This window comes from Eublepharis macularius, chromosome 15, assembly GCF_028583425.1.
Source record: "Eublepharis macularius isolate TG4126 chromosome 15, MPM_Emac_v1.0, whole genome shotgun sequence".
In the NCBI taxonomy this organism is placed as follows: domain Eukaryota; kingdom Metazoa; phylum Chordata; class Lepidosauria; order Squamata; family Eublepharidae; genus Eublepharis; species Eublepharis macularius.
This window is the reverse complement of record NC_072804.1, coordinates 44,836,219-44,977,185: the sequence shown is the minus strand read 5'-3', so window position 1 is coordinate 44,977,185 and position 140,967 is coordinate 44,836,219. Positions and strand designations below refer to the sequence as shown.

Genomic DNA, 140,967 nt, shown 5'->3' with positions numbered 1-140,967 from the left:
ACACAAGAAAGGGACAGAAATAGCTTTAAGCAATAGCTGCTAATTCAAGGTTGGGGCTTTTAAGGGCAGTGAGGTAACCATATTCTAGTTCAGAGAGCTGTCAATGTCACCTCTTTAAAGCAGGGCTGCTGTGCTTGTAAAAATTGGAAAGGAATGTGCCCCCTGCCCGGTTAGTTTAGGTTGCCAGCAGGCCTGAGGGGAAATGTCCTGTCTGTTGAACACAGGCTCAATGCATAGAAACAGGCATGAAACAGCCAACTGAAGTTTTTAATGACATGGAATTAAAAAAAATAACATCTTAAATGTATGCAAATTTGCATTTATATACCCCATTACATTGTTTATTGAAATGTTTTTGAAAATGACTGTACTGACTCACATGTGTAATCTGCCTTAAGTCTCAATGAGAAAGGCAGACCATAAATAATAAGTGCTCTTATATATCACTCTTCTAGACAGCTTAGTGCCCACTCAGAGAGGTGGGGCGTTATAACATAAATAAATACATAAATAAATATTAACAGAACAAAATATTTCTTCTCCAGGCAGCTGGCAACCATGCAAGCCAGTCACATCATAGCCCCTGGCAGGAGCACACTGAGAGCGAGATCTCCTGTTTCAGACAGTTTCCTATCATTACAGCTGTCATATTCTGCTGGGAAACATCAGACCAGAGGGTGAAACCACATACCTGCTACATATGTTGTCTGAGTGGTTCTGCAACTGTAAGGATGCAAAAACGCCACACTAGCAAAGGAAAGCAGGCACTTATATACTGATCTAGATTTGTGGATGATACTAAATCAGGGAAATTGCAAGAGTAAAACATTCAAAAAGTATACTGAGCAACAGAATTAATTAAAAGTAAGATAAAGATCAAAAAGTAAACTGAACAACAGAATCAGTTAAAAGCAGGGCTTTTTTTCAGCTGGAACGCGGTGGAACAGAGTTCTGGCATCTCTTGAAAATGGTCACATGGCCAATGGCCCTGCAGCCTGATCTCCAGACAGAGGGGAGTTTAGATTTCCCTCTGGAGGGCAATCTAAACTCCCCTCTGTCTGGAGATTGGGGGCGGGGCCACCGGCCATGTGACCATTTCACCAAAGGTGATTTAAACTTTTAAAAACTCCCCCGTTGTTCCAGCTAACTCAAAGCGATGTCATTGTGCGGTCCTGGGAGCATGCATGCACTTTGTGCGCACACATGTGGTACTAGGGGCACCACTTCCCACCAGGAGTTGCCCCCTGTGCTGGCAACCCACAGAAAAAAAGCCCTGGTTAAAAGTAAAATAAATATGAAAAATGTTATATGCCATCAAACAGCACAAGAAGGATCCTGGGCATCAGCCTAAGTTATGCCTTGCTGAATCAGATGAGCGGTCTTTCTACTCCTGTTTCAAAAACTGCCTGACCAAATGGTCCAGAACGCCTGCCTGTACGTTTTGATGTTCTAGAATGAGGAACACTCCTTAAAAATATAAAACATATCTGGCACCCTTACAGCAGTTGTGAGGGCCTGTAATTAATGCTGACAGGATCAGCAATGTTTCCCAGCAGAATATGACAGCTGTAATGATGGGAAACTGTCTGAAACAGGGGCTATTGCTCCCAGTGTGCTCCTGCCAGGGGCTATGATGTGACTGGCTTGCATCTTTACAAGGGCACATGACAGACGGTTGGGTGTGGGAAGATGCCATGCAAGGGCAGTTAAGAACACGTTTAGCCGCTCTGCTTCTTCATCCTCCTTGAAATGTGTTGGATAAAATTCCAGAGCACATTGTATATTAACATCCAGCTAATTTCGGCACACTTTCCTGGGAATAATTGCTACTGAACTGAGTGGTCTTGGACAACTGCATGGCTACAGTCTTACATACACAGATCTGGGAACTCAGCAGGACTTTCTTCTGAGTTAATATTAATATGTATAGGATCTGCTGATTAATGACCTCTAATCCATGCAAGCATGTGCCAGAATAACAGTGTGATCCTAAGCAATGTTACATTCTTTGAAGCCTATGGACTTCAGTGGCCTTTGAAGGGTGTGACTGCTTAGGACAGCACTGGTAGGATTGTCAACATGCAGGTGCGGCCTGGAGATCTCCCAGAATTACAACTGATCTCCAGAATACAAAGACCAGCTCCCCTGGGGGAAAAGGCTGCTTTGAAAGGTGGTCTTTATGGCCATATGCCCATCTACGGTCCCTCCTCTTCCCAAACCCCACCCTATCCAAGCTCCATCCCTAAATCTCCAGGAATTTCCCAACCCTGAGCTGCAGCCCTAGGCACTATAAACTCCCTTTTCTTTTGATATATGGAATCAGAAGCCACTAGGAAACACTGCCAGTTGTCTCCCTCACAAGGATGCTTTAAGAATACCCTATTATCCTCAGAGAACTGGAGTTGCCACTTCCCCATCTTTTGCAGACACAAGCAAAAACTTTAAAAAGTGAAAGACACACACACACACACAACCCCCTGCAAGTGCTTGAAAATCTCACCTTTTTAAAAACTGCTTGTCATGCATCTTTTAGAAGCCCTTGCCACTAAAGCGGGGGGGACAGCAACCGAAGGGGGTTCATGATGCTTAATGCAGAACTTAATGCCCCTTCCAGGGACTGAGTCCCCCCGCAAGAAACTACAACTCCCATGAAGCAAGGAAACCTCCGCTCTTCAAACTAGCTGCATGACTTCCATTCGCCGCCAGAATAGCTTTTGATCCTTGCCTACAATTCCCAGCATGCAATGCAGCAGAGGCGGTTTTTATGCATTCGTGTGAACGGGGATTACAGAAAGGGTGCAGGGGAAAGAGAGGATCGTCTGCTGGCTTTCGCTGGAGGAGGTATCCGGGACTGCACACAGGAGCCAGGAGGAGGAAAGGAAGGGCCACACACCAAAGGGCCACCTAGTACCCTCTTCTGGGATCTAGATTGGTTTGGTTCATTGGTGCCAGAGAGATTCGTATCCTCCTGGAGCCTCTAGTCCTCAAGCTAACTTTGTGCAGTATGACAGACTAACCAGGTACTGTCAGCAGCACCTGAAAACCACCAGCTTGTATCAATGGAGAATGTGCAACCTTTTTGAGTTACACAGAACTCTTCTGATGAAGTTGGTGAAGAGGGTTGCCAGCACCAGGTTGGGAAATTCCTGGAGATTTGGGGAGGGGGGATTGGAGAGAGTGGGGTTTGGGGAGGGGAGGGACCTCAAAAGAGTATAACGTCATAGAGACCACTCCAAAACAGCCATTTTCTCCAGGGGAACTGATCTCTGTGGCTTTGGGATCAGTTGTAATTCTGGGAGATCTCCAGTCACCACCGGGGGGTTGGCAACCGTATGTAGAGAAATTGGGTATTTATAACTAAGCACAGCAGAACCTGAGTTCAGTGGCACTTTAGAGAACAAGATTTTTAGTGTATAATTTTTCAAGAGTCAAAGCTCCCTTCTTCAGATATCGATGAATTAAGCAAGTGCCCTTTTCTTTTGGCCTTTTTAGGTAAAATACTGCCTTTTTTAAAAAAAAGTCTGTCTATACCTTTTTATGTTTTTATAGCCTAATTTAGGAAAGTTTAATCCACTTTTTAAAGCTGCTCCCCTCCACAAATTGTTTTTTCCTACAGTGGCATAACACTACACTCTTCTTCAAAGTATCCTGTATAAACCATAAGTTTGCATCCTTTTACAGGAACAGAAATCTTCACCAAATGTTGGTTTACTGGTTTTGCAACTATATAGTTTGAACTATGTATACTGAATGATATGTGTTTGTGTTGTTTTGTTTTTCTCCATGCAGAGGGCCCAGTCTTGGGGAAACATGTTGCACGCCAAAGTGAAAACAGAGAAGCCAGGTAGGAGATCTTGGAAACTTCAGACTGTAAATATCAAGGGCAGATTGTTATAATAGCTGTTGCTTGGACCTGCTTGGCTCTGAGAGGATTCAGTGGGGAGAAAAACCACAGATGTCTTATGATGCATAGCTCAATCCCATCTGCAGCAGCTACCCTATATCTCAATATATTGGGTACTCGTGTAGTATGCTAAGAGGCTTAGATTCAGTCCCTGCCATTTCCACTTTAAACAGTCTTTGGTAGCAAATGTTGATAGAAGAAAATTCTTCTCTGACTTTAGACTTTGGAGAGCTCCTGCCAGGTGGAGTAGAATTCTCAAGCAGGTCTCTGGAGAGGCAGCATATAAATCCCACAAATAAATCAATAATAAGCTAGAGGCCAGATTGCCTTAGGCCCACTAGAAAGCAAAAGGTTGTTTCTGATTTCATTTCATAGCATAAGCAAAGCCTCAAAACCCTCCATAAATGTGCCCTTCTCCACTTTCAGCATTATCGTGTTACTTAAAGGGTGTTTAGCAATTTATTTATATCCTGCTTTTCTCAACAATCGGGACCCAAAGCAGTTCACAATATTGCTGTCTCCTCCTCCACTTTATCCTCACAACAACCACCCGGTGAGGTAGGTTAGACTGTGTGACTGGTCCAAGGTCACCCAGCTAGCTTCCCTGGCAGAGTGGAGATTCGAACCAGATGATTTTTCTCTCCCCCGTGGCCCTGTCACAGATCTGGAGACAGCCAATGCGCGAAATCGTCTCGATGCCGTGCTGCAGTGTCTGCTAGAGAAGAGCGATGTCGATCGGTAAGCGCCTCTGGGCACTGCGGGCACGAAGTTGCTGTTTTAAAAACCTCTGGGAGCCTAAAGTGGCCTCCTTAGATGGGAGAAAGGCCTGGATGCCCTATAGATCTATCTCCTGGAAGGGGGCAGATCTCTGGAAGGGGTAGATCTGTTGGAGCTCAGATCAGGAGCTAGGTGTCTGGACCTGATCGGTGATATCTTGTTTTTGCTCTTTTTCTCAGGGAGCAGATGGAAGAGGACTCTGGAAAAACACCATCAGATGCACTCAGCAAGTAATTTTTATTCATTTATTAAAATATTTATACTCCTATCCAGGGCTTTTTTTCAGCTGGAACGTGGTGGAACAGAGTTCTGGAACCTCTTGAAAATGGTCACATGGCCGGTGGCCCCACCCCCTGATCTCCAGACAGAGGGGAGTTTAGATTGCCCTCCACACCGCTCCAGCGTCGCAGAGGGCAATCTAAACTCCCCTCTGTCCAGAGATCAAGGTGCGGGGCCACCGGCCATGTGACCATTTTCACCGAGGGCGATTTAAACTTTTAAAAATTCCCCCCCTAGTCCAGCTGACCCAAAGTGATGTCATTGGCCCTGGGAGCATGCGTGCACTTTGCGCACGCACATGTGGTACCAGGGGCACCACCTCCCGCCAAGAGTTGACCCCTGTGCTGGCAACCCACTGAGTTCCACCACCTCTTTTCCCCCCCAAAAAGCCCTGCTCCTATCTTTTCCGATGGCTGCAAATCCAAATTTAAAACATAGAATACCATGTGTGTGTTAAGTGCTGACTTATATTCTGCCTTTCTCACTGAGACTCAAGGCAGATTTTACAGTGTGAGTCAATGCGGTCAATATGGTAGACATTTGAATAAAACATGTAATGGGTATATACATGCATATTTGCAAAGATTTAAAAACTAGCAGGCATCCAATAGTGGAGTCTATGGTCTGCGGTCTCTCATGGCAACCACACAGGGTTTCCACGGCAAGAGACAAACAGAGGTGGTTTGCCATTGCCTGCCTCTGCAGCCCTGGTCTTCATTGGAGGCCTCCCATCCAAGGACTAACCAAGACTGACCCCACTTTGCTTCTGAGAGCCGATGAGATCAAACTAGCCTGAACCATTCAAGTTAGGGGACAAAATACAATATCATCCCATAACCCCCTCCCTACTAAATGTATATACTTCCCTTGCTTTTCCTTAGATTTTGTTTGCCATTCCATGGCATGTAACTGGCAGTGTGACTCCAAGAAAGAAAGTGTGTGCACACACAAATGTATTGAAGTGGATTTACAACCCCACAAGCGCTCCCCATTTTGCATGGACTGGGTTTTTGAACTGCCCAAGTGTTGGGGCAGGGGGACCGCACATTTCGCTTCCAGAATACTGAGAAGAGTTGGAGGAAGCTGTATAAAGTGTGGGTTCAAGAAGTCTCAGTCGACAATACCCACGGAATATTTGGAGGGGAGGAGTTCGCCTAACATTTAGGAATATAATTTGAGAAATCTCCACTATTTCAGTTTTTTTTTAATGTAAGGCTGGAAAAAATAGATTAGTAAAGTAGTTACAGGCCTCTTCCGCATGGTGAACTTTATATCAGACCTTCTGCATATTTATCCCATGAGGATTGGATCCGCTTTATTCAGTGGTTCTGGCCTCCTACTGCTTCTACACTTTGAGGGAGCTGAACCAAAGCCATGTCTGTTTTATTTCTGCTCTAGAAAAATGCTCCGATTCTGAGGGCTTTGAGGACTCGTCAGTGTCCTCAGTCAATCGGCGGAAGACATGTCAGTTTCCTGTGGGTGTCTTTTCTTTAAATGGCACCAAGGTTGCAATGTTGCCATTTTATTTTAAATCAAAATTCAGGGGGGGGGGGGACCCTTGATTGGTTGCTGTCCAACCAATCAGGATGCAGGGGGATAAAGGGGAGGGTGAAAGACGGGGCTAGGGCCAGGCCTCACACTGAAGAAAACATTCCGTGCTTCAAAAAAGCCCCAGTTGACTTTGCTGGGGAAAAAATATTGGAGTATGTGTGCAGGGAGAGAAGCTGCAGAAAAGCCGGGGAAAGATCGATTCTGCGGCAGTTGCAAACTTTCTCTGTGCGGAATGCAAAAAAAATTTGGGAAGCAGTTTGGAGACTGAACCGGGGTATTTTGACACTGTGTGCCGTATAGGGCCAGAACCAATAAAAAATGCCCAGCGCAGAAAAGTATAGTTCATATAGTTATTTCTTGTATTAAGGTTTTTGACGCAGGGAACTTCCACTAGAGGCTACGGGAGAAATTTGGTCCCCAGATCTTAAAAATAGCTGTTCTTTGTTTTCGACTGTTTCTACTGCAAAGTTGGTTTTCTCTGCAGTCGCGTATGAGGTAGCGCCTAACATCTCTGCTTTGTGGTTGCAGGGACTCGTCACCTACAGCCCCAGGGAAAAGGTACGTTTCTTTAAAGTGTTTAGTTTGTCTGGACCGGCAATTGACAGTTACAGCCGAGATTTGAAAACTCTTCCATTGCTCTCATTGGCTGTTCCTGGCTCAAGCCAGGATCCAAACAAGTGACACGCCATCGTGCAAGAGAATTCTGTTTGTGCAAGCTGGATTTTCGCTTGCTGATTTTTTCCCCAACCGTTCTCACTGCTGAAGAAGCAACCTGAAAAATGACTTGCCTCTTCAGCCCCATCCTAAAAAGCCTGGCCAGCTCATTTCCTACCGGATGAGCCATCATCAGGCCAAAGTTCCTGCGGGTCTTCCCTTGATCAAGACTGCAGTCTGCTACATTGCAGTCCTTCCTGGTATATAATGGTTTCTGTTCCTGATTGCCAGAGTATCTTTTGGCCTGGCCCTGCATCCTCAAAGTGTTGTGGGGGAGACTGTATTTTTTCAGAGCAGAGAACTGGATCATTGACATACCAAATTCCCTTGTGCTCTCAGGCCCTCCGCCCGATTCTCCCATCACCGCCGAAAGAAGAGGAAGGAAACAGATGACGGTCTCGCCGAGAGTGGACAGCAGAAGCAGAGTGAGTGAAGAACATGAACAGTTGGATCAGACTCAAAATCCATCCAGTCCAGTGCTCTGTCTTACCGGCATGATGCTGGTAGCCATCCCTTGTTTTGTGCCTCCAGTAATCAGAGGTACACTGCTGCTGAATGTGGAGGCTCTATTCATGGCTAACAGCCATTGATGTTCTCTGTGAATTTCCTTAAACCTTCTGAAGTCACCTAGGCTAGTGCCATTGTTGCATTGTTTCACCTGCCTCTACAAAGGTTCCATTTTGTTAGGTGGCCCCAAGAAAGAATATTTTCATTCTGGTATCTCTGCCTTCCAGGACTGCATAAACCAATGCCCTTCCTCTACATTGCCCTAATCTGGTAATCTTCACCAAACTGAAACGCTTCAACCTTTAATTTTTTTTTACTATTTTAATTACCCTGCTAATTTCTCCAGAGTAACACACTCTCAGAGGCTTTCCTTTCCAAGGGAGAACAGCTGTCTCTAATTTCATCAGTCCTCTAGTTCTAATCCTACTCTTCTCATGTTTTATCCTCACAACAACCCTGTGAGGAAGGCTGGACAGTAAGAGTCATCTGCTGTCTGCATTTCCCTGATCAAGGCTACAAAGTTATTTATTTACAGCCCACCTTTCTCAGTGAGACTCAGGGCAAATTACACAGTGCAAGACAGTGTAATCAAATGACATGAGACACCCACCAACAGTGCCATAGGAGCAGGATTACAAAAATTAGAAACAAAGCCCAAAAAACATTGTTTGAATGATATTTTAAACAATACCAAAAATGGTGGAATTGCAGCAGTAGAAAACAGTGCAGCAGGAGCAAGGTAATGCACACAAGGAACAGGGAATAGGTTGAAATCCTGTTCTCCTTATAAAAACAGCCTCCATCGAAAAGCCTAGGTGTATACAAACCATACATGCATAGGATCCACCCTTGTGCTCTAGGACAAATTCTAGATCGTACGGGGAAGGATATTGTGCTTATGCCACTTGTCTACATGTAAGCACACCCTTGTTTGTGTGATGATATTGGAGGAAGCGGGGGAAGCTTGTTTGTGAGGAGAGGACTGGGCTGTTGCATTTGGTCCCATTTGCTCTCTACATGTTTATAGAGAGCTGCTGTAGCATAGTGATTAAAGTGGATGGGCTGTGAATCAGCACTCTGCTGGGGCAAATCCCTCTACAGCCAGGAGCTCGGCAGGTGGCCTTGGGTAAGCCACTCCTCTCGGCCCCAGCTGTTTTGTAGGGATAATAAAAACACTGACTTTGTTCACCACTCTTGAGTGGGCATTAATCTATCCAGGAGAGTGGTATATAAGCACACTGTTGTTATTTTTATTTACAATACTTATATGCCACCTTTCTGCTCAAACAGGGCCACCAAGGCAATAAACAGTTCAAACAAGGCATAATTAAAAGGACGTTTTGAAAATCAATTAAAACCAAAACAACACACACAAAATAATACTTAAAACATAGGGCGGGAAGGGGGGGGCGGGTCCTAGAGGGAATGCCAGAAGAAACAGAAAGTTTTCATTTGCTGGCAGAAGACGACGACAGACAAATCTCCCTGGGGAGAAAGCTCCATAGTTTTGGAGCCGTGACTGAAAAGACCCTCTCTCAGGTTGCCAGCCACCTAATCTCAAAAAGCAGGGGTATCCAAAGCGGGGCATCAGAAGAGGACTTTGGCTGTCGAGTAGGTTCACGTGAGAGTAGGCAGGCCAGCATACGCCCATCGCAAGGTCTATGTTCCAACATGTCAGAGCTACTAACACTGCAACGGAATCTGCAAGAGAGCCAATGTGGTGTAGTGGTGTCAGTGTTGTCGCATTCCATACCTGGCAAGCTGGGTAGCAATGCTGAACGGTCACAGATAAGCAAGGCAGAAACTGATGGCCACAGCAAGACTCGGAGCTTAGGGGTCTCCATGGGAGGCTGCCAGGTGGGGCCTTGGGAGATTACACCAACCGATAAACTGCTACCTAAGCAAAAGCAGGAGCTGGCTGATAGGAGATGTTAAGCTAATAGAGGCTGGGGCTCAATTGGAGGTTTGTAGAAGCAAATGAGAGCCTCACCCTTTCCTGGAGCCAGGGTTAGGCCCCTGAAGCTGCAAAGATCTAGAATCAGGTCCTTGAGTCTGCAAGGATACCAAGAGTGGCATCTTAGTCCTGAACATAGGCGGTCGTGAACTGCCAAGCATGTGTCCCTCCGCCTAGTCCAGAGCGGCTCTGGCCCTTCACCTTTGTTCTTCCTGGGATCTCTGGGGGAGTCTGGAGGTGCAGGAGGAGTTCCTCCTCCTTGGGGTTCCTGGTCTGTCAGTTCTGAGGGGATGTTCAACAGGAGCCTGATGTTGGAGAAGAAACAGAGCAGTCTTCTCCTGTAGCGTCCAGATTGTACAAGGCCTTGGACATAATGAGGTCCGTGGGGGGGGGGGGGGGCTCCTGTAATGAATCTTCCTCTTCTATGGAGACTTGTTCCCGTGTACAGGCAGGGCTAGGGCAGGCCTGGACAGTCTATTATTATTATTATTATTATCATTATCATTATCTAACAACAACAACATTTGATTTATATACTGCCCTTCAGGACCACTTAATGCCCACTCAGAGCAGTTTACAAAGTATGTTACTATTATCCCCACAACAAAACACCCTGTGAGGTGGGTGGGGCTGAGAGAGCTCCAGAGAGCTGTGACTAGCCCAAGGTCACCCAGCTGGCTTCAAGTGGAGGAGTGGAGTGGAGGAGGAGATCCATGTTCAATTCCCTGCTTGGCTCTGAAGCTTGCTGGGGGACCTTGGGCCAGTCATTCTCTCTCAGCCTAACTGGCTTCACAGGGTTGTTACGAAGGCAGAATGGAGATGGGGAGGAGCATAGATCCTTGGCATGTAGAGGGGATTCCCCTCTAGAGACTGGTTTCCATGGGATTGGCAAGGAAGTTGCTGCCATCTTGGCTTGCTCCCCTAACCCGTTCTCCCCCACCCCTCCAGATACTTACGTCATCAAGCTGTTTGACCGGAGTGTCGACCTCGCGCAGTTCTCCGAGAGCACGCCGCTGTACCCCATCTGCCGGGCCTGGATGCGCAACAGTCCCCTGGTGCGGGAGCAAGAGCGATCTCCGAGCCCTACGCTGCCCACCCTACCAGAGGATGAGGAGGTACCCAAACTGAAGAGGGACACGTGGGACCCTTTTATGATGGGAATTAAGCTCTCCTAATTCTGTACTGTTCACATAGTGATTATTTTTATGTGTAAATATTATTCCCCCCCCCCCTCAAACGATCCACCATTTTGAAGAGCCGGTGTGGCGTAATGGTTAGAGAGTTGCCCTTAAACTGGGAGTTGGAATTCTGTCCGGGGGCTTGATACTGGTAAAATCACAATTCTGATTCCCCTTCCTCCTGTCATTTGACTCTGATTTTTTTGTGACTTCCTCTCACATGCTTTTCTCTCTAGGCTGCCACCTGTAGGTTTAAAGGCAGGTCTCTGGTCCAGAAAGGTTGACTGCGCCGGAGGACACCAGCCGCCAGATTTTCTTTGCAACTTATTTGAGTTTCTGGCAGAACAGATCCTGAATCTTGTGTTTCTTCTCTCCTAGGGGGTCGAGGGACTGAACGGGAAGGGTCAGGACGTGTACAAGCTGCCACCTCCGACGCCCTGCCAGACAAACACCTCTGGGGATCCTGTGAACCTGCGTATCCCTTCCCCGCTGGAACCAGAGGAAGAATCAAAAGGAGCTGTTGACATGGTGAGAAGGCCTTTTGAGGTGGGGAGAAGCCCTGCTTCAGTGGGAAAGCATGCGCTATGGATGCAGAAGGTCCTAGGTTCAATCCCCAGCAGTATAAACGCAAAGCCACAAAACACCCAGGAGAGACACCACTGATGTCCTTTGTGAAAGAAAGGAGTGGAGGATGGAGGTGGGGTACAAATACATCTTGGGGACCAACCCTTGACCTGAATAGATTTGCATACAGTGAAGAAGGCAATAGTGTTTTGGTTGTTTGGGGAAGAATGGGGGCATTTCTTAGGTGGAAATCTGCAAGCAGTTTTATCGGGGTGCTTTGTTTCCCATTCTCCGCCATCCTTGAATTTGCATGGGGGCTTGGGTGCTGATCAAGCCAATGCCGTGGCTAAGGTATTGGACTAGGATCTGGGAGACTTGAGTTCGAATCCCAACTCTGCCGTGTAAGCTCTTTAGGTGACCTGGGACCAGTCACACACACACTGGTTCTGTTCGTTGTGCATTCTTGGGCTGTGGACTAAGGGAAGTTCCGATGCTTTCTGTACACCCTAGGCACCCGATCCCGTGCCGTCCATGTCCTCCCTCATCTACAAGAACATGGAGCGGTGGAAGAAGATTAGACAGAGGTAAGGGCTGCTGGGTAACAGGAAGCAGAGAGAAGCAGTGATGTTTGTAGGGTGGGAGAGGCAGAGTGAAAGTGTGTGTGGGGGGGTGCCAACCAAGAGGGGACAGCCAGGTGCAAAAGTTGGGGGGGGAGAATGTAGCTGACTTGCGGCTTCTCCCATTCACAGGTGGAAAGAGGCCTCGCACAAGAACCAGCTTCGCTATGCAGAGAGCATGAAGATCTTGAAGGAGATGTACGAGCGGCAGTGAAAAAGGATGCATCTCGTTGTACTCCTGGATGCCTTCCCCTCTTCCTTTGTGCCCCACATTCTGCTGGAGTCCCTTAACTTGTGAGTCACTGGGGATTGCCTTCGCATGTTGTGTAGCAATAAATGCAGTATTTGGAGCAGGGACTATGGTGTCCATCTGTCCTGGCATCCATCCAGATTGAAAAGATTTCTCAGGCACAGGGTTGTCTTCCTGAAGTGCGCCACAGAGACACAAGTGTGATTTCAAGTTGTGAGCGCACAGATCCTGCCCGCTGCGTACATTATCCATCTGTCACTTTTTAAAATCTTGCCCTTTCTTCAAGGAGCTCTGTTTTTTTACCTCCTCACAACAGCCCTATGAAGTAGGTTGGACTGAGCAAGAGTTATCCAGTGAGGTGAACATCTGGGGGAGACTTGAACCTGGATTTCCTGAGTGCAACCCTGTAACCACTCCACACCGGCTCCTTGCGCAACACCCCCCACCCTTCTCCCCAGAGCCACTTTGAACTATAGCTTCTCCATCTTTTATGATGTTCAAATCTGGCAAAACAAAAGTGATCAACTTGTTCCTTATCAGTATCTCCTTTAAGGCAGCTAACTGGAGGCTCCCATTTCTCCCTGCGACACAAGTTCAGCTGACCGTGCAGGCCTTTTCCGTACCTTGTGAGCAACTTTCATTCTAAACCGGTTTCTGGTAGGTAGCCATGTTGGTCTGCGGTAGAAGACCCACATTCAAGTCCAGTAGCACCTTAAAGACCAACAAGATTTCCAGGCTATGCGCTTTTGGGAGTCAAAGCTCTCTCTGTCACATGCAAGTAGGTTCAAAGATCTCCATTTCTGCTGGTATCTAACAAAGGAAGATTTGACTCTTAAAAGCTGGAAATCTTTTTGGTCTTTAAGGTACTACTGGAGTCAAATCATGTATGTCTAAAGTGGCATTACAACTTCGGTTTCTGTGTATCTCAAACCAAACGCTGTGCCCATCCTATTGGGTTGGCCTCAGAACTGAGCCGAGTGCACATCCTCTGAACTTCTAGCAGTATTCTCTCCCTTGTGAAAAGGCGTAGCGAAACAATTGTGGTTAAAGCAGCCGGGATTTCAGATTTGGGAAGCCACTCCGCTCAAGACAAGCCTCTACAAACAGTCCACAGTTCATTCTGACAGCTGCCTGTACTGCAGTTACTTACAGGCATAAATGATGACGCCAACAAGCCCTATAAAAATCTTGCGATTGGCTGCCCAAGGGCCAGGTGTAGGAGCTGAGATTCTGCTACGCAGGCCTCCAACACAAAGCATGGTGAAGGAGCATCTGGGAGAACCAGGTTCAAATCCCCGCTCTGCCACAGAAGTTCACTGGGTGGCCTTAGCCCAGTTACCCACTCTTCAGCCTAACCTACCTCACAGGGTTGTTATGAAGATAAAATACAGGGGGAGAACCATGTTGTAAGCTGCCTTGGGGGTCCACTGGGGAGAAAAGCAGGCAAATCTCCCTTGTCACTTTCTACTTTACTTCTGAGAAGAGCTGCCAGGAACCTAGAGAGGAAAACAAAGTGCCCTGCCCCTTCAACAGAGGGTAGTACTTACCAGACGTTGTTTAGTTCAGCGTCATGGAAAAATTTCAGTTTCCTATTTCCACTCATTAAGCCCTCTATTAAAAGGGCATTTTTTCCTCCAGACTATTGGCAACCCTACCTGTCTCCCCAAGGACTGAAAAACCTTTTGTCCCAGCTTGTCTTTGGCAAACAGATTAGTGTATAAATTCTGGGATTGATTAGTGGTAGCTCTTTACAAGGGGCCTTTCCCCCCAAAAGGCAGGCTATGGTATTTTACAAGAAGTAATAAGCCTTGGGATTTGTACCTTGTGGTTGCTTCTTTTAAGTCATGGTGGGTGGGGGGATGTCTCAAAGAAAGGACAAATCCAGGCAGCCTCCAGTTTCTGCTTGGGCAGGCGGCCAGGCAGCTTGACTTCCCTTCTGCACTCAAGCTTATTACGTTTAGCACAGGCAAGCACCGACAATTTGGAGGATGTTTCTCTTTTAATGCCTTCTTAGGAGTTGCTTGCTGCTGAAGGTTATTTTTTTGTTCAGCTCCATGGAACATTCAGTCTTGGCCACTCTCAAATGGTGTTCTTTGTACCACATTTTTGTGTTCAGTATTGTTTCAAATAGACTGTAGGTGGAAGGCATCCAATGTCAGAATCTGTCATAAGACAGTGCAGTAAATTCTCCCATTAAAGAACCTCCCCAGCTCTGTGCTTAAGTTTATACCAGGCAAAGGCTTCGCCAAGCAAGCCCCAGAACTCTCTACTAAAAGGACCCTGCCCTGGGACAAATAAGATACAAATTCTACTCTGTATGTAAGCTGTTGCATCCCTATTAGATAACCTATGCAACTTGCATGTCTAACAAGAAAAGTCTGACCCACAATGGTCCTTGTGCCAAATATCCAGTAAGAACCTGACCAATTTCCAAAGAGTTAATGTAGAAAGAAAGTAGACATTCTCAGGGTAGTGTAGTGTAGCAGTTAGAGTATTGGATTAGGGCAACCGGTCTCCAAAGCCCCACTTGCCCTGAAACTTTTGAGCCTGTTCTCTCTCAGCTTAATTTACCTCACAGGGTGGCTGAGACTATGAAGTGAAGGGGAGAACCACGTATGAAAAGCAGTGCACCAAATAAGAGCTAAACTAGATCTCACTCTAGCTTAGCTGTTATTTAGGGTACCGCCTCTGTTCCAGACCCAAGAGTTGCACGGGACGAGGGGGAAGTCCCTATTAGCAACATCTGAAGTTGTTTTCAGGAGAGGATGGCTTTAGTTACTGTTTACCTGCCCGTGCGCATAGTTCAATGATATTCAGACACTAGTTAGGCCCAACGCTTCCCTATGTTTCCCTTTAGGGTTAGCCACATGGGAAAGTCAGTCCAGAGCCTCTGTACTAATAAGGCTCCTGGCCTTTAAAGTCAGTCTGACTAGTTTTGCCGCCTCTTAACTGCAAATGCAGTAATGTTATCAATGGGCCTCAAGTCCTAAGAAACTTTCTTTCTCTGCTGAAACATGCAATTACTTCTCTCCCGCAAAGCCCATCATTTTTTTTTGTATTACTGAGGTCTAGAGTGTGTAGATAAGCAAAGCAAGAGTCTCCCATGAATCCTGGCTCCCCGTTCTACACCTCCCTTAGAAGTCATTTTCTGCCTTGTTTCCCATGAGCATCTCAAGCATACGAGGTTTTCCAGCTGTGTAGATTCCTTCCATTCTCAACAAAGACCAAAGCTACTCAGAGGGAAACAGGAGGTTAGAAAACATTGTGACATTCAGTGTACTTAGACCGCCAGATAATGACTGAAGTTTAAGTATTCTTCCCGGCCTCCATCCCAGCTCTCACTCTCACACACTCTCACACAAAATCTTACAACATACAACCAAGGGGATTAACCTCAAGTTTATTATGAAGTATCCATATTAGTTTTGCAATGACAAGTAAATACAACTCAGTATCCATATTTATGGACGAGTTCAGCATGAACAGTGATACATGTTAAGCTGGCAGCAGAGGGCTACGCCGACCCAAGAAGAGACCCAATCCCAGCTTCTCGAGTACAACGAAAGTGCCCTTAAAGATAATCCTGGAGCAATCAAGTCTCTGCTGTCAGGCCTCCAGCAGGATAGAGAGAGCAAAACATGGCTTCCGTAAAGGCTTAGGCTGATTGGCAACTGTCAAGGGAGAGTCGGCCCAGAACACGGGCTTCAAAGGGGAATGAAAGCAAGCTTCCAGCCGAGGCAGGTAGCCCGATTACTTTCCAGTGACCGCTGGTTTCTCCTGGCGGCTGATGGGGATGTTGCGCTCTTGTGGAAGGGCGGCCTGGGCAACCGGAGCTGTGATGGAGAGTACCCCATCTGGAGAGAGGGCAGAAGTGATCGACGCTGGGTCCACCCCCTTGGGGATCATGTAGCGGCGGTGGAACTCCCGGGAGATGTAGCCGTGCTCATCCTGGAAGAAAGATCAGGCGAGTGACTTCACAGTATTCTGAATTAAGACGAGCTACACAAGAGAGCAATGCAAAGATATACACCCCTCTGTTCAAATAAAGAGATTAGATTTACTTGAGGGGAGACAGGTGCAGCCACAAGGGACATCCCACACGGTTCTTGATCACTATGCAGAATTACCCTCAACCGGCCCGATTTTTGAAGGATTCTCTTCCCACTAAGGGTGGGTTGTCAACAGCACGTTACACGAACATGACTCCTGCCTCAACACTGACCTAGGAGTTTGGTTTTGACGTGCCAAGGACCACCTTCCCTTTCTTGTATAAGAATCTGGGTACACGAAGGATATTTCAAGATCAGTCCTTGGCGAAACTAGTACCAGTACATCATTCCAAGGGGGAGGGGGGGTTCAGCCCCTTCTGTTCAGGAGGGTTGCAGGACAGGAATAGCATTCTAAGGGCTTCTTACAACCCAGTCCTGGGAATGTTTACATGGAAAAAAATCTATTCAATACAAAGTGGTAGATTCTAAGAAAGATTCCTGTGTGTGGAACAGTACTCTTGCAAATCAAGTGTTACAAATCATTCCTTGTGCCGATTGTATCCCCACCACTTTTTGCATGTGCAAGGTCTTCTGATACCATTTCAAAACCAGATTAAATGAGATCCCATAAACTTATATCTGTTGGACATTCCCTTGCTCCAGATGCACAGTATTGTTTCATTAAGAACTACAGCAATACCCTATTGTTGCCGCTGCTGTTGTGCTATTGCTTGCGCAAGCTGAATTGTGTTAAGTATATTTTCCTTTCCGCTCACACACTGCTGGATCCAAGCCAAACCCCTGAGGCTCTTTAAAGACTAACAAATTGACTGTTGCATAAACTTTGTAGAGGAGAGCAGAAATGTTATCTTAAGAGAAGTACGATGGATTGTAATATAAGGGCTCTCCTACCTGAATCAAAGAAGGGTAGGTGTGGTCCACTCCCTCCTGGTGATGGAGCAGTAAAACAAGGTTGGTGTTATACAATTACAGGATCCAGTAGGACTCGCTTCCAAATTACAGTTAAGACTACACTCATAACTTGTCCTTCTTGCCTGTAATCAATTTAAGAGTCTACACCACATTTTTAGGACAAGCCACCGAGCAAATCCTGTAGGAGAGGAGTTACATACCGGGCGTTCCTCATGTTTCGCGTGTACTTCAATGTGGTCGCCCACAACTTTCACACTGATCTCCTCTGGTGAGAAGTGCTTCACATCCAAGAGGACGGAGAACTTGTCTTTATCTATCTTCACCTGGAAGGAAATTTAAATTGGAGTGTTTCAGCTTATTTACTTTTCTCCCAAGACAGCCCTGTAAAGTTTGGCCCATGCAGTGGTCTAGCAAGATGCCCCCTTGTTGGCTTTCCTCCACTTCTACTAGGCACAAAGAGAATGTAAACGTTACCAGCTTGCTCTAACTGCTCTAACAACATAACAGAGCAACCCTGGTGAGGCCATTCAAGTATCGGACTAAAACCTGGAAGACTTGGGTTCAAATCCCCACTCTGCCATGGAACCTTGCTGGGTGGCTTTAGGCCACTCAATTTCTCTCATCCTAGCCTACCTCACAGGGTTGTAGTGAAGGTAAGGCAGAAGGGGAGAGAAACTATAAGCTCTTTGGGTCCCCAATGGGGAGAAAAGCAGGGTATAAATATATTTCAGCTATAGCCAGCGTGCTCTGTATTCCAAGACAACACTACACAAAAATAGTTTCAGTATTCGCAGGATCTGCAGCCTCTTTGGGCCCCCAAATTGCATGTGCAACGGTAGTGAGGTCTCAGAAGCCCTGTGAAGCAGGATTTAAAGGGACATGCATGTCATCCAGAGGAAGCTAAGCAAATCTGCCAGGAGTGTGCAAATTTGTCAAAGCGCACAGATTGTAGGGTGACTGAATCCAACTTCAGGTGTGGGTTTCTCCCTCTCCTTTTGCACACTAGGAGACAGAGTTCACAGCTCTGAAAAAAACTAAACTCTATAGAGATTTCCAAACCAGCACATGGCATTTTCCTTTAATCAATAATTTCAGAACAGGAAGCCATGCAATGCCTTTTATGAGGACCAAGCAAAGCGAGACAACACAGCGTGCAAGCTTTCGAGCTCTCCAGAACGCTTCATCTGCTTTGATGCTCTCTTTTCTCCCTGGTGCCAAAATCCTCAGCTTCCCCCACCCACATAGAATTTTCTAGCACTGGTCTATATTTAGAGCCAGAACAGAGACACAATATCCCTGCCAAGGAGAATGAGGAGGCACATTAGAAGAAAGCCACACCAGGAGAGACTTTCACATACTAGCTAATCTCAAAGCCATGGAAGCACACAGGCAGAAGCTAAGAGCTCTTCCTCAGGTTGGTTTCCATTAGCACGGTCACCATTTAGCTGAGTAAGCTGCCCCTCTGTTGTGTCCTTGCTCTTAAGAGAAGTAAACTTTGGATACGGTTCCTGCCGCTGAAGTCAACACACGGTGCCCACCCCAAATCTCCTGCAGCCAAGCGTGGGTTCAGAGGCAGTGCCATGCCTTTCCTTTTCCATGCAGAGCCAAGCCCCCTGGCATTGTCTCCCCTGGGGCAGGAGAAAGAATGTTACCATAATAGGTAGCAGCACGGCCTCTGACTGCTTGCTAAGCCCACTTCTGGCACCCTGTCCTGCCTCAGTCCTTCCACCAATCAGCCTTGCCACCTTCCAGCTTTTCGTCCCTTGTCATTACCCACCAGAGATGCACCACGCACTCCGTATCACATTAGGGACATTTTCCTGGAAAAATTGCTCCCCATAAACCCAGACTCCTGCTAGGGTCAGTGAGGGAGCAGACTCCTGCAAGAAATCCTCTGCACATGCTCTAAGGCTGTGTAAGTTGCTTACGGTTGCCAACCTCCAGATGATGGCTGGATATCACCTGGCACTAGAAAGCGGTTCTCCTAGAGAAATTAACTGCTTTGGAGGATGGGCTCTATAGCATTACACTCTTAGAGCCCTCTTCAAACCACAGCCTCGCCAGGCTCTCCCAGCCCCCCAAACTACAGAAATTTTCTGACCTGCAGCTGGCAACCTGATAGCAACTCTAGCCACCAAGCCAGCCCCGCTACGGCAAGGGGCACCTACTCACCTCCGAGAGACCCGTGTCCGGAAAATTAGGCATGGGCATGCCCGGCATGGGCATGCCCGGCGTGCGCATATAGTAGGGGCTGAGCGTGCCCGATAACAGGTCGGATTCCAGTAGCCCCTCACCAAACCTCTGGTCGAAGAGGCGAGAAGGGAAGAGCGCAGGGAAGCCGAAGGGCCGGCGCATCCAGGGGTGGTGGATGGCGATGTCCATGGCGCAAGCAGGCAGAGGCACTTTCGCTTTTTCTCGACCACCGATTGCAGATCCGGAGCGGTGGCGCACTCGCTCCGCGGCGGCTCTTTTATAGCCGTGCGGACCCGCCCCCTCGAAAGCGCTGGAAGGACTCCGAGGCTTCGGGATGGGGCGGGGCGGGGCCAGAGGGGGCGGGGCTTCTCCCTCCTCCCAGCCCTTTTCGCATCAATAAACGCACGTGGGCGCAATCCGAGGCGCGTCAGTCAAGAGCGAAAGGAAAGTGACGGAATGGGGTTGGTTATAACCTCTGGCTCGGTTTCAGTTCCAGAACTTACTTAAAGAAAGGAAAGGGCATCGGAGTTTTTCTGCCTTGCAATGTGTCCCATTTGCTATCAATAGGGTTGCCAACTCTGCGACAGGAAATTCCTGGAGATGGGGAGTCTGTTTGGAGGGTAAAGTTTGGGTAGACTCATGTTCAGAACAGGGGTCCTCACTCAGCATGATATAATGCCGTAAAGTAAAAGAGCCATTTCGTCAAGGGGGTCTGGAGATCCGTGGTAATGTTTATTTATTTATGTTACGTATAGTCCATCTTTCTCACCAAGACTCAAGGCGGTTTCCACAGCACAGTCAATTTCCAACACGTTCCAATAAACAATGTAATAGGGGATACAAATGCTAATTCGCAAAGATTTAAAACCGGCAGAAATCCAATATAGAGTGGAAGAAATGGTGGAACAGAGCATAGGTAATTCCAAGAACATGTTAAACAACATAGAAACTATCCTATAGCATTATATGCACAGCAACAGACAGTATATAGTAGTATAATCCAGGCCCTACCTGGAGGTTGGGAACCATAGCCCCAGCTCGCCTCCCTAACAGATGTGACCACGGCAGACTAAACTATTACTTACTATCCTAAACAAGAGTGAAACCCAGAAGGGTTTAATTGGCCAAGGACTGGGCTGTTAGGCTACAGCCTTAAAAACACTTTCTTAGAAATAAACTTCATTGAATAAAAGGAGACATTTCTGAGTAGACCAATTTAGGATTGTTCTCCATGTGGTCATAGATCCAGAGGAATTAGCCACGTAAGTCTGTAGTTGCAAAATAGTAAAGAGTCCAAGACCAACCAACTTTATTGTAGCATAAGCTTTCGAGAACCACAGAGCTGGTGTTCTCGAAAGCTTCTGCTACATTCTCATTCTCATTCATTATTGCAGCAAAAGCCAGTAAAACAAAACAAATCTGAGATAAAAGATAAGTTATCGCCTCAAAGCATAGCAATAAGATCAGAGCATTAGAAAAGAGAAGATTAATAAAATAACAATAGAGATAAAAAAGGGGGAAAGCAATTATTCCACATTTTCAGCTAAGAAGAGTCTGCATTTCCTAATGGCTAAGGAACAAAATTTGGCCACAGCATAAATCACTGAACACCTTCTAAAAGGAAATCTCGCAAGACTTCTGGTCTGAAATCAAGATAGGACTGCAAGGGATTGAATCTAATCAAGAGAGGCAGTATAAGGCAAGCCAGTCCCTCTTGATAAAATTCACAGAATAAGAGGATATGGGTAACCGATTCCACCATGTTGGTCATGCATGTAGCTTATGCTACAATAAAGTTGCTTAGTCTTAAAGGTGCTACTGGACTCTTTACTCTTTTCTCCACGTGGGTTTCCAGTTCCTAGTCCAATCACTACACCACACTCACATCCAGTGAGCTGAATGGCTTATTCTCTTGTTTACATGAGAACCAGTTTGGTGTAGTGGTTAAGAGTGCGGTTCTCTAATCTAGAGAACTGGGTTTGATTCCCCACTCCTCCACTTGAAGCCAGCTGGGTGACCTTGGGCTAGTCACAGCTCTCTGGAGCTCTCTCAGCCCCACCCACCTCACAGGGTGTTTTGTTGTGGGGATAATAATGACATACTTTGTAAACCGTAAAACTTTGTATTTTATTTTATTAGACTTTTAGTCTGCTCTCCCTGCAAGCGGGCTCAGAGCAGAGCACAACATAAGGATAAAAACAATAGTAGCAATGACAATTATATTAAACATCAACACAGTGCACAGTGCATATGTTTTGGGTTAGAATTTTTTAAAATGGCTTTATAAAGGGAGGGATAGTAGGTAGCCTTCCCTGTCTTTGTTTGCTTTGCTTTGCTTTTCATACAAGTGTGTGTACTGTGGAGCTCCATAAGCATAGAGAACAGATTTTAATTTGGTGCTGCTAAAAGCTGATGGGGGGGGGTTATCTGCTCAGGTTTCTAGGGATTTGAGGCCTGCTGTAGAAGTGTCATTTACTTCTATTAAACGATCGCTACTGTATAGATATTTAATTCCATCCCTCCTCCACTGAACTCAAAGCAACATATGTAGTTCTCTCATCCCTATTTCATTCTCACAAGAACCCTGTGAGGTAGGTTTGGTTGAGAAAGAATGACTGGTCAACACTGTGGCTTCACAGCAAAGTGGAAATTTGAACCCATCTCCTCTCATCCTGGTCCAGTCGCCGTACCACATTGGCTCATTGTGGGTGGTGTGTGTGTTTTAATGAGGGACCGCACAAATCTTCAGTGAATGGAAACTAAAGCCTGGAGACTCATGTTTAAAACAGGGGGCCCTGACCTGGTTGATCCTGTGGGCACTTTTAGATTTTTGAGCATAGGGATTGAGTGTCCGGATAAAATGGCTGCCTTGGGGGCTAGCGACAGTCACACAATGCTGGGAGGTCCCAAACCAAGGGCTGAATGCAGCCAACTGTTCCACCAACTGTGCAGTCCTAAGCAAATTTACACCCTTCTAAGCCCATTGACTTCAATGCACTTTAAAGGATGTATGTCTGCTTCGGATGACACTGTAAGTCTGATTTGCTTCCCTCTTTACAACAGCCCCCATTCTTTATGGCTTTTGTCCATGCAGGTACTGTGGCCCCCACCATAGTCTTTGCGGGCTGCCCTTTTTCACCAGCAGAAAAACTTATTGGATCCAGTCCCAAACATTCTTCTCTGATGGAGGCAGCTCTTTTTGCATGGGTGCTCCTTGCGGACAGAAATAAAAGCTTTTCTGAAAACTCTCCTACTCCCGGCAAAGTGGAGGAAAGCCACCACCGGTTCTTTGCTTTGAGGGAGAAGCAAATGGGTCCCAGGAAACACATCAGCGGGCACCGCAAGGGGGATAATTGATTTAAAGGGATAAAGAAAGCTGTCTCTGGGGCTACTGACCTGCCATGATTCACCCAGGTGTGAACCAGAACAGAGATTCACTGAATTGCTTCATCCTGTGAATACTTCGCAGTCTACATCCACCTTTGTGGAACACATTTCATCAGTCTTACCTGGGAATTTACAGTACCCTCCTATTAGAAGGCGTTAACTCCCTATTAGAAGGGGTTAACTCAGCTTAGGATGGGGCGAACAGTCAACTAGTTGTATTAGGATATCCTGAAACCATTTTTGGTGAGAAATGGACAACGAAACTCACAATTTATGATTTTTAAATGTTCTTATTGGCTTGCTTAGAGTATGATATGCCTGAAATTAGTTTTAAAGGAGTGGGGGGGACCCTAATTTACCAAGGCAGAGCACTAGAAGCAGTTTGCTGGCAACCCTATATTAAGCAATACAGAAGTCAGATGTTTATTGGGACATATTCTCAGTCCGTTCTTAATTAGGTACAAAACAATACTGTACACGGACTTCTTACTCACCTAGTCCAAAATATTGTTGCCTCAGGGCTGTGTAGGGAAGTTGCCAGCCAGGTTGGGCCAAACATCTGGAACCATCTCCACTGTGATGCTCGAGTAGGATCTAGGTGTGCCAGAGAATTGTGTCACTTGCAGTCAGACTACCCAATTAGGGAAAGGGTGTGGGAGCATGGCAAAGCATTTTCCCAATGACATCAAAAGGCTGGAATAATGTTCTCATCTCTGTTGAGCCTGAGGTGTGTTGCTGTTCCAGTTACCGGCTGAACAAACATTCTCCCTTCCCCAGAGGGGAAAAAACAGGAATCCGTCCCTTCCTGTCAACCCATTTCTTACTTTGTGCTCGCTGTTTTGGAAGAGCCTGTCCTCTGTTATGGCTGCCTACAGAAGGGACTGCAGGGAAATGTGTTTAATACAGAACTGAGAGGTGTATAATATCCATGATTTAAGTCTGTGGGTGTTTAGGAAAAGAGAATTTGGTCTTCTTGGAGAGTCATAAATAAAGCTGACATTACATACAAAAACACTGGATGCCCCAGTGCTGTCCTCCAAAGGGAACCCCCTAGGAAGTGCTGCCCCTTGGAACGTCTCAGCATGGGAAACAATGTGATAGAATGATGGAAACAGAATGAACACATGCTGAAATTATATTCTGGTTCTAATAACACACAGCCTAGCCCTCCTCCAGATGTGCAAAAAAACCAGCATAGGAGAGGTATTAAAAAAGTAACTTTCACTATCCAGTCTGAAGTGGCAACAGAAGAATCCTGCGTTTTGATTTTATGATATTTATATATATATATATATCAGTACTGGGTGATTTGGCAAAGGTCAGCAAAGCGGCCTTACATTCCAACCCAGTTCTAGGGCTGACAACGGTGGAGCTCAGCAGAAGCATGATACTGTTCTGTGGCCTGTGCATGTAGCAAGACCTTGCAGAGGACACAAATTATTTCCAAGGTTAGTGGAAAAGAAACTGAGAGCAATCATCTGAGCCAGGGAGGGTGGCGAGGAAAGCTGCAGATTAAAATCTGGGCTTGGCTGACACATGCAAAGTGATGCAAAGTGGAAAAAATAAGAGTGTCTTTTATTTATATCTCGTGAGCAAATGTCCATCATCGAGATAAGCATGCATGAACATGTATGAAGCTGCCTCATACTCGGGGCTTTTTTTCAGCGGGAATGTGGTGGAAGGAGTTCCGGCACCGCTTAAAAATGGTCACACGGCCGGTGGCCCCGCCCCCTGATCTCCACATAGAGGGGAGTTTAGATTGCCTTCCGCGCCGCTGGAGCAGCACAGAGGGTAATCTAAACTCTCCTCTGTCTGGAGACCAGGGGGCGGGGCCACCAGCCATGTGACCATGTGACCATTTTCGCTGAGGGCGATTTAAACTTTAAAAAACTCCCCCCTTATTCCAGCTGACCTAAAGTGACATCATTGCACGGTCTTGAGTTCCACCACCTCTTTTCCCAGAAAAAAAGCCCTGCTCATACTGAATCAGCGGCCCCTGGTCCATCAAGGTCAATATTGTCTACTGAGATTGGTAGCAGCTCTCTGGCTTCCAAACATAGGTCTTTCATATCACCTCCTACCTGATCCTTTTATCTGGGGATGCTGGGGATTGAACCTGGGACCTTCTGCATGCCAAGCAGATGCTGTACCGCTGAGCCACAGCCCCTCCTCAAGATGAGCATATGTGCATGGGAAAGGGTTGTTGTTGCTGGAAGTGGCATCTCTGCGTGTCAAAGAGATCTCTGCGGGCTGTATGCACAGACACACAATGCAACCCTCTATGGAATCCTGGCCAGAGAAAACAGGTCCTCCAGTACCAGCAAGGGAAGGCTCGTCTCCTCTCTGGCCCCAGCTGCAGTGGTTTAATCTTCCCCGCACTGGACTAAAAGGCCATCAATCATGATTTTGTTTTTTATTGTATTTTAAATTGTGGTTTTTTTATGATGTTGTGACCCGCCCTGAGCCCGCTTGCAGGGAGGGCGGGATATAAATCCAACAAAATAAATAATCATCTATTTGAGTGCAAGGGTGGCAGGTCACAGGGTGATGGAATCGATGGAACGGGCATTTACGTTGCTCCAAGTTTCCTGTGGGCTTCTCTGAATGAGAGTGCAGGATTCTCACAACAGCCCTGAGAGGCAGGTTAACCTGAGAGAAGGTGCCTGACCCCAACTCACCCAGTGTGGGGATTTTCACCTTGGCCTCACCTTGGCCTGACACTCCTAGAGCCAAGCGACAAGAACTTGGCACTTAGCTCTTAGCTACAACACTTCATTAGCATCCAAATGCAAACGTCAGTGTGAAGTGAATTGAAATGCACAGCTCCCCTCCTCATTCATGTTTGGACACAACTAGGCATGTCTAAATGTCCTTGTAAGGACCAGGCCTTGTACCACTTAATACAGAATGCTAAGTTTGAAACTAGGGTTGCCAGCCTCCAGGTGGTAGCTGGAGATCTCCCAGAATGAGAACTGATTTCCAGGCGACAAAGATCAGTTCCCCTGGAGAAAATGGTTGCTTTGGAGGGTGTGCTCTATGACAGTATATCCCACTGAGGCTCTTCCCCTCCCCACCCTTTCCAGGCTCTGCTCCCCAAATCTCCAGGAATTCTCCAAGCTGGACCTGGCAACCCTATTTGAAACTTTGGTTCAGGCCTTATGTCCTGCAGCTTTCTTACTAGGCCTGTTTTCTGGGAAAGTCTCAGGCTCTGTTAATTACCTGCACCTGGACTGCCTTCTTGAGAGCGCGACCTTGGAGAAGGCGAGAGCCTGGTGCCGATCTCAGCTATGGCAATACTCCCTATTCTTTCACAGGGCTGAAAGTAAGGGACCGAGCCCTGATTGGTTCTTTGAGTGGGCTGATGCCACTCCAGATTTCAAGAAGCCTCTTTGTCTTTAGGCAGTTCATCAGTCTTGCTAGATGTAGCCATTGCCAATTACCTGCAATGTGAAAGAGAGCTGCTTAGAGCTCTACGTCACCTCTAGGATGCCTAGAATAAGCTGGCACGGATGGACTTTGGTAAGATCAACCACCTTCGGAACCAACTGAAAGAATACTTAGATAGCCAGTAGTATTTTAGCTAGTTAGAGCATATTTACATCAGCAAGCTGTTATTTGTTTTCTGCCTTGCTTAAATGCTTAAGAGAGGTTTCTTCCTTGCACACGCTCCTATGTTCTAATTCCAATAATATATTTTACCAGCCTGTGTCCAGTGTTGCTTGCCGAAGAGGTACACACACTCAAAAGAACCCAGGAAGCCGGGGTGCTTCTAACAAACGACCAGAGCTCTTAGAGGCTCCTAGGGGACCTGAGTTACCAGGGGAGCCATCAGGGACAAAGGATGAGAGTCTCTGGGTCAATACAGCCCTTCAGAAATGGAAGTAGGAGTGGAGGCAAGGGTCTATTGGCAGTCAGACAGAAGGGCATTTGCATAGGTGCTCGCCAGCCCTAGTCAATGATAGTCTGGGAGCTCCAGGGAGAAAGGAACCACGTGGAATAGCAACATTGCTGTCTGTGCAGGCGCAGAGTGAAGAGCTGGTGCATTTCTGAACAGGCTGTCAGAGGGCTAAGCTGGGATGGGATGACTCAGACATCCTACCCCCACAACAGGCTGGGCTGCTAAAAAATGCCCTGGCTGCATGAAGCAAGATCAAGTGACCAAAGAATGGGAAAACAGTGGGAAGCCCACGCCACGGTAGAAAGCGGTCTCTGGAGGGGGAGGGGGGGGGGAGAATTTGCGGAGAGTAGCTGAGCCTAAATAACTACCTTTCTGATAACACCCAGAACTGAACAGGGTGTCACCTAAGTAATTATAAATACTGCATGGGGCAGAAAAGAGAGTAGGACCTTTTTGTCCTCTCCCAAAATGCTAGAATTTAGGGGGGCATCCGATGAAGATGATGGGCTGTAGATTCAGGGTGGGCAAAAGGTTTTAGTGTTTAAGACCGGCAGGACTCTAATCTGGAGAACCGGGTTTGATTCCCCACTCCTCCCCTTGAAGCCAGCTGGGTGACCTTGGGTCAGTCACAGCTCTCTCAGAGCTCTCTCAGCCCCACCCACCTCACAGGGTGATTGTTGTGGGGATAACCACAACATACTTTGTAAATGGCTCTGAGTGGGCGTTAAGTTTGTCCTGAAGGGCACTATATAAATTGAATGTTATTATTATTTCATATATATTCCACCTTTCTCTCCAATGGGGATTCAAAGTGGCTTACATTGTTCTCCTATCCTTACATCTGTCCTCACAACAACCTTGTGAGGTGAGTTAGGCTGACGGATTGTGAATGGCTCGAGGTCACCCAGCAGGCTCTCCCAGATCCTAGTTTGGCACTCTAACTGCTACACCATGCTGCCTAATTCTCTCTTTTCCTAACTCTTCTGCTACACCTATTTCAAGCACCCTTTCAACACAGTCAGGCAAACAAAGGAGTGTTAAAAGGTAGGTGCCCCCCCCCAGCATTCTTTAAATACATACTCAGACATGATGTCAATCCACATTAGCAACTGTTCTTAAGGAACTCAGGGGAGTTTGTGGCTCAGGCTAAAAGGGTGCGTTCTTGAGGATGCCAGCATAGAATACCAAAGCCACACTGAACAAGCTGGATGGAAGAGGTGGAAAATTAAAGCGTCCGGAACAACAAGAAGCCCAAAAGGGGAAGGCAAAGAATTCCCTCCATTTACTGCACACGCACACACAAAATGCAAAGGTTGCAGTTTTGCATCAGGCCAAACAAGATACCTTGTCCCAGCTTGGGTGACTTCCCATTCTATAAGAAGCATATTGAATGGAGCCAGAAAAAGGGTGATGGGGGGCATACATGGGCCCAACTTGGGGTGTTAGTGCCAGCAGCAGAGATAGTAAAACTGGGGAAGGAAAATAAAAGAAGGGGTGTGTGTTACATTGTGGCTGCTTCCGCACACGTTGGATAATCCACTTTCAATACTCTTTAGTGAACATTTGAAACTGATTTTCCATGTGTGGAACAAAAAATCCACTTCTAAAGGATTGCGAAAGTGCATTGAAAGTGCATTATTCAACGTGTGTGGAAATGGTCAGAGTGCCGTCAAGTCACTTCTGACCTATGGCGACCCTATGAATGAAAGACCTCCAAAACATCCTATCATTAACAGACTTGCTCAGATCCTGCAAACTGGAGGATGTGGCTTCTTTTATTGAGTCAAGCCATCTTGTTTTAGGTCTTCCTCTTTTCCTACTGCCTTCAATTTTTCCTAGCATTATTGACTTTTCCAGAGAATCTTGTCTTCTCATAATGATAACCTCGGTTTTGTCACTTTAGCTTCTAGGGAGAATTCAGGCTTGATTTGATCTAGTACCCACTTATTTGTTTTTGGCTGTCCATGGTATCCGCAGAACTCTCCTCCAGCACCACATTTCAAATGAATCAATTTTCTTCCTGCCAGCTTTCTACACTGTCCAACTTTCACATCCATGCATAGTAATGAGAAATATTATAGTTGGGATTATCTTGGTCTTGGTTCCCAATCCCAAAGAGCCGTCTTTATCTTTAAGGATCTTCTCCAGCTCCCTCACAGCTGTTCTTCCAAGTCTCAATCTTCTGATTTCTTCATTGCAGTCTCCCTTTTGGTTGATGATTGAGCCAAGGAATAGAAAATCTTGAACAATTTCAATTTCCTCATTGTCAACTTTAAAATTGTGTAATTCCTCAAGGTAGCAGTCCTGGAATCAATGTGTTGAAAGAGGGAAAAGCAGAATCCGCCATAATAATAGTAACATAATATTCAATTCATATACTGCCCTTCAGGAAACGTAACATCCACTCAGAGAGGTTTACAAAGTATGTTATCATTATTCCCACAACAATCACCCTGTGAGGTGGGTGGGGCTGAGAGAGCTCTGAGGGAGCTGTGGCTGACCCAAGGTCACCCAGCTGGCTTCAAGCAGAGGAGTGGAGAATCAAACCCTGTTTGGAGTCCTGCCAGTCTTTTTTTTTAAAGAATTTTTATTAGTTTTCTCATATAGGAATAGGGGAGGACAAGGGAAAAAGTAGGGACGGAATATCAAATATATATCATAGAGTCTGCTCGAGTTAGAATTCTACTTATCTATGTACTGCCACTCTTAACCACTACACAAAACTGTTCACACCCAGTGGGTTTCACATCTTGAACAGCCATACTGAATTCAACAGGTGCAGCTTTCCCTATCGCATCACCAGACAAGCCTCGCTGATTGATTTCAGCCTATCATGGAGCTGTTAAAAAGCACAGCGCTTCTGCCAAGGAAAAAATATGGTACCATTATTCATAACCAGTGTAGGTTGCCACTATAGTACTGTCCATTCCTTTCCATACCGCACTGGAGAGGGGAGAAATTTGCCCCAGTAGCCTAACCTGTACAGTAGGGCCAAATCAGGGCATAGACTAGGTGTTCCCAAACTTATTCAACTGCCTGTAGGCAGTTTGGAGAACAGGTGGTGGGCACCACAACAAAATAGGATCTACAGGGAAGAGAGGCCAGTCCCAAAATGGCTGTCTTGGGGCTGGGTTCAATTACAAAATTCTGGAAGCTCCCACGGACTTTGAGGAGGTTCCAAGCCAAGCTCCTTCCTCTGATAGAGACAACTGTTTCCAAATGGGTGATCCCTGCAGCCTCCAGGGGATCTTCTGAAACACTCCTGGCTCCAAAGGAGGTGGAGGAGAGCTAAGATTAGCTCCTTGCTTTGGGGAAGAAGCACATGGGAGCCAGTAAACATGTAGACAGGCGCCACGGGCACCATCATGTTGGGGATCTTCTCTGGGTCTGCAACACACTCTGCCTTCTAACCCAAATCACTTTGCCATATATTCAGACCCCAAGGTTCAAACATACAAGACGAATGCGTGCTCTCATCCTTGCTCCTAGCCCCAGCTGTCATCCAGAAGGTTTGCAGGACTTGGCATATAATTTGCTTGTGGGGGGGTGGGGGGCGGGTTGTGCACCATAAAAATAATCTTTTGCTACGTGAGTGGCTAGTTTCCAGAAAGTGACAGAGGAGTGTGTGTGTCTGTGTTGTTGTTTTTTTAAACCTTGGGACAGTAAGTGAAGGCAAGTAGGCTATTTAAAGATAGAAAAGTCAAGCTAATCATGACACCATTACCAGGACCCCCTATTCTGTAGGCTACTTAGAGTCAATTTGCCACTCCTCCAATGGCCCGGCTGGCGTGAATTGCAACTCCCTCCCAATCTTTACTGACTCAAACTACACAGGAGAAAGGGGTAAAACTGGGCATGGCTGCCTCGCATCCACAAAAATGCCTCTTCTGAGACACTTCTGAAGGGTATGAAGAGAATGAACTGCAGCCAACACGTTGGATTTCAATGATTCAAGGCAAGACAATAGGGCTCCCGGCTCCCAAGAAGGAACATTAGCTTCATTGTTTCCTCCAGTGTTTATCCCATCACCTGACAATTCAATTAGCTGACTCAAGGATAAAAAACACACACACCCTCTTCCAGGAAAGTTGCCATCTTCTTTACTTTTGGTCCTGCTCCTGTGCCTTTAATCCAACAAGCAAAAGTTAAAACATTTGCTGCATTACTTTATATCAGGAAATGTCTTATTTATTTAGATCCTGTTTGATTAGCCCAGCATGGTTCAATTCTGCATGTTTGGGCTCCTGGGAAGACCAGGAGGAATAAGTGCAGAAAGCCAAGCGGAATCAGTCTCACTGGAAAATGAAATAACAGTGGTTCCTGGAGAGAGAACCGTATACATTGCAAAGTTTTATTAAAGGTCACAAAAGGAAAGGCAGCTAAAATGTTCAGAAGAGGACATGGGAAGGCAATGCTAACATAAAATACCCCACAAGTTGCATAGACTGTGTGCCCAGAAGTCTGAAAACCCCAGCCTCGGGGTATCAATGTCTTTTTCAAAGTTGCTGCAGTCAATAGGACTTCACAGAGTTAAGTACTTCTAAACTCCATTCACACAAATGCAATCTAAAACCTACCCCGTTTTCTACACTTGTATGTATTAAAAAGAACTGGCTAGAAGCCTCAATCGAGAGTGCTGCAGCCCTGCAGAAAGCAGACAATGCTAGAGGGAAAAATGGGGGGTATGAAATGGAGGGATCCTAACCTGGACAGCCCCGGAAGCCAGATCTTGGAAGCTATGCAGGGTCAGCCTTGGTCAGTGATTGGATGGGAGACCTCCAAAGAAGAGCAGGGTTGCAGAAGCAGGCAATGGCAAACCACCTCTGTTAGTCTCTTGCCATGAAAACTCCACCAGGGGTTGCCATAAGTCAGCTATGACTTGACAGCACTTTCCTCCGCCACCATGAAATGGGGAGTAGGGAAGTATACACTGACTAGGGTACCATTTGGTTACTCAGGGTCCTTTTAAGTAAGCCTTTCCATAACTGCTGGAGAATGCTGGCATGCTGCAAAGGATTCTGAATTCTTTGGGGCATTCACGCTGTGCACGTTAACCTGTCTTAAACTGAATCTATCAATGAGTGATTCCGCACACGTTGGATAATGCACTTCCAATCCTCTTTATAGATCATTTGGAACGGTAACGATTGATAAAGTGCATTGAAAGTGCATTATCCAACGTGTGCGGAATCAGCCAAGGTCTATTCTTGACAGACAGTGGCTTTGTAGGGTCTCAAATCAACTCCTACGTGATTCTTTCAGCAGTGGACTGAACCGAGGACTTTTCGCATGCAAAGCAGATGCTGAACCACTGAGCCATGCCTCCACATGAGACACTGGCCAGGCATGTTAAAACTCTGTCGTCTCATCACATGTACCAAGAACATCGTGTTGAACACAGGAAAGCTTTCGCTCCCTTAAAGACTGAACATGTATTGTTATACCAAGAAGCTAGATGTTTCAAAGTGGTCACTCAAATGGTGGTGGAAAGTGCTATCAAGTCATAGCTCACTTACGGTGACCCCTGCTGGAGTTTTCAAGGCAAGAGGCTAACTGAGGAGTTTTTCCATTGCCTGCCTCTGCATAGCGACCCTGGTCTTCTTTGGAGGTCTCCCATAGATGTGTACTTTTATGAAGCGCAGCCCCAAAGGCCACGTGCTACAAGAGATCAAGACAGGTTAAAGTCACGTTCATGGGCATGCATACAAAGACAGAAGACAAGATCTAGATCTGTGGTGCCTTCAGTTATGCGCACTTCCACTCCGCACATTGTTTTGCTGGCCACATCTTACCTTCCCTCCTATAACTCTGAAGGAGGATGCAGAATTTGGAAGGCATTTTTATACAGGTAATAGGGCTAAATTCCTGACCTGGATAGCCCAGGTGAGCCCGATCTCGTCAGATCTCAGAAACTAAGCAGGGTCGGCCTTGATTAGTAATTGGATGGGAGACCTCCAAGGAAGGCCGGGGTTACAGAGGCAGGCAATGGCAAACCACCTCTATTAGTCTCTTGCCATGAAAATCCCACCAGGGGTCACCATAAGTCAGCTATGACTTCAGGGCACTCTCCACCACCAATAGGGCTATATTATAACAAAACAGTTCAGGAAGGTGCTTCTATAAAGGCAACAGGACTGAGAACTATACCAGTGTGTATAGTACGTCTTCTCCATTTGCTGTATCTATTATCCTACTTCCACTGCTTTCAGATCCCCACCCTGCAATGGAGGCTTGCTGGGTGGCCTTGGGCCAACTACTTTGATTTTATAGACCAGCACAGCATGTGTAGACTCAGGGCAGGGCCTATTAACTTCACGATCAAAGGAAAACGAGCACAAACCTGTGCGTGGCCGTCATTCAGGGGGGAAGAGGGGGCCGGGTGCGGCTCTAAAATATTGTCTTCGCTCAAACCCCTCAGAGCTGTTGACCTGGCAACACTACACAGCGTTGGAGGCTTCCACCCTGATGGTAACAATTCAAAGCCAAACCTGATTCGTGAGCAACTAAATGCAATGCCCATCCTGGGGAAAGGGGTGGGGGGAGGCATAAGGACCTCTCCAATTGGCAGGCCTCTTTCCCCCTAGCATGCCATCACAAAAGATCTTCTTCCTCTGCTAAGAAGTCAGCTTCAGCCTAAGAGATCCCACTTATAAATACCCTCTTGTCCTGCGCCAGCTAAATACTAGTTTGCCATTCCTCTCATCCCATGCAACATTCAGAGCTACTGCTGCTTTAAATAGCTCTGTACAACTCAAATATTTTGGTACCTTGGCCATCAGTTTTGGCCCGGAGAGAGCTCTTTCCCAGAATGTTGCTCCAAGGTGGGAACAGCAGTTCCAGCCCGCCTGTTTGGTAAACTGCTGGCACTTTGTGCAATTCACCCACACACCGCATGCACTTTTCGGAAGCTAGATTGCTGTGCGTCACAAGAGCGTGGCCTGCCTCATGGGCGAAGAGGAAAACCAAGACAGAAGGAATGAAAACCAAGCAGTGAAACAGCAGCAACCTGCAGAGATCGTCCCCCAAAATGCTTCTGCAGTGTTTTGGCAAAGGAGCACCGGATGGGCAGATCCCAGCTCTGCCCACCACTCTCAGCACTTATGGTAACACCCGTTTCCTCAAATAGGCAAGGCCAGTTTTTTAAAGTTCTAGAATGTTCTGGAATTTTCACCACCCTTGTGCAAAGCCCCAGAAGTGTGCCTGTGTAGAGTCCAGGTGTGGAACTCTCCTCCCACTCCTGCCCACCTTTCTCCCAAGTACCACACTGTGAGCAAACCAGAGATGGATAATCCCATATTTATTGACCACTTCTGCAAACGGCCTGTAATTGGGGTACACTGGATGGAGGATCCTGGGAAACATTGAGAGGAGCCTCCCCTCTCCTCAGTTCAGCATGGCACGATGCCACTCTAGTTCCATAGGGAAATCAAGACAACCAATGCCCAGGAAGTCCACTGGAAAAATTGTTAGAAGCTTCCCGATAGCAAGAGAAGGGATTCTTCAGGGGGTACCCAGAGGGATGGTGAAGGAGAGGTAGTCACCCATCTCGCCCCACTGGGCCCGGTGCGTCTGGTAGATGCTGATCCATGTAGTCAGAACGATCACCCAGAAAAGGAGACCCACAGCCGAACGCTGGACATCTGGGAAGAAGAGCAGGTCGGGGCATCAACGAGAGGAGGTCAAGTCCCCCTGAGCCACCCAGGCATAGCCAGCTTCTACCATATAGTGCAGCCAACACATCTAGGTATAGGGTCAATCTTATGCGCTAGTCAAATAGGCGATTCTCATTGTCCCTCACAAAGCCTTCAATGTGGTAGTGGCTGTAGGCCTGGATGGCTTTAGAAGGATGTTTAATAAAGTCATGGGAGGAAAGGTCTGTATGCCATGAAGCTGCCATATACCAGATCAGACCCTTGGAACACCAAAGTCAGCACTGTCTACTCAGACTTGCAGTAGCTCTCCAGGGTCATAGGCAGAGATCATTCACATCACCTATTATCCAAATTTTAAAAAAATGTCAGGGGCTGAACTTGGGCCCTTCTGTATGCTAAGATGTTCCACTGCCCCTCCCCTACACCTATATCCTATAACCTGTATTGACAACTATTAGCTGTGACAGCTAAACAGAACCTCCAAGCTCAGAGGCAGGATGCCAGACTGGGGGTGGCAGGAGAACAACAGGAATGGCTAGGCATTAGCGTCTTCATGTGCCACCTGTGGGCTTCTCAGAAATGCTGGAGGATAGAGACCTTTGATCTGATCTAGCAGGGACTTCCCTCATGCACCCTGCCACATCCCTTTCCCGTAAGTCCCCTCACCACTTTCATGTGTGTACGCAAACACAAAACTCACAGCGCTTGATCTGCAGTTGTTCGGTGTATGCTGGCACCAGAAAGGCCTCTCGGAAAAACCAGAAAACATTCACCAGCCACAGGAAAGGCAGTAGGGCAAAGCCACCTGGAGAGATGGGAGAAAGAAATCACTCGTTGATCACCATGATCACTCGTTGATCACGGTGAAATAAAAGCAGAAGTGTTACACTACCAATATTCTCACACACACACGTATGTTTTCATTGCAACGAAAATTCACAAGCCCTCTACAAACCGGCGAAAGTAGCAAAGTTTAGAGAATAGAATGAATGAATTCTCATCTCCCCTCCCCCCCGTCCCAATGGCACATTTCATTTCACAAATGTATGTTTCCCTTTTCTAACTAGAAAAGAGCTCAACAAAGTTTTAGAACATGGTCAGAGAAAAGGAGATAGTCTCAAAACTCAGAAGATCCATTATTGGTCTACATTCATGATAGTAAGGAATATGCTTTACTTGGTACAGAACATTGCGGCCAGGATGTTGACTGGAACGGGTAGTACGGACTACATCAGTCCAGGCTTGTTCCACCTACACTTGCTCCCAATTAGCTTCTGGGTGCAATTCAAGGTGCTGGTATTGACCTTTAAATCATTACATGGTTTGGGGCAAGCATACTTTAAGTAATGCCTACGCCTGTATGAATCTATCCAACCACTCTGGTCATCTTCGGAGACCTTTCTTTGGGTGCTCCTGCCTTCTGAGGTTACATGGATGGCAATCTGAGAAAGGACCTTCTTGGCCAAGGCACCAAAATTATGGAATTCCCTCCACCGGGAGATCTGTCGGTCTTCCATCATTAACTTCTGCCAGAGGGTGAAGAATTATCTGTTTTGCTTGGTATTTCCCCACTGATCCTCCTTCCTGCATATGTGTTTTAATCACATATGTGTTTTCTTTAATTGTTGCTTTCAATATTTTTATACTATATACAATCAAAAGCTCATTTTAATGTTTTTGATTGCTCACCACCTTGGGGACCCTATGCTGGGTTGAAAGGCAACATAAAAATGTTTTAAATAAATAACATAAATGGCAAAACCGTAAAAACGGTCCACTCAAAATAAGCATGCTGGTGATACAGCGCTCAGATTTGCTACAGCTCTGAAGTGAGAAATGGTGACCAATACTAGCATTTCTTCAGCTCTGTTATTAGACTTTTGCTGGTTCTTCAGCAAAAATCAGTTTGGTGTAGTGGTTAAGAGCGGCAGGACTCTAATCTGGAGAGCCAGGTTTGATTCCCCACTCCTCCGCTTGAAGCCAGCTGGGTGATCCTGGGTCAGTCACAGCTTCTAGGACCTCTCTCAGCCCCACCCACCTCACAGGGTGTTTTGTTGTGGGGATAATAATGACATACTTTGTAAACCGCTCTGAGTGGGCATTAAGTTGTCCTGAAGGGCGGTATATAAATCGAATGTTGTTGTTGTTATTATTGAAAATTGACATATATAGGACCCTATGACATTATTTGCCCAACCTGGATAGCCTAGGGGAGCTTGATCTCAAGAAGCTAAGCAGGGTTGGCCTTGGTTAGTAATTGGATGGGAGACCTCCAATGAAGACCAGGGCTGTAGAGGCAGGCAATGGCAAACCACTTGTTAGTCTCTTGCCTTGAAAATCCAACTAGAGGCTGTCATAAGTCAGCTATGAGGGCACTCTCCACCACTACCACCATGACATTATTTACAGAAATGTCTGTTGCTGTACATATGATCCTACTGGGTAGTTTCTGTGTTGTTTAAATATGTCAGCTTATGCTCTGTTTCAGCATTTCTTTAACACTGTATTGGATTGGTTTTAAAACTTTGCATGTATAGATCCAATCACACTCTTTATTGAAACGACTTTGAAATGGACTGTACTGACTCACACTGTGTAATCCACCCTGAGAGAAAGGTGGACTATGAATAATTAAACAATAAGCAAATTGCAAAGAACATCAAAAAGATGACCCGCTTTCCTTTAACAGGCTAGAGTCCTGTTACCCGGGAGTAAACCTCCACTGAGCTCAGCTACACTGAATTCAGAGTAGACCCAGCCCTGTTAGTGCAGATTTTGAATGTGATGAGTGCAGTTTTAATTACTGCAGCATGCTGCCTCTGGGGCTTTCATAACCACTCACCTAAGTAGTATTTCCTACACAGGTTGAGTTTCTCCTCGTTGGAAACTCGATCCAGGTTCATGGTGGCGGCGCTCCTGCTGCCTTAAGGCCCCCAGAAGTGGGGCAATCAACAGAGAGATGCTGCGGCTGCAGAAGAGGAAGTTAATGTGGACACTGGTGAAGGAGGGAGGCCCAGAGAGAAGCCCCTACCCAGCCCCTCCGGTTTAACACCCGGCCATTCTCAACCCTGTCCAAATATCTGTTCTCCCCCACCCCCACCCCAAACAAAAAAAGGAGCCGCTCTAGGCTTCCTTGCCCCCATAAAAACTCACCCCTCTAGGCTGCTTCTACTTCCTCAAGTGGAGAGCAACATGCAAAGGATTCTGGGACGTGTAGTCTACCCACTTCCCCAAGGGCTTTTGGGAAGTGAGGCTAGGCAGGGCCAGGACCCTTTCGCAAAGTGTGCTGGGAGTTTCTGTCATTGCCGGCCGCGGTAGTTCTTGGGGCTGCGCGTTACATTGTGGGAACAGTGGCTCTCCGACCTGCGTTGCATGGTGGGAGTTGTAGTCACCGGGCTTGCTCTCGCCCTCTCCGTTTACCAGAACGTTTTTTAAAAGGTTGCCAACCTCCAGGTGGCTATGGAGATCCCCCGGAATTACAACTGATCTGCAAACTACAGCGATCACCTCCCATGGAGAAAACTGGGTGTTGTGGAACGGGGACTCTATGGCATTATACCTTGCTGAAGTTCCTACCCTCCCCAAACCTCACCCCCCATCCAAATCTCCAGGAATTTCCCGACCAGGGGTTGGCAACCCTAACATACTCTTCTAGTGCGCTGGGTTTCCTAGCTGGCTATTTACAAAGCTAGGAACAGTGCCTGTGAGCATGAGCAAAGCGCATTTTCCTCACCTTTGGGTAACGGCTTGCTCCAGTTTTAAAATTATTTCTTTACAATTTGAAGAAAGAGCAAGCTAACTTGGGTAAGTGCAGCCAAGCCACACGTCCAACAAGTGTTACAGTTAACTTTTCCTGCAAGGCGAGGCATCGTCAAAGAAATGAATGGCCAGTCCAAATTTGTGTATTTTAAGTGGGATGGATGTGTATCACATACTAGTGTGTTTTTCCCCACCTCATGGCATGTAAGGGAGGGTCTCAGTTGGGTTGAGTTCTCAGTGTAAGTTGGTTGCAGATCTGTGTGTGTGCGTGCTCACAAGTGCTTTTCCCCTTGGGAGCAATAAAGACTCAGGATTGTCTTCTGTATGCTGTCTGGATAACTAAACCTACTCCTGCCCACCCAACCCCAAGGGTTGGATCGGTAGTATGCATTAGGGTCTGTATGCATTGCTAGTGTAAAATGTGTTGAATAAAAACACAGTTCCACAATTTTTGCTGCATTATAACATCTTTTTAAAAGGTGGTTATAATTAAGCCTTTGGCCACTTGCCACAACAAGTCAAAGCAGGGAAATTATTCCCCCAGGAACAGTTAAACAAAGAGGAGTCTTGGTGGCAAAGACTAGCAAGTTTTAAATCTAGCACAAGTTTCCATAGACTAGAGCCAACTTCATCAGATGCATGTAGCAAGTTTTCACTAAATAAATATATATTATACATGCATACCCTGCATGGTTAAGAAAAAATGTAAACAGTAAGGTCAAAAGTCACAAGGTTAGATGTAACTATGTAAAATCCAAATATAAGCAAAAAAATCAGGAAAAGCGTTCACCATAGCAGTAAAACAAAGGAAGTGAAGGCCGAATTCCAAATGGTGATAATTATTCTGAAAATTCCTGTGCCAGGGGAATTTTGGCCAGGGAAGAGGTGGAAGTTGGTATGCTACAGGGCACCAGTAATTATGGAATTTGGTTTAATCAGAAGTTTTACTCAAAATGCACCCTCATTCTCCATATAGAAAGTGTCATGCTACACATTGGAAAGGCTTTTTAAAGCTAGGTGGAATGCTTCAAGTAGTAGCACAGCTTCTCCTTCCTGCCCTCCTTCATCCCTTTTGTCACAGACACACCCTTACATCAAACAGGGAAAGAGGACTATAAACGACAGAGGAGAATCAGGCACTGCCTTGGTTCTTGATTCAGTGGCAAACTGAGAAAGGTAATCTCCAAGTGGCTATCGGGCTACCATCAGTCACCTGCCAGTCTGAGAAATGTCCTGTTCTTAAGATCCCTTCACCATCACAAGTTCTCCTCCTCCTCCCCATTTTATTGAAAAGTTCCAGATGCACTGAAAACATGGTTTACAATTAAAACAGCCACCCATGCCATAAGCATTGCAGAAATGCCCCGCAAAGAGCAAATTTGTCAGGCTGCATCTTCCCGTTGATCCCATGTTCTTTTATGGTTAGCGTCTTTTTCCAGCTGTAGCTCATTGAGGGAATTGGGCTGAGGACTTAGGTGCTTGAAGGACAAAATGGTCTTCAATGAGCAGGGGTCATTTTGTAGAAAAGCTTCAGGAACTCATTAGCATAACTCATTAGCATATGCCACGCCCCTTGCCATCACTGGAAGTGTATCATTAGCATAACTGGTTTGCATATGCCACACCCCCTGACATCACCTATCCTGGTTGTTTTGGACCCAATCCTGGCCATTCAGGGCCGAAATTGGGCCAAAATGGGGGAAAGGGGCTGAAAATGGCCAAAAAGAGGCCCCAAATGGTCAGGATCAGGCCGTTGCTGAGTGGGAGAGTGATCCACCACCCATCAGAGGCCCAATCTAGGCCATTTCAGGACCAATCCTGGCTGTTTCCGCCTCAATCCTGGCCACGATGGGCCCAAAGTGGCTGAAAATCAGGTGGGCGGGGCCACCTGACATGTGACCTCTTTGGAGAACTACCAGAACTGTATTCCTGTGCGTTCCCCCCTCAAAATGAGCCCTGCCAATGAGAAAGTCTTTATCCATTGCTTGGAGAAGAATGGAGGAGAGCCAGGGTGGTGCATGCCACCCTGCCCAACTAGGATCTGGGATGTGCAGGTTCAAATCCCCAGCTCTGCCATGGAAGCTTGCTGGGTGATCTTGGGCCAGTTACACTCAGCCTAATCTAGTACACAGAGTTGTGAGGACAGAATAGAGAGCGAGGATAGAATGGAGAACGATATAAGCCATTTCAAGTATCCACCGGAGAAAATAGAATAAAAATAAAATAAAAATAAGTAGCATATCTCCAAAACATGTAAATGAACGCAAACTCTAGTATGTTCAGTGACTTCAGCTCAGAAAGACAATACAGTTTTGTTTGAAACAGAGCAAACAATACTGATTTTAGGACAAGAGAAACTTGATTTCCTTTTCTGAGACAGACCGGTTTAATTCAATTGAACAAACCCTTTCTCTGCAGTCCAGAACGAACAGAAAATTAAAAATTAATGTGCCTTCAAGAAGGTACAACAGATATAATGGAGCCAGAAGAAAAGGCCAAGCTTTCCTGTTTTCTTAATTTTCACTAAAGCTGCAGTCCTGTGCGTGCTTGAGAGCATGTACCTTTAGACTATGTGGGCCTGACTTCAGAAGAAGCATGAAGAACTGACGCTATGACTAGCCAGGCATGGTTTTGTTTTAATGAGGATATGGTTTTACTAATGTCACCAGTCACCATGAGACCGATGATCAACATTATCTTAAATAAACGTGTAGCCTAAATTCATGAACAACACTCGGAAGCACACCATTGTATCTTCATAATGGAAGTTAAAAGAGGTGAGCCAACTTAGTCCCTGTGTATTTTGGAATCAACTCCTAAGAACATAAATTCCTAGGAAAATAGCTCTCCGGTTAGGGAGTTTCTTCTCTTTCTCTCCCATTGTGTGTGCAGACACACACGTTCCTCCTCTTCAGGCCGAAATAAGCGCAATGGATCTCAGACTCGTGTCAAAATTGCGTTTTATTTAAAATTATACCAACAAGAATCCAACCCTTTCCCGTCTGAGTTGACTGAGCATCTTAAATAAAAAAGTGCATAGAAAATAAACAGGTTTAGAAATTTGTACAAATATTTACATCCTCCTGGGTTTGATGGTTGTTTTTTTTTTCATTTAAACAGAGAATCTAAGCAAGGGGAAGGGGGAAATTCACAAAATTTAAAAGTACAAAATTAAAGAAAATGCTGTTCTCACCCCACAAGGGAAAAATAATAATAATAATTAGGATTTATGAAGCAGATGGGCACAAATAAGGGGTCAGGGACACCCTTCTAGACTTGTCCCATATCTCTGCCTGCCATAATTTCAAGCCACAGATTCAAAGCGACTGGGCTGTTGCCTTGACAACAGCCTCCTTTTCAGACACAAAACGGGCATCGCTGATGCTCTTGGAGATGAATCGTCTCCATGCCTCAAGGGATGAGCCAGTGCTGCAGCAGCTCACTTGGATCGGTCCAGCGGGGTCCGGTCCCCTCTTCTCCTTTCCTCTCCCTTGGGCATGCCCCACCCTCCTCAGCAGACACTAGAGAAGGGCTGCAGCTGGGAAATGAGTCCTTAATTGAGAAAGCGGCGGCATCGCTTGGCCCCGCAGTTGCAAGGCAGTTTGCTGCCAGCATCCTCAATGGGGAACTTGTAGTCATAGGTTAACTCCTCTCCGCGGAAGATGCGCCGCAAGGCGAAGATGACAATGTGCTTCTGGCCCTCCACGTGAATGACACGCGAATAGCAGTTGGGCTCGCAGGAGTGGTTGATGAAGCGGGCGGCGTTGCCATGCATCGTGGCGTCCACCACATCGAAGTCATCGATGCGGAACATGTAGCATCCAATGCCCTGGTGAGAGGGGAAAGCTCGCAGATTCAGAGAACTTGCCTGCTCCAGCTGCCAACTTACCAGCCCCCTCCCTCTGTTCCGTCAAATTTTGTCCCCCTCCCGGGTTTGGCTTCTTTCCAAGCAGCCTGCCTGTTACCTTGCTGTCGTAGTATTTCTCCCGCTTGTCCGTGAGCACTGAACGGATGACTATGCCCGAGTACTCTATCACCATCTCACCGGCATCAATGTTTCGCTTGCAAAACAGACCCCGGCCATGGATGGCTGACCTGGAAGGGGGAGGAAGAGGAACGCTGTGGCACGTCAAATGGCAAAAATGGAAAGTAAGTTCCGCGACACCTTAAAAAAAAGACTTCACAAAAGTTTATTTCTGAAATAAATTACAACTAATGTGCCACTGATTGTTGGTTCGAGTTTGCTTCTACAACAGGCTAACTCGGCTACCCCTCTAGAAATGGGTTAGTTTAAAAGGATAAGAATTAATGAGGCAGGTCAAAAAGTAAGTTTGGCAACCATTCCTTTAAAAAAGGCCAGGTAGGAAATTGCCCTCTTGCAGAGGAGACCAGAGCTGCGGATTCACACAAGCAGCTGCCGGTTCAGGACATTACCTGTACACGCCCACAGCTTCCTTGGAAGTTTTCTTCAAGTGCCGAAATCGCATGGCCATAGGTAGCTCCAAGCTAGTGGCTCGCCTGAAAGAAGAAGAGGCCAGACTAGATAAAGAAACTAGTACCAGGGGGTAGGTTTGTGACTGGTGGGTTTGACTAAGAGACATTTCAAAAGGAAGTTCTGGTTTTAGGGTCTACAGTGGACAGATTAAAGAACTGTAAAGAACATGATGGCAAGAAGTATTCTAGTTATTCGACTCATGGTTAGAACAGTATTTATATAGTTACCTTACTTTTCTCCCAATGGGGAGCCGAAGTGGCTTACAACTTTCGCTCCTTCATTTTATTCTTCCAACAACCCTGTCAGGTAGGTTAGGCTCAGAGTGTGTGACTGGCCCAAGGTCGCCCAACCAACTTCCATGGCATAGGAGGGGGATTCGAACCTGCCTCTCCCTGATCCAGTGCTCCTAGTCTGGCACTCTAACCACTATGCTGGTCTGCAAATTCTCTTTGCTTGATCCAATTCTGGGCTACCCGCTGGCAGGCTTCAGGATGTACAAAAAGATCCGTGTATGCTGGGGTTTCTTGGGAGATAAAAAAGCCAATATTGTGGACCTGGAAAGCAGCCAATCCCCCTTTCAATACCAATTAGGTAACATAAATGGATGTAATAATCTCTGAAGAAAATTTTTCTATAAAAGAGGATTGTGAGGAAAAGCAGGGCTTTTTTTCAGGGGGAACACGGTGTAACGGAGTTCCGGAACCTCTTGAAAATGGTCACATGGCTGGTGGCCCCGCCCCCTGATCTCCAGACAGAGGGGAGTTTAGATTGCCCTCCGTGCTGCCAAGTGGCGCAGAGGGCAATCTCAACTCCTCTCTGTCTGGAGATCAGGGGGCGGGGCCACCAGCCATGTGACCATTTTCTCTGAGGGCAACCCACTGAGTTCCACCACCTCTTTTTCCCCAGAATAAAAGCCCCGAGGAAAAGTAAGCACTTTCCAAGAAGACCAAGCCTCTTTTCTGGTGTTTAAGGGTTAGTTTCTGAATCCGCTAGTATTGTATTGTAATGGCTCCTTTAATTTGTGAAATCTAGGCTATAGGGTGTATTATACAACTTTTATTTCCTCTCTGTTTAAGTGTATAATCCAGTTTTATTGCACTATTCGTTGTATGGATTATATTGGTCTTTATAACTGTAATGCTCCTAGAGACTCAGAGAAAGGCAGGTGATAAATGCATTAAATAATAAACTACATATAAACATATCAAATAAATTTTAAAAACCTTATTCTCTGTTTTCTCCTCTCCATTTTCTTTTTATGTAAAAATACATATATATCAACAACATAAACAAGCAAAAAACCCCACCCTACACGGTTTCCTGAATTTCCATCATGTGTAGCCAGGCACACACCAGTCGGAACAAAAAAGGATGGGGGAAAATGATGCTAGAATGGGCACTCATCTGTTTCCTTATAAAAGTTTATGCGATATTAAAAGCTGGTGTTTTTACTTCAGTGGCCCACTGTGCAGGCCAGGAAAGCACTTTTTGATAATCATGTGGGCTCTCCTTCCAGATCAGAAGAGGCTCTGCAACAGGACTCCAGTGTAGATGGTAGTTCAAAAGATTATAGGGACCTTTGGCAGTCGAGGCTCTCTGAATCCCGGGGCCAACTGGTGGCAGATCAGAGGACCTTGATTTCCTTGCAACAGGAAGCATGGCTCACTTCCTGTTAACTGCAAGTCACCCAATCAGAAGCCTTTCCGGTACTCTTTTTTTTGCACGCTGTCCCCATCTCCATTATGCACAGATGGCAGGGGGACGCTCTCTGACTTCAGAATGGCACGGCCTCTTACCTAGTGGATTTGAGCTGCACTTCATCCTCCTCTTCATCATAGGGGCCACCCTCTGGAAGCACACGATGCTGGGATGCCAGGAAGTTGAACATGTCAAAGGTGCATTTCCTGGCGAATGGGGGGGGGGAGGATTGATCCATTTTAGTGCACAGCATGATTTTCCTACCCATCTCCTCCTGCCCCAATGTGCGTTTTGTTCATCAAGCAATCAACTCAATGAAGAATGTGTAAAATGGAATTGTTCAGGAGGATGCTTTTACAAAGAGACAAGGGCTATAGCTTATGGCATTTACTGTATGCATTATCTTGTTTTTATTGCATTGTTTTCTAATTTACGAAATACAGTTTCTGCATTGCGTATATATCACACTTTATACATATATTACACTGTTTTCTAACTTTGTGCCCCAACCTTATTGCATGGTTTATTATAGAATCATAGGGTTGGAAGGTACCTCTAGGATCATCTAGTCCAACCGCCTGCACAATGTAGGAAATTCAGTTACCTCCCACTCCCACACACACCTAGGGACCCTTACTGCATGCCCAGAAGATGGCAAAACATCGTCAGGATCCCTACCCAAACTGGCCTGGAGAAAATTGCTTCCTGACCCTAAAGTGATGCTTGGCACTACCCTGGGCATATAAGAAGGGGCTGCAAGAACTAAGCACTGATGTAACCCTTCCTGCCTTCCCTCTCATGACCTGCCCAGGTTCACAGAATCAGCATTGCTGTCAGACGGCCATCTAGCCTCTGCTTAAAAACCTCCTAAGAAGGAGAGCCCACCACCTCCCGAGGAAGCCTGTTCCACTGAGGGACCACTCTATCAGGAAGTTCTTCCTAATGTTTAACCGGAAACTCCTTTGATTTCATTTCAACCCATCTGGTCCGATCTTCAAGGGCAGCGGAAAACAACTCCACACTATCCTCTATTTGACAGCCCTTCAAGTACTTGAAGATGGTTATCATATCATCTCTCAGTCATCTCTCCAGGCTAAACATACCGAACTCCTTCAACCTTTCCTCAGTCTCCAGACCCCTCACCATCTTCATTGCCCTCCACTGGGCATGTTCCAGCTTGTTCATTATGTGTGTTACACTGTTCCTATTGCATTGCTTTAAATTCTGTAATCTGCCTTAAGTCTTGATGAGAAAGGTGGATTACATAAATAAATAAATCAAGAACACCTTTCCTAGCTCAATGCTTTGCAGATTGGGGTGCAATTTTGGTTCCAGGACACTCTCCATTATTTCTAACCCAGAGGCACCTGGGCCTTGGGAGAGGAACAGGATTATACTTACCTTTAATTGATGTTCATCAACTGCCTGCACAGTACCCATGTGGGACTGCACTGTGACCACGATGATGAACCCACAGTTACAGAGACCACCTGGGAAAGCTCACCTTACGTAGACTTCGACCCGGGCACAGCCGTGAGGGTTCAAAGGCAGTTCCTCTTCCTCGCCTTCATGCTGGTGGTACCGGAACTTGTACTTATGGCAGGCCTTGGCGCCATGCAGCTGCTCCACCAGGAAGATGACAGCATCATGGTGCATGCCCAGCATCCGCACTCCGTTCATGCCTGCCACAAGAGCGGGCACCCTGAGCCTTGTCCCAGTTGCAAGGTAAATCCAGGCCCACCCCAGAGCCTGGGAATATAATCCAGAGAGCCCCTGACAAGCTTCAGTATCACCTTCCGGCCTTGCAGTTCCATGCTATCGTCTGCCACTAGGTAAGTGGAGGGGGGGCTGGTTAGGCAAAGAGCAAGGGGCCCCCCTTACCTGCAAAGGACAGGTGCTTGAGCCTGGCATTGGTTCGAGCTTCCTGCACCTTCTCAATCACTGCTTTCCAGGCACCTTAATAGAGAAAGGGCAACAGGTGATTCTTCGTGGAAGAATCAAACATCTGACCTTAGATTAGGAGAAATGCAATCTGGCAAAGGAGACTGGCAAGGTTTCTCTAAGCCCAGCACAGCATAACTGCAGCTGGTACTCAAAGGCAAAAAAGCAGAGCAAGTATTGGTAGAGCGTAGCCGAAAGAGGACTGCCATCTCACCCTCAATGCTGTCGGCCTGCACGTTCAAACCATCCTCGTTGGTGATCTCGAAGCGCAGGTGGGGCTGTGTCTTGCGGGGCACCTCGTTCTCTTTGTCTTCCTGGTTCAGGTTGTCCTCGTCCGAGCTGGAAAGGCCCACTGAGGGCACAAAGAAGCAAGGCTTTCAGTGATGCTGCAATGGCTGCAAGAATGGGGCTGGTAAGGGTGAGCAGATTCTGCACCCCCCGCCAGCAGAATTGAGCTGCCATGCATGATAGCCCAAGCTGAGAAAGGAAGGAGAAATTGAAAAAGGAAAGCCCAACGATCTTAGGTGCCAACTGAAACGCTGGGGAAAGAACCTTCATCACAGTAGCCACCACTCACAAGGAACTTTGCCCCAAGGAATTCGATCTGAGGGGCTTGAGCAGCGTTCTTAACGGAGGTCACTGTCTTGGGGCCTGGCTCTTGCTTAACTTGTCTGGTTCTCTGATCAGCACAAAGCACACAGATGACCCACCAGACTGAAAGAACGCTTGCATGTAGAATTAGGAGAGGGAGAGAGAGGAGAGGGAGAGAGAGACTCTCTCTCAAAGGAGGGGCAGCTGGTCGCTGCCCCTCCCACGGTCTGGTTAAAAAAATGCCTAAGTCTTTATGGCCTTGGCCCAGCATACCTACGGGACTGCCTCCCTCTCTATGTTCCTCCACGGCAGTTTTGCTCATCTGAACAGGGTCTCTTGCAGGTGCCAGCCTGCACATGGGTGAAATCAACAGCAGCCCATACTCGGGCTCTCTCTGTGGTGGCCCCTACCCTGTGGAAGGGTCTGCCTGAGGAGGTCAGGAGAGCCCCCACTCTCCCAGCTTTCCGTAAATGATGCAAAACTGAATTATTCAAAAAGGCTTTTTACTTAGGAGGACAGTATTGTAGGGAGGGGGTCTCAGTTGCTTTGCTAATGAGTTAGAGAACACAGACTTCACCACTATGTCACCTTATATATTATCTGTTGCTTTAAATATGTACGCCTATATACTATCTGTGCTTCACATTGTCTAATGTCAGTCCTAGAAGTGATTATGGTCTGTTTCAGCAATCCTTCAACTCTGTATTGGATCCTTACTAATGCTATGTCTTTGTAAAATCCTATGACATTGTTTATGGAAATGTCCTTGACACTGTATAGAAATGTCCTTGATACTGATTGTACTAATCTCACCCTATGTAATCCACCTTGCGTCTCAGTGAGAAAGGCGGAGTATAAATGACATAATAAATAAAATAAATCTACATGTAGGCACATATCTTCCAAACTTTTAGAGGGAGGGAAAGCGAGAAAATTTTAATGCTAGGGGTATGTGTACCAGAGGAGAGGCGTTAACAGGAACTGAGGATGGGCGGTTTATAAATCGAAATAATAAAAAAAATAAAAACTAGCCTCCCTGCTGCCACACCAACCAGCCAACCTCCCAGTACAAGAGGGAGATTCTTGTACCTGCGTATCTGTGCCAGATGGGTTCCAGCAGTGGTTCCTGGCTTTGCTCTGGTGTTCCGGAACGAGAGCGCAAGGCTGCCAAGGAAGGGGAGTGTTCCATCGGGGATCTACAGGGAGAAGGAGAGACAGGAGCGGTTAGGCTCTCCGGGTGGAAAAGGCTGGGCTCCCGTTGTCTCAATATCACACTCACAGATCATCCTTGCCAGCAGCACCGTCCTCCTCTTTCGGCGCATCCAGGTCGAGGACACCCTTTGCCGAGGGGGTCTTCATCCGTACCCTCCCAATGCTGCAAGGCAAATGGGCCATATATCAAAAAACAATGCTCTCATCAAGGCCACATGGAAGGAGCTCAAAGGAGCAAGCAGAAAGCTCGCCAGAAGAGGATGCCAGCCGGGAAGCAAATCAGAAGGAAGCATGGAGTGACAACCCCGGTCTTACTACAGGATTGGCTACAACAATAATAGCCAATTCAGAGAGTTAGAGGAGACTCATAAGGGGAGTTTCGCTGCCCTCTCCTCTCACTTTCGTCTCATGCAAAGAAGAGTTTAGAGTTTTTGCACTGCCCATTTTAAACAGAGGTTTACGGATGAAGAAAGGCACCATGGGAAGGAAAAGCCATGGTGCCTTCAGTCACAGAAAAAACATACACGGCACTTCCGTGGGGACGGCTCAGTGGGAGCCCGTGAGCTGGGAGGGGCTGCTCATCTGAGGAGCTTATCACAGAACCTTAGTTCTACCATCCCCATTAATGACAAAGACTGTCTATAAAGAACTGAGGCTGAAAGAATTAAAGTGCAGACTCATCCTGAAGAATAACACAGACAAATCAGTGATGTCTATTGGCTGGGCCAACAGGAAGTCGTGCTAGGTGTTCTGGACTCCCAGGTCTAGCTACCTCACCCTTCCCTCCAGACAAGGACCTTGACATGACTATCTTAACTTCATAGGCATGGGTACACCACCACCTTTGTGCTATTCCCCGCCCCGCCCCCGGCTCTTCTGTGGACTGTTACTGTTTTATATATGTGCCAGTGTGCACATGCACACATACATGTATGTAGACAAGGCATCTGAGAAGGCATGCTTCCCCGCCCCTGCCTTTGCTGAATTTCCTCAGCCAGGGCACTGCAACAATACTCAGGTCACTAGTTCTAATTCAAGTTTGTTGGAAACAAATAACTATGATAAAACAGCTACTGGACAACACATGTTTGTTGCAGAGTGTTACATACCTAGAGCCCACTGTACTGCCAGAGAGACAGTTGTTAACCAAATGCCCATGAGTCCCTGCAGGCAACACCGGCGACGGCTCTTCTTCGTTGACTCCATCCACCTTCACCTTCTTGGGGGGCATGTTTCCAACAAAGGTGGAGACTCTCTTGACCCGGATAGCTGGGCGGGGGCTAGGCAAGGACACCAAGCCTGGAAGGCTGAGCACCCCTGGATTCATGGCCACAGGCTGCAAGAGGCAAGTCTGAGGAAGCCCCAATGCCAACTGCCCTCCGGCAGCCTGAGGCGCTGTGCCCATCACATTCATCATGGGCACCATGCTGAGCACTGGACCCCGGATGGTCCAGGTGGGAACAGGGCTTGGAGCAAGGCTTAGGGGTGCCCGTAAAATGACCGTGTTAAGGCTGGGGGCGGGCGCAGGCTGGACTGGAGGAGCAGGGTTTGGTCTGGCCTTGCAGCTGGAGGCCTGCTCCCCGTCTTGAGCATTGAGCACACCTTCTTCACCCTGCATTTTCATGCACACCTGCCCCAGCTTGTTCACCAGGATGATTCTGGAGCCAGGTGTTTGCCCCTCAGAGCCCAGCACCTTTACTTCGGGGCCACCGGGCACTTGGGCGCAGCTGAGCATTAAGGTTGGGGTCGGATCTGGAGCAGGGCTCGGGTGGGTTGATTCGGTGCCATTAAGACTGGCGGAGGTAGGGGGTGGTGGTGGCGGAGATGTCCGATTGGGGCAAATGGGCAGCGGGGCCTTGCTTTCAGGAGCCTCCAAGTTCTTTAGCACGAAGTCCACAATGTCAGAAGGCAGGTCCTCTGGAGCAGGAGCGGGGCCAGCCAGCTCCCTCTCAACGCTTGCTTCCCCCTGCTTGCCCTTGGTGGACGAGTGCCCCCCTGTAGCATCCGCCTCGCTGTCCGTGCCGTCGTCTATCCCATCTAGCTGGTGAATATGGGGAAGGGGCAGGTCCAGAGGGTATGTGGGCAGGGGAGGTTCTCGCGTCACCACCGTACGCGGGAAGCGGAAGTAGCGCTCGGCCTCTCCTTCCTCCTCGCTCTCCGCATCACCCAGCCCGTCCAGCTGAGGCAGCCCCAGGTTGGGCGAGGGGCACGTCCGTGGGACACCCAGTTCCTCTTCCTGAAAGGGCTCGTCCAAAAGACTGTCATCGAATTCCAAGTCGGAGACGTTGAGCTCAAAAGCCAGCTCTGGTGGCACGGCTGGGGGCGAGGGAGGGGGTGAGGTAGGTGTGGGCCGCTGCCCGTCAGAGGTAGACGTGTGCTTAAAGCCGCTCCCAGCCGGGGGGTCATCCGGGAGAGGCGGCATTGCCCTGAGAGTGGTGCTGGGGGGACTAGTCCTGTTTGCAGTGGCTTGTGGTGGGAGGGAAGACCAGCGGGTGCGGGGGGCGCCGCTAGGTGACAAGGGGCTGAGGCGCTGGGTGCGGCGCGGAGTAGGGAAGTCTGGGTCACCCACCGTCAGGATAGGATGAGACATGGATGACGCGCTCCCTGAAGGAAGGAAAAAAAGGAATGATCTGTCAAAGGGATCTTTTAAATTCAATGGGATCTTTTAAAATGGGTATACCAATTCCTAATTCTATTGTCGAAGTTTACAACCCCTCCCTCCAATTATTTCACACAGAACCTGCTGCAAGTGAATAGCTTCACATCCCATTAACCTCTCCTCCCTCCCAAACCCTTCTAACGGTCAATGGGGGCTTTCCCCCAGTCATAAGCTCACTATACAAATTCATCCATATCCCACCTTTCTTCCATTATGCTACTAACAGCCAGCATGGCACAGTGGTTGAGGTTTCGGATTAGGATCTGGGAGATGTGGGTTCTAACCCCCACTCTATGATGGAAGCTCACTGGTTGACCTTGGGCGAGTCACACACATTCTTAGCCTAACCTACTTCGCAGGGCTGTTTGTGAGGATAGAACAGCAGCGTGGAGGTGAGCTATGTAAATTACTTTGAGTTCCCATTGGGGAGAAAAATTAGCATAAATTAAATAAGAAAACAAATACAGAGTGTTCCCAAGAGATTTCCCGTCTAAACTGCGGAAATGAAGAAATGAAAGGACAAATGGAAGAAGACTTTCCCACACCCTGGGATCCCATCTACAAATGGATGACAACTAATTTATATATATATATAAATAAAACTCTGAATTCTGTTGTATCATACACACACACACACACACACATAAATTAAAAAAAAAAGAGTTCCCGTCTAGGAACGGACTAGACCACAACTTGTTATACTTCCATATGGTTGCTGCACTATGTGCCTTCAAGACTCTACCCTGAGATGAGGACCCTCAGCACACTGGTCAGCCAGAACAACAGAGGGCCTCTTGGAGAAGGGAATGCAGAGTGGATGGGCTAAAGACCCAACCCCATTCTTTCCAACACTTATATTACCAGTGTGACCCGTTAAGAGTCCCATTGCTATAGCTTCTTCTCTCTCCCTTTTGGCCCCATTTTGCTTCTGGAGTTGGGTCAACTGTGAGGAACAGGTAGTAGCCTGAGGCCCCCAGTTGCCAACTTTATTTTAGGCTCCCTGCCTACTGTGCAGAACAGGTACTCACCAGGAGAGGGCAGTGGGCGGGATGACACCCCACTTATCGGCCGCCGAGTGGGGGAGTAGTTGGGCACTTTGATGCGAGCTCCGGAGAGGGGTTTGGGCTTGGCGGCAACAGGCTCTGGGGGTGGCAGAGGCCCTGGGTTCTGTGCGGGGGAGTGACGCTCCAGTGGTGGCAAGGGAGGGGCCACATCCTGAAGGTGTTTTTCTCCAAGGTTAGCATCTGAAACAGAGTCCCCAAGCCGTCAAGAGACAGAAGATGGCAGCGACAGAAGACACAGAACCCTGTAATACTTGCCCCGGACAGGTGTTTTGTATCAAGCAGAGTCATTCCCTAGGCTTGGAGCGGCAGTGATCTGAGAAAGCAGAGCATTTACAAGCCTTTTCTGACCACAAGGGCCACCGGGCAAAAGGGCAGCTAGGAGACAGCTGTGCAACTGACCCCCAAGACTAAAATTAAGCAGAACTGTGACTTACAGAGATCACACGAATTCAGCACATGCACACTCCTACTAGTTTAAATCTTGCATACTTTGTTCTGCTGCAAGGAGGGGCCGAGCAGGACCCGGAAGCCACACCCCCTGATCAATGCAAAGGCTGCTCCCACCCCAGATTTAGAGCTTCACCCAGCACTGCTCACTTTTGCAATCACGAGGGCAAGATATGCACATAGGAACGGCTGTGATGTCGTACAGTGGTTAAATTCTTTATGGGACACACTGTGCCTTGAATCTGGGCGTGCCCAGTAGGCTACCTGCCTGAAAGACTGGCTGTTTGCCTGGAGAAAGTAGCTAGCTTAAGTCCAGCCCTTAAAGGCTTGCCGATCTCTCATCGCAAGGCCAGCAGGCTCCAAAGAGACACACAAGAGGAGTGAAAGGAGCCAAACCCACCGCCCCACATGGGACTCATCAGGGCAAGCTTATCTGAGAACAGGGCCCAGTTCAAATACCCAGTCCAGGCTGACCTGCAGGGGTTGCTGGGCTGTGCACAATAGTGTGATTCTCCTCCTGCACCCCCGATGCATCCGGCTCCTCCTGGTTCAGCTTTGGCCGGTATTCCAGCACCCGGCACTTGTACCAACACCGCTTGCGAGCATCCATGGTGCTCCAATAAACCCGGGAACACCTGGGACACAGGAAGAAGGCAAAGCAAATGGTAAACTGTTGATACTTGTTTGCCGAAAAGAGAGGATCCTGCAGCTCCAGAGAGAGGCCACTTTTCAAACTTCTATCACTTGCACCAATGTATTTAAGCAGCGGGTCCAAGCAAAGCCCCAAATTATCCTAGGTAAGCCTCGAGGCTTTGGGTGCTTCTTTTTGCCAGACGGCAACTGCACAGGCCTTTCCCAGTGAGCCAACATTCGTAGCCGGAGGGGGAAAAACAGAAATGTCCAGGAAAAGATTTCAGGAGGTGGGTGAAGAGGGAGCATCTTTGCACATCATCTTATAGCCAAGCGCTGTCGTAATACTGCCCCAACCTGCGAATGTCTTACACAAAGGAGTGGCAACAGACATTGTGGCACCAAGGCCTCCGTAGAGACATGCCCTGCTCTCGTAAACAACGACAGGCAGCATCTGCTGAACACATTGCTGCAGGGATAGGTGTCCTTTGACAACGGTCTTCATAACAAAAGCGACAAAAAACGTGTTTTTAAGCAAAAACTGGAAATGTTTATAAAATAAAGAAACATCTATGAGGGAGGGCGGTGACACAACCATACTGCTCCTCCCCCTCTCTCCTTTGGGTTTTTAAGTACTATGTTAAATAAATCCTGTCCAGCCTACAAAAGCAGCATGGGGTGAAGGTGCTTAAGGACAACCTGGGCAGGAGGCTACAGCCCTCCTAGAAGTAGACACTCACTGGTAGCCAACTGGAAAGAGGCGGCCCTCGCACTCCGACAAGTCCGTCAGCATCCCCAGGCTATCGATCTTCATGGAGCCTAGAGGAAGGAACTGAGTGAGCAGAGAGGCCTCTGCCAGCCAGTGGAAGCCAGACTGCGCAGCAAAAGTATGTGGCAGCAGCCCTGAGGGGCAGGTTTTGGATCTGTTAATGGTCACAGAGGAGGGGAAGGAAAGATGCAGTTTACAAGCACACCGTCCATCCAGAAGTTACCCTTTTTCAGGAATGCACAGGAAAAACATCCCAGCCAACTGAACCATGGGCAAACTGACATATGGCAGGGATGCGGCCATTTAGATCCTGGGGCCAAATATCTTACAGCCACACTTTAACGCTAGCACTAGTTGAAAGGAAGGCCCATTTACCTATCATCATATTGATAGTATCCGGTTCCAAGCCCACCATGAACTTCCTCTTAAAACTGATGCCCTCGAAGTCGACGTAGACGCGGCGCAGGACATCGAACCCGTCTTCAGCGACTATCTCCTACGAAACAGAACACCCAGCTCAGGATTCCCTTTCCCCCCTCCTACTTAGAATAATCAGCCACCACCCCATTTTTAGAAACAGGCTCCAATCGAGTTTTCACATCAAAACGACCTCGGGCTGGGGTTCCAGAGCATAGCTCTTGAGATACCGGGCCTCACATGCTGCCCCCACCCCCAGATCTCTCTCTCTCCTCCACACAACCCTTCCCACCTTACCGTCCCATCCAAGAGATCGACGTGCTTCTGGCAAAAGACCTTCTTGTCGTCCTGGAAGGTGCAGTGGCAGAGGCGGGCACACATGAAGTGGTAATTGCTGAGGCAGGCAGACAGGCAGCAGCCAACAGTGGCCCCTGTGCGCTGACAGTGCTCGCAGCGCTGAAGGGGTGGGAGGGAGAAAGACAAGTGTCATCAAAGAAAACAAAAGGGCAAAGCATGAAGGCAGAGCACAGCAATGAACTAAAATGCCAGGGGACAGACGGATTGCCGGTTGTCAAAGGAGGAGATAAAAAGGACAACCCTTGGTCCGTATGGCTTGAGTTCCTTCCTTGATTTGAAACACACTTTGCACATGAAATAGGCAACTACCTTATGAAGTCGGACTGGTTGATCCATCTAGCTCTGACTGGCAACTGTCTGGGACAGGGGTCCCCAAACTTTATAAGCCTGTGGGCACCTTTGGAATTCTGACACAGTGTGGTGTGGGTGCAGTCGCAAAATGGCTGCCACAAAATAGCTGCTGTAGGAGGCAGAGCTAGTCACAAAATGGCCACTGCAGCTTACCTTCAGTCACATAGTGAAGATCCTTGTGCTGGAGAACCAGCTGCTGCCAAAGCAACATTTTTAAAAATTGTCATAGCTGATCAAATCTCAAATGGCTAATCTGAAGCCTTGCTGGGCAAAAGCCCTACCTGGCCCTGCCCCACTTTCCAATAATACTGGGCAGGTGCCAGAGAAGTTGTCAGCAGGCACCATGGCACCCACGGATACCATGCTGGGGATTTCTGGTCTAGAACCTTAAGTACAGAAGGTCCTTCCCCAAGATACTTTAGTCGAGATGAACCAGGCAGGAAGTGCCTGGAATCTCTGCCAGGAAAACAAATGCTCTACTCACTGGGCCAAGGGCTCTCTTACAGACACACAGACCTCATCATCCCTGCCAAGCTCCTTCCCTCCCCATATTCTCCGCCACCAAGCCCACCTCCCAAGCGGATATGATCAACCACAGGAAGCATCTACAGTAACAGTGAAGTTTCACCGCATTTAAATGGCTTAGTCAGATTAGTAACTCAAAGGCACTAGCTCTCGCCACTGTGAATCGCATAATACTTACAAGAGTTCGGTGCCATTACCAAAGGAGGATTTTTTTTTTCATCAAGCAAAAACTGATTCGGGGGATTTATTTATTTAATTAAACTGGTGTTTAAACTCCCAAGAATCTTAGCAATTCACTTTAGGCAAAGGTGGCAAGCGCTTAGGACTGCCGAAGCACACTCAATCAGTGGACAGAGTCGGTTGAAACAGCAGTGGAGTTCAGAGGGACTTTTCAGTAGGTAAGGACAGGCAGTTTAGCGCCCCAGTTTCTTTTTACATAGGAACGTGGAACTTTCTCAAGCCTACCTATAGAAGTCAAGTAACCCAGCAGTGGCGATCACAGATAAAAATCTGGCCTGCTAGGAGTGCCCCGTCCTGACTCACCATTTGCCGGCCCCGGGCCACAGCGGCATGCACGTTCTTCAAAGAGCCATCATTCTCCTCAAAGACTTCAGCGGACCAGATGGCGCAATTGACGTGGGTCCACTCGTTTTGCCCGATGTATAGCAGCCTGCCTGCATCCTGGAGGGTTGGGATTGGGAAGGGAGCACATACAGGTAGAGCGAAAGGTGACCGTGGTAAGAAATGTGCGTGGGAGAGAAATCTCCCCGAGATGCAAATGAATGCAGGGGGGACTTGGCTTCCAGACCCTGTTCAACCACCTCTCAGATTACCTCTCGCATATTCAAGAACATGGACACCTGGTTCCAAACACCTACTCCTCCCCACACTCACTTTCATGATGTGGAAATGGCTGGTCCCTCCCAACTTCCAGGAAAGACAGGTTGAATAGGAAAATCCCCAAACAATACACACACAGCCTTACCTTGGAAGGTGCATCACCATACTGGAGGCACAAGGCGCACTGTCTCTTGTCTTCCGGATCAGCCGATGGCTGCTGCGGCAAGGAATGCTCTATGTCTTTCCCAGCTACCGGGAGTGAAGGGAGAAAACAGTCAGGCACTGAAGAGAATCCCCAATACTCCTTACTAGAAGAGCATCTCCCAGAAAGCAGGCAAAAATCTTGCAGGCAGAGGAAACCACAAACAATAAAGCCCTCCAGGGCAAGCTGCATCTTTCAGATTTGAAACCTGTTATGCATAGAGAGAGGGCGGGTCCTTCCGCTTGAGGCCTTGACCAGTGCCTTACCCATCTTCTCCGGGCCAGAGGGCATCAGGTGACTGTTGGCAGCGGGGCTGAACTCCTCAGGCTGCCTCCACTGAGCATAGATGTGGTCAGAAGAGGGAGGCAGGACTGCATTGGGAAGCATGCCACTGTCAGAGAAAATAGGAGCACATCAGGGGAACGGAGATGGGTCTGAAATCTGTGTCTCCAGATTCAAATGCGGCTCCGTATGGAACCAAATAGGGCTCTTTTAAAAAGGAAACGAAATCAAGGAACAACAGAAGTGAATTGCTGCCAGTAATCCAAGTGCAAATAATGTGTAGATTTATGCCTGTGCACTAAAACCACTGCTCAGGATCCTCCTGGATGTATCGGACAGATCGTGAGACGTCATGTGCGCCACTTCCTAATAAAGGACTTGGAACAACCACCGTTTGAGGCTGCAGAAACTTCATGAATCATCAATCAACATGTTCATTATCAGTAATAATAAATCACGTATTTCCAGGTATACAAATGACTTTCTAACACTTGGCTCTTTGTTGATTTTTTTTGCACTGAATTTCGACTGCTTGGTATATCAATTACAAAAGGCTTGTTCTAGAGTGTGCAAGCACTCTGATTCTGCTCCTGAAATTAAATAATTTCCTTTATGTGGCCATTTTTCTGTGAATATTCCAAAGTGAGAGTCCCCCCTCCACCCTTTAAATTGCTCTGTAAATGTAAGAAGTGTGAAGAGAAGGACAAGCAGTGCATATGTATTCATGAAAAGAGAGAGAGAGAGAGAGAGAGAGAGAGCGCTAAATCATCCAGTTATACCAAAGCAATGGGACATGGCTTTAAGCCCTATGCCTGTGACTTAAACTGTGACTTACTCAAGCATAAAAATTGTCTTTAGGGCATATTGGACACCACCGTGCCTTTTTAGTAAAAGATTAAATACAGTGTCCAATTGTTGGTGTTGTAATTTACAAGACACATCACTTAAGCATATGTTTTGGACATGTCCAGTTATTCGGTCCTTTGGGAAGCGAGTCACTCTTTAATTTTGCATCACAATACTAATTTATTTTTTAGGATGTTTATGTACTTTTAAATTATCTGCCTGACTCATGGAACCTAATCAATGGTCAATGGAAACGGACCCTCGGTGCCCTTGCAGTCGCTACAAGACTTATATTACAGCACTAGAAAGACAAAAGCCCATTTCCCATAACTCACTGGATTGAGAATCTTATAAACTTATCAACATTTGAACATATCACATATAGCCAATAATTACATACGGACTTGTTTTTAGATATCTGGAGACCTTTTATAGATTCTTACGTAAAGATTCACTAGCACTTTTATTTTCTTGCTGCACAAATATTTTTGTTTAAAAAGCAGCATATTTGTGTGACTGGGGAATACATTTCTTCTTTGACCCACCACCCAAATACCTGCTAGCAGCTGAAACTTAGGAAAACTGCCTTTCACGTTTTTACAAATTCTCCACCGTTTCCACAGAGAGATTTGGAGCTTTGCAACACTGCTACCATGTTCAGAATCTAAGCTGGTATTGTGGTGTGAGTGAACCCTCAATATTCCCAGACAGCACTGATCTGACAGAATTTGCAGATGTCCAGAGGCAATCTCTAAAAGACCTCTCCCCACCCTTGGTTAGAGCACTCACTTGGGGAGTGTGCTGTTGTGAGTCCAGTGCTTCGCATCCTGAGCATCAAACCAGCTGAAGACCTTTCCCATCAGCTGAAGAGACAAGGAGAAGGGCGGGAGGCATTAAGGTGGTTATCTTTGAGACTTTGAAATGACCTAAACCACAGCATAGTAAATGCATGTACAAATACACCCTGCCCCACTTGTATTTCCCACTCAGGCCAGCATCCCACACCTCCCTACCCCAGACTGTACGGACTACCTCTATGTAGAATGCTTTTGCTGTCAGGCCGGTCTGGCCCTCCTCCTCCATGTGTCCCAACAGGACGCCCACCATGTCCTCATTGAAGCTGTGCTGCAAAGAGAGAAAGCAGCTCAGCCGAGGTCACAGGCCTCGCTCCCTTCCTGTGGCTCAGGATCTCGAGTTTTGCTCCCAGCACTCACCACCGAAGAGTAGTGACCCTGGTCAAAGAGCTTGCCGATAGTGCGCAGGTCGCAGGGCCGCAGGTGAACTTTCACACCATCGTCTGGGCAACACTGAGGCAAGCAAAAGAAAAGGGAGGGGGAGGAAGGAACAAGGTGCTGTCAGCAGGGTAATGCATCGCCTGAATACATAAAACTGTTCTACAAGCTCCCAATGTTTTCCTGCTGAGTTTCTTTATAAACACAAACTGAGCTTGAAACCGAGAATCCACAATGCTATTACTCAACAACTCTCCCCACAGGTCCTTTCTGTGGCAGGAAATCTTAACCAAGAAACCTTCATACCAAAATAGCGACAGCAAATTCACATAGCTGGTCTCCCCACCTGGATAATCAGGTCAAAGGACTAGAGACTGTGTTTCATGTATGAAGGCTTGAGAAATTAGGGGGCCCCAAGTTAGCATAAACCTGGAAAATGGAGACTGCACTAATGCTAATGTGTAGGGGAACTAGGCTGAAGCAGTACATGGTCTCTGATGTACTGCCTGGGAAAGGACATATTGAGTAAGCATCTTCCAGGACCAAACACACACAGAGCAGGAAGAGGCCAGGGCTGGGTGTGCACTTCCCCTGGCAGTGGCTCAAAGCTCCCAGAGGGCTCTTCTAGCATTCCTCAAACACCACGACTGCAGTCTAGCTGGCAAAGCTTCTTTGCTCTGCAGTGCTCTAGCATAGTAGTTAAGTGATCAGACTACAAATCGACACTCTGCTGGTTCAAATCCCACTACTGCCATGAGCTCAGCAGGTGGTCCTGGGTAAGCCACTCCTCTCAGCCTCAGCTCTCTAGCTGTACTGAACACTGACTTTATTCACTGCTCTGAGTGGACACGAATCTGTCTAGAAGAGTAGTCCATAAGCACAGTTATTTTTATCCAACCACAGTCCTGCAGACTCCATGCTAAGGACAAGCAATCCCTTTAGCTCGGATGGCCTTGCTAGGAACACAGGTGCAATCTTTTCCCCCATTTGAGAAATATTGGCTGGGAGGCATGGGGGGTGGTAAATTCCATCTCCTCAATTGAGGAACTTGGGAGATACTGGATGCTTAATAGCTGTGGTGATAATCTTTTAAATATATTCAATTAACTCCTATGTCCAGGCCTGGTTTACATCTACGAGCTAGGCTCTTCCTTAAAACAGATTCTCACTCTTAAACAGAGAACCCGATGCCCAACAAACAGGCTGCCTGACTGAACAGAGCCCCATTTCTTGGCATGGCAGAGCCCACTTTGTGCCAGCGAACTTGTTCTCTGGCTGCTGTACCTGGCTCAAAACCTATCTCCCTTCAGAGCCACCATCACTGTTAGGTCTGATTGCCAAATCTTGACAGCAAAGAAAAAGAGAGACACGATGGAATATCAAGCATTTTTGGAGCCTGGGTTATAACATACCTGGGAAATAGTAAAGAGTCCAGTAGCATCTTTAAGACTAACCAAATTTATTGTAGCATAAGCTTTCAAGAAGTACTGCTCTTTTGGTCAGATGCATACCTGGGCGCATTGCAGCAGAGGAACGGCGTACTTCGAGCTGAGCAGGCCTTGTAGCACCTGCCGGAGGCCTTTGCGAAGCTCCGAGCTGAGGACGTCCCGCCACTTGGCCTTGTCACTGCCACAGCAGGGTCGGCAGGAGTAGACAACACTCTCGGGTAAATTGGACAAGATCTCATAGCCCTCATCTAGAGAGAAAAACAGAGACACCGAGTCCAAAGTTGGAAACACACCCATTTCGCAGCTCACTGTGTCGCAAGTGCCCGTGTCAGTAAACTAGGTTGTTGGCTGCAAGAGTCTGCAACCTTTGATAATTCAAAAAGCAAACCACACCAAAGTTCAGAGCAAGTGATCAAGAAAGAGCTGGTAGAAGAACACCCATTTGTCACAAATATATACAACTTAATATTGCTGGTAAGTGACATGTTGGTTAATAATCCATAATTTTTTTGCTGTCCAAACACTGGTTAGTGTTAAGTCCTTTATTAGGAATTGGCACACACAAGGTCCCACAATAAATCATAAACACACAGGACCCTGCACAATTGTCTTAGCATGCTGGCATATATCTATAAGTCTAATAAATAAATAATAAACATATCTGCCTATAGCGTGCACTTGGATTCCTGGCAAGTGTTCTCCTCTATCACTTCCCTTTTTGGAAAGCATCGGTAAGAACCCCTGAGTCCCATAAATATCTTTGCTTGCCACACCCTTTGCATCCTAGTTCTTCTAGCATCTCCTCTACTCTTCCAAGATACATTAACTTCTCACTTTGTTTTTTAAAGAGTCATATTTGGATCCATACTGAGCCACATTTGGCACTGTACCCACAGCTTGCAGACACTTGCCTTATGGCAAGGAGAACAATGTCTCTGAGCGTTGCTCAACACCCAGTGACTCACTCTCTCTTCTCTTAACCTTCCTAGAATCTCCCATCCAACCATCATTTCCCATCATGCAGTTAACTGGGGCAGCCGCAATAAAACTGTATTGCTCTGGCCACGGTACAAACCTGAAAGGCCCTCGCACTTGGCATGGACCCAGTGGTCACACTTGGCACACTGCATCATCTTGCTCTCATAGTCGTTGTCCTCATAGCAGTGCAAGCAGATAGGGCAGTAGTTACCTTGGCAGGGAGAGAAACAGAGTGAGCCGATTTAACCCTTTCTCTGCCACGGCCATATTAACATCTGATGCACCAAACCAAGACCGTGAGCAAGCAACGCACCCTGCCCTGCTCACCGCCTTATCTCTGCAACCAAAATCCTATGAAAATGGTTTTAAGTTCAGACTCCTACCACCCTTACCTTTATCATACAGCACTGAGCAAGCAGAGCACAAGCTGTAGTCGTTGGACCACTCAGTGTCCCAATTCTTCCCGGGAGCAGTTCCACAGCTCTTGCAGCGGATGCAAGCGGAACAGATCTAGAACAGCAGGAGAAAGGGGCGGGGGGGGGGGGGACGACGACAGACGGATCTGGTTACCAGCTGGACCAAGGGGTTGGTGGAGTCCATAGAGCTAGGTCAACTCCCCCCACATCCAGTTCCTGCTCTTTGCAGACACTTACCCAGCCCTTCCTCTTTCGGAAAGGTTTCGTGGGGTAGTTGGGCCCAAGACAAGCCAAGTGATAGCAGTTTCTGCAACGCTCACATTCTAGCAGTTGCTGCAGCAGGAGGATATGGGGGGGACAGCAACAAAAACAAACAAGCAAGTAGTTAACACACATGTTTTGGGATGGGAATGCACAGCAGCTCTTCTTTAACTGGTGCCAGAGAACCCCAGTGAGAATACAGAGAACACAGACAGGAAAGGATAAAACAGAGCTGATGTGCGTGAATGGGGTCACTACGCAGCATGTGCCTTTTAGCATCCCACAGAGCAGCTACTGAACAGAATCAGAGTCTTAAGACACGTGCAAGAAAGGGCATGTTTCTGCTCCTCATGGGGAAAATATTTCTCCTTGTCCTTCATCTTAAAATTCTCCCCCTGTCCATTCTTTTATCTCGCCGCTGGCACGCCTTTATGCAGACAACCCCAGCTGTCAATTCCTCCCTCTCCAATTTCTTGGCAGAAAAAGAACGTGGTCAGGATCCTGAGGCTCAGTGCCTCCAAAATCTGCCTCCCTGTTGTCCGTTTAGACTGTGGAAAATCTTCTTTTCCTCACCACTTCTCATTTAGATCACAGCAAATTGCCACTTTGCAGAGCTCTCCTTCCTGAGCATCTGTGGTCAGTTTTGTCTGAAACCATCTAAATAGTTCGGCGCCAAGGGCATCCGCAGAAATAAGTTCTTGGGTGGGGAAGTGGCAAGGTGACTCAGCGATCACTCAACCTCTTTGCTGGCTAGTTGGAAACATGAGTCTGGGGGCATCCAAGAAAAATCAGTGCATTCAGTATTGGGGGCGGGGGAGGGAGGGCAGCACGACCTTGTCAGCCCTGAGGATACCCACCCCTGGCAGGAAGTTCTGGGACTAAGAGTAGCAATTACGGCTTGCGGATATTGTGCTGCTTTATTTTTCCTGAGTCAAGAAAAAAAATTACCTGTCTGGAATAAATGATGCACATTTGCACATATTTATTTGCGTTCTTAAAATGTGGTCTCCGAATTAGCGCATCAGTTTATGAGCAGTTTCTAGAGCAAGCAGCAAGAATGGCAGAGAAGACCTTCCCCACTGCCTGCACACCCCTACGAGTTCAAGCGACTTCCGCCCGGTCGATTGTTCAAGGAACTTGAGGGGCTCTGGATGATTGATTCTACATGCCCAGGCCACATTTCTGCATCTGCATAGGGCCCTTGTGGAATTATGGAACGTGTGCGATCATTGCAGCGGTGGCCCTGACTGCTCCCCCACCCCGCTTTGCAAAGAACCCACATTAAGTAACAGCCCCCTTGCCTTGGACGCTTTGTTTTTGCGACCACAGACGTGACAGAACTTGCAGCGGCGGCAACACCAGCTTTCCTCCTGCTCGGGCAGCGGTTGTTCGTCCTCCTCCAGGCAGAAGACATGGAAAGGGTCACAGCACACCTGGCAGAAGACAAGCTGCAGAGCACAGAAAGCAGATGCCGGCGTTAGGTCTTCTCTTTCAACAAAAGCCTGCTAAACTCAATCGGTCCAAATGCTAGTAAGTAATAAGGATAGCCCACCTCAAAAACAGGGTGGCTCTGCAATGGTTGCATTGATACAGGGGTCTGCAAGCAATGGCTCTAGAATCAAATTCAGCTCTTTAATAAAGAAAATGAAATCACTGTGGAGGGATAAGGTAGGAATGAGAGAATCCCCAGGATGTTTAGGGAGTGGCAGGCAAGGATGGGACTAAAGAATTTAAGAGCTGTTTTGCAGAAAGGGAACTGAAACAGGGGGAAACACCTGCCAGAAATCCAGGTGAGAACCATGTGCAGATTTATGCTAAGCGCAGCAACTTTATGGATTATTAATCGACACATCGATCACCAGTAAAGTTTAGTTGTGTATTCAGTTATGCAAATGGGCTCTCTTTTACTGCCTTTTTGCTAATCTCTCGTGCTGAATTTTGACGTAGTTCGGCTCTTTGATTGTCCAAGGTTGCAGACCCCTGCCTTGATGGCTTGAAGCCCCCTCCTCTAACTTCTATTATTCACCACCACATTCAAGACACAAAGCTATCCCTGGTCATCAGCCCCTCCCAGCTCCCAGAGTGGGACCCCTAACCCACTCTACTCCCTTCCCAACCCCAACCCAGGTGCCACGATTCCAGGCACCCTTGCCCTCCACATCAGACACACCTGATGGAAGCCCCGGCTAGCACAAAGGAGGCACACGAGCTGCGTGGTGACTGGCACCGAGGTGAGGATGCTGAGGCCGCCCATCAGCCAGACGTTTTCCAGGTCGCAGTCTTCCTACAAGACACCCAAGGGGAAAGGTTTGCTGTGAAAGCAGGCTCAGCAGCATCAAGTCCTTCACTGAGCTGGAAGGGACTGAAGTTCAGCAATTCTGCATATTTCAGTGGGTCACAGCAGCCAACATCTGTACTTCCCATGACCCCTTCCCCTTAAGAGCTGGAGTGGTATAGTGGCTCGAGTGTCAGGCTAGGAACTAAGAGGTTCGACACCCCAAACTGCCGTGGAAGTTTGCTGGGTGACCTTAGGCCAGCCACACACTCTCAGCCTCACCTACCTTCCAGGCTTGTTGTGAGGATAAAATGGAGAATAGCGTGAGCTGCTTTGATTTCCCCATTGGGGAGTATAAAGGAAGCAAATAAAAATAGTTAAGAAGGAGAGGTGGTGCCTTGACTGATGGCTCAATTAGGCTGAGGCCCAGCCCGACTGCAGGAGAGAATTCCAGCACACGCTGGCAACTCGGAAATTTTGTTTCCAAAATGTAGCACCCAGTGTGAATGGGGAGGGGGCCATTGCTCAAGGGCAGAGCATCTGCTCGGCATGCAAAAGGTCCCAGGTTCAATCCTTACCATCTCCAATTAAAAGGGGCAAGAGATATGATATGTGAAAGACTTCTGCCTCACTCCCTGGAGAGCCACCGGCAGACTGAGCTTTAACTTGTTGCACCAATGGTATGGCACAGGGCAAGGAAGCTTCGTGTGTTCAACCCTGCCCATCTCAAGGCTTGGTAGGTTCCAAACTCTCCCCAGACACTTGGGTTCTCAGCAGATTGAAAGACGAGATTGTCAGTAGGGAGTTCATTTGGGGACCCCTGCCACAGTTGATCTAGCACAACCCTCATTTCTAAAGGGAGGACTTCACACTTCTTTGATACGTCTGGGAAAAAGACTTCACAGAACCGAAATCTTTCTCTCTGTCTGTCTCTATTCCACCCTCTCCACGAAGAGTCGCTCATGCAGTAAAGCCAAACCACAAACTCTAAGGAGAGGCAAATAAACTCCAGGGCAACTTTCCAATATTATCCCCTCAAGGAAACAATTTTTTTCCTGAATGGCTCCCCTCTGAAGAGAGGGAGAGGAGGTGCATTAGACACATGCAGGTTTTTGCAAGATCCCTGCAATCAGGAGATGATCCCAGAACCCAAGAACTGAAGAGAGGAGGCTTCTACCGCCAGCACTACAGCCACTGCCCCTCTTTGGTTGGTTTCAACGTGCCCATTCTGAATCCTCCTCTGGTATCCTTCCCCTGCTTCTGAAAGCAGGTCTTTTGCATAGAATGCACAGGCCACTGCTGCCTGCCCTGCCCCTCCATTTTCAACCGCCATCTTTGGATCAAAGCATTTTTAACAACACACCATAGCTGGACAAATTGCATGGTACAAATTCCAAATAACCCGTATCAACGTCAACATTTCGGCTGATTTGGAAAAAAAAGAGATGGGGCGGGAACAAGGCATTGTTAACATATGAGTTCAGGTGGGGGAAGATGCCAAGCCAGATTTAGGAGCGTGTGTGTGTTGCTGTTTTTCCCCTAAAGGGTGGAAGAAAAGCCCCAGTTGTCTGTTAGTTTCCAAACAGCTTATTTTGCTCTAAATATAAGTGTGCTTCAAGTGGCTACCTCTCAGTCGAACACTGCTTCTCCCTCACCTTAAAATCCACTCTGAGCCGGTGGACGCCATCCGTAGACTTCTGCTTCCCATTCCAACCATTGGAGAAGGACGGGAGTGTGCCAGAAGAAGGGACATCCTGACAGTGGGAAATGAAAGAAGAGGTGGTGGTAAAACAGATCGCTTCAAAACATTCCTTATAATAAGAGGGGAACAACAGGAAATGCAATGCACAACTTTTCCACTAGAAGGGACACAAACTAACAGTCCATTGGGTAAAGAAGTAGGGTTTCTGCCTAATCTTTGCATTTACAGCATTTACTTCCCCATGATGACAGTATTTTATGGACAAAGACAGAACACCCCAGACCCCAGTAATTAAAAAAGCACATCAGAATTGATATCATCGTCAGATTACTGACTGCAGAGACCTAGATTCAAATCCTTCACACTGCATGAAACTGGGGCAGCCGCTCTCTTCAAGCCTTGCCTACCTCACAAGGACTGTTGTGAAGGGCAGATCCCCAAGATCCTGGGAGGAAGGGCAGGATAAAAAATTAGGACAGAATTTGACAGCCGAATAAAAAGGCATCCAAGCAACCTTTAAAGAAAACCTCCTTATGGAATTCTGTCTGGACTTCGGTGTCAACACAAGTCATGGCCTCTGTCCAAAGACTAGTCAAAGCGCAAAAGCAAAACAGAAAAGAGTCCAGTAGCACCTTTAAGACGAAGAGAGCTGTGATTCTCGAAAGCTTATGCTACAGCAAAGTTGGTTAGTCTTAAAGGTGCTACTGAACTCTTTTCTATTTTGCTACTACAGACTAACACGGCTAACTCCTCTGGAGCGCAAAAGCAGACTTTATACCCTTTTTAACAGTTCCTGGATTCCTCTCCAGCCCAAGCAGGGTCTGCCCCCATTACAAAAAGTCCTATACAGCAAGACAAAATTGCAGTATTAAACCACTTTAATGCTCTGCAGGACAGGACTCTGCCCCTCCTTCCCACTGTCTCACCTTCTCCGGCCTCTTCCGGGCCTTCAATTGCACCACGGGTTGGAGAGGTGTTCTGCGGGGTCTACTCTGCTCCTCAGAGTCCATGGGAAGCAGATCTGGAAAAAAAAATCAAGGGCAGAATTACAGGTCAACAAGCATTTCCTTCCCAAACACCAGATTTGCTGTAAGCACACTCACTGGGAAACCATGATCGGCCCTAGCATCCGAGCACGGCCGTAGGGCTATCATATATGGGCTTACCTGCCTGGAGGACTCATAAAAAAATCCCCCTCAAGAATTGCATGTGCAAAGCTGCCCTGAAGCTCATGTCTCACCTGAGTCCCGAGAAGATTTCCGGCGATGCGTGGCTGAGCCGGACACTGGCTCCGCGTCCGAGTCGGAGGATTCAAATATGTCATATGAGGGCCTCTGCTTGACACAGCGCCGGGCTGACTTGCGTTGCAATAAGGAGTCTTGCTCTGCTGTCTCCGTGGCCCCCAGCATGACCTCCCAGGGGGCTGGGAACTCCTCCTGAGAATCTTCTGAATCCCAAGGTACAATGGGCTTCACTACAGTACGACCTGGATGGAGGCATGCATGAGCAAGCTCTCAGTCTGTCTCCATCAATGACGTGGACACCCTCTCCCAGCTTAATTATTATCTCCAAAGGCAGAAGGAGACGTACTGTATTTATTTATTTGAGACATTTATTTAGCTACCTTTCTACCCTGCAGGAACTCAAGGTGGCTTACGATATCCCAGACATCCAAGGACAAGCAGGCTAGCTGGCACAAGCTGATCTGACTGTTTTTACTATGCTTAGCTGTACCAGGAGCTCAAAGCAGAACTGGCTGGTCCACCCAGAATTTCACCTGCAGTGAAAACTTAAAGTCATCTCTCTCGCGCTTTAGAAGCATCTCTGTCCTCTGGCCCCTTGCAAAGATGGCTCAATCCCTGGCTCCAGGAATCTGAGGCAAAATACATCTCCCTAATGGCTCTGCTGAGGCCCACCTGCCTCTCTCAATAGAGGGACCCTGTCATCCAGGTGAACTAATTTCCAATACAAAGGAGTTTAAGTGGCCATGTTTGGCAGGGAGGGAGGAGGGAGGGGGGAGGGATATTTGACCCGCACGTCTGTTTCCATTTCTGTCTCTGGTGCCCATCATACCAAGCTTTGCCCCTTAAAAAGCAAAGGCTTCCAGGCCACGTGGTACCCAGTAACAAAACTCTGCCACGTGAGTGAGAGCCCCAATCCTTTCCCTTCAATCATTCCTCCCTCCCCCTAACCTGGATCAGCTTCCTATATCAACACACACAAATTAAAGACCAAAGCCTTCTTTGTGTGTGGAGAGGGGGCAGGGCCTCAATGTCCTCAAGTTAGAACTGCAAAATAGTAAAGAGTCCAGTAGCACCTTTAAGACCAACCAACTTTATTGTAGCATAAGCTTTCGAGAACTACAGCTCTCTTTGTCATGCATCTGACGAAGAGAGCTGTGGTTCTCGAAAGCTTATGCTACAATAAAGTTGGTTAGTCTTAAAGGTGCTACTGGACTCTTTACTATTTGGCAACTACAGACTAACATGGATAACTCCTCTGAAGTTATAACTGAAAATGCAAGGAAGGGAGCTGAAGGAAGCTCCTAGAGGTGGGCAAGCCCCAGACTTACTTCTACCCAATTCCCACATGCCTGCAACTCTTCCTAACATCCCCAGAGCTGAACAGGGAGGAGGATTTGCTCCCTGGCAGACACTAGCAACATTCTCCTCCAGAACAGATCCACCCCCCCACTTTCTCCCTTGCTTCACAGCACCCCCTCCCAGAGCCCCCCAAATATATCTGCTCACATAATCAGCGCTTCTTCAGTCAGCAGGAAAATAACCCATTTTAGTCCTTCACAAGCACCAGGCCAAGGCAAGGGCTCTCTGCTGTGTGCAACCCCCTCAGGTCATAATGGCTTCCCCCAAAGAAGCCAGCCCCACCCCTTCCTGACTCGTGCCTTTTCTTTTCCCACCAACCCCCCATTCCATTCCAAGCCAGGCAAAGAGATCCTCCAACCCCTCCCGCCTTCAATGCATTGTTACAGGGAGCTCTACCTGTGAGACTTCATTAGCCCCGCCTGCCCCTATCTTTGGGCAGCAAGGGTTCCACCCAGTCCCTTTTCCCCTGCACACTTTTTAAAAGCTCGTATCTGACAAAGGGAGCTCTGACTCTGGAAAGCTCATACCCTGGGAATCTAGTTGGTCTTTAAGGTGCTACTGGACTCGAATCTTGCTCTTTTAAAAAACTTCAGAACCCTCCATTTCCCCCCAATGCTCAAGGGGAAGAGACAGGATAGAGGACACAGCCCTCAGTACTGGTGATCTGCTACTCGTAGTAAAAGAGGACACATTTTGAAGCAGGAGACTGTGAAGCTGGAGCAGGCATTAACGTGGACAGGCGGCACCAGAGCTTTGGGCGTGGGAGGCTTTCCTCCAATATATGCAAAAAAGGGCAGTAGAATTTTAAACAAAAGCCTTATCGATCCAGATGGCTTATTTTTCACTTTGGAAGACTGAAATGTAGAAATGACGACTTGTCAGTGGGGATGGGGTTTTTTTTGTTCGAGAAAGCAAAAAAGAAAAAGAGTCAGGAATCATCTTTTATTTGTCTTGAGAAGGGATACAAAAGCAGTGTACAACCCTGGCAGTTGAGAAATAGTTTTTGAAAGATCTAAGCCAGAGAGAAGGAGATCTCAGCACCAAAACCCGATACACAAACTTCCTCTCTCAGCTTCCCCAATCAAACGCACCCAAGTCTCCTGTCTCAGTATTGGTAACCTGTCTAAACTCTCTTTCGTTACCACCAGCGCTGAGAATCCTGAGGGACAGGGCATGTGGAAAAGGGGAGGACTTTGAGGAAGGGCAGAATAAAATGCCTTTGAGGAAGGGAGGGCAACTCAAAAACCTGGCCTCACTAAATTGTAGCCCCTTCAGATTCTCTAAATGCTTGAACAGACTGATCTCTCCTCTTTAGCTAACACTCTTACTGTTCTTGAGAGAAAAGCCCACCGTTTCTGGGCCACGTTTAGTCCTTATCAGGTCTGGGGCGGGGGGACTTTCTCCCTCCTTTTGGTTAATTTTACAAAGCCATTTTTTTCTGCAGATCTGGAGAACATCTGCAGGTGAACTGGTTTTGCAGCTTTTGACAACCATACAGGGGATAGTTAATTTACTATTGGATATAGTAATGGCTTGGGGAAGGCAATGGCAAACCACCCCATAACAAAAAGTCTGCCAAGAAAAGGTTGTGATGCATTGTTCCGACCCCATGGGTCAGAAATGACTCAGCGCTTGCACAGGGGACTACCTTACCTACCTTATAGTGATGCTAGATCCAGGGATTCAGAATCAGGGCTGTCAAGAGCCACCATTGGCCCCCAGACAAAAACTCCATCTGGGCCCCCCAGCCACCACCCCCAACCCCTTAAGAGCCTGGTATAAAACAACTATCATAACAAAATAAATCACTTGGCTTTCTGTTACTGTGAATATAATAATTGTTCATTAGTAGGGAACATTATTGGAAAAGCAACAGGATTATTATAGAATAGATTTTACTTAACTTATGGCAATGGGATATAGTGCCAAACAAACATACCAACAAACAACAGCAATACATAGAAGCAGGAAAATTGCCCCGCCAAGGGACCTAACCAGAACACTGATGTACACAATTAATTGTAGATGATACAATTAATACAACTGATAAAAGCCAGTTTTATCTTCCAGGGAGAGGAGGCAGGTGAGCCAAAATGGTGATCTTCCTGCACTTTAACTTTAGAAAGTGATTCTAGTCCCCAGAAGCTGAAATCCACCTAGCGCCAGCTCTCTCTTCCCATTCCATCCCCTCACCTCCTGCTGCTGCCTCCTTAATGGGGAAAAAAGAAAACAGGGACGCACTTTGCAAGTGAAATTACCCTGGAAATGGGTGGTCCATTCCATGCTCCTTATCAGGCTGAAGGTACAGATCCTTAGTAGATCAAGGATCCAAAGGAGTCAGCCGTATTAGTCTGCAGCTGCAAAATAGTAAAGAGTCCAGTAGAACCTTTAAAACTAACCAACTTTATTGTAACATAAGCTTTTGAGAACCACAGCTCTCTTCGTCAGATCTGTGGTTCTCAAAAGCTGTGGTTCTCAAAAGCTTATGCTACAATAAAGTTGGTTAGTCTTAAAGGTGCTACTAGACTCTTTACTGTTTAGTAGATCAAATGGCACAAAACGGACTAAATCTTTTGGGAGCAATCCTAAGCAAGTATCACCAGAGGTTCCTCTTGTCCAATGTTCTATTTCCCACACTGGCCAGTCTGAAGCTTATCCCCAACCAGGGAATAAAGGCAACAGCCATTCTGAACAGTTGTCCCCCTTCCCCAAAACTGACATTGAAGACTATGCTGCGCCCTGAGCATGGAGCTATTTGGACATAGTTAAGTAGAGTATTGTTTCGTTTCGATATAAACTGGAATCAAGACATTCCCTACTATTAACAAATACATGTTAAGGGTGGAAGGAGGGGCATCACCTCTTGATAAGATTCTTGGGAAATACTAACTTAATTAATCGCGCACAACTTTTTTTCTGTTCATAATATGAACAGAGGTTTTCAGTTCAACCCCTAAGCATGTTTTTTTAAGCTACCCAGCCTGGGCAGATGAGAAGGAATGAGGTTGGAAAAAAGAGGGTGTCAAACACAGAATAATTTAAGAAGCGGGTAGAGAGGAATGAAGATATACTAGGTTGGATAATGGGGCTTAGCAATGTCCCATTTCCATTCGGCCTCCTTGCGCCAAAAATGAAAATAAAATTGCTAGCTGCAAAAAACAGCAGCAAATGCCACTAACCAGGAAGTACGACTGCTTTGCTCGGTCTAATGCTTGTTCTGCCCCTGCACAAAAAGTTTTAAAAGGCATTTGCTGAATACAAGATGGTTCCAGCTTCAGGGGCCCTGAAGAGTTGATGGGCACAAGTAGGGTGGGGCCAGGTCTCCCTGGAAACCAGCAGGGGGTGGGTGGTACTTATCAAGTTTCTATCTTCATGTGCACACACTCCTGGCCACCACATGATGACATCACTTCTGAAGTGATGTCATTGCACGCTGCCCATTTTCCCAGGTTGCCTGCTGGTGGTGGGTGATCACTCAGTGCCTTGCTATTTTGTGCAGTCTGCCAGTGATTGGCAGGCAGAGGAGTAAAACACTGGAAGTTTAGCCACCATCAGTGGTTACCTGGCAAGCCTAGGCCTAGGGGAATTTGTCCCCCTCTCTCAACAGCTCTGTTCAGAGTGGCTACTCTCCTCCCAAAAGGTAAACTAATAATCAGGCAAGACCACTGTTTTAAATACAGCAGAAACGCGAGTTCCTTGCTCACAAAACAGAAGGAATAAGCACAGGGCTGGGGGACTGGTCAGTCCAGAAAACAGTCTCAATTTAGTCTCAATGGACCAAAATCTGCAGACATCACAAGTAGCTAGTAATTTGGGATATCATAAGTGGTACCAAGCCTGTTCAATAAGCCGACCTGTATTCATTCAAGAGCCAGGAACTCAAGATGTGAATGCAACTTTTTACAAAAATAAAAAACATTGTAACTCCACAGCAGATGCTGAAAGTTGGCCAATCTAGAACCTTTTTAAAAAAATGGAAATGCAGAGTTTTGCTTTGCTACAAGCACTCTTTTTCCCCTCAACCCTTGGGACAGGGCCCAAATCTGAAAACCCAAATAAACAGCACAATCTGCCACTGAGTGTGGTAATGAGAACAGGGATAAGAACAATTTCCTGGGAGAAAGATCCACTGAATAAAATGGGATTTGCTTCTGAACAGACCCGCTTAGGATCTCTCCGTACTGGTGAAAATCAGCGAAAAGCCAGTGACTACCCACTTGCACAGCTTTACTTTGGGTGCAAAAGGAGTCCTGGTAGGCCAGTTTAACTACAGAACAGGCCACAGCTCTGAAGCAAACTGCATTAGAGGCTTAACTGAAGGACACTTCACAATCCTTTGGCACCAGCTTCTCGCTGCAGCCTGGAACAAAGACAGTGGCTCTGATCCAAGCAATACCATACGCCAGAGAGAGATCAAAATGGCTGCCCCTGACAGCCGAGCTAGTGGCCACCTGCCGTTTGGAGCCAGCCACCTGACTGGGGCATCTGAAATTCTGCAGCACGGCCTTAAAGCTACAAAATACAGGATGAGACTGCAAAAACGGGTACTGTTGCAAGGAATCCTGGGAATTTCAAATGTTACTTAAGAGAGCATATACTTTGCTTCCCATGAACCATAAAGGAATTTTTAAAGTATATTTTTCAGGCACAGCTTGCCTACACAGTCAATAAGGGAGATCTTATTCTCACAACAGGAGAAATATTTAAAGCATAAGGGAACGAGTTTTCCCTTACTGCAAACACCCCAAACTCCATTTCCCCTCTTAAACTGTGCTGCGTAACAATATGAATCCTGTAAATGTGCATAATTTTCAAAATATAACCACCAATATAATGTATAATCCGTTCTAACAGAACATGGCAGTCACAATTTGTGATAAAAATTTGGATAAAGAAAGCAAAATTTCAATCCTCCTGCGTGTGGGGGGGACTAGACACAATAGGGTACACACAGGTGCAAAGAGACACTTGCAACACCCTTGACTGAAAAGCCATACAGCGGAGGAAACCAAAGCAAAATAAGACCACATCACTGGAAAGCCATCAACCCATCCGTCCACAGCTACTCAGTCATTACCTTTCTTAGAGAGCCGCTCCACCCGCCGCGCTTCTATCTTGTCGCATTTCCGATACCTGCCGGTTAGCCAGATATACATCATCAGAATACGGAAGCAGTCAGAAAATGGAATCGTCAGCCCAGCGAGTAAGGAAAGAGAAGGACCTTTGATTCACTGCCCCCAGCCAAGGCAGTGCACCAGGTGAAGGCCTAGAGCAAGGGAGACCAGAGACCAACCTCTCCTTCCTTAGAGCAACACTGGAAAACCATTTTGTCAAAACACACACACACACACACACACAACATGAGGTACAGACATAGATACCCAGTGCGGATCTTGGGACTCCTAAAGATCTCAGCATTCACTTTGTTTAAAGCTTCTAACCCTTGTAGGTATGATGAATTATGCCCAACAAGATGATCTGCTTTTCTCATCGCTGCATCAAAAAACATTCCCTCACCTGCACAGTCACTGAAGGTCTAGATTCCCATTTTTATGATCTGCTCAGGACTCGAACTAAGCGGAGAAAGCGGCTTCCCCCATGGCTATGAAAGAGACCTCTAAGCTCATGGTAGGTACTATTCCCCTGCCTTTTCTATCCTGACTATCTAGGTATCTCCAGTTTACTTGTCTCTTTTGTACTGGGCTGCTCAGGTATTCAGCAGACAGCAGTGAGGAAACCAAGCAGTTCCCCCTGCCAGGACTGGCTGTGAACAAGCAGCCCAAGCAACTAAGCTTTGCCCCTGCCAAAGAGGGCCGTGGCCAGCAACTAGCCTGGCACAGGGAGAAGAAGACTCGTGCCTTCCTGGCACACTCACAGCCAAGTCCAGACTGAAAGATCCAAACCAGGTTAAGGCCTGTCCTGAAAGATGCAGGGATGCTTCAAGAAGCACATGGGCGGGAACGCTTAGGCACTTCGCATAGCAAATTCCAAGAAAACACTGGCTAGTGCTGAATGGTTCTGCTAAGGGACACCTGTAAGCAATCCAATGGATGGTTGATGGTGGGCCAAATTGGGCCCACGTGTGTTTTGCTGCCTAGGGCCAAATGGGGACAAGTTAAAGACATAAAGCAATCTGGTGCACTGCTCAGTCCCAGGTTCGTATCCTCACTTAGTGAGGATCCTCACACTATCAGCCTAACCTACCTCGCAGGGCTGTTGGTAAGAAGATAAAATGAAAGAGAAGGATGTTTTAAGCTGCTTGGGGTTCCCAGTGGAGAGAAAAGTGGGGTATAAATACCTAAATAAAAATCATAGACAAGGGCAACAGGCTGAAGCTCAGTTGCTCAGACTTTTCAGTGCTTAATAATAACAACAACAACAACATTCGATTTATATACCACCCTTCAGGACAACTTAATGCCCACTCAGAGCGGTTTACAACGTATGTTATTATTATCCCCACAACAAAACACCCTGTGAGGTGGGTGGGGCTGAGAGAGCTCCAGAGAGCCGTGACTAGCCCAAGGTCACCCAGCTGGCTACAAGCGGAGGAGCAGGGAATCAAACCCAGCTCTCCAGATTAGAGTCCCGCGCTCTTAACCACTACACCAAACTTACCATGGTTGTGAGCAACCCTGCATGTATGAGTCTGGTATTTTAAATACCAGTTGATCCAATGATGGGCTTTGACCCTCTTGGTCTATATTTCCTCCTCTGTGGGACCAATGCTGCAGTAAGAACATCAATGCATCATGGCCCCGATCCAGCCTTAAATGTGCTTTTGAAAGGTATTTAACACATGACTAGTTGCACCAGAAGAGCTTCAAATGCACCTTCCACCGAAAGAGATGCATTGTCGAGAGACTCTGGGGTGGATCCAAGCATCCTCTAAGTAGCTTTCCTCCAGCTTAAGAAGCATTCCTCCTACTTAAATGCCTCTTCCTCGAATGGAAGAGCCATTTAACATGGAGGCAGGCTCCAAACTTGAACCAAAAGGAAAGGTGGGGAATATATTAATAAACACAAAAATAAACATTGCTCAGTGGAGGGGTGGGATGGGAGGAGAATCCACCCCACCACTGGCACTTGAATGCCAAGGTGGCACAGTGGATAGAACATCAGACTATGATCTGGGAATAAGGGTTCAAATCCCCACCTAGCCCTGAAATGCACCAAGTGACCTCAGGCGAGTCATTCTCTCTCGATCCAGCCTTCCTCGCAAAGCTGGTGTGTGAATAAAATAGGAATAAAATAAAATAGGAAAGGGAGATCCAAATTAAGCTCCTTGGAGAGACAAAAATGCAAGACACAGAAAGAATTAGGGTAAATATTTGTGAGCGTACCTTCCCAAGTATTAAGGGCTAGAAGCTTGCCTTTTTAAAAAGTGAATGCTGAGATAGGATGCATGATCCTGCACCCATAAACCAACGTATGTGTTTGCAGTCACGTAGTCCCAAACCCCTCATAGTCATGGCCAAAGCCAGTAGGCAGAGAAGGACACTCCAAAGTCCCATCTTCTAGCTCCCAAAGAACATGGAAAAGTTAAGATGATAGGGCAAAGCATCTGGGGTCACAGCCAGGGACCCCCGAAGGCACACTCACACGCAGCACTGCTTCTTGGTGTTTGGCCCACCAAACTTTGGTTTATCCAGACAGTTGATGCACTCCCCACAGTCCTGCAGCTTCAGGCAGCCTTTGCACTTCCCGCAGCGGGTCATCCGGTTCTTCTTGCCGTGGTGGTGGGAGATATGGCGACGCACAGGGTGTGGCGTGGCCTTGACGGCTGTGTCGACTTTAACCTGCTTCTGGTGTCCACTCTCACTCTCGGAGGCTGAGGAGGTCTCTGTGGAACAACAAATGACCAGATTGCACCCATGAACACCTTTCCTGTGGAGAAGCAGCGATCTGCAACAGGTGTTACGCAGTGGCCACAAAATCTCCGTTTCCAAACCTGCCTCCACCAAGCACTCAAAAGGTGGCCTCAGGCAACTTTTTCAAAGGCCCCATCTCAGCCTTGGTGTGGTGGTTAGAGAGACAGACTACAATATAGGAGACCCAGGTCTGAATCCCCGCTTTGCCATGGAAGCAGGGCTTTTTTTCAGCTGGAACGCGGTGGAATGGAGTTCCGGAACCTCTTGAAAATGGTCACATGGCCGGTAGCGCCGCCCCCTGATCTCCAGACAGAGGGGAAACTCCCCTCTGTCTGGAGATCAGGGGCGGGGCCACCAGCCATGTGACCATTTTCTCTGAGGGCAACCCACTGAGTTCCACCACCTCTTTTCCCAGAAAAAGAGCCCTGCACAGAAGCGTGCTTGGGCCAGTTCCACTCTCTCAGCCTAATCTACCTCAAAGAGTTGCCTTTATCCCCTACACAGGAATCGTGACAACTGAGCAATACATAGAAGTCCCAGCCTCTAGGGGAAAAACAGGGCCTTATTTCCATAGTCACATGGGGCTGAACAACAGAGATACTGCTCTTTCTCTTCGCAAGATTTGTGGACTTCTAGAGAAGGCAGAACTCTTTCCATTCCTTGGATATAGCCAAGGATATTTCTACAGTTCTCTTTGCAACTCCTGTCTATTTCCTGCAATGATCGCAGCTTAGCCTCTTTGCTTTGGGAGCAGATGTCTGGCATTCATGCCCCACCCCGTTACCTGTGAACTGGGGGTTCAAAACTATCAACCTACCAGGTTAACAAAATTACAGTATTAAACAGAAGGCATAGGGGCATTGAGGAAGCAAATCTTTTGGTCTGCCGCCCAGGAACTGACCCTCAATGGTTGGCGAAGCAGCAATCTCCTCCCTCTCTCGCAGTGGCAGGGCACTGAGGCGTGGCACGTCCTCTGGCACCATGGCACGAGACTGGCCCAGGGCCACCGAGGCATGCCGGCACACATGCTTGATGCGAGGACCCTGCACCGGAGACTCCTGGCCCAGGAAGGGAAGAAAGCAATGAAATCCGCTGTTAGCATCAGTGACTTGGAATAACTTATTACATCTATAATTTCTGTTAAAAATCTTCCCTATCACAGTCGTAAGCACCTATCAATCACCAGAAAAATCGACACAAAAGTTGAAGGGCAGTCAAAAACCAATCCTTCAAAACGGCAGGTAAAACATCAGCTCCCGACTAAGAGAGCAGAATGTTAACGGTAGATCAAATGAAAGAACAGTCAAAGCTGTACAGCACATTCTTGGCCATCTGACGGGGGGGAAAATCAGCAGCAAAATGCAGAGGTAAAAGGAGTTTTCACCTGACACCTAAAGCCAAACAAGTCGGGTGTCAATTGAACCACTGTGGTTTCTACAACCCGCAGTTCAGACAAGGCTGGTACAGATGATGTACTGGGTACCACATAACACATGCCAAGGGGGCAGAGAACAACCGCACTTCTAGAAGTATCTCACGGCATAGTGATTTGACTGAGCAAGTCAAATTATGTGTATTTTTTTCGACAAAGATAGTCCACGGCTCCACAAGCTCATCTCAATTTGGATACGCTCCTCCAGAATACATGGATAAACAGCATCAGTTACCTGCTTTCTTGCATCTTTCCCATCTTCTCCAGCCGCTTTAAGTTCAGAACTTGGTTCCTGCTTGCCCTGGAACTTTAGGGGCTCGAGGGCATCCATCTTGATGCTTTGACACCCCTATGGGGAAGACAAAGCTTTTGGGGGCAAATTCTTGGGGAGCCCTCCTTGCCTCAACTGGAGACACGCTACCTCTCACACATGCTATTCAGGGAGACATGCTATCTCTCACACATCGAGTGGCTCTTTTATCCCAGAGGTTTGTCTGTGAAACTTACCACAGTTGCTAGAGATGCTGCTGTGGGAGCCCACAGTACACCCACATCTGCAAACCCACAATTATATCACACATTAAAATTTGATTCCAGTAGCACTTTGAAGACCAGAATCATCTTTCAGGGCTATAAGCTTTAGCGAGTCAGATACAGCGCCAACCCCCCCCCCCTTTGATTCACAAAAGTTTATACCCTGGGAAATTCTGTTGGTCTTTCAAGTGCCTGCTCTATTGAATTTTGTTCCACTAGAAAACCCTACCAGGGGTCGCCATATGTCAACTATGACTTGAGGGCACACTGCGCCATCACCACCACTAATACAGACAAGGGCTTTGTTTCTGGGGAAAGAGGTGGTGGAACTCAGTGGGTTGCTCTCGGAGAAAATGGTCACATGGCTGGTGGCCCCGCCCCCTGATCTCCAGACAGAGGGGAGTTGAGATTGCCCATTCGGCACGGAGGGCAATCTGAACTCCCCTCTGTCTGGAGATCAGGGGGCGGGGCCACCAGCCATGTGACCATTTTCAAGAGGTTCCAGAACTCCGTTCCACCACGTTCCAGCTGAAAAAAAGCCCTGATACACACTAACATGGCTACCTACCTGAAACTACTGCCAAGGTACTCAACGTAACCCTCCCAACAGCCCTGCTGTTACTGCAGAGAATAAAAAACCTACACAAGCTTCGTTCTCACAGATGCACAGGAAAACAGGAGAACGTAGACAGCAATGCATTTTGTGCTCGGACACTTTAACCAAAAGGTGATTTTGCTGCCGTGTCTAGTCAAGCAGTGTTATTTCCACACTGAGGATAACTTCTGAAACCTCACCATGTTCTCCACTCTCTCTCCTCTCCCTCTTGCTTCTATGTACTTATTGCTCATGCAGCCCAGGAACTGCAGAATCCCTCCCCAACCCACTGCAACACATATACAAGAAATAAAACCCAAGGAGGAGAAAAACCCTAAATGATAGAGGCAGAAATAGGAAATTCAGACTTGGGATCCTGTATGGTGGTGAAGTTGTCAGAGAGCCAGATTTGGATCAGGGAATCTCAGGTTCAAATCTTTGCTCTGCCATGAAGCTTGCTGGGTGACTCTTGGCTTGTCTCTCAGCGTAACCTCCCTCACAGGGTTGTTAGGAAGAGAAAACTTGGAAAAAAGAACCGCGGGCACTGCCCTGAGTGCCTTGGAGGAAGGGCAGAATAAAAAGGGACTCTGTAAATGTTCCACCAAGATGAAAGCAATTTTTAAAAAAATACCTAATGGGATACAGAGCCTGACTTCTGGCTACAGAAAGGAGGCCTACTGATGAATTCCCCTTCAACTTTTTCATTAAATTCTCTATTTGGAGTTCGTTCGCATTTCCTTAAAGCACACAATTCCAGGCACTCTAGAAACAGTTTTCTATGAACAAAGAAGCCCAAAATAGAAGACAAGCTCTGATTCCGCACACGTTGGATAATGCACTTTCAATGCACTTTTATCAATCATTTGAGGTGGATTTTTTGTTCCGCACACAAAAAAATCCGTTCCAAATGATCTATAAAGAGGATTGGAAGTGCATTATCCAACGTGTGCGGAATCACTCTACAATAGAGGAGTATATCACTTTCAGAAGCCAGTTTCTAGCTCTTTATTTACTTTGTTTCTTTGGGAACCCAAAGCAGCTGATATTGTTCTCCTCTCCTCCATCTTATCGTCACAGCAGCCCTGTAAGGCAGGTTAGGCTGAGAACATGTGACCGGCTCAAGGGCACCCATGGCAGAGTGGGGATTCAAATCTGGGTCTCCAGATCCTAGTCCAACATTAACCACTACGTAACACTGTCCCTCAAGATCACAAACGTGTGTAGACGATGTCTGGCAATTTCTCAGAAATGTTTCTGTGCAAGGGCAAACAGATAAGCAGATTCTGAAGTGGTCAAGGCATTTATTCTGAGTGCCCAGCGTAGCTTTCAAACCTTAGCCTGGACTAGCAAAACAATTCAACTGAGTCGGGAGTACTTAAGTTCAGTTTTACTTGTGCAGATATGTACCCAGACCTGGATACAACCGTGTCACGTGTCAGCTCCTCCTTGAAGTCCCACGCAAGTTTCCAAGATCTATTTGTCTCTGAGATGGTAAAGCTACACCAGCAACAGACACCGCCAAAACTGAAGGTGGGAGATGACAACTGAGTCCTCTCTCCATGCAAATGACTGCCTCCACAAGGAAACTCGCATATCACAGAGAAGGCTATGCAAGTTGTCAATTTAGGGGGGGGGGCTTATACGGAGGATCATTTAGTAATAAGCCCCGCCCCCCCACCTGCAGCCTGAAGCAATCCAGACACTGGTTGACCACCTCAATGACAGATGAACCTTAGCGCAAGTGACAGCGGGCAGCTGATACCTCCCGATCCAACTTGCATCAGGAAAGTCAAGGCAACAACTTGCCCGTCAGTCAGGCACTGTCTTGTTCTTTAATAACATTTGCAGCATTAAGTACTGCCATGGACTCTGGGCCCGTCTGGGATCTGCAGCGAAAGGAACTGAGTGGTCATTCAGAAAACTACAAACCCTGAACTTAGTTCACCAGCAAAGTGGGTCTGTTTTAATGACACTGCATGGACACGGAGAGGTTCAGTTGTGCTTATTACACAACTCCTGTTGCTAAAAAGGGGCCATGGGTGACGAAGAATGATTGGCTGAGGTCTCCAAGGCGTTCCCCCGCAGCATTTTATTCTGCATTCGATCATTTCCCCAAAGCCCTGCCACACCTCCACCGCCGCCCCACTCCCAGTCGTTCTTACCGGACCCAGTCTGAAATTCTTCTGCTGATCAATCTTGAAAAGCTGCACCTTGGCACGAGTGAGCAAGCTGTACACTTTATCCATGCTTGACAGCTGGGCAATAATAGGCTTCGGCAACTCTGGAGGTGGCGGTGGCTTTTTTTCCAAACATGGGCTAGCGGGCTCCACCTCGCTTTCTGAGCTATTGGCTGCCGCCTCCTCCTTGTGGACTGCCGGAGGCACAACCCTTCGGATGGCTACCTTGTGCACCACGCCAGGAGAATTCACATCCTCCATGGTGATCAGCTCTTTGCCTTGAGCCCCGAGTGGCCTAGGGACCTCCGTGAAAAGAGGCAAGGTGAGGTGGTTCGTCCTTCCCATCAGCCTCTTACTGCTGCGAGTGGCTACTGGCTCAGAAGGGAGCATGGGAGCCTCTTGTTGCGACACCGGCGGGTCTCTCCTGACCTCAGGGGAAGCAGACACCGGCTCACACTCCTCGGAAGACACCGTCAGCGACTCATAAATTTTAAGGTGTGCTTCACTTGGTGTGAACTGAGGTGCCCGCAGCAGCGGGGGGCGCTTGGCTGGGGGTGAAGGGGTTGGTGCCGGCGTGCTGGGCAAAGAAGGGGAATCTTCGCCGGGAAGATGGAAGAGGGCCTTGCCCGGATCCTTAGGGGATGAAGTGGGGCTCAAAGAAGTCCAGCGGAAAGTGGGCTCCCGGAGGATGGAACGGCGCTTCTCAGGCAGGGCAGAAGCAGAGGAAGAGATATGGGGAACACCTGGAGAAGGTGGGGGGGAGAGGGCCCTAGAGGTATCTTTACTTGGAGAGCTGGGAGTTGGGGGAGTCAGCTGCAGGGAGGCCACCTGTGCTGATGAGAGGGGAGGCTCTTGCTTGTTGGGACAAGGCCCTTCCGTGGCAGCAGGGTTTTCTGCAGGCTTGACTGGCTTCTGAGGGATCTCATCCATAAAGCGGCGGGGGGTCCGGATAAGGCGTGACGAACGAGCGCTCACCACGGGCATGATGAACTGACGGATGTTCTTCAGGAACGTGGCCTTGAGTACCGGTGTGTCCTCAGAGCTGGCCCCACCAGGCTGAGCAGCCGCCAAAGTCTCTTCTCTGGCCTTGGCCGGCAGCTGCTGAGTGGCCATACGCTGGGCCCGCTGGGTGGCGGTCAGGGGTGGTCGGCCACGCCCCCGCTTCAAACACTGAGCCCGCGTGGAACGGGCAATACTGGAAGACCCCTCCTCAGAAAGGGCCCCCGTCCCACCGCTCTGGGAGTTGGGCTGCCCTTGCTCTTCTTTGCAGGGAACTCCATTCAGTGAAGCAGGAATGCCAGCTTCTGACGCTGGTGCCTCTAGCTCAGGCTGAGAGGCTTCTGCCTCCTGTGGCGGAGCCTCTGATTGTTGCCCTGGCTCCTGAGCGACCACTTCCGATTGTGCCTCTGGCTTTGAGGCAGGAAGTTCCGGCTGCGGCTCCGGATCCACAGCAAGAACTTCTGGCTGTGACTCTGGAGCAGAAGCCGCCTCTTTTTGTTCCCGTTCGGGGGCAGAAGACTCCGACTCCGATAACGGAGCCTCTGACTCTGAAACAGACAGGGAGGGAAGGGGGGAGCTTCTCCTCTTCTGTACGACGCTCCATTTCCTCTTGCGACCCCTTCTACCCTTTAGCCGGACATGGGTCACCACCAGCTTGCCGGACTTGTGCCGTTTGGACTTGGAAAAGAACTTCAGTATGAGAGGCGGCTTCTTAGAAGGTTCTGGGGGCGGAGGTGGTGGGCTGACATCTTGGCATGGTGAAGGTGAAGGGCTGGGATGGTAGGGTTCTGGGAGGGAACAGGGAGCTTCGGTGCTTTGGCAAGGAGGCCCAGGAGTGGTCCTTGGTCTCTTGGTGAAGGAACCTCGCGGCCGGCCTCGTGGCCTGGATGTTGCAATGGAGTTGAGATTCTTCCCTGTCTGCAAAGGAAGGGCGGGAGAGAGGGTGGCTTTTATGGAATCGCCAGCCTCTGGGCCAAGTTTAGCCTGCTCAGGAAGCATCTTGCCTATTTTGGGGCCCGAAGCTGGCAGCCTACCCAACCGGCCTGGAGACCCTTTGGCCCTCTGAAGCAGTTCAGCCAAGGCCTTCACCATCCGTTCCCGCTGGGACTCCGCAGCCTTCTGCTTGGCCAGCCTCTTGGAATGGCTGTCCTCAGAAAGTGCCCTCTTCTTCCGGCCACGGGCTGGCTGAGCTGCACCTGTAGAAAAGAGGAAAACTTAGCTGTGGGAGTGTTTTCACCACTGCGGCAGAAAGATCTGCTAGCTAAGCAATGCTCAAGCTGCAAAGGGCAGGTTAAAAAGGCACCAGCGTGTCTGACACACTGAAAAATGCAAACAACTGAAGACTGTTCTCAAGACACTGCTCGACACGGATCCTTTCGTTAGTGCTGTAGTAAGTAAGCACTTAACTCAGCTGGACAAGGAAATACAGTGGATCTTCTCAACTATTTTAAAAGAGAAATCGCAGCTCTGCAACAACTTAAAAAATGAAATGGCATCCATGCATGGCTGTGATTCAAGCTGCTTCCGCTGGGCAAGATTGTGAGGGGCTGTTTTTCAGCATTGCCCTTACTGGGCTCATGGATGCTTCGAGGCCACAACTTCACTTGCCGGATTTATCAAAAAGACTTCTTGCCCTGCTTTTCCAATAAAGCATACAGCTGTAAAGTATAACAGTACAATAGATTGGTTGTTGTGGATTTTCCGGGCTGTATAGCCGTGGTCTTGGCATTGTAGTTCCTGACGTTTCGCCAGCAGCTGTGACTGGCATCTTCAGAAGTGTAGCACCACAAAACAGAGATCTCTCAGTGTCACAGTGTGGAGAAGATGTTGGCAGGTAATTTATATCTACTCAGGAAGGTGGGTTTGGGCTGAGTCGATATAAATTACCTGCCAACATCTTCTCCACACTGTGACACTGAGAGATCTCTGTCTTTTGGTGCTACACCTCTGAAGATGCCAGCCACAGCTGCTGGCGAAACGTCAGGAACTACAATGCCAAGACCACGGCTATACAGCCTGGAAAATCCACAACAACCATTGTTCTCTGGCCGTGAAAGCCTTCGACAGTACAATAGATTGTCCAATTCTGCCAAAGCAATGTGACATGGCTTTAAGCCTTATACCTGTTGCTCTTAAGGACTTTAATCAGTGACTTATTTAGCAAAGATTATGTTTAGGGTATACTGGATACCACAGCACTTTTTTAGTAAAGGATTAAGTACTGTGTCCAATTGTTGGCATTCTACCTTACCTTCTCTTAAGCATATGCTTTGGACATGTCCAGTTATTCAGTTATTTTGGGAGAAAGTCGTTACCTGTTAATTTTGCATTGGAATACTCATTTTTTAGGAGTTTTATGTACTTTTAAACTATTTGCCTGTCTCATGGACCCTAACTGATGGTCCATGGAAATGGATTCTCCGAACTTAAGACATACCACAGCATTGGGAAAACAAAAGCCCACTTCTCATAATTCACTGGACTGAGGACCTTATAAACTTACCAACATTTGAATGAATCACATAGAGATGACAACTGCATATGGACTAATTTTTGAGATATTTGGAGACCTCGACTAGAAGCCTATGTATAGATTTGCAACCACTGATTTTTTTTGTTTGCTTCTTTCTCTTTTGCTTTGCGCAAATAAATCATGTTTAAAATCCTTTTAAAAATTACAATAGATTTGTATTATGACTACCTGAGTTTTTTTAAAAAGAAAACTCAAACTTAAACAAAAACAGCAGCAGACTACATCCAAATAAAACAGAGGGTTAGAGCCGGACAGCTTTTTCACTCAATCTCCCCCAACTCCCTTCCTTGTTACAACACAAATACGGGTATTTCAAGTGGCTTCTCTCCACGAAGCTCTCATGATACCCACTACAGCCTTTTGGTGGTCAAAGGGGACCCCCTTCTCTCTTTTTCACCATGAAGAAGCTTGGTGGATGCAGCTCAGCACCTGTAACAAGCGCCTTTACCTCTTTTAGACCGTAGAGCGGCACGCAGCGAACTCTGGGAAGCCTCATCCTCTGAATGGAAGCCCAGGAACTCATCCTGCCGAGAGAGAAGGGAAGAGAGAAGCAGTGTCAAAATACGAGAGGGTCCCTGTGCTCTTTTATCCAGAGTCGACCCACCATCACAAGGTGTGATGATAGCCCCTTGGTTAAACTGCTCTTAAAAGGAGATATCCGATGAACTCACAGAGGAAAGTTCTATGCATGAACACATGAAGCTGCCTTACCCTGAAGCCTTATCTCTGCTCCTACCCTGACAGGCAGCTGCACTCTCTAAGGTTGCAAGTTGAGGTCTTTCACATCACCTACTTCTGATCTTTTTTACTTAGAGATGCTGAGGGCTGAACCTGGGAACTTCTACATACCATCCAGATGCTCTTTGACTAAGCTACAGCCCCACCTTACCATCAGTGATTTGCCAAGATTTCCAAATGGAACCACCATGTTCCAGGGGGTGGGGGGAGGAAGAGAGCAAGCATACCTCTGATTACTCATGAATGGGGAGGAAAGAGAGGTTCAAATCTCCCCTAGGCAACAACTTGCATCCGCAGCCAACTGTGCATCTGCACCAGTGCCAGTGGATAATGGCCACAAGCACAGATGTTAATTACTACAAGGAAGAAGCTGGAACAGGCAGGAGAAGGATTTCTGAGAATCAGGACTGCTGATTAGTCAGCTTGGTGACACGCCCTAGAGAATCGCAGTATACTGGACATGGGGTAAGGCATGATGATCAGAAACCAGTAGAACAGCATGTGCACAAACACCACTTCCTACATAACTATGTTCCTTAATGAAAACTCCAAGATACTGACCACCTTGTGGCAGCAGAAACCACACCTACTGTTGTAGGAATTCCCCAAAGAATAAAGAGGTTCAGAATAGAGATGAGCACGAACCAGGGAAAAAAAGAACCATGTGGTTCAGAGTTTGTCGCATCTCACGAACCAAACAAACCACGAACTTGTACGGGTTCGTGAACTGGTTTGTTTGGTTCGTGAAAATATCACTTTCGGGTCAGCAAAATGGCACTTCCAGGTCAGCAGAAGGTCACTTCTGGGTGAGCAGGTCTGCAGAAAGCCCATCCCCTGTTGCCTAGGAAACTGATTGATCAGTGCCAGGCTGTCTGCAGTGACGAACCGAAAAACGAACCAAATGAACCGGTCTAAAGTTTGTGACGGTTCATCAGAAATAGGCTCTGACGAACCACCGGTTCATGAAAGCTGGTTCATGATGAATTTTGGTTCGCATTTCAGTTTGTGCCCATCTCTAGTTCAGAACCATTTTTTTAATAACCATACCTACAGTGATATCTGCCTGCAGGACTTCTGGGTGTGACCTTCTCAAGTTCTCCACAAGAAGCAACTACTGTGAGATTCCATCTAAGATACAGATCCCATCGAAGTTCAACCATATTATCAGACCCCCGGATTTGAAAGGCATTGCCAGACCACTGGTTCCATGGGCCTTTGAACACAATCATGGCTTTGGCCCACCAAGGCTGCTAAAGAAGTTGGACCACTATACATCTATGTATCAGATATCAGACTATGGGGTTTCTTCTCACTTGCAGTCAAAGTCTGATTAGTGGAAGCAATGCCGCCTCCTGCCTACAACACAAGCCAAGTGATTTAACGTTGATGAATTACCCCTTAACACAAAAATCCCATAGGATAATAACAAAAGATCATTAAGGGTTTCTCTTCGGGGAGGGTACAACCTCCATGCCACATTTGAACAGATTACCTTTGAAACGGAGTTGCCAATTGAGAACACCCAAGCTAAACCAACCTCCAAAGTTCCCTCTCTTCTATCCCCATCCTTCTTTTCTAGATTTCTTAAAGTTGCCCAGAGCAAAGAACAGGCAGCATAGCATGCCAAAAATTCTCTTAACTTTTTTGCATTAATCCAGAGAAGGCACTGATAACATTCACACACACTCCTAAACTCAGAACCTCAGTCTTGTCTTCTTTTCCTCAATGTTGACCTACATGCCTCTCTTTGACCAGTGTGCCTTTAACACTTACTTTGAAAGGAAAACGGATAAGGAGGAGCACAAGATGGGTGAGAAAATGCACTCCTCATTCTGAAGTCCTTCCCTGTACGCAAGAATGTTAATCGAGAACTGCTTCTCAATTTGCTCTCAGGGTGCCTCTTGGCCACCCTAGAGATGTCATTAAAATTTTAGCTGTATGCCAAATCCACTGTACAGCAGCAAAGCAAAGAATCATTGCAAGAAGACAAAAAAAATTTGGAGTTCCCCTCATTCACTCAGATGTGTTTCAGTAAATTACACTCTGCAGGTCAAAACTGGTTTTAACAGTGCTTTCTCTCATAAAGAACCACCACAGTTGACCATGACCCACTCTGTGCAGAAAGGAGCTATTTTAATGTGCTTTCCCCATTAGTAACTGATATATTGCACATGAAGACAGAAGCCGGCCAAGGATCATAACCTACGCCTGTGTGTGTGCGCGTGCTATTTTGCTAACCTGCCAGAGAGGCTCATCTTTTTGAAAATATGAACACATACTGAATTTGTCTCCTAGGTGAAGAGTCATAGGTGGTGCACTGTCCCTTTCTTTGGGAAGGACGGAGTTAGACTGGGCGTTGGTGCAACACCTGGAAACAGCTCAAAACCATAACACTCTGGTGGCCGATCCCTGAATGGCCACATTTCAAAGATAACTACGACATCTGGGACAATGAACAAACGGCAAGTCACAGTGTACATAAAATCATTTGCACATCACAGTACGGATTTAAGGACTTTGAGAAGAACAAGAAAGTGCCAGAGCATGGTCTTCCAATCTTTGCCGCACCGTGGATTGCTTTTTCTGATTTGCTAGTCCTTTGTGAACCATCACATCTTCATAAGTTACAGCTGCCAAGTGGGTGGCTGCTCAGAGTTTCTAAATGCTTACGGTGGCGGGAAAAAGGACGCACGACCAGGTGGCAAGTAGTCTTTGTGAACGGCACATATGCTCTTTTTCACAGAGGAATCTAGAGGCTACTAGACACGGTCAATTTAATACATGTTTTAAACCGTCTTGGGGATTCTTGGGCTTGTGGGCTTCACCCTGCCCTGCTCTTGTGCACAGTTTGATTATTCCTACTTTCTCAGCAAAGTCTGTCATCTCCATATAAAACAGTAAATGGACTGGCCTCCACGTGAATGATGAGAAACTGGACAAAACAACTTAGAGGATCTTTACATACTCAGGGACATATCCTTCCCAAGGTATACAGAAAAAAAAACCAACTTGGTAAATTAACCAAAATTTTAGAAATGAATCTTAAAAAAAAAAAACCCAGGCTGACGAGGGCTGAAAATGTTCTAGAAAGGATGGAACATTAACAGAAATCAGACATTAAGAAAGCTCCTCCTGGAGTGGGAGATTTCTAAACTGCTCCTCTCCCATTCTTCCTTGCAGATCTGCAGTTTGTTTTATCTAAACTTCAAACTGTAGTTTGCACTTTTTCCTACAAACCAGGATTCCAAGGCAGAACTGACCTAGAATTTAGAATCTTGGTTTGCATAGATAAACACAAGTCCCAAGATGAAGTTTGGATGCAAGAGCCTAATATGGATCATTGCACAAAGGAATTAGCTGGCTGTCAGTGAGAAACACGCAAGCTCAAAGGATACGCCGGGACCGGCCATGTAACGGCAAGCCTCAATTCGTCGTTATACCAGCATCACAGCGCAGAATGTGTGTGAGCTGAGCAAACACCTACCCAAATTCCTAGCAATGCCCGCCCTTCATATGAGACACCAGCCCAGCTGCTTTGGAATGCAGAAGGGAATTAAACCTATTCAACAATCTTTCTCTGTTTGGAGTGGAGAAAGCCTTCAGCATTTTCCATGGTAACTTGAGGACCACCTGATAAAAGCTACCATGGAACACCAGAATAAAGAGACCCCCTCCAAAAGGATCACTGCAGTAAAGAAATCAAGAAATGAAAATATCTCTTAAAATGAGACAAAGCCACAAGTCGGAAATTGCTAAGTTTAATTCTAAAACTATCGGCGTGGCTGAGTGGTTGGACTTTGACCAAAGACCAGATCTGTGGTTCAGCTGGAGAGTCGCTGAATGAATGACGCTGGCTCCCAACTTCAGTTTCTAATTCACAGATAGGAAATAACAGTGACCTTCTTCACAAGGCGATAGGGAGGATAAGATTGTAAAGCTCTTTGGCTAACAGCAGCATAACATGCTATGTATTTCTTTTACACACACACAACCTATCTTCTCCAGATCCCATCTCACTTGGTGTGATCAATAACCAAATACTAGGATGAAACTATACAGTAGTGAGCAGGAGTTTTTTAGCTGCCGAAGTCACTGGGTCAGGGAACAAGAAACCCAAAGATGACTTCAAGTTCATTCCTGTAACTCCCACAGAGAAGCAAATTGCTCCCATTTATGGTGTGTGTGTGTGTGTGTGTGTGTGTGTCCCACTGCAGTTATGTACACTGCTGGCACCTCCACCCCGAGATGGTCAAACTGCAGCTCACTTGGTTCTCGATGGCTCGCACTGTTCTACGGAATGTGAACACTTGGCAATTTGGGATACAGTAGATTGTTGCACTCTCTAATGCATGTGCACATTATGCAAATCATCGGGAAGGTGGAGAGTGACTGGAAGAGTGGTTCTGCACAGCTCCTCAGTGCATCTTCATAGATATAAGACTATCTACAAAACCAGCAAGTAAGTGCACCATTAACCTGCGTAAGATATGTGGTTGCAAAAGCTCAAAAGAAATGGGATATTTTATGCACAGGTCTACTCATAACTAGAGATGAGCACGAACTGAAATACAAACCCAAGTTCGGCATGAACCGGGACAGTTCATGGTTCATGAACCAGTGGTTCGTCAGAGCCCATTTCTGATAAACCGCCACGAACTTCAGACTGGTTCGTCTGGTACATTTTGGTACAAGCTGCAGACAGCTTGGCACCGATCAATCAGTTTCCTAGGCAACGGGGGATAGGCTTTCTGCAGACCTTCTGCTGACCCAGAAGTGACCTTCTGCTGACCTGGAAGTGATGATTTGCTGGCCCAGAGATGATGTTTTCACGAATCAAATGAATTGGTTCGTGAACTGGGGCAGGTTTGTGAAAGTTCGTAAAACATGAGACTATCTATATGTTCACTGTTGCAACACAGCTCTCAAGAACAGTATGAAAATGAACCTCCTCCTTTTACATCTCAGGAGGTTATCTGAATGTGTTCGCATGAGTGCATGCATTTTAAAGGAATCACATCAGGCCAACAACTGAGCAGCACAGAAGCCTTGCCCAATCACAATTACTTATTATAAAAGAACAAAGAAAAGAGAAGAAACAGTAGCCTTGTTCATATGTTACAGTGAACGCACATACATCCTGCATGCACATGTGTAGTATACCTGTTTGTAAGAGAGAGCCAACATGCATTCACTTTACACGTGAAACTAGATAAATGTGGGGTTTTCAATCACATGTTCAGCCACACGTGCGTTCAACGTAGCATATTTAGTCAATGCACATATAAAGAAAAATCAAATGTACACTGTACACAGATTACACACATTCACTGTAACTCGAATACAGGGCTAGTGTGTAGAGGGGTAGAAACAGAGCAGTACAAGAGGTTCGTGTGGGTGTGTCCATACGACACCATCGGTACAGACTGGGGAATGGAGCTTAGATTTTTTTTAAACAGCTTTTTATTTCAGCCCAAGTACAGAATGGCGGTGCAGCTTGCTGCCAGTTCCCAGATGTCGAATACCATGCTTACCACAGAAGCAGGTAACCAGAGCCAGCTAGTGAGGATTCTGGTGGCACAGAGAGCAGGGAGGAGGCATGGAAGCTGCAGAGGCAGAGAGAGGTTAGGGACTACCAAGCAGAAAACGGGGAGAAGGCAAGCAATAATAGTGACACACTGGTGCACAATCCCTGTCCAAAAGATGAATTACAACTAGGACAACGGACACATCTCGGATATTTTTCTCCCGTAGCCATGACTGTTAAAGAAAGCAACTATCCGTTGGATAATGAGTGCCATACTTGTATAGTCATCCTGTGTATGTGTTAAATGCACCTGAACCTTGTCCTTGCATGCATTAGAGAAGCAAAGATGATCACTGATCACCAGTGATAAGGAAATGACACGGTAGACAGAAGCACCAGGACTTAATTGTCATCAGTTACACCACTGGGGGAGTATTCACTCCTTTAATTGCTGAGAGTTGGTTATCATTATCAGCCATGAAAGCAGAAAATAGGCGCTCTTCAAGTGCTCTTTCATAGCCAGGTTTGGGGGGGAAGGGGAGATACATATCCATCCATCCCACCAGTGCTATTCATTTACAGTCAATATCTGGCCGTTTACAAAGGGGGTCTTAGCTATCGTATTCTAAGATTTACTACAAAGGGGGTCTTAGCTATCGTATTCTAAGATTTACCTATATTTGCAGAAGGAGACGTAATGGCGAATCTGCTCTTCTCAGCACTGTCTGTAAATTAGAGGGTGTTTCAAAAGCAACCTCAGCTGTTATTCCCAGCTTGCATCTCCTTGGTCACCTGAAGTACACAGCTCCTGTATCCCAAACACTGAGCCTGACGCTTCCTGAGGAAGCCCAGTGGTTCTGAAACTACCTTTCCACATCACGCTGCCTGCCCAGCAACACAGGCAATTGCAAATACTTTGGGGTGAGCATTTCATGGTACACAAACCTCAAACAAGGTGCAAGGTACGATCGGAACTACTGGGCTTCACCATCACCCCTGCATGAACCAAGAGCACGCTCTAGGAGATGATGCGCCGTGAACCAAGAACATGCTCTAGAATACATCTAACGCTCTATGGCAGCTACACATTTTACAGGATAATTTTACAGGTGGAAAAGTTTTGTTCCAGGAAAGCTTGGTCACCATTAACCAATCTCCCTACAGAAGAACTTGATAAAAGCTTCTGAGAACTCAGGAGAATTCCTAGAACACAGTTTAAAAACAACAGAACCCTTCACGCACAAGGAAGAGCCTCCATGCTAATCAGCTCCTGGGCAGCTATTTGCTCATCAGCATTGACCGAGGACACACAGAGACAGCCATCCACTGAGAGGAGATAGGCCTGGTCTTCAGTTTAACCACAAGAAGTCTAATCACTCAAACTGATCCAATGCTTATCATACCCTACTCCAACAGATAAAGCCCTTTCCTCTCCCATCCAAAGTGGTGATGAACACACCACATTCCAACACACTCCGCCCACTGAGTGAAGACCTACTTGGGTTCTCTCCACTTTCATCTCTTGTCACTGCTTGCCTTCTTTCGGTCCAATTTTTAAGGCTAGGGTCAGGTTAAGCTGATGCCATTTGACCCTCTGCCCCTAGGTCTTCACGCTTCTCTCATACAGGCATCCCAAAACGTTCCAGGACAGGAGGTGCACACCATTCCAGGAAGTCCCAACCTGTGCCAAATATTTCTCAAATTTCTTTCTTAAGGCTCATTTTGTCTGTAGTCGGCACCTGGTCCTTTAGCTTCCTACAGAATACCAGGTACGTGGCACATTATTGCAGGCTACTGAAACCTGCCAAGGAATCAACAAGTCCATCTTTTTAGGCCAGTTCCTGAAGCCAGAGTGGTAAAGAATTACTTTGGTCAGATTTCAACCAAGCAAAAGGCCTAGCTCTCATTGTACAGATTTGTACGTCTGTACAAATTCAGGCCACATATGTCCAACAACGTTCTTCCATACAAATTAATTCCCTCCATAAACAAGAACAGGCAACCAGGAAAAAAATATGCTAGACCCTCCATAATATGGTAGTTTTCTATGCAAAGGAACTCTCTCTCTCTCTTCTCTCTGGCATGGAAAAGCATGTGAACTGTAGCCTGCAGCCCAGACCCAAGTCCACTGAGAACTAGGCCAAACACCTTGTAGCTACCACACCATGACAGACACTCTTCTGATTTCTTTGTACTATTTCCCCAAACGCAAACTACTATCTCTCTCAAATGTCAGTTGCTTACAGAGTGCTTAATAAAATGGGGCGAATCCACCAGCCCTGCCTAGTCATGCCACAATGTAATGTAACATGGATATAGAATCAGCGCCTCAAAGAAAAAACCCTATTAGAACACCAGTACATTGCCAGAAAAGACCCATTATACACAAACAAGGTGTTGCTTTTACAAACACAAAATAATAGATAGCCCTTGTGTCCCAGGGTGCAAGAGAATGTCCCAGTTTGGTGTCTGTCCACACTCGGGCGGCCTTTTTCCACCTTCAGCAGGCCTGGCAACTGGCGTCCTACCTCTCAGCCCAGGACCTAACAACAGTGATCCATGCAACGGTCACCTCCAGGTTAGACTACCGTAACTCGCTCTACGCAGGACTGCCCTTGGGCTTGATCCAGAGACTTCAATGGGCCCAGAATGCTGCTGCGCATGTCCTAACTGGAGCTTCATGTAGGACACACATTACGCCTATCTTGCAGTAGCTTCACTGGCTCCCAGTAGAATTACGGATCCGGTTCAAGGTGTTGTTTTTGACCTATAAAGCCCTAAAGGGACTGGGACCAGCATACCTAAGGGACCATCTCTCCCTGTATGTGCCCCAGAGAGCACTTCGTTCAGCCAGAAAATATCTACTGGTGGTCCCTGGCCCTAGGGAGGCTCGGTTGGCCTCTACCAGGGCCAGGACCTTTTCAGTCCTTGGCCCAACCTGGTGGAACTCTGTCTGAGGACACTCGGGCTCACCAGGATCTTGTGTCATTTAGGTGGGCCTGTAAGACAGAGATGTTCCGCCAGGCATATGGTGGAGGCTAATTTTAGCCCATCATTGCCGAGCCTTCCACTGGTCTCCCTCTTCAAGGGGTATGGAGAGTCCACTGACGCTGGTCGCCCCGAAAGGGGTACAGTATTTTATATGTTGCTGTTTTTATGATTGATTTTAAGTTGTATTTTAATCAATGTTGTACCCCGCCCTGAGCCCGCTTGCGGGGAGGGCGGGTTAAAAGTAAAATAAATAAATAAAATAAATACAGTATTGGGCAAGGATCTTGGAGAATCAAGTATGAACCCCCACTTTTTTGTGGACAACTTGCTGAATGATCTTGAGTCATTCACTCTCTCTGAGCCTGACCTACCTTTTAGGGAGGTGAGGATAAAATGGAGGGAGAACGATGTTGTAAGCTGCTTTGTGTTCTCCCCAACGGGGAGAAAAGTGGAGGAGAGATTGAGATTTGAGAGCATGCTGAAAGTTGAAGACAAGCTTCTGCAGCTAACAACACTGGTGATCAGACATACAAGTACACATCTCCTGGAACAGAAACAGACATCCTTTAACAACAACTGGATCTCAACAACAGCAACCCACCCACCCCAATCTCAAACTTAGCTAAGCTCATGTTTAACAAGCAAAGCAAATGTGACCTGCAATGAGGAGCTGACTTAAATAAAGCTCAGATACTTAAAAAACAGCCAGTCAAGAACTTGGTCTCCTGCTTCAGTTTCACTCTCGGTCTCTGCTATACGTTCATCTCATCCCCTGCTACTGCCAAATTTTCAGAAACGAAACGTTAACTCTTATTTGCAAGAGGCACTAGATATGCATGCTTTGCAGAAAGATGAGCACTCATCTCTGCCATAACTGGTTTCTTCTTTGATATTTACAGTCTTGGTGCCCAGCTATCCCTTCGAGCGTATTGTTCCCGGGACTGAAGAAGCTGTCTCAACTTTAAAGAAGCCCAAGCCAATCGCTCCTTCCGACGTACGGCATCCTGTTCCCATTTATGGGTTTACTCTGCCCGTATTTCCCCTGAGGAACAGCAGCTGTCTACTTCAAAGAAGACGTTTCAGACCCTCCAGGAGTCCATTAGCCCAAACTACGGAAAGGAAACCTCCAGTGACTTCACAGGAAAGCATTCTCAGGTGAGACTAGCTTTTCCCAAATGTTTGTTAAGCAGGCAGAGTGAAAGAGAGAGAAAGGGGGGGGGGGAGACAGTCTAGCAGGTGACTGTCAGAAGATCAGCTTTCAAGGACCAAGGTAGGAACAAAAGGACCACATGTTTTATCATGCCACGCCTCCCATCACACCCCCACAGTCCTCCCTTCCACGAACCTCCAGAAGAACCATTTAAAAACACCTACAGCTGTCCACAAGGAACCCGGCAGCTCACTAACAGGGCCTCTCCCCCTAAGGAGGCCAGCATCTGCTCTCCAGGGCTATCCCGCATCACCTGAAGGAGGTGCATGCATAACCGAAGCAGCAAACGCACGTCACACAAAGGCAAAGCAGGTTTGACAACAACCCTGGGCACAGGTGGGTCAGATCCATCAGCAGTCCTCTGTGGCCAATGACAGCTTACTCCCAGGCATGAGATTATAGAACCTCGAATTTTGGGGGGTGCCATAAAGCAGGAGGACAACCCACTGGAAACACATACAATTGCCTTCTCCCAAGCTTATCAAGGTCAGCAACTGGCAGCGCTCTCCAATGTCTTTGTACATCACTTACTACCTGAAGCTTGAAGCGGAGAGGCTGGGGATGAGCATGGGACCCTGTGCATGCCAAGCCCATGTTCCGCCACTGAGCCGCAGCCCCTCCCTGAGCTGAACTGGAGGGATTCTGAGCACATAAACCCATGAAGCTGCCTTCCACAGAGTGACATGTATTGTCTGCTCTGTAGCGGCTCTTCAGAGTCTCAGCCAGAGATCTTGTACATCACCTATTCCAGAACCCTTTTGGCTAGAAACCAAACTGGGGATCTTCTGCAAAAAGGGCAGAGGCTGTTCCATTGAGCTGCGACCCTCCCCTAAATAAGAACACACAAAGCTTCTTTATCCTGAGCCAAAGCATTTACCTATCCAGGTCAGCACTGCCTACTCCAACTGGCAGCTGCTCTCCAGGGTCTCAGGTAGAGAGGTCTTGCACATCACTTCCTACCTGACTCTCTTGTTGCTCTCTAAGGTGCCACTGGACTCAAATTCTGCTGTTCTACTGCAGACCTACATGGCTACCTACCTGATTCTCTGTGACTGATGACTGAACCTGGAACACTCAAAAGTTTGAGCCAGAATTCTTTACCTACATGATCCTTTTTTTAAAAAAGGATACACCAGAGATTCAAACAGGGACTTGCTGCATGCCAAGAACGTGCCTTGTCTCTTGAGCTGTGGCCCCTCCCCAGCATTTGGGAATAAGGTGGGTGGGCTGTCAGGGGAAACCCACATATGAAGGGTGGGAGTATTTGGAGGGAACAAAAAAAGGAGAGAATGACACCACCATATTCTGTCCCCCGCCCCTTGCAAAAAGCACCCAAATCTAGGGGGTGAGAGGATTTGGAAACAACAGCAACAAAAAGGAGATATAATGACTCTCCAATGTTGTGCCTCCCCTTGCAAAAAAGCACCCACAATATCCACATCTGGGGGCTGGATTTGAATGGAGCAAAAAAAGGAGAGAGACAGATAATGACTTTCCAATGTTCTGCCCCCCCTTGCAATAAAGCTCCCACAATAACCATATCTGGGGAGGCGTGGATTGCAAAAAGAAAGACCCCCCCCTTGCAAAAAGGCATCCACAATATCTACATCTGGGGTGATGGGAAAATTTGAAAGGAGCACAAAAAAAAGAGAGGACACAATTCTGCAATGTTGTGCCCCCCCTTGCAAAAAAGCATCCACATCTGGGGAAGGGGAAATCTGAGAGAAGCAAAAAAGAAGAGAGGGAGTCTTTAGCGCCCTGAGCCCAGTTGCAAAAAAGCGCCCACCCTCAGCCTGGCAGAGACTTTTCCGGTCGCAGAAGCGGCACTCCCGACCCCCCCCCTCCGTTTACAGGAACCGTGGAAAGCAGCAGCCCGCGGATCCTCACCGGCTCCTCCTCGCCGTCGCTGCTGCTGCTGCTGCTGTCACCCAGCAGGCCCTGCAGGCGGCGCAGGTTCCGTCCGAGGCCCAGGAGGCTGCCCAGGGTGGTGTCCGCCGCCGCCGCGGCCCTCTCTCCGTCCGGCGGGGCGACCCGCAGCAGCTGCGGCGCCAGCAGGGAGATCCGCGCGCGGCTCCCGGCGCCGGAGCCCCGCGAGCGGCACCCGCCGGGCCGGCCCGGGAAGCGGCCGCGCGGCACCGAGGCCCAGGAGGAGCCGCCACCGCCTCCCGCAGCCGCCGCAGCCGCCATCTTTAAACGCTGAGAGGACTCCGCGGAGGGGGTGGGGGGCCGGGCCGCCACAATAACAATCCCCGCACAGGCCGCAGCCCCAGCGCGCGGGGAGGCTTGGGAATCCGAGTCCCCGGCGGGCCGATGGGCGGCGGCGAGAAGGGAGCAGAGCGAAGGGCCGGACCTCAATTCCCGTCGGGCATTGCGGCTCCGATGAGCGCGCAGTGCCTCCCGGGAAAGAAAGTCTTTTGGTGTCCCCTGGAAGGCGAAGGTGCTTCAAGAAGGACTACGCATACCAGGATGCGCTTCGGCGAAACTGCCCTCGGGCACCGTGGGCCACTGAGGCGGCTGGAATGGTCGTTCAAGCTGCCTCGTAGGAGTCGGAGCGGGCGAAGGAACTCCCGGGGTTTGGCTGGAGGAAGCCTTCCGAGGGAAGAAGGTGGCGTTAAAGGGAGGCGCGAGCGGTGGCAAGGGAGGCCTAGCGAGAAGGGAGGCGCAGTGAGAAGGGAGGCGCGGCTCCAGAACTACAACTCCCAGCAGGGAATTCGGTGGCCGTCGGAGTGCATTCTGGGAGTTGTAGTCGAGGGCGGCGCTCATGTCTGGGCGGTGGACAAGTCTCAGATCTGGACATGTTGCAGAACGTGGGACTTTTGCAAAAAAGATCCCGCCGGAACAAACAAGCGAAACGTTATAAAGCGCATTCTGCAAAACGTCCCCGGGGCGCATGCAGAGCTGCAGGAGGTGGAAGGGAGGTCAGCCTTCCTCTGCTCCTTCCAGGGAGGGCGAAACTGACACGCGCTCCTTCTTTCGTCCTTTGCTTGACAGGGCCCCGGATCTTTCTAGGAAGCGACGTCAGCCTACAAATCCCATCTGGCTGCGCGCGGAAAAGTTACTAAACTTTTTGGAAGAATGAATGAATTACCGCGCGCGCACAAGCCCGGGCTAAAGAGAAGCTGCTGCGATGTAACTGACACCGACCATGCCAAAAGCCGCGTTAGATAAGTGCTCCTGAGCAAAAAAATAAATAATTTTTTTTGCATATATACTATTTCTATATATGCAAACAAGAAATTATATTTTTGCAAAAAAATTGCATCTTGCAAATTATATACGTATATACAAATTTTACATATGCATGCAAGAAGCACAGGAGCGCGATGTTAGCTATATGCACATGCAAGAATAGAGAATGAAGATGCCTGGCTGATTTTAGGCAGTGCTATTTTAGAACAAAAAAAGAGAATAATTTGCTGCCATAAGGGAAACGGAGACGGTGGGAGGTGGAGCGCTGAGCCGTGCAGAAAGCAGGGGGCAGAAATGCTTAAGCATTATTGGGAGGGGGTATGTTTCAATGTATAATTTATGTACTGGGGGGGGACATTTTGACCCATTTTTACATTCAGCTAAAGTGTTTGCAATTTTTTTTCGTTAGCGCAGCAAACTCTAACCATTCGTCATAGTACAGACCGCAGCTCCTGAACTGTACCGAAAAAACATGGTGTTTTTCTGTGTCAGTCTAAGAGCCTTTGGGCTGAAAAAAGAACGTCTTAAACAAATAGTCCTTTCTTTCATCTGGGTGAGGAAGGCTTCTGGCTATCATAAATGTTTTGTCTTTGAAGTGCTCTAAGTGGTTTTTTGTTAACATCTTTAAATCTATTCACAAGTGAATTTGGCATTTCATGGAATTTACCGCCAAGCAAACTCCTTTTTCTTCCAAGTCACATGTGTTATCGACATTTTACTAAGTAGCAACTTGCAGAGTGGAAGTCCCAACTTTGAAAGGTAACTTAGTAGCTAAGAAGTTTTTGCATGCACCAGCATTCTGGTTAAATAACCAAAGGGGCATGGAAGTGGAGAGAAAAACAAAAAATAACATTGGTATTGCCATCCTAAACATGTTAACACCTTGCTATATGGCAGGGGTGGCCAAACTGCGGCTCAGGAGCCACATGTGGCTCTTCTAGACATATTGTGCATCTCCTGGTGGTCTCTGAGTATCGCTGTGGCCATACATTTTTGGTTTATTTCCCTCCCTCCTTTTCCTCCTTTTTCATGTCTTTCCCTCCCTTTCCTTCTTTCTTTCCATGTCTTTTCCTCCCTTTTCCTTTTTTCCTTCCTTCTTTCTTTCCATGACTTTTGTATATTCAATAAAAATGTTGAGGTTGCCAGGTCTGACTCAGAAATTACCTGGGGACTTTGGGGGTGAAGCCTAGCAAGAATATGACATCACTTTTGTGATTTCACTTCCAAGTCAAAGGTCAAGTGATGGCTCTTCCCAAGCTCCACCCCTTCTGATGATGTCTCTTCCAGCATCTTGCACCAAAACCCCACCCCTTCCTGTGATGTCATTTTCAGGACACTCCTCCAAACCCACCTCTTCATCTGAAGTCACTTCAATGCATCATGTCTTGCGGCTCTCAAACATCTGACATTTATTCTATGTGGCTCTTACGTTAAGCAAGTTTGGCCACCCTTGCTATACGGTATACTCATTGACTTCAATAGATTCAGCAGAGCGTAACTCGGCTCAGAGTGGTGCTGTAGATTTATTTAAATCTAACTTGGCATAATTAAGGCAAAAAAGAATTGTCCAGCACTTTAAAGATTCCCAGATTAACAATGCAATCTTTTCCCAGTCTAAACCCATTGAAATAAGTGGATTTAGACTGAAGTAATTCTGTATAGTTTTGCACTGTTATTGTGATGATGGACTCTTGTGGACCCGTTTCTTCAACTGAAGTTAGTTTCTGCCTCAGTAATTCTGTTAAAGGTGCCACTAGGGTCCTTTTTGTTGAAAGATCACATTGTTTTATACAAGGGATAAATTTTACCTACATTGATTGTTTTGTTGCCTTCGGTTTTTTTGCTTGTAGTGTTTTTCCAGTTCTTCAGTCCCAACCTCACTGCTTCAATTTGTTTTGTTTTATCGTATATTATACTTGGCTCAGTGATTGGCGGAACAGAGCTGCTGTACCATAGTGGTTCGGTTGTACTCTGGATGGTTCGAATCCCACTACTGCCATGAATTCTGCAGGTGGTCTTGGGTAAGCCACTTTTCTCAACTCCCCAGCTGTATTGTGGAGATAATAATGCTAACTTTGTCCACCGCTCTGAGTGGGGCACTTATTTGTCTAGAAGAGCGGTATATAAGTGCTATTATTATTATTATTAATAGTCATTCCCACATACGTAATCCTCCCAGCCTCCTTGCATTACTCTGTTTACAAGGAATCTTCAAATATTTTTTAGCATGCTTTGTAATTTGCTTGCTGATTGACTAAATAGTTCTTACGTTTGGTAATCCACCTTGAATCTCAGTAAGAAACAGACTACAAATGAAGCTAATAATAACAATTAATAATAGTGAAATGCTATGTTGTGTTAACCCAGTCTAGACCCATGGAATACATTGGGTTTGGGACTGGAGTAACTCTACATAGGATTCCACTGCCACTGTAAAACAATTACCACTAATTAAGATTACTTATGACTCCTATCCTATGCTTGCTTTATGGAAGAATAAATATATCAGAAAGATGTTTGGATAAACATGTATTGGGTCAGGCAGCGTATGGATGTAGGGCATGGTCCATCCATTTTATTATGGGAAGAATCCAAGTTCAGACTTGAGCTTTTCATTAATTCCAGAAGCATCTTTTTATTTTTTTCTCCTGCCCCTTTCCCTTTCGGTGAAAATATGTTTGCAATTTCCTCCCCAATGAACTCATGCTATCTGCAATTTGTCTCATTATTTTTTATTGTATTTTTTTAACCCCACCTTCCTCCAACCAGCTTAGCAGGAAAGAATTGTCTTATCCTATCTCTCTGCTTTTTGTGCCCATGTTCTATTTTGTGGGGAGGTTAAAGTAAAAATAGGGGAACATTCCAAAAAGAGACCTTTCTAACTGCAGCATGAATTGGTACAGCCCATTCTATCACCTCTGCATTCAGCCACCTCAGTCTTCTATATGCACGAATAAGACCTGAGCAGGGCTTTTTTTCTGGGAAAAGAGGTGGTGGAACTCAGTGGGTTGCCCTTGGAGAAAATGGTCACATGACTGGTGGCCTCGCCCCCTGATCTCCAGACAGAGGGGAGTTTAGATTGCCGGGCAATCTAAACTCCTCTCTGTCTTGAGATCAGGGGGCGAGGCCACCAGCCATGAGACCATTTTCAAGAGGTTCTGGAACTCTGTTCCACTGCGTTCCTGCTGAAAAAAAACCCTAGACCTGAGTCTAAAACTGTAATCCCAAGAACATTTTCCTAGGAGTAAACCCTATTGTTTAAATCAGGACTTCTCAATTGATCTGTTTAAGATTGCTCCATAAAATATGCGCATTCATCGACTGAGCTTCTTGAATTTATCCTTTTTATTTCAGTTTCTCCAGAGGATGCTAGGGTGGCTAACAACAAATTGCAAGAAGATTGCACTCAATAGAAATACACAAAATAGCAACCAGAGTAATTAAATCAGTGCCGTTTTCCTGCTAGGATCCTGTCATTGCAAAGCTGTGTGGCTTCATTAGGGAGTAAGTTCCAGAGGGACCGAGGCCTGATTTAAATGTGAGACTGATGAAGCAAAAGAACTTCCCCATCCAAGTTTGCCTCTTGTTTGGATTAGGTAGCTGCTGCCTGTTGCCGAGTAGTTACATGCGCTTAATGAGCGTGCATGTCCAGACTCCACCTGGCCCATGGAACTCTGGTATGCTCACTGAGAGCGGAACTACTAGTGACAAAAGGCACAGACTGGACACTTGTCAGCTTCCCTCATGTTTTGGCGGGAAATGTAGGCAGCTTGGCGGAATGTTGGACAAGTGACAGTTGAAAAGTCCATTGGACAGCAGTCGGAGAGCCAAGCTGCAAGACCAGGAGGCCTACATTTCCCATCAAAACTTGAGGGAAGCTGACAAGTGTCCAGTCTGTGCCTTTTGTCACTTGTGGTTCTGCTCTGAGTATGCATTGCTGTTTTGAACAGGCAGTAGCCCAGTTTAAACGAAGCTGTCTGCTTGCAAGGTCTCACGAGTAAAGTTCCTTTTGCCTATGTTCACATTTAATTCAAATTAAAACAGGGCTGTCACTTGTGCAAAGCAATTAGCGAGGAGAGAAGCTCTAGCGAATCCCCAATTCCTAATGTGCTTTTCTGCTTGCAGGGAGACTATTGTATAGGAGGGCAAGAAAAAATGTGATCCTTCACCTTGTGTCTCAAGCCACACGCAAGTCCATTCTGCCACCTCATTTTGTGGCATGTGGGCCTGGCCTTCCCTCTGCATAAACACAAGTGCATTGCAGCCCCAAATATGCAAGTCCTGCTGTGTTCAGTGGGATTTACTTCTGGGTAAGCACATACAGGATGGCATCCTTAACAGGCTAATGCAGCAAACTAACAGAAGCTTTCTTGAAAAGGTTTGGCCAAATGGTCTCATGAGCCTCACACCGCCTGATCTTATGCATGTTTACTCAGAAGTAAGCCCAGTTCATTGGGGCTTACTCTCAAGTAAATGTGCACAGAATCAAAGCCTGAGGGAAAACTTGTTATTGTGTCAGTGCTACCATTAACTTTCTCTGCTAAAATTCACAGGACCCTATTTGACCCTATATTCCAGGTCATTTTATAGCTTTATCATATCATGTATGGTAACTTTGGCATAATAATGGGAAAAATTGTGATCTAGGAGGTCTTTGCTCTTCTGAGAACTCACTTAGGCAGTCTTAAGCCAAGCTACTCAGCTCTTCCATTCTTTGCTCATAATCTACCAGGAAGGGGAAGACTAATATCGGTCTACCTTATAGGGCTTGTGTAAGGATTTGTAAACAAAATATTGATTTTAAAAAAATATTTCTCTCCTGCCTTATCTCCTTGGACTGAAGGCAACTTACCAAACAACAAGTGGTAAATGCATACAACACAGTCCAAAAGTGAGATAAAAACAACACACAATCTAAAAGCGACTACTTTGCATGACTTCCTGAAGGCAGAGGTAACAGGAAAGTATGCAAAAAAACAACAACAGCCCATCATTCAAGAAGCACTAGCTGTTGTGGTGGGTTTTAAGCATGCTTTGGGCACTGTAGGCGCTCTATAAATGCAAAGGGTTACTTTGCACTGCCTCGCTCATCCCTTTCCCCACTTGGTGGCACGCTGTATTCAAACCAATATGGATTCATCTGTAGAGTTCCTGTTACGTTACTATGGGAGCAACCCTAAACAGGCCTGTTTAGAAGAAAGAGCCATTTTATTTAATAAGGCTTATACCCAGGATTGCAGCCTATATGTTAAGTTTCCTCCAGCAGCAGGCCAACATTGGACAATAGCAACAGCAGGGCTTTTTTTCAGCAGGAATGCGGTGGAACGGAGTTCCGGCACCTCTTGAAAATGGTCACATGGCCGGTGGCCCCACCCCCTGATCTCCAGACAGAGGGGGGTTTAGATTGCCCACCGGCCATGTGACCATTTTCTCCGAGGGCGAGTTAAACTTTTAAAAACTCCCCCCTTGTTCCAGCTAACCCAAAGTGACGTCATTGTGTGGTCCTGAGTTCCACCACCTCTTTTCCCAGAAAAAAAGCCCTGAGCAACAGTCTGTGAGGTAAGTTAGGCTGACATACACCTGCTCAAAATGGTGGCCTGAGGTTCTAGATTTATAACTTGCTGGGAAGCTTTCATTAAATATAGAGGGCATCAAGCTCTGGTGTGCTAGGTTTTTAACTTGCATAGAGGTTATTTTTTAATGCAGGGCATTGAAAAACTGTGATTCCTCTTGACTTTTTATTATGGACTGGCATTTGGAGGCAGTCCTAGATCAATCCTTTTTGGTTTAATGCTTTCCCATTGCTCTATTTTATTTTTTGTTTATTTAGAATCTATGTTGCTCCCCAGTGATGACCCAAAGCAGCTTACATTATTCCCCTCCTCCATTTTTATCTCCACCACAACTACCCTGTGAGGTAGGGTAGGCTGTGAGTGTCTGACTGGCGTAGTCACTCCGTGAAATCCATGGCAAAGTGGGGATTTGAACCCAGAACTTCTAGAGCCACTATAACATGCTGGTCTTCAGTGCTTTCCTCTGTTCAGTCTAGTCAAACCAGTGTGATGAAAAGGTTAGAGTTTCAGACTAGGATCTGTGAGACCCAGATTCGAATCCTCGTTCTGTCATGGAAGCTCACACAGTGACCTTGAGCCAGTCACACACACTCAACCTCCCCTACCTCACAGGGGTATTGTGCAAATAAAATGGAGAAGAGGAGAACTATGTAAGCTGCTTTGGATCCTCGGTTTTGGAGGTGGTGAATTATAAATAAATTATGGCAACTCGATATAGGTTAATATTTTGCGCCAAGGAATGGCTTGAATACCATTCTTCCTGATACATCAGTTTCTTCCTCTAACAGTTGACTGATCCGTGTTTCCTTTAAAATGCTGGATTTGAGTCCAGTGGTATCTTAGAGACCAACAAGACTTCAGAGTATAAGCTTTCAAGTCTTCAGATACAGCCTTTAGGATGCCACTGGACTCAAATCCCGCTGTCTTACTTCAGAGCAATATTTGAAATTTCAAAATGCTGTCTCTTTAAACTGGTTGCTGCTGATGTCTGTCTCTTTGGAGTAGCCCTTCCACCATATCACGGGGACCTGTGGTAAATTACCTTTGGAATAAAACAGGAAAAAATAAGTCAACGGGTGAGGTTATCCCGTTTGCAGCTACCATGCCAGGACAAAACTGCACCTGTTGAATCTCCTGTCTGCCCCCACACCTGTCCAAAAGTCCTGCTGTAAAAGGGTTGCCAACTCTGAGTTGGGAAATTCCTGGAGATTTTGGAGGTGCAGGCTGAGGAGGGACCTCAGTGTGGTATACTTATTTATTTATGGACCGTCTTTCTCACTGAGGGCCAAGCTACAAGTGACGAATGACACTTGAACGGCAAGTGTATTTCTCCCTGTTCTCTTGCCCTCCACTCAATCTTCTTGCGGTTCAAGTGTCATTCGTCACTTGTAGCTTGGCCCTGAGACCCAAGGGGGTTTCCACAATGCAAGTGGAATACAATATAATCAACAGCGAGGACCTTCACTGAGCAAAATACAACAGGACGTAAAATCCAAGAAAGGCCTTTTCTCCAGGGGAACCGATCTCTGTTGCTTGAAGATCAGTTGGAATCCCAGGGGATCTTCAGGCTGCTCCTGGAAGTTGGCAACTCTATTAGGTATTAGCAACGCGCGCTCGGACAGAGAAGAGGCCGGGCGAGAGGCTGGCCGGAGCTCCGGCCCTGCCTTGGGCGGTCTTAGGGCGGGGAGAGCGCAGCGGTGGCCTCCGGAACGGGTAGTCCAGCATGGAGCGAGTGACTCAGGTAGGAGGCGGGTGGCGGCCGGGGTTCGTTCCCCCTTCCCTCCGCTGCTCCTCCCTCTCCGGGTTTCTGACGCCTCCTCTTCGCTTCTTTTCTTCGCCTCTTTCTGCAGAAAATGTCCGGGCTGCAGTTCAACCTGGGACCTGCCAAGGAGCCGTTGGGCTTCATCAAGGCCCTGGAATGGGTGAGTCGGGGGCGAAGGCCAGGCTCGAGGGGAACAGCGCTCGCCCCGGCTGGGATCTCTCCGTCTTTTTGGAGAGGCGCGAGATCCGTGCCCCGGAGCCGCTGGATCTACCCCAGCGCTGCGCTGCCAAGGGCCACCGGGCGCTTGCACCGAAACTCCGCGCCTGACACTTCCTGGCTCTGGCCCGGTTGCAAGCCAGGCGGGGTGGCCTCGCGGGCCTGGACTTCGAGGCCGGAATGGCAACGGATACGCAGTTTGCGTCCCCATAACTATTCGCGGTTTCTCCTCCCCACCCGCCCTTTGCATGTTTCTTGCAGGGTGGGGCTGCTTGGCTGTTTTGCTTCCAAGCAGAGCATGTGCTTTAGATTGATCGCGGGGAAGGGGAGGAGGGAGGGGAGAGAGATCGAGAGAGAGATCGAATTTTTAAAATTTTGGATTCATCGATCTGGTCTGTGCCTTTTTCTGGCGGGGGCCTGTTAAGCGGGAAAAGTGAAAGTGTGATTCATCCTTTTGGGCAGGAATTCAGATTCAACACTACAGTAAGTGAAAGGCAGTTTACGTCCAGTGGCTGCCCTGTGCGGTGAGTGAAGCGTGCAGGACAAGTTGGATCTCGATTCTCTGGTTGTACATAAATAGATCTAATAACTGTGCCTGCTGGCTGAGACGATTCCTTGGGATTGCTAGGGTAACAAAATGGAAGCCGAGACGATGTGTTTTGCAACAGGCCTGGATCGAGGCCCTTTTGGAGGAACTGGCAGGAACACGAGGAAAAAGTTGTGGCGCTTCTAAATGAGCGCCCTGGGTCCCCCCCCCCCCCCCCGAGTTTGCTTCTTCCGATGTGTGAAGAGCTGCATTCAGGTTGCTACAAACAACACAAGTGGGCGGGTGGTTCATAGGACAAGATGTGTGAACAGCCCACACAGCTTTGGTTTGCTTGGGCTTTATGTAAGAGACGCTGGCTCTCAGACTGTTGTCTGGACTAGGGTTGCCAACACTGGCTTGGAAAATTCCTGGAGATTTGGGGATGGAGCATGGGAAGGGCAGGGTTTAGGGAGGGAAAGGATCTCAGTGGGGAATAACGCCATACAGTCCACTCTCCAAAGCAGCTATTTTCATCAGGGGAACCGATCTCTGCAGACTGAAGAGCGGTTTGGTATAGTGGTTAAGAGCACGGGACTCTAATCTAGAGAACTGGGTTTGATTCCCCACTCCTCCACTTGAAACCAGCTGGGTGACCTTGGGTCAATCATAGCTTCTCAGAGCTCTCTCAGCCCCACCCACCTCACAGGGTGTTTGTTGTGGGGATAATAATAACATACTTTGTAAACTGCTCTGAGTGGGCATTAAGTTGTCCCGAACAGTGGTATATAAATTGAATGATATATTATTATTACAATTACAATTATTAATTCTGGGAGATCTCCAGTCCCAACCTGGAGGTTGGCAACCCTAGTCTGGACACGGTTTTTATTGTGGAAGGGGCAGCTTAATTTTACGGGTTTTGGCCTTTCACCTGGTTGTGATTCTAGGAACCTGTTTCCACATTGGTGGTGGTGGGGGGAGGAATGGGGTACAGTTTGGCAAAACTATCAGAATATAGACTGGAAATTGCACATTTGAAAGCTACTTGACCCTATCTTGCTCCCCACCTGAAACTATCTTTATGGGATATGTACATCCATTCAAACAGAACAAAAACAACAAAAAACATGTAGAGCCAGTTTGGTGTAGTGGTTAAGAGCAGCAGGACTCTAATCTGGAGAACCAGGTTCGATTCCCCACTCCTCCGCTTGAAGCCAGCTGGGTGACCTTGGGTCAGTCACAGCACTCTCAGAGCTCTCTCAGCCCCACCCACTTCACAGGGTGATTGTTGTCATGATTGTAAACCACTATGAGTGGGCATTAAGTTGTCCTGAAGGGCGGTATATAAATCTATTATTATATAGAACAAGACTTCATCTCCATCCACTTTTATCCCTCTGTTCCTACCATGGACCTTACAGCCATATATGTGGTACTCCCTTACCTACAACTAACCACCCTGTGAGGTAGGCAAGTCTGGCCCCAGGTTATCCAGTGAATTTGGTGTTGGAAAGAGGGTTTGAACCAAGGCCTCCCCAGTTCTAGTCTGGTACTACGCTCCACTGTAGTCACGTAAATTATTGGCGGCAGGGTTGGTGTAAAAAGGTCCCTCTGATACTTGCATAGGCCCCTCCTGACACTTGTGCTGCACTTGTATCCTACAATATTTTGCAAATTAGTGGCAGAGGTAGAATTAGCCTTAGGACATCAGCAGTGGGAGTGGAATGCAAATGATCTTTGTTGTCTTATTGATAACAGGCCTTATGACAGTCAAACCTTAGGGCTTCCTATAGTTATAGGTAGGCTGTGATGGTTTGAGGGTTGTTGAACTAGGGATGTAGGGTCACTAGTAGGCTGCTGTAGGTTCAACTATTCCAAGCCGAGGCTGTTGGGGTTTTTTTGCATTTGGAGCTTCCATTAACTTATGCTCAAATGCATCTCTTGTACAAATGTCCATTCTCCTTTATGTAATTTCATTTCCACAAGGGATTGAGTTGTATGTATAAATGCAAAGGGGGCAAGACCTGCTTGGGAGGAGCAACACTGGGAGTGCTGGGCAAGTTTGCCAAATGAGGATTTTTGGAGGAGGTGGGGAAGATCTGGTGAGTTTATAGGTGCGTCGTTTCATTATGTCTGAGGAAAGCATTCCCTGTGTGCTGACAAGGATCTCAGTGGAAGGCAGAAACTGGAATGTGGCCATACAGCATGCAGCAATTCACATGGTTTGATTCGAAGCACCCGCTTCTTGTTCTAAGTTTCTAGCAGAATATTCTGGTGGGGTGGGTGGGGTGAGGGTGCGCCCATAGCTGCAGAGTCAAACTGTGTGGCCTTTCGAACTTCTCAACCAGCCCGATTGCTGGAAATGTGCTTTGGGACAGGACAGACTGTCAAGGCCAGCCAAAAGGAAGCACGGCTTCATTCGAAGATTAATTAGCTTTTGGAATTCATGGCCACAGGATGCAGTGCTGGCTTTTAAAAGGAGATGAGGCAGATTCAAAGGGATAACTTCATTAGCCAGGATAACTAAATGGAACCTCCAACTTTAAAAAGAGCATACATTTGAATTTCAGCTCTGGGGGCAATGACAGGGGAGGTTGAGGCCTCCGTGCCTTAGTTGTCCACCCTTTCGTGTTGTTTGGTGTAGGGGTTAAGAGCGGCAGGACTCTAATCTGGAGAACCAGGTTTGATTCCCCACTCCTCCACTTGTAGCCAGCTGGGTGACCATGGGTCAGTCACAGCTCTCTCTGAGCTCTCAGCCCCACCCACCTCACAGGGTAATTGTTGTTGTGGGGATAATAATGACATAGTTTGTAAACTGTTCTGAGTGGGTGTTAAGTCATCCTGAAGGGCAGTATATAAATCGAATGTTGTTGTTGTTGTTGTTGTTGTTGTTGTTATCTGCTTGGCTGCTGTGTGAAACAGGATTCTGAACAATATGGTCCATTGGTCTGATCCAGCATGGCTTCTCTTATGGCAGTCAGTGGGCTAGCTGCTAGGATATTTTTGTCTCCAATAACCAGAGGGCCCTTCTAGTCAACAGATCTCAGGACGGTGTGAAATAGTGATTTGAGTATTGAACTAAGATCTTGAAGGCCCAGGTTCCGATCCCGTCTTTGCCCTGAAGCTTGCTGGGTGACCTCGGGCCAGTCACACTTTCCCTGCCTAACCTAAAAACAGACAGTTTTTGTGAGGATAAAATGGAACCATGTTGTACACTGCTTTGGGTGCCCACCGGAGAGAGTATTACTTGAGTATTACTAACTTAATTTATGGCCCACCTTTCTCGCTGAGACTTTAGGCGGATTACAAAATAGGAAATTTTGTCAGACAGCAAAGACCGTCCGGTAAATAAAAAGGAACAAACCAGCTACCTTACCAGAGATATCACAGCTAGTGTTCAATGGGGAAAAGGGTATGAATTTTAAAAGCAAGGATTCTGGATCGGAAAGGAAATAAAACAATTCTGCCTTCCTACGTATATAAGACTCCACCCACCTTCACCCTCATGTTTCCCCCTTTCTGGTTGCTGGCGGGACGCCAACAGGACTGTTTTTTCAAACTCCTCACCTTTCCTGTTTCCCGCAGTTTTCCTCTTTAGGGTGGAAATTTAAAGCGTAGAAAATATGCGAGTGTGTGAAAATTCAGAAGCCAGACACTGGAGGCGAGTTCTTTTCATGCATATACCAACCCAGAACCCAAATTTCGGTAGTGAAATGTTGAGGAAGAAAATAAAAATGGCAAAACAGATTAGTTGCCGAGAAACGTGAGCGCCACATGTTAGAAGAAATCCTGCCTTTTCATGTTTTGTTGCTTTTGCAAACAAATGTACAAAAATATCAGAAATAAAATAAATTGGCCTTTTTTTAAGAAAAGGAAGTCTGAAAAGGATGTTACAGTAAAGACATGAATTAGCAGATATAGTTTGCCATTAAGGGCGTGAACAAACAAGGCTGGGTGGACCTGGAATCTGAACGTGCGATGAATGCCAGGAAGCGCTCATTCGGAAGGAGGTGTTCTGTAACCATGGCTTCAGCACTCTGGTACGTGGAGTGTCCAAAACAGCCTGTGCTGCAGCTCTCAGGTGACAGGCAGGTTCGTGTGGGAAGAGATGAGCCTCTAGCCTCACCCCAGATGGCTTTGAGCATTGTCAGTCCAAAATCTGCACATTGATCCGTGCCCAGCGAGCCAGTGAAGAATTTCAGTACAGGCAAAATATGTTCCCTGTAATGTTCAAAAGTTGATTTTTTTGTGTGCAAACTTTTCAAAGACTTCAGTAGCCTAGCCTGAAGGCTACCAATATATGAGCGACAATGTAAAATTCTTAGCATTTGTATTGCTCTTTCAGATGTTCCACGTGTATTATGTTGTGGGTAATCCTGACAACAGCCCTGGAAGGTAGGCAAGTAGGGTTATCTCCATATTGCACTTGAGAGAGGGGCTGAAGCCAGCAGGGTTGCCTGCAGTCCCTCTTAATGAGTTCATAGCAGTGGTTAGTTCGATTAGAATTAGGGATTTCCTTAGTCTCTAAGAAAATAAGGGTGGTTTTTCTTTAAAACTACTCCCCTTAAAAGCCTCTCTCCTTTAAAAAAAAATTGAAGCACTGCTCTGCCTGGATAGTAGGGGGTGTGATTTGTTGACTGTCACAAAAGCCAGCCAATCAATGCAGCTGTACAGCCAGCACTTCAGGGAAACAAGGAAGGCCATTTGCTTGATTCAGTTGGGAAATTATAAATCTCCCTGTAGGTGGTATCCCTGTTACTACACACGCGTGTGCTCCCGGGACTGCGCAATGATGTCACTTTCAGGAAGTGATGTAATTGCTCAAGGTACAGCTCCCCCCCCCCGGGAAGCGCTTCTGCGATTTGGGCCTGCTCACCTCCCCACCCCTTACCTGGCAGCCCTATGGTGCAGCCACCCGTGCCGCTGCCACCAGCTCGGAACACTCCTCAGCCAGCAGCCGCTGCAGGAGGGCCAGCTCAGCACCCAGGGAGCTGGCCGCCCCATTGGCACAGCAGGCGGCCAGGGGGTGCGGGAGGCCTCCTGTGGACACACTGCAGGTTCTCCCACTTGGCACAGTGTGGCATCCCCTAAAAATTATGCACCCAAGGCAACCACCCCTCTGCCCCCCCCATGCTATGCCACTGATTTTTTGTGCTGTGAAGACCCGAAGAGCAGTATTTATGGGTACAACGACCCCCTGGAATTTATGACCTAATTTGATTTAGACATCAGAGAATTTGTTATGTTGTCCATCACTATACAAGTTCCGTTCAAATTTTTATCCTGATGTTTGAAAACTCTGGGGTCTAGGGATTTGAATTTTTTGTTGAAGCTTTTGCTAGGATTCTCGTTCTGCCCAGCCACTGGTTGCATAAAGTGGCTTCTTCAGTAGAAGCAGGAAGAATTCAGGAGAGGCCAACGGGAGCTTGGAAATCCACAGATAACAGCAATTCTCTGCCAGTTAGGACATGTGAAGTGGGCAAGACACAGGGTGAGATTATTATGAGGGTCTCCCCCTCCAGTGCAGAAACGACTGAGAGATAAATTGTGCCTGGGACAGTTAATAGAGAAAAACATCTGAAGTCTTCAGGGCTCTATTCTTTTAAATGGAAGCCAACATTCTTGGGATTCCATGTAGAATTTCAAGCACGCTGAACCAAGGAAGATAATTTGAATTACAACACTACCTGAATTACACCACTGCTGGATGACTGCTGGACTTTATAACTTACCTGGCGTAGAGTTGGCTTATAGGTCAATTGACCTAATATTATGGAGTTAGGGACTTTAGGGACCTCCAAACAAGAAGAACTGGCTTGCTAGCTACTTGGGACCTTTAAAAACGAGTTTATATATATATAACTAGTTTATAATAGTGTGTATTAACTTTGCTTTATTTCAATTTTAATTTCATTTAAGAAAAAATATATAGCTAGATTGACCCTGCTGCTCTAAGACTAAAGTCCCAAACAGGAGAACTTATTCAGTGAATTACTAAAAGTTTATGAAAACTTTACCTAATGTTGTTATCATGTTTTAAGTAAATAAAATAAACTGGGCGATATGAACTAGTGTCTTGAATGGAGGAAGCCTGTCCAAAATCCTGCTCATCGGTGAAGTTCACCACTGGAGAAATCAGACAGGGTGCTGCATGGTGGTAGCTGGTACCCAGTGGGGCAGACGGCAGGGCAGCTAGTGGCAGGCAGAGCCAACAAATTCTAATTTTGGCCCCATGCTCTTCCTTTGCAATGATAATGATAAGTAGAGTGGTTTTTTTAACACTCAACATCTATTCTAACTGAACATAAGTGTGGTCTCTTAATTTGGTTTCATACTCTTGCGCTCTTCTTAACTCCTGCATGCAGGTAAAGTTAGCCCCAGTGTTCCTTCTGGCTTGCAACTATTGTCCATTGTTCTGTGGTTAAAGAAATCCCACACTTTAAACAGCCATTGTTTTATGGATAGCATTGCTAATGTACTGAACCTGTCTTTGGCTTTAGGGTTTCTCAGGAAAGTCTTCAGAATAGAAAATGTTCACCCTTCCCCCAACTTCTAGTGGTAGCTCATATCTATTGGGGCTGGTAGGTGGAGGGAAGGGTGGTCAATAGTTGGTGGAACACACTATTTCTGGTTTTGTCCATTAGTATTAAAAGTACTACAATACAGCTCATTAACACTTAACTAATCCCTGTGTAGGTGCCAACCTCTTACTACTGTGTTTACAGCAACAGTAGGAATTCCCAGTGCAGGAGAGAAATCCTGCCACCTGTTCCCCCTTCCTCCAAACCCATCACTCAGAACCATGAATTTCGTATCAGACAAAGAAGCTTTATTGTAGATCAGTTTGATCCAGAATTCACTAAAATGCTAGCACAACTCATTTTCCACTCTGTAAGGTAACATAAAGGGCTCCCTCCAAAAAGGAAAGATTGGGTATAAATATATTAATAAAATAGGGGGGGAAACCCAGCCCGACTCAGATGAAGACATGCTGGTTCCTAGACAATGACTTTCACAAGCAGCAGCACCTTTGCTTTCAAGAGGTTAACACACACACACACACACACCCGCCGCCCAAAGTATACTAACAAAATGATTGAGAACATGTGCCAAGTGTCTGTAGTTTATCATTAATAGCGCTACACACGTTTTATCAGAAGTAAGAAGGTTTCAGTAGCATTCAGCCTTGCAAGCATGTATGTTTAGTATTTAGGGCTGCTAATGCCAGCTTGGGAAATTCCTAGAGATTTGAGGGTAATGCCTGAGGAGAGAGCTCAGTAGAGATATGATACCCCAGAGTCCAACCTCCAAAGATGCCATTTCCTCGAAGAGAATGGATCTGTGGAGTCTGGAAATTAGGTTTAATTCCAGGAGAACTGTAGGCTTCACCTGGAGATTGGAAATCCTACTAGGATTGAACCCTGAGGGGGGTTTGGTTTTCTTCAGGCAAGAAAGTTTATTTGGGATGGAGGGGCCCTCCAACCTTCCCGCTTAAGCTCCCTTCTGTTTAACAACAGAGTTGCTGAAAGAGTTGCCTTCCGTTTTCCTTCCCCTTGTCATCTTTTTCTTTTCACAGACAGGGGAAAGACAGAAGGAGAATATTTGCTCTTTTCCAACAAAATTTCATTGGGAAACATAAACCTGTAATAAACCTTCCTCTTCCCACTTTTCTCTCTTAGTAAAATGACTGCTATTTCCTGACTGAAATGGGCATGCACGAGAGGAAAAAAAAAAGAATTGCATAGGCCTGATTCTGAATAGGGGTGAAAAATGGAGGCTTTAAAGAGACTGTTCATTGGGCCCTTGGTAGCCATCAAATGTTGCCATCTTAGACAGTACCTGATTGGTCCTAGGAAAGATTGACAAGACTGGTCAGTGGAGTCTTATGGATCCATTGACCAATCAGGGACTCTGAAGGAGCCATTGGGGTAGCTCCCTGCCCAAAGAACTACTTGCATTGGTATGGATGGGCCTGGTTTTAGGGTTGTCAGCTCCAAGTTTGGAAGTTCCTGGAGATCTTGGGGGTGAAACCTGGAGAAAGTGGGGTTTGGGGAGGGAAAGGACCTTGGCATGGCATAATTCCATGGAGTCCACTCCCCAAAGTAGCCATTTTCACCAGGTGAACTGATCTCTGTGGCCTGGAGATCCGTTGTCATTCCAGGAGATCTCCAGCCACTCCCTGCAGGCTGGCAACCCTAACCTGGTTTAAAGAAGAAGAAAAGTTGCTTTTGCAGGGAGGGACTTCCTTGTTTATGGCCAACCACCTTGGAGAAAAATGTCCTCTTCCCTATAGAGATTTAATGTGTTGAAACAGGCAATTGAAGCTTTTTCAGGTAAATAATGTCCCCTGGTAAAGAATTTCCTGTTAAGCCTCTATTAAAGGGACAGGACATTTTTCTCCAGCCCTTTTGGCAACCCCGCTTGCTGAATTAAACGAATACAAGGGTTGCCAACCCTTAAACTAGTCTTGCTAGCTGTCCCTAAAGTTAGTTTGTTTTGCAGTTATCAGGTGATACTGTTTAACTCTGTGCCATGCTCCTGGCACTGGTGTTGAGAGGTTGACTGCCTCTGTGTGTGGAGGTTCCTTTTAGTTTACTGCAACTGGATGTGGACGTTCCCTTTAGATGCCACGAATTAGTAGCCACTGATAGACTTATCCTCCATCAGTCTGTCTAATCTCATTTTAAAGCTGTCTATACTTGTTGCCATTGCTACATCCTCTGGCTAGGGTTGCCAGCCCCCAGGTAGTGGCTGGAGATCTCCCGGAATGACAACTGGTCTCCAGGCCACAGAGATCAGTCCACCTGGCTACTTTGGGAGGTGGACTCTATGGAATTATGCCATGCCAAGGTCCTTTCCCTCCCCATACCCCACTTTCTCCAGGTTTCTCCAGGTTTCACCCCCTAGATCTCCAGGAATTTCCCAACTTGGAGCTGGCACCCCTACCTCTGGCAGCGAATTCCACATTTTAATCACTCAGGTTAGTCCTGATAAAAGGTATCACATGGATTGTGTTCTTGGCTTTTTGGATTTTACTTTTAGACTGACATGGCTGTAAACATTTTGTCTACCTAGCTGGCATCCTACCAACTCCAGGAATGTTTGCTAAAGACATTGAGGAGGCAGGCAGGAGGGGTCTATTAGGGCAAATGGCAGTGCCCATTTGCCGTAAAAGACAAGCCTCCATTAATAGACGTATGAAATAATATCTGTGCTTCAGAAGATTTCCTTTTGCATCAGTAGAATTATGGAAAGTGCTGTGATACATGAGAGGTAATACTGTGCTCCATGCAATGTGTGGAGTGAGAAGGTGGTAGAATGGACAGAGATAAAAATTATATTCTCACATGCTAGCAAGCGCAGTTGCATTCTGCCACTTTAAACACATTTCCGGCTGCTGCATTTCATATTGCTTTTCAACCCAAGACTGTACAAATCAAATGCCCATCTCATTTGTGCCATGCTCCTTTGCTAGAATTCTAGCCACAATTATAACATTGACTTTATGACTAGGGTTTGGAGAGGGATATTATATTGGGTGCTGTACGTACCAAATGGCTTTTTTCTAGCTGGTGTAATGTTCCTTAGCCATTTGGTGGTACGTATTTTTTCCTTTTCAAGGAAAAAATGTGCAGATGTCCCTTTTCCACACTTTTCTAGTAAAAATGTTAGACTTCCTAGCCAGCCATGTCCTGGATTTAAATTCTGGATTTCTAAGTGACCCAGATGTACCCAAAACATCAATATTGTCATGAATCGATCTCAGTTTGAAGCACGGTTAAAATATATGTACACATATGGGAACTAATAAGAGATGCCAGATGTACCAAGTTAACAAATTTATACTAAGTTAACACAACGAAAGCAGATGGAGCTACCCCAAATTTTTGTTTATTAGAGTGCAGTATTGCATTATGTTAAATATTACTACCAAATGTGAACTAAATCAGTTTAGCAGATTTGGTCAGTTCCATGGGCTGTATTGGCTGCAGAATTTGGGGGTTGTAAACATTTTGTTTGTTTGTTTAAATCTGTATCCCTTTAGCAACTTTCACAGGCTGTGCAAGGGTTCTCTTAGAGCCAAGCTACAAGTGACGCCTGACACAGGTTGGACACTTGTCAGCTTCCCTCAAGTTTTGATGGGCAGTGTAGGCATCCTGGTCTTGGCAGCTGTAATGGGGAGCCAAGCAGTAAAACCAGGGCGCCTACATTTCCCATCAAAACTTGAGGTAAGCTGACAAGTGTCCAAACTGTGTAAGGCATCACTTGTAGCTTGGCTCTAGAGACATTTTGGTGGGGAGTATTTCTAGTAATACTAGTTTCATTGGGAAATAATTTCCTGAATCAAGGAGGAAGGCTGTCGAGTTACAAGGAAATTAACAAAGCCACAAGTTTCATTTGTTTCCTCATTGATATTTTGTAATCCTCAGAAAATGTAGAGTGGTAATTTAGTCTAGCGCTGAGATCAGTTAGTCTGAAGTTGTGTCTTTCCTATCGCAGGTGATGGGTAGAATTTTTTTAGAAGCAAAAGGGGATTTCACATACTCAAGAGCTGTCAGAGTTCTTTTTTCTTCCCCAACACTTTTATTTATGTATTTATTTATATACTTACATCCTAATTTTCCCCTTGGTAGAGACCCGAAGCTGCTCATGTCATTCCCCGCACCTCCATTTTATCCTCCCAACAATACTAATCCTGTAAGGTAGGCTAGGCTAAGATAATGACTGGCCCAAAGTCACCCGGTGAGCTTCCATGGCGATTCAGAAGTGAGTCTTCCAGATCATCGTCCAACGCTCTAACCACTAAACAACTCTGGCTCATATCGCTGAAATCTGCATTTTTGTTTCCTCCCTACCAGTTCAGGTCTGGACTAGTCTTTAAGTTTCTTGCACCCACGGAGCCCAGAGATGTCTACAGAGATGCAGCAGCTTAATGGCTAGCATGTCGAATCAGGAAGGCTGGCTGTTTGAGGCCCATCTCCCTCCCATGGCTTATGATTCTGATGCAGCAACAGGACTTCTTATATTAAATTTTGATATTGCTGTTTCTTTAATTGCTTTAGTCAGTCGGTCACGGTTTTGTTCATTTCATGCATGTTACTCCGTGACTCTCTCCCTTTTTTTGCTATGTGTACTATGCATGCCTGTGTTTCTTTTTTTTTTTAAATTTCCTCTCTTTTTTTGTTCTGGCCCCAATCCTCTGTAGATTTTTGCCATCTTTGCATTTGCCACCTGTGGAGGTTACAGCGGAACTACAAAAATCAATGTCACCTGTCCCAAAAATAACCTGACTGCTAAGGCCGATTTTGGATACCCATTCAGGTAAGAGCATTTACTTTTGAGGAGTGCTGTAACGCAGGCAGAGAGAGAACAAGATTCCCCAACCTTTCTTCTGTCTGTACAAGATCTTTTCCACACTGTGACACTGAGAGATCTCTGTCTTTTGGTGCTACACCTCTGAAGATGCCAGTCACAGCTGCTGGCGAAACGTCAGGAACTACAATGCCAAGACCACGGCCATACAGCCCGGAAAATCCACAACAACCAATTGTAATTTATGTGGGCATGTGCCTCAGCAAAAAAAAATGGACGGGCCCCTAGTCCCTGCATGGCCCCTAGGCTTCAGCCTGGTCAGACTTATGAATAATCTGGCCCTGGGGTGGAGCCTGAAGAAAGCAAGTTTAGGGGGAGAGCTACACAGAGATATAATGCTATAGATTCTGCCTTCCAAAGCTGCTATTTTCTCCAGGTAGGGTTGTCAATCCCCCGCCCAGGGCGAGGGATCCCCTGTTCCCACCTCCTCCCCCTGACCCCACTTACCTGGCCACGGGGGGGCGCCCCCTGGGTGGTGGGCCTGCGGGGGGGATTCAACCCTTTGGCAAGCGTGGGAGTGCACACCAGGCTGCCCTTTGACCTGCATGATGACGTCGCTTCCCGTTCTAGCACGTGCGTGAGAATGGACGCAGAGGAGAGTGGAGGGTGAGTACCAGGTTCCCAGTCCCCCACTGGGGGACTCAAGGGACCTGGCGACCCTATCTCCAGGGAAACCAAAAAATAGTCAGTCTGGAGAGGAGTTGTATTTCCAGAACTTCGCTCCCCAACTGGTGGTTGGCAACACAAATCAGGTAGTAGATGAACGGAAAGACCTCAGCTTGAGACCCAAGAAGTAGGTGGATGGAGGGGGAATCCTGAATCAAACATAATGCTTCTTTGTGGAATTGGACACAACTCTTCAGCTTGCTGCCCAAGATAAAAGCCTCTTCCACTGGAGTAGTCTTTGTAGTAGTGACATATAAATATGGTGAGGAGGAGGAGGAGGATGCCTGCCCCTGTGACATTGCTTCTCCTCACAAAATACAAATTGTGCCGATGGTGGGCAAGCAGGTTGTGCAAACTCAGACAGCAAGGCTGGCTCAAGAGGTCTCTGTCCAGAAGGAGAGTGAACCAGAGGCCACAAACCATAGTTTGGCCTGCTTAGGTGTGGAATTCAGCCCTTCTTGTTTCACATCTGGATTCCTTGGCCTACAGTCCCTCAGCCTCAAACTCCACTGCCTGTCCACTCTCTTTTTCCATCGTCAAGTCCCAATCGACTTACGGTGACCCCAGTAAGAGGCTGTCAAGGCAAGTGAGAAGCAGAGGTGGTTTGTCAGAGCCTTCCTCTGCAGTCTTCCCTAGTGGTCGCCCATCCAAGCTCCAACCCTGCTCAGCTTCTGAAATCTGAAAAGATGAGATATACTATTCTGTCTTCCCTCCCCCTCCTGCCTCTACCCCAGGGGTATTATTGATTTGGTTCCCTACCTCATCCATTACCTGTTCAAACTTGCTTCAAGTTTCTTCTGGTTGGCCCAAAGCCTCTACACTTCCATCAGCCTCCCTGTCTCCATCCTTTTTTCTGCCCACGGTGAACCTCTTCCCATCCCTAGGCCACATGAACAAACACAAGAAGCTGCATTCTGTTGAGTTAAACCATTGGTCATCCCTCAGTACTGTCTATTCTGACTGACAGCAGTCTTGGGTAGAGGGCTTTCCATCAACTACTGGCTCATTTTTAAAAAATGGAGATGCCAGAGATTGAATTGGGGAATGTCTACATCAGGAGTCCCCAACCTTTTTGAGCCTGCAGGCGCATTTGGAATTCTGACATGGTGTAGTGGGTTCAGCAACAAAATGGCTGCCACAAAATGGCTGCTGCAGGAGATGGAGTGAGCTACAAAATAGATGCTACATCTTACCTTCAGTCACACAGTGAAGATCTTTGTGCTAAGGAAACAGTTTCCGCCAAAGCCATGTTTTTAAAAATCTGCACAGCCAATCAAATTTCCAATGGCCAATCAGAAGCTGTGGTTAGCAAAAGCCCCACTCACTTTCTAAAAACACTTGGAAGACACCAGCAAAGGTGTCAGAAGGCACAATTGTGCACATGGGCACCAGACTGGGGAGCCCTGGCCTACTTGCAAAGCAAATGCTCTACGACTGAGCTACAGCCTCTCCCCGAGTCCTGTGCAAATTTTTTTCTCCAAGCCAAATTGACCTTTCACTTCCATTGTATAAGTTGCAACATTTTGTCAATGTTCCATTGCTTTTTTTTCTATACACACATTCAATATTGGATTCCTCTGGAGAACGATATACCCCCATGATGTGTGGGATGCAGATCTGCTTTGCTTGATTTGGATAATTTTGTCCTTTTTCCTGTACAGTACATGGAAAATTTTGTGATCTGAAGTGGAGTTTTAAAATGTGCTTCTTTCTCACCCTGCCCTGACTCAAGGTTGAACGAAGCTTTGCTCAGCCTTCCAGAGAAGGAGGATTGTAATGGCACTTGGGTCAAACACTTCTTCTTGGTGGGAGACTTCTCATCCTCGGCTCAGTTCTTCGTGACCTTCGCTGTCTTCGTGTTCCTGTACTGCATCGCTGCCCTGGTGATATACCTGTGTTTCTTCCACCTATATCGGGGTGCCACTAAACTCCCCATGATTGTAAGTTGCCTATCTCTTCCCTATAATTTTATAACACTCGATTAGGAAGGGGGTGCTTGCTTTTAGACTGTCAAGTCTTTGCAGGGGAGATCTTTCAACCCAATTATACAATCGGTATATAGACGTGTGTCCTTCTTTTTTTTAAATTCTGTGCTTCTCAAGGGAGAGAAAGTAAAACCAGTCGAGAGAGTTGCTTTAGAATATTTACAGAAGGGAACACCTGTTCTTCCTAAAAAAAGAAAGGATCCAAAATTCAGATTAGGAGACAATTCAGATTTGTACCTTTTTGAGTGGAGCATCGCTTTTCATCATAGCAAGTGTCCATGTTGCACAGAACTCTTCTTCAAGAAGAAGAGCTCTGTGCAGATCAGAAGCACATTCCCACCTGACAGGACTCAGGGCAGACCCAGGGACCACGTAGCATATAATTAGGCCCTGAATGTGAAGCATCCAAACTTCCTTCCTGACAGTATCTGAAACACCATCCCTCATGTTCGGTGAGATGTAGTACAAAAACTGGACTATAATGCAATGCTTCTTTCTCCCTTCCTTGCTGCTGGGATCTCAGGACCACCGGTGAGTGTTTCATCCTTTTTGCATGTGGATTTGCATCCTGTCCTCCAAGGCAGGATCCAATCTTGGGATAGTTTAACTCCGTATTTCTTGGTAATTAATTTAGAATTGTTATCCCGAAGTAATGATCCTCCCAGTCACCTCCACAAAGAACACCCAGATTGTATGCTTAACTATTGCTCACTCGGTTATCTTGCGTAGAGCATGGTAGTGAGATGCTCTTTCCTCCTCAATTGGTCTGATTTAGGAAGAATTCCTCCTGTCTATCGGCTGGGATGTCCCTGCACATTATAGGGAATTCTTTCTCATACCGTAAGGTGTGCTCTTGAGTTTGACTAGGATGCTCAGCAAGCTGGCTGCCCCTTCTCTTTCAGCCTGGGTTAACTGAGAGAGCGTTGGGAAAGCCCTTAACATTCCCTTGAAGTCCAATAAGGAAAGGAGACTGGTTTGGGGTCAGCCGGACTGCCATATCATCAACGGTACTGATAATTTATGATAACATTCGATTTATTTGCCACCTTTCTGGACAACTTAACACCCATTCAGAGCGGTTTACAAAGTGTGTCATTATTATCCTCACAACAATCACCCTGTGAGGTGGGTGGGGCTGAGAGAGCTCCAAAGAGCTGTGACTTATCCAAGGTCACCCAGCTGGCTTCAAGCGAAGGAGTGGGGAATGAAACCCGGCTCTCCAGATTAGAGTCCTGCCGCTCTTAACCACTACACCAAACTGACTCTCTAAAAACTACTGCTGTTCCTTTACTAGAGAAATGGCCCTTCTGAGGTTGACATGATCCCTGATTTTTCCTCCACAAGCCAAGCAAAGTATGCCAAGAGCCCTTTATCAATCAGAGGCTGTTCCTCAGCATATACAATCCTGGAGGGGCGACCGTGTTAGTCCGTCGTGGCAAAAAATAAACAAGAAATCTTGGGATACCTTAAAGATCTTATTCCAGCATACTCGTTCATGGAATAGAGGTCCTTTCTAGTATTTGAAGAACTATGTTTTTGATCCATAAAAGGTTACACTGGAATAAAACTCTTGTTAGTCCTTTAATGCCCAACTAGGCTCGTGTTTCAGCGGAGAGTTCCCAGTGCACATCTGCTTGATGGGATTCAGGGCAGAGGGGCTGTGGCTCAGTGGAAGAGCCTCTGTCTTACATGTAGCAGGTCCAAGGTTCAATCCTCAGCATCTCCAGTTAAACGGCCTAGGCAGCAGATGATGTAAAAGACCTCTGTTTAAGACCCAGGAGCACTTGCCTGTCTGAGTAGAGGAAACTGACCTCAATGGACCGATGGTCTGATTCAGTATAAGGCAGCTTCATGTGCATTCAGACTTAGGAGCAGTGCAGCTAGTGCGTTAATATTCCTTTTATCTCTAGTCCAGTCTATCTAGCACACTGGCTTTTAGACAGCGTAAGAAAGATTACATTAAAATTCACAAGAGGCCCAACATTTTAGAAAAATAAAAGGAGAGGTAGATTTTTTTAAAAGTGGCATCAATTAAAATCCATAGAGACTCCAGGCCAGCCACGAGGCTTATTTCCTGGGTGTTCCAAGCCGGAGGAAGTGGCATTAACTTAGATTTTTAGAGCTACTGAGATGTATTTAGCAACAGTGAAAACAGAATATTTTTCATTTCCAGACAGGAGGTTGAGCATATGGTAACCATCCAAATGGGTGGGAAATATTGCAAAAGGAGGGGGGGGCTATCCAAGAAGCACTTAAACTGCTATAGAGTTTGAATAAAAAGAAAAAAATATATAATGCATGTGAAGAGTTGGAAGAAGTTCAGGTGCGTTATCTTTACAATAGTTCAGAAGGCAAGATAGTAGTATCCTACGTTGCAGTCTGAGGCTAAACTATTAAGGTCATCTAATGAGACTGTGACCGAGGATAGTTTTGAACCTGGGGCTTCCTGATTTGTACTCTTGGCCGCTATGATATACGACCTTTGGGAGATCAGTTTTTGCTAGAACGATAGCAGTTGGTCGTATAACAGGGCGGCTAAGAGTGCGACTGGTAGAAGAAGCCAAAGGGAGAGCCAGTGTGACAAACCAGGGCCCTTTTCGCACTGCTTACCTGCTCCTGGGACGTTGCGAAATATCGCGCAAAAACCGCGGAAGATAGCATCTTCTTGCGAGAGTTTTGCGCGACATCGCACAAAACTCTCGCGAGAAGACGCCATCTTCCACGTTTTTTGCGCAATATTTCGCAACGTCCCGGGAGCAGGTAAGCAGTGGGAAAAGGGCCCAGAATTTTAATCTAGTGACAACTTAGAAAGCAACAAGATTTCCATAGTGTAAGCTTTCAAGAGCCAGAGGTCTCTAGATACGGTGGTGAAGTGGTTAGAGTGTCGGGCTAGGATCTGGGAGACCCAGGTTCAAATCCCCTCTGTGCCATGGAAGCTGGCTGGATGACCTTGAGCTACACACTCTCAGCCTAACCTACCTCAGAAGGTTGATTGTGAGGATAAAATGGAAGAGAGGAGAAAGACCTAAGCCATTTTAGGACACCAATGGGGAGAAAGAGAGAGTCACACCCAAACTGATATACTGAAAAATGGGTTTTGTTTATACAACACTGGAACGTTAAATAGGTATGGTTGCACAGGATGATGTGCAACCATACCTATTTTCCCTTTTGTACACAATAAGTGTGATGACTGAACTATCCCAAGAAGAAGGAATCTTGTGAAAATGAGTAAAGTGGCATGCACAGTTTGCCTTTTTTGAAGGCCTTGGAGAACAAAGAGGATAATCCCTGTTTCCCAGGTGGAGATGACACGGCTGACTTGTGGCGGATAGCAAAGGTGTTTGCCACTCCTCAAATCCTGCTGCTCAAGAACTGTGCCAGACTTGGAAACATCTTGTGCATAGTTTCTGTATGTGCAACACTCACCAAAGTCTGGTTTGGGGCTTTTTTGTGTGATCAGCAGGACTTTTTTTCAGTGGGAACGTGGTGGAACGGAGTTCCGGCACCTCTTGAAAATGGTCACACGGCCGGTGGCCCCGCCTCCTGATCTCCAGACAGAGGGGAGTTTAGATTGCCCTCCACGGAGGGCAATCTAAACTCCCCTCTGTCTGGAGATCAGGGGGCGGGGCCACTGGCCATGTGACCATTTTCACCAAGGGTGATTTAAACTTTAAAAAACTTCCCCCTTGTTCCAGCTGACCCAAAGTGACATCATTGTGCGGTCCTGAGTTCCACCACTGAGTTCTGCCACCTCTTTTCCCAGAAGAAAAGCCCTGGTGATCAGCTCTGCGCCTTCTGTCCCGCCACTTCCCTCCTGTTCAGGAGTCTTCCCTTTTTTTCTCTTACAGGACTTCATTGTCACAGTGGTGGTTTCTTTCTTGTGGCTGGTAAGCACATCTGCCTGGGCGAAGGGTCTCACGGATATCAAAACATCCACCGGCCAAAACATGTTGGTGGGACTCGATCCTTGTAAAGTTGTGAAATGTACTTTTGATGAAGTCAGCAGTATGGGATCCTTGAACGTCTCTGTGGTAAGCATGTGTTTTGAAAACAAAACAAACATTTCCATACACAATGTCATAGGGTAAATGAATACAGTTTCAAGAACATTTCCATAAACCATGTCATGAGGTAAAAGAATATAAGTTTACAAAGATATAGTATTAGCAAGGATCCAGTATGGGGCTGAGGAATTGCTGAAACAGAACATAATCAATTCTGGGACTTTCATTGAACGACGTAAAGCACAGGTAGGATATAGGTCCAGAAAAGATCCAGAAAAGACCATCTTGTGTACCATATAAAGAGGCCTGCCTGTTTTATAATAATAACAACATTAAATTTATATACTCCCCTTCAGGACAACTTAACAGCCACTCAGAGTGGTTTACAAAGTATGGTATTATTATCCTCACGACAATCACCCTGCAAGGTAGGTGAGGCTGAGAGAACTCCAAGAAGCTGTGATTGACCCAAGGTCACCCTGCTGGCTTCAAGTGGAGGAGTGGGGAATCAAATCCAGTTCTCCAGATTACAGTCCTGCCGCTCTTAACCACCACACCCAACTGGCTCTCCTGTTTTCCTGTCCCTGAGTTTGCTTGAGACTTGGGCTCTTTTCACATGTGCTTTTTATACCTGCTTTGGCTTCCGAAGGCAAATGAATTTTAAAGGCATCGCACAGTTTAGGCATGCACAGTTTAGTGCAAGCATGGAGTCATCACTGACCCATGGGGGGGATGTCGCATCACGACGTTTTCTTGGCAGACTTTTTACAGGGTGGTTTGCCATTACCTTCCTCAGTCATAGACACTTTACCCCCAGGAAACTGGGTACTCATTTTAATGACCTTGGAAGGATAGAAAGCTGAGTCAACCTTGAGCTAGCTACCTGAACCCAGCTTCCGCCCGGATCAAACTCAGGTTGTGAGCAGAGCTTGGACTACAGTAATGCAGCTTACCACTCTGCACCATGGGGCTCTTAGACATAAAGTACAACAACAAAAAGAAAAACCAGATTAGAACAGATTTAACACCATATTAATAACATAAGAAAAGTCCGGGTGGATCAGACCAACGTCCCATCTAGTCCATCATCCTGTCCCTCAGTGGTCAACTGGTTAACTGCAAGAGAAGCGGTTTATCCACAAGATGTATGAAACCTCTTTAAAAAGTCTATTTGTCTACAGAAATTAAAGTATGTTAAGGAGTCCATATGAAAGATCCAAATACTGATCTTCAGAGAACGGGGTGGAACGGTCTGTTCATAATTTTGAATGTGTGTGTGAGGTTTTTCTTTTTTTCAGGTTTCAGGATCTTTTCGTGTATGAGGCCAAACTGCTTTTTGTGGACTCTCTCAATCACTAAAACGATTGAGGGGGCGGGGCGGTTTAGAACATCTTTTCTACGAGACAAAGTTAAAATGTCTCAGGCTTTGCAGTTTAGTTTAATAGGTGGTTTATAAAATTCTGACTATGTGAGAGAGAGACTTTTGTGCTGTCCTACCCCCCCCCCGGGGGGGGTGTTACTGCTGGTCTGTTTCACTGTCAAAAGGCAGAGAGAAAAATTATTATGTCCAATAGGACTCCCCACTCCATTCCATAAGCAGGCATTGAAAGTATGGGGGTAAGGATAATCTTTTGCCCCTTCTTTATATATAGGTATTAAGGACCTGGGTAGCTAATTTTGCATGAAATGATCTTAACACCCTGGAAGCAACACACATCTTATTTGTCCTTGCCTGAGGGATCAGTGTAAGCTGTGACATTTTAAACCCCCCCAAATAAGTTTAAAACATAAAACCCTGTATGCGTTTGAATCCACAGAACCATTCAAAACCTAAAGCTTCCAGTAGCACCTTTAAGACTAACAAACTTATTGCATGCATCTGACGCAGAGAGCTGTGGCTCTTGAAAGCTTATGCTACAATAAGTTGGTTAGTCTCAAAGGTGCTACTAGACTCTTTACAATTTCGTTATTACAGACTAACACGGCTAACTCCTCTGGATCGGTATTCAAAACCTAATAATTATATTGGGCTCACAAAAGAAGAGCTGTGACTTGGATCAACTAGTGGTCAAAAAAACAACAACGTGGTTTTCGAGAGGCATGGTCTCCTTCGGGTCGGTTCCTCCCAGTAAAGAAGTGAGAGGAGCAGCAACTTGTTACAGTTTGAGGGGCACCTAAGCTGTGCCTCTGATCCCCTCACGTTCAGGATGTTGAGTACGAACATTTATTGCAGGTTTGAAAGAGAACAGTTGCCTGGGTGACTTTTAACGTTCTGCGACAGTTTTCTCGAGCAGGAAATGTGGAAACTTGCCCTTTACATTCTGATTGCGACAGAGTTGTAAGTAATGTCCCAGGAATAGAACCGGCCAGTTCTAAACGTTTCTGTCTTTTTCTGTATCTCCCTCTTAGGTTGTTGGTTTCCTCAACCTGATTCTGTGGGCAGGAAACGCTTGGTTTGTCTACAAGGAAACACACCTGCATAACCCTCCAGCTGCCGAGCCTCCCAACCCAGCTAACCCCCCAATTCCTTCGGGGATGTAAAAAGATTGGGAAGTCCTCCAGGAAGGAGCCGAGGCCACTCTCCGTCACTGTGGTCATCACAGTTATGTTTTGTTTTTTTAAGTCCCTTCCCCGTCATCAATTGATCTTGGTGAAAAATGGACAGGTTGTCTCCCCCCAACCCCACTCGCCAAAGCTTATGTCTGAGATGAAGGAATTGATTTGTGCCTTATACATCCAGAGACGAGGGGGTCATTCTACTGTATCAAAACACTGAAAATCAGGAAACGCATCTTGATTTAATACATTTTTGGCAGCTCCGGCAGTCTGTAGCCTCCAGGGGCTGACTTTCCAGCGGACGCAGGGCAGCACAAATTGTGTTACTGTAGCCTGGTTGTGCTCTTCTGCTCTGAGCCGATGCTGTTATCCAGACAAATACTTTTGTTTGAGTCACAGCCAGAATTATGCATAATATTTGCCGCTCAGCCTTTGTTTTTGGGTTATGCTGTTTGTCTTTTTGCAGAGAGAACAGCCAAAATGCCTGCTTGATTGAATGTCTGTGTATTGGAAACTTGTCAACTGAACCTTAGATTTATAACTCTGGGAATAGTAGGGAGGCTTAGCGCTCTGTAAATAGTCTATAGAGGATCCAGTGGTTGGTCACAGCCAGGAATCCTGGGAACCTGCATGTGGATTCACACAAACTTGAGCAGAGTACTGGGAGATCTGTGCTGGAAATGAAAGTTAGTTCCTAACTTGAAGGCAGGTGGAATGTGGAAATAGCAAATATTCAACTGTTTCTACTTTCTCTAGCACATTTTTCACACACACACACACACACACACACACACTTTTCTTCATTGTGGTTTTCTGTAATCCCTTTCCAAAGAAATTGCACCTGGAATTTTCATATTCCACAAGAAAGAAACCACCAAAGAACCATTTATGCAAAGTGTGCACCAGCCAAAATACATGCTAGTGCTGCAGATTCGTACGACCTGGTTCAAATGGCAAAATCTGGATTCTGCAGTTACAAAATGTGTGCGTATTGGGGGAGGAGGTTCAATGCAAAATTAGCGAGATTCCTGGCCACGACCACCTACCCACAAAGCAGCAACAGGCAGTTCATCTGCCGTGTTTTCTGTGCATGTGGAATTCTGCTTCGTTTGGATGCCTGAGCTTTGCCTTTTTTGCCGTTTAAAAAGGCAGATTTTTTTTTAGCTATCGTGATGGCTGAAGATGGGGAAGTGCTATCCAAAACGTACCAAGGCCCCAAGGGCTAGCTTTATTATGGTTTCTAGTAATTGCTAAACAACTCCTCTGCCCCCCGCCCATTCCCTTAAGAGGTGGCTTCCCATTTCGCCCAAATAATTCTGAAAGGGGTCTCGAAATCAATAGTGGACTTTAGAATAAATCCTGCTAGTTGAGCAAGCTTAGGGAAAGCTGGCATCTTTGTTAATTTGATGTTACATTGTTTTTCATGCTTCCTGTGAGCGCAGCCGCAAGGAAATATGCCATGACTTCCGGAGATCTTCTAGGATCTTTATTCGTGCATAGGAATTTTGTTTTGAAGTCTTTGTTTCTCTAATGTCAAAAGATTTGCATGTATCCCTCTGTACATCTTTTTTTAAAAAAAAAATGGTTGATTTCAGCAGGACTTTTGATCTTCGCACATGCTTTTAAACGCTGCTGTAAAATGCACATCTGGTTTCTGCATTTTGCTGCCCTGCTTTTGCCTGTGAGGTACATCATCAATATATTTATTTGACCCTTGGAAAAGGGAGGCTAAAGTTTACGATTCTGAGTGTGGCGGCAGGAAAGTAAATGCTTTCACTGACAGTCAGTGGTGAAATCTGACATTCAAATTGGCTGCCACAGCCCAACCCTGATGTGTTGACGGGAGATTTCAGCGTGCAGCCTATGACATTGGTCTTTGACCTTTCCAGGCCAAGGACACGCCTTTAATGTCTAGGCAGCAGCACGAAATCCAAGGATGCTAAGCATGTGGTGTCAGACTTAGGAAGAGGAGGAACCAGGGTTATGATTTCTTTGCTGCCCTAGAGAATTCCTTCATGGATGGGCTTGAAAGAATGAGATGACCAAATGGACAATGGAAGAAGAAGAACATGCCATCAAGTTGCAGCTGACTCGCACCAATCGCATCCACAGGACGTTCCAGGCAAGAGACGAGCAGAGGCGGTTGGCCATCGCCTCCCCTCTGCATAGCAACCCAGTCTTCCTTGGTGATCTCCCATCCAAGCATGGCTGACCTTGCTTAGCTTTCAAGATCTAACAAGCTTGGGCTAAGCTGGGCTATTCAGGCTGCTAGCGGACAGTTGACTCTCCCCAATATTTCTGGTCTCCTTCTGCACAGGTGAATAGGACACCCGAGTCCCTCTGTGAGTTCCAAGCCAAATGCTTCCTACCTTCTCAATAATGCTAAAAACAAGTATGTTATGAGGAAATGTTGAAATGAACCATTGCTAGCCTTTGCCTTAGGAGACAGGTTGACAGAACTCCCCTCAATTTTTATCACTCGCCAGTCATCGTAGATGATTTCAGCACAAAAAAACTGTTCAAAATGGGGTTTTGTGGTTGTTCAGGATGATACCATGTGTATTTACTTTCCATGAAATCTCTTTTGCTAACCCTCATGCTTTATGGGGAAGGGGCTGGAGTGGCTGAAAGCAGTGTGCATTTATTATAAAGCAACACGCTCTTTTTCCCCCCCGCCATCATAAAAATTGTTCATCAAACATTGATATATCTGTACACAAAATTAAAAAAGAGCTGTTAAGTCAATCTGCGTTAAAAATATCATCTTGCTCCTTGATCCTGTTGAACAATTTGCAATTTCTTGATTAATCTTTGCTTTTTTTTTTTTAAGGCACCTTCTAGCCTTCATAGACAAACATTTTAGGCTAAGGACAGAGGTAGCTGAAAGTGGAAACTCTGCAGGGCTTTTATGGTCAGGGCAGAGGCTTTTAACAAAATAAATCGAGAATTTCCAGGCGGTGTGCACCCCCTCCCCGCCATAAATTTGAAACTGCAGTTTTCAAGACCAGGGTTAGAAATTTTGAAGTTTCAAAATATTAAATACAAATCAGAATCTTCCCGTCAGGCAGAGATGGTCAGTTTTGACTGAGAGAATGGCCTGAGGGGAAAGTATTAAGACCTGGAAATATTGTCAGTCCCCATTGGCAGTATTAAAGCAGGGAAAAGTAGAAAAATTGAACTACAAATAACCGTTGGCCTCTATTGCCTAGCTTCTATTGTAAGTGCCACTGTACAAACAGGTGTGGCACTCCAGAGAACAGCCCTGTCTCTTGAGGAATACACTGTTGTGGCTGAGAGCCAGTTTGGTGTAGTGGTTAAGAGTGCGGGATTTTAATCTGGCGAACTGATTCCCCACTCCTCCGCTTGTAGCCAGCTGGGTGACCTTGGGTCAGTCACAGCTCTCTCAGAGCTCTCTCAGTCCACCCACCTCACAGGATGATTGTTGTGGGGATAATAATGGCAGACTTTGTCAAGTGCTCTGAGCAGGTGTTAAGTCATCCTGAGGGGCGGTATATAAATCAAATGTTATGACGATTGTGTCCCAATAGCCTTTGTTAGCTTTCAGAGTGGCACAGGAGCCTTTCCTCCCCGAGTTAACCTGCTTGTGTACATAAAGGTAATTCTGTGGGAAGGTGGGGAAGAAGGAAGCTGCGTGGCTAACAGGTCTTTCCTGTTGCGAGGCGGGAGCAAGAAAGTAAAGCAACAGGATGTGGGGAAGCAACAGAAGATGTCTCTTGGGCACACAAGGCTGCCTGCTGAGGAATAGATTGGTAGAGCTGAGAAGGAAATTGCTCCTTGAAAAGGGAGTGAAATAGTGCTTGCTGTCTGAGCTGATAGGTAGGAGACACACATGAAAGTAGCTCTGCCATGAGGAGGAGCTAGTATTGCCAACCTCCCAGAAAGTCTGCAGGAATTACAGCTGGTCTCCAGATGACCTAGATCAGTTCCCCTGGAGAACATAGCTGCTCTGGAGTGTATGACATCATTCTTTGCGGATGTTCCCTCCCCTCCCCAAATCCTGCTGTTTCCAGGCTTGGCCCCCAACTCTCCAGGAATTTCCCCAACTCAGAATTGGCAAGCCTTGGAGAGGCAAACACTTTGGAAGGAGAATGAATTGTAAACAAGGTGGACCTGGGAGAGAGAACAGAACTGCCCCCAGGGGCTACAAGCTGTGTGGACATCCCTCAAGTATCACCAGCATTAAAATGAACCGAGCAAAGACTCTGTGCAAGAGAATATCCTAACAGGCTATGTGCCAGGTTTGTATTTGGGAGGATCCATTTCTACTTAATTTCAATTTGATCAAAAGCACATTATCTAGATTTTTAAGTTTCACTGGAGGTGTCGATGGCTGCCTGTAGGACCTGGACGTGACCATATATCAACTGTGCCATTCCAAAAGTGCTGTGATGGGGAGACACAGTTCAGTGGCAGAATGGCTGCTTTGTGTGCAGAAAGTAGCAGGTTCAGTCCCCGGCCTCTCCGTTGAAAAAGAATCGGGTATTCGGTGGCATGAAAGACCTCCGCTTGAGATTCTGGAGTGCCACTGCCACTCAGAATAGACATCAATGGACCAAAAATTTGACTCAGGGTAAGGCAGCTTCAGGAAGCAACTGTATAAGATCTATGGACAGAGAAGCTCGCAAAAGTCTGTTAATGGTTTATTATTGCTGGAATCTCAGCACAGGATAAGCTGAGCCCAGTTAATTCCACCTGATGACTTGGTTGACCCAGTCCTTGTAATTGCATACCCTGGTGTAAACCCCAGGATATTTGGACTGCGCACATGTCTCCATACCCCAGGAGACAATCCCTTCCAACTGGCCTCTGCAGACAAGAGGCCCTCCCGAATCACCCTGCGGAAAGACAAGCACAGTGTTTGTGTTAACACGGCTGGCTTTTGCACCATGTCCACTAGGCTTCTACGGGCAGCATTACACTGGCAAATCCTAAAACACAAACACAGTCTTTGCATTAGGACTGCTGGCTTTGCACTACATTCACAAGGCCTTTAGGAGGCAGTGTTATTCTGGCTAAGTGTGAAATGCTCACATGTTATCCAGTACTTAGGAGCCCCGTGGCGCAGAGCGGTAAGGTGCAGTACCGCCGCTCAAGCTCTGCTCACAACCTAAAAGCCAAGCTACAAGTGACTCTCCACTTGAAGTGGAGAGCAAGTGAATGGCAAGTGAACAGGGAGGAATACACGCGAGTCTGTTCACTTGCCAGGCAAGTGTCGTCACTTGTAGCTTGGCTCTGAGTTCGATCCTGGCGGAAGCAGGGTTCAGGTAGCCGGCTCAAAGATGACTCAGCCTTCCATCCTTCTGAGGTCGGTAAAATGAGTGCCCAGTTTCCTGGGGGGAAAGTGTAGATGACTGGGGAAGGCAATGGCAAACCACCCCGTAACAAAAAGTCTGCCAAGAAAACATCATGATGCAACGTTCCCCCAGGAGACTACTTTTACCTACCTTACCTTTTATCCAATACTTATGGCTCTAAACATGTTAGCATAAGCAAAGAACAGAGGTAGGTTAGGAAAAGCAAAGAAAAATATATCAAAAAGGGAAAGGTGAGGGGAGTAGTGGTGGGGGAGAAACGTAAGAGAAGGAAGAAAAGGGGATCGCTGAATGTGTCAAACTGGGCAGGTAGAAAATCCTCACTCAGGTGGCTTAGTAGCAAAGTTAAGCCCCACCCCACCCCCGCATACCTGGCAAGAGTCCACTCCCCCTTCTAGGATGCCAGCACAAATCATGTTCTTTGTGATGAGTCCAGGATAAGATGACTCACAATACCTTCGGCTGAAGAGCCGGACGTTTGCACACTGCAGGACGTTTGGGAAAGACGCTGCAAAAGATTACTCCTAGTTTAAAAACTATTCTGTGTGATATAGGGAAAGGGGAAACGGGAGATATCGCCAGTTAACTTGTGGTTATTGAATGGTCACTGTGTTTATCTTGGATACTTTCCGAGTCTTGCATAGAAATGTCTCTTGTCTTTCATGAATCCTGTCCATACTTTGCTACCTTCCTCTCTCCATATATATTTGCTGACCGAGGTTTCACTTCATGCAACTGGTGAAGCAGACTCTCCCAATAAATCTGTTAGGGTGCCATGATACTCCCTTTTTAATTTTTGTTTTTACGCTATAGCCAGGTTCAGATTTTCATATGATACAGTGATTTCTGTTTGGCGCTAAGGCTGGTTCCACATAAAGATGATTCTCTGGGGGGGGGGGGGGAGGTTTAATTGCAGAAGAAATTGCAGTGGCAACAGACCTTCCATGTGGGGTATTCTCCACAGTATCCCTTCATGCTTGCCATCCCCCATTTGCCCACTTTTAAAAAAAGTAATAGCCATATTAGTATTAATATTAACAGCAGGTCTATTACTATGTTGTTACACTCTGCGCCACAGAGCCCCGTGGTGCAGATTGGTAAGCTGCAGTACTGCAGCCCAAGCTCTGCTCATGACCTGAGTTTGATCCTGGCAGAAGTCGGGTTCAGGTAGCCGGCTCAAGGATGATTCAGCCTTCCATTCTTCTGAGGTCGGTAAAATGAGTACCCAGTTTCCTGGGGGGAAAGTGTAGATGACTGGGGAAGGCAATGGCAAACCACCCCAGAACAAAGAGTCTGCCAAGAAAACCTTGTGGTGTGACGTCCCCCATGGGTCAGTAATGACTCGGTGCTTGCACAGGGGACTACCTTTACCTTTACCTTTTACACTACAATAATAGTAATAGCCATATTGTTGTAGTATAGCAACATCATAGTAATAGAACTGTTGCTACTGCTGCTGCTGCTGCTATTACTACTACCACCACCACCACCACCACCACCACCACTACTACTACTACTACTACTACTACTACTACTAATAATAATAATAATAATAATAACGGCTGTAAAAAAAACACTGGGGAAAATGGCAGACATGCCAGGAAATGGTGCTTAATGAGAATTGCGCAATGCAGGAGACCCACTCAAACGGCTGAAGTTTGGATTAAAACTTCCATGTGGAAGCAACCTCAAGTGAGGGAAGACCTCTGTCCCCTTGCATTCATACCTTGGGGAGAGCTGACGGTGCCCCATCCAGATACGAGGCATGGAGTTCCAGGGCTGCTGCAGCGGAAAGGTAATCTCAGGGGCCTTATATTCCGGCTCAAAGAGACAGGCCTGTCCATTTTAAGAAGCATGATATCATTGTTGAGAGTGCGGGTGTCATACTGGGGATGCCGAATGGCCCTGACCACTCTCCGGATCTGCTCTATTCCATCCCAGTAATGGAGGTTGTGTTCCCCCAGCCGGACAACCATGTTGCTAGATGAGTGAGAGAAAGAAAGTAAGTCAATATGAGGAGGAGTTTTCTGGGACGAGGATATTCCTGTTATGTACAAGGCTGCAGATTGAGTTCTCCTGACTCAAGCAAAAAAATGATATCAAGAGAGGATGAACCAGAGGGAGAGACCTCTTGTCATGTTAAATTGGTTAAAAATGTAGTGTAAGATCTGACCACAAGATGGCACTGTCTATCTGTCATAATGGGTATTTAGCCTGACCCGGGGGGAGGGGGGGGAAGAGATACTTCCAACCACTAGATGCTACAGCCCAACTTGTTTCCCCCTAATTCTTTACCGAATGCACTACATACAAGTTTGTCTCCAGTTTTGTTCAGATAAGGACAACTATGTTTTTCCTTACTTCTGCTTTCTGTCTTATAAAGGAACCTTAAGTATTCCAGTCACTGCTGGGGTTTATAGTTTCAAACAGAGAATAACCATTGCTGTCATGTGAAAGTGATTACATGACAAGCTTTTATGCTTTATGGACTATACTATTAAGAATTAAGTTAGAAAGTTGGAGATTGACTACACTAGTTGGTTAGAAGGCTGGAAAACTTAAGGGCTACATGCTTGTTTACTTACTTCATTTATACTCCACTTTTCTCCCTAACAGGGACCAGAAGTGGTTTGCATTCTCCCTGTCTCCATTTTATCTTCACAACAACCCTACATTATAGGTTAGGCTGAGAGAATATGACTGGCCAAGGTCACTCATCGAGCTTCCTTAGCAGAATGGGGATTTGAACTCAGATCTCGCAGTGCCTAGTCTGACACTAACCATGAATCTATGTTGGCTTTTGTGGATATGTACAAGATAATCTTTCCCAGCATTCTCAATCCAGTTGCCAAACTGGTCAAGGCAACAAGGAAAGGGCTATGCTCTACATCCCAGGCGCTGGCCAATAACTCAGCAATACTCAGCAAATTTCAGTGCAGACTGCAGATATGAACTTAGGTCTCCCAGACCCTAGCCTAACACTCTAACCATTACACAACACTGTTCCCAATAGAATGCTGCCACATAGTACTGTCTCCAGAGGCCTTTTACTATATGTAGTTCTGTGGCATGGAAGGAACTCTCTGTGGTATCTTTTTGCTCCAGGAAAAGTTTCAACACTGCAAGCAGAGTCCTGTTGTCTACCTAGTGGTTGGGTTTGTATGTGAGAGGGCGTCTCTGCCCCTAAAAAAGATGTCAGATGGTCCTTAACTTCTCTTGTTGCCCTGGCTTATTCCTCTTCCGAGGTTCCCCGGGATCTTCAGGGTTAACATCAGGGCTAGAAGGGAAGCAGATCCCACTCTGCAAGGGGCTGGGGATGACAGATTCTGCATGTCAGATCAGAGCATGCTGGGAGGACTTCAAAAGCCCGGGGAGGAAGAGGAAGACTTGCTGAGCCAAGAGCAGAGAAGAAAGCAGAGAAAGAAGCCATGACCACCAGGCAGAGGTGGTCCCTATCAAAGTCATATCAAAATATACCTGTGTCTATTTCCACTGTTCTGGAGCGGGGGAGATAGTAACAACAACAGTGTGCTTATATACTGCTCTTCTGGACAGATTAGTGCCACTCAAAATGCTGAACAAAGTCAGTGTTATTATTATCACCCCCCTGATACAGCTGGGGAGCTGGGGCTGAGAGGAGTGGCTTACTCAAGGTCATGTGCTGAGTTCCTGGCAGTTGCGGGAGTTGAACTAACAAAGTGCTGATTTGCAGCCCAGCCACTAAACCACTATGCTACAGCAGCTAGATTTATTTTTTGCAAAGCCAGCCTAACCAAAGAGGGACAGAAGCATTCAGTGCAATGACGGTTCTGCAATATTTCTTTCAATGCCCGCCCAAACCTAACTACCACGACCAGCAATTTAGGTTATAGCTCAGTGGTAGAGGATGTGGAGGTAGTCTCCGATTCAAGCCCTAGTGCCTCCTGTGAAAAGGCTCTCTTGATAAAAAGTGCTGTCTTGGGCTCCACATGGCAGCTGCCAGTCAGAGCAGACAATGCTGACCTTGATGATTTTACTGGGTATAAGGGAGCATCATGTGATCACACACCCAGTTGTAGCTCATTTTCAAACTCACCGGCTAAGACAGTGTGCAGCAGTCAGTACCCAGCCTGGCGCAATCAGTGTTCCCCCACAAATGTACTGTCCAGTCACATAAGCCTGCCAGGGCTGAGAATGAGGAATGCAGGGATACCCTCCAATGATACGTCCCTCATCATCCTGGGCGCATCCTGCAAAGAACTTAATTATCAGTACATGATCTGACATGGCCAAACAAGCCTTTCCTTAGCACGTTCCTTAGTTGGGTCCCATCTTTTTTTGCATTCATCTCCTGCTTTTTCTCCCATGAATTCAATAGTGATCTTGGCCAAGCCGTGGTTCCTAGGATTCCTTGGCTAAAGAGGGGGGAAAGGCAAGCAAGGCCGGCAGCTGCCTTGAGCGCTAAGGTGCCGGAGGGGGTGCCGAGGGCGGGGGGGGGGGATGCCATGGAGCTCAATTCTTCCGTGCTGCTGTGCCCGGCCAGGTACTTTGTGCTGCTGCCGCTGTCGCTACCGCCGGCACACAGCTGCGGGCCAGGCACAGCAAGCAGCCAGGGTGGGGCACGGAACAACTGAGCTGGAGGGAGGATGCATGCGCACTGCCCCGGCCACCTGCCATGCCTGGCCCGCAGCTGCTGCGCCTGGCCAGGAGCGCATGCTGGCGGCAGCAGCGTGGGCAGCTGAGCAGGCAGCCTCTCAGCCCTCCCGCTCAGTTGCTCTGTGCTGCTGCCGCCGCCGCCAACACGCCGCTGGATGGTGTGGGGCAACTGAACGGGAGGGCTGGGAGGCCACCCGTGTGCCATCCCTGCCCTGTGTGATGACATCACACACAGTGATGTCATCATGCAGTCTGGGTGTGTGTGCGCGCACACACCAACACCCCTGAGGCAGCCTCAGGTGCCAGAAACGCTGGCGCCGGCCCTTAAGGCGAGGCCCACTTTTGCCTGTTTTGGGGGGAAGGAAGAGAGACTTTTCCTGTGCTCCACTCAAGGACGTCTGGTTGCAATTCCACAGTTGGGTGGATGAGACAGTTGGGTGGGTGAGGGGGGTGTATTTGGAAAGCAAAAAAGGTGATGATGAAGAACTAGTGGCTCATTTTGCATTGGCACAGGTTCAGTTCAGACATCACACGAAACTCTGGTATATTTGGACTATGTTCACCTGCAAAACCCACAATTCATAGAATCATAGGATTGGAGGGTATCTCCAGGTCATCTAGTCCAACCCCGCTCCAGCTCACAAATAATCCACAAAACCCGAGTTGGCCTTGACAAATACTGGTTTTATCACCTTCTCTATGTAGTCTAGGAGAGCATCACCAGGGAACATGGCAAGATGAAGCCTATTTTCATATGTCATGTGAAACCATAGTTAAATGTAGGGCTTTTTTTTAGCGGGAACATGGTGGAATGGAGTTCAAGCACCTCTTGAAAATGGTCACATGGCCAGTGGCTCCGCCCCCTGATCTCCAAACAGAGGGAAGTTTAGATTGCTTTCCATGCTGCTGGCGTGGCGGGCAAACTCCCCTGTATCTGGAGATCAGGGGGCGGGGGCCACCGGCCTTGTGACCATTTTTGCTGAGGGCAATTTAAACTTTAAAAAACAACCCCCTTGTTCCAGCTGACCCAAAGTGACGTCATTGTGCAGTCCTGAGTTCCATCACCTCTTTTCCCAGAAAAAAAGTCCTGGTTAAGGGTAACTATGGTTAACAAGCCAACTTCAGATCCAGATTAAAAGAAAGCTGGCCCTTTGCCTCCTGACAGAAGGCAACCACCTGCCCCACCCTCAATTATTTGATGAGTGGGAGAAAAAAATGAAGGAGGGGGTGAAATAGAGCTGATGGTAACCCTCTAGAGATTTCCCCCTAACTAACCACTGGTCTGATTCAGCAGGGCCCTTTGTGGGTTGTTCTACTCCCTTGCATTCACCAGTATACTCACCAGCGGACAGCAGGAGTAATGCAATGACCAGCCGTTCCATGTCTATCGTAACAGGCAAATTAGTGTGCGGCTGGAGACTTCTCCAGGACCTTTTCTACAGAGGGGGAAAATAAATATTCGTCAGCAAATGGGGTCTGAACTCCAAAAGTCTACGTACATTGGACTTCATTGGTATTAAAGTTTGTCAGAGCTTGCTTGCTAAAGGCATTTTGTCGCCCCATTCACAAGTTACAGTGAACGCGAATAAAATCTGTGTAAAGTGTACCCTTGTTTGTTTGTTTTTAGTACATGTGGTGAGTAATTTTCAGGTCACATTCAACACCCGTGCCACTAAATGTGTGAGATAAACTCCACATTTATATAGGTACCAGCCCCCGGTTTCAATTGCAAAGTGAATGCTCGTTGGGTCTTTCTTACAAACAGATGTACATGTACATGCAGGATATACGTGCATTCACTGTAACATCCAATCCATCAGATCCTAAACAAATGATATTGTTTAGCGTTCTTTTGAGATGCAGCAGCAAGTTGGCATCTCTGTGAGCCAAGCCCAGGCAGAACTGTCCTTTCTATCCCTCCAATGCCTTACCTCAGGGGCTCACAACCTTTTAAAATGAGCAACACCTCTGGAATTTTGGCACAGGGTGGTAGGCTCAACTACAAAATGGCTGCCATGGGAGGTGGAGCCAACAACAAAATATCACAGAGTGGAGCCATAATAATAATAATAATAATATTTGATTTATATACCGTTCTTCAGGACTACTTAACACCCACTCAGAACTGTTTATAAACTATGTTATTATCCCCACAACAACAAACACCCTATGAGCTAGGTGGGGCTGAGAGAGCTGGAAGCTGTGACTGACCCAAGGTCACCCAGCTGGCTTCAAGTGGAGAATTGGGGAATCAAACCCAGTTCTCTAGATTAGAGTCCCGTGCTCTTAACCACTACACCAAACTAGCTCTCAACCTGTACAACAGTAACTCTTCAACATTTCAGGCAGAAATTCTTTATAACAGGAGACCTTTTAAAAAGGAACATATTGTTTAAAAATATTTTCTTGCATGAACAGAGCTCACTTTCAGTCACACAGTGAGGATTCCTGGGCTGTGGTGGCAGCTGATGCAGAAACAAAAATCTGCACAGCCAGTTAGATTTCAAACGGCTAACCAGAAGCCCTGCTGGGCAAAATCTCTCTGTAAAGAGTTGTACTTCAGACTTAACTCACAGAGTAGTTAGACTACCGTTTAATTCGAGGTCTGAAGCTAGCCACTTTAATACGGAAGTACCTCTGAGCATGGATACCATGGATGGCCAATAAAGACAAATAAGGGGGTTCTAGATCAAATCAAGCCTGAATTTTCCCTAGTAACTAAAATGACAAAATTGAAGCTATCGTACTTTGGTCACATCATGAGAAGACAAGATTCTCTGGACAAGCCAATAATGCCTAGTAGGAAAAGAGGAAGACCTGAAACAAGATGGCTTGACTCAATAAAAGAAGTCACGTCCTCCAGTTTGCAGGATCTGATCAAGTCTGTTAATGATAGGACGTTTTGGTGGTCTTTCATTAATAGGGTCGCCATAGGTCAGAGGCAACTTGACAACACAGAACACACTCCTCTGAGCATGTGCAGAATGCCTTACCCCTCCATGCTTAGCAACCACCACCATTCCTCTGCTCCCACCCCACATATGCTTCTCGGATCAAAGGCAAGATTTCCAAGCTGCAGGCTGTGACTTCCAAGCATATTAGCACTGACCTTCTACAGACAAAACCCTGAATAAGACCCAGTCTTACCGGCCAAAAGGCACAACAGCCACTGGGAAATAATCCTGTCAGTGAGAGCTTGTGGAAGTTCTTCACCTTGTGATCCTATCTGGTTTTCCCCCTTGCAAAATGCTTTTAACCTGGCCCAGATTGAGCTGTGGCTGCCCTAGGGTGGCATGCGGCATTTACTGGCTTTGGGGGGACGCCTCCCGATCTGTCATTATCACATACCCCATCTCTAAAGTCCACACCTGCCCTCATTTGTTTAATGAGTGGACTGGACTGGACATATCACAGGTGGTGGCCAAGGAATGGCTTGGTGCAGAGTCCTCGAAAGACACTGGTGTTGTCCAGCGCATATTATAATTGGCATTTATTTCTCTGCGCATCACTGCCAGGAATCAGCCTCGACTTTATGATTGAAATAGCTCAGTTGTTTTATAGACGCGTGTATCCAGATGGATGGAAGTATCTGTCGTTCTCTTGCTCTGTTTTTCAAGCCTGCCTGCCTGCCCTTGTCCTGCTACTGATTGTACTAATCTCACACTACGTAATCCGCCTTGAGTCTCAATGAGAAAGGCGGAATATAAATGACATTAAATAAATAAATAAATAAAAACCTACGAAGATGCAACATTCTTGAGCCATCAAGGAATATGTTGCGTCTCTGAGAAAGCAGTAGTTATTAAGAGTGAAGTTTGGATGTTAATAAGGACACAGTTTATTGGAGTGGACTATTAAGGAAGAATGCCTGCAAATAATTTTGTAAGTAATTAACTTAGCTGGGAACCAGAGAGCACTCTCTGTTTACCCTGTCTACCAAGGATGGGATAAGTAACCACTTGAGAAGTGAATCTAGGTTAAGACTCAAAAGATGCATCCCAAATGAATGAGTGGAGAGCTGACAGGTGACCAGTTACAAAGGAAGGCGGGGCTCCTGTACCTTTAACAAGTGTGTACTGAAGAAGTGAGTATTCAGATGGTTATCCCACTCTGGAAACGTGCTGATGTGACATGCAGAAATTCACTCTTTCAAGCTGTAGCTAATGAGGAAAGTAGCCCTATTCTCAGTTGCATC

The 140,967-nt window shown here is 46.8% G+C and overlaps 6 protein-coding genes across 8 annotated transcripts; 2 read left to right on the top strand and 4 right to left on the bottom strand.

Annotated features, from left to right (window-relative positions):
- Nucleotides 1–2,785: 2,785 nt before the first annotated feature.
- Nucleotides 2,786–12,395, top strand: LIN37 (lin-37 DREAM MuvB core complex component). Of its 2 annotated transcripts, none has more exons than XM_054999646.1 (10): nucleotides 2,786–2,841; nucleotides 3,790–3,844; nucleotides 4,567–4,642; nucleotides 4,861–4,911; nucleotides 7,040–7,069; nucleotides 7,565–7,650; nucleotides 10,635–10,801; nucleotides 11,243–11,392; nucleotides 11,939–12,012; nucleotides 12,178–12,395. In XM_054999646.1, the coding sequence occupies exons 2-10, from the start codon at nucleotides 3,811–3,813 to the stop codon at nucleotides 12,257–12,259; spliced, it is 750 nt and encodes a 249-aa protein (XP_054855621.1). In that variant the 5' UTR covers nucleotides 2,786–2,841; nucleotides 3,790–3,810; the 3' UTR covers nucleotides 12,260–12,395. The 2 variants fall into 2 exon arrangements, with proteins under 2 accessions (XP_054855621.1, XP_054855620.1); XM_054999645.1 differs by having other exon boundaries at nucleotides 2,786–3,020.
- Nucleotides 12,396–15,679: 3,284 nt separating this feature from the next.
- HSPB6 (heat shock protein family B (small) member 6) lies at nucleotides 15,680–19,687 on the bottom strand. The gene is made up of 3 exons (XM_055000125.1): nucleotides 19,390–19,687; nucleotides 17,418–17,540; nucleotides 15,680–16,243 (listed from the first exon to the last, which is right to left on the bottom strand). Exons 1-3 carry the CDS (start codon nucleotides 19,597–19,599, stop codon nucleotides 16,046–16,048), a joined length of 531 nt encoding a protein of 176 aa, XP_054856100.1. The 5' UTR covers nucleotides 19,600–19,687; the 3' UTR covers nucleotides 15,680–16,045.
- Nucleotides 19,688–33,975: 14,288 nt separating this feature from the next.
- PSENEN (presenilin enhancer, gamma-secretase subunit) lies at nucleotides 33,976–37,571 on the bottom strand. 2 transcript variants are annotated; one of them, XM_054999574.1, is made up of 4 exons: nucleotides 37,501–37,571; nucleotides 37,190–37,315; nucleotides 35,048–35,152; nucleotides 33,976–34,335 (listed from the first exon to the last, which is right to left on the bottom strand). In XM_054999574.1, exons 2-4 carry the CDS (start codon nucleotides 37,248–37,250, stop codon nucleotides 34,196–34,198), a joined length of 306 nt encoding a protein of 101 aa, XP_054855549.1. In that variant the 5' UTR covers nucleotides 37,251–37,315; nucleotides 37,501–37,571; the 3' UTR covers nucleotides 33,976–34,195. The 2 variants fall into 2 exon arrangements, with proteins under 2 accessions (XP_054855549.1, XP_054855548.1); XM_054999573.1 differs by lacking the exon at nucleotides 37,501–37,571 and having other exon boundaries at nucleotides 37,190–37,454.
- Nucleotides 37,572–41,055: 3,484 nt separating this feature from the next.
- Nucleotides 41,056–97,120, bottom strand: KMT2B (lysine methyltransferase 2B). Its single transcript, XM_054999112.1, has 37 exons — nucleotides 96,839–97,120; nucleotides 84,937–85,012; nucleotides 80,942–83,151; nucleotides 77,886–77,999; nucleotides 77,120–77,276; nucleotides 75,950–76,190; nucleotides 73,425–73,480; nucleotides 66,985–67,230; nucleotides 66,671–66,765; nucleotides 65,698–65,796; nucleotides 63,938–64,051; nucleotides 63,069–63,215; nucleotides 61,744–61,839; nucleotides 61,483–61,600; nucleotides 61,188–61,301; nucleotides 60,176–60,360; nucleotides 58,647–58,739; nucleotides 58,465–58,557; nucleotides 58,222–58,295; nucleotides 56,571–56,695; nucleotides 56,248–56,351; nucleotides 55,806–55,943; nucleotides 54,327–54,485; nucleotides 53,988–54,108; nucleotides 53,584–53,662; nucleotides 52,688–52,848; nucleotides 51,731–51,946; nucleotides 49,153–50,647; nucleotides 48,111–48,206; nucleotides 47,921–48,027; nucleotides 46,455–46,592; nucleotides 46,181–46,255; nucleotides 45,804–45,981; nucleotides 44,398–44,505; nucleotides 42,541–42,624; nucleotides 42,072–42,201; nucleotides 41,056–41,935 (listed from the first exon to the last, which is right to left on the bottom strand). The coding sequence occupies exons 3-37, from the start codon at nucleotides 83,045–83,047 to the stop codon at nucleotides 41,660–41,662; spliced, it is 7,938 nt and encodes a 2,645-aa protein (XP_054855087.1). The 5' UTR covers nucleotides 83,048–83,151; nucleotides 84,937–85,012; nucleotides 96,839–97,120; the 3' UTR covers nucleotides 41,056–41,659.
- An 8,270-nt stretch (nucleotides 97,121–105,390) lies between these two features.
- On the top strand, nucleotides 105,391–129,549 carry LOC129343624 (synaptophysin-like protein 1). The gene is made up of 6 exons (XM_054999937.1): nucleotides 105,391–105,454; nucleotides 105,564–105,635; nucleotides 117,424–117,539; nucleotides 119,989–120,196; nucleotides 124,093–124,275; nucleotides 126,658–129,549. Exons 1-6 carry the CDS (start codon nucleotides 105,437–105,439, stop codon nucleotides 126,787–126,789), a joined length of 729 nt encoding a protein of 242 aa, XP_054855912.1. The 5' UTR covers nucleotides 105,391–105,436; the 3' UTR covers nucleotides 126,790–129,549.
- A 1,958-nt stretch (nucleotides 129,550–131,507) lies between these two features.
- LOC129342933 (kallikrein-14-like) lies at nucleotides 131,508–136,403 on the bottom strand. Its single transcript, XM_054998890.1, has 4 exons — nucleotides 136,213–136,403; nucleotides 133,864–134,117; nucleotides 132,509–132,645; nucleotides 131,508–131,660 (listed from the first exon to the last, which is right to left on the bottom strand). Exons 1-4 carry the CDS (start codon nucleotides 136,401–136,403, stop codon nucleotides 131,508–131,510), a joined length of 735 nt encoding a protein of 244 aa, XP_054854865.1.
- Between the last annotated feature and the right edge of the window lie 4,564 nt (nucleotides 136,404–140,967).

Excerpts from the sequence above, each read along its gene's own strand:
- KMT2B (XM_054999112.1), bottom strand. The coding sequence starts at position 83,047 with ATGGTGAAGGCCTTGGCTGAACTGCTTCAGAGGGCCAAAGGGTCTCCA. Across the intron at positions 56,352-56,570 it reads CTCTGGCCCGGAGAAGATGG|CTGGGAAAGACATAGAGCAT; the intron begins GTAAGGCACTGG and ends CACTCCCGGTAG. Across the intron at positions 45,982-46,180 it reads CAAGCACCTGTCCTTTGCAG|GCATGAACGGAGTGCGGATG; the intron begins GTAAGGGGGGCC and ends CTCTTGTGGCAG.
- LIN37 (XM_054999646.1), top strand. The coding sequence starts at position 3,811 with ATGTTGCACGCCAAAGTGAAAACAGAGAAGCCAG. Across the intron at positions 3,845-4,566 it reads AGTGAAAACAGAGAAGCCAG|ATCTGGAGACAGCCAATGCG; the intron begins GTAGGAGATCTT and ends GCCCTGTCACAG. Across the intron at positions 11,393-11,938 it reads CAAAAGGAGCTGTTGACATG|GCACCCGATCCCGTGCCGTC; the intron begins GTGAGAAGGCCT and ends TGTACACCCTAG.
- LOC129342933 (XM_054998890.1), bottom strand. The coding sequence starts at position 136,403 with ATGTCAGATCATGTACTGATAATTAAGTTCTTTGCAGGATGCGCCCAG. Across the intron at positions 134,118-136,212 it reads GCTGCACACTGTCTTAGCCG|CAACATGGTTGTCCGGCTGG; the intron begins GTGAGTTTGAAA and ends TCACTCATCTAG. Across the intron at positions 132,646-133,863 it reads CACCGTCAGCTCTCCCCAAG|CGTCTTTCCCAAACGTCCTG; the intron begins GTATGAATGCAA and ends AATCTTTTGCAG.
- LOC129343624 (XM_054999937.1), top strand. Across the intron at positions 105,636-117,423 it reads TCATCAAGGCCCTGGAATGG|ATTTTTGCCATCTTTGCATT; the intron begins GTGAGTCGGGGG and ends AATCCTCTGTAG. Across the intron at positions 124,276-126,657 it reads GATCCTTGAACGTCTCTGTG|GTTGTTGGTTTCCTCAACCT; the intron begins GTAAGCATGTGT and ends TCTCCCTCTTAG.
- PSENEN (XM_054999574.1), bottom strand. The coding sequence starts at position 37,250 with ATGAACCTGGATCGAGTTTCCAACGAGGAGAAACTCAACCTGTGTAGG. Across the intron at positions 35,153-37,189 it reads GTGTAGGAAATACTACTTAG|GTGGCTTTGCCCTACTGCCT; the intron begins GTGAGTGGTTAT and ends CCATCTCTCCAG. Across the intron at positions 34,336-35,047 it reads ACAACTGCAGATCAAGCGCT|ATGTCCAGCGTTCGGCTGTG; the intron begins GTGAGTTTTGTG and ends TCTTCTTCCCAG.
- HSPB6 (XM_055000125.1), bottom strand. The coding sequence starts at position 19,599 with ATGGACATCGCCATCCACCACCCCTGGATGCGCCGGCCCTTCGGCTTC. Across the intron at positions 17,541-19,389 it reads CGGACACGGGTCTCTCGGAG|GTGAAGATAGATAAAGACAA; the intron begins GTGAGTAGGTGC and ends ATTTCCTTCCAG. Across the intron at positions 16,244-17,417 it reads CGAAACATGAGGAACGCCCG|GATGAGCACGGCTACATCTC; the intron begins GTATGTAACTCC and ends TCTTTCTTCCAG.